A 140,653-nucleotide genomic window follows, 5' to 3' on the forward strand; every position below is an offset into this window, starting at 1 on the left:
CCACAAAGAGGCTACACACCCACATGTAGCTTACACACACCCACGTGCTGTCTGTGGGCTGTGTTCCTCCCTCTGACACCAATTTTGTGAATTATATGAACCCACATTACTACCGTTATTGGCTGGAGCAAACCTTGAGAAAAAAGTAAATAGCCTCCAGCAGTCAAGCCTGGATTCGGTGTCAGCTGTGTAAATGGAGTCTTTCACAATAATAAATCATTAACCTTTTAGTCAGCAAGCATGCTGTCCCCTCAACGCACCGAAAGTGAACTCCTGCCAAATCAGAAGCAAAATAGTACCGCTAATATCAATGAAATGCCTTTTACAGCCTATAACATTTTGATGAGCTGCGCGGCAGGGAAGTTGGAGTGCATCCTGCTCTCGGGCTAGATAACATTCGCACTTCCCACTGCTGAATGAGAAGGTGGGAAATCAAGTGGTGAGAAGACAAAAAGGACACACAGCTCCTCCACAGTGGACGCAGGGCGATTTTCACCTGGCACATTTCTTAATGGAACAAATGAGGATTCATCGGGAGCGGCCGAGCAGGGCATGGCTTTAAGCAGTGAGTCCTAAAAGTTTAACTTGTGAGGATTTGAATGCACTTGTTGTACATTGAACAAGCTGGCTTGTGGCACCTCGGCTTCAGTGTGTGTTCATGTGTTCGTCCAGGACTCCTGCTGCTCTGTATGGTAGCCTCTAAGTTGTGGGATGCTGAGACCAAACCCATAGAATTTGTGTGTGATAAAAGTGCCAGGAGGGCTATGAATATTGTGGCAGAGCTGCAGAGTGCACTGGTGAGGATACGACTGTTACAGATACATTTTCCCAACATTTCTCTGGCTGTCTTCCTCCTGCTGGTGATGTATCTAATCCTCCTGCCTGTCTGTTCTTACCTGTAGTCTCCCATCAGTCTGTCTCTCTGTTGTCCATCTATTTGTCCCGTTTCTGTCATCTGTCTCCTCCCTTGCAGAATGACTGTGATGGCTTGACGACCCTCTCCACACTGGTTCAGCTCCCTTGTACCGAACTTCATGTAGCATCCTGGGGAAACAAATCAGTATGTTGGCACATGTATGAATCCAAAATCCTCTAGTACAATAGTAATATTTTTCTTTGAGCGTCCTCAAGTGACTTGCAAAAATGCATGACCATCTCTCCATTGATGCTAGATTTTATTTTTATTTCATTTAAACTTGTATACCCCTCCCCTAAGCTGAAAAACAAAACGTAACTCCGTCTCCAGTGCTTAAAAAATTATTTGACATGCCTCCCCCTTTTTGCACCACCTCCTCCCCTCTCGTAAATAACAAACAGTCCTGTACTTTTTTACTATTGGTTTTGGCTTGTCTTTAATTGTATCATCTAAAAACATGCCATTGCATTCATTTTTTCTGTATGTTTGTGTATTACCGTAGCACCAGGAGAAGAGAGGAGACATAGTTGCATCCTTGAGGCTTCTTATTGAAGGTGTGAAGGTTGTGAGGGCCCCAGGCCAGCCAGCATGTGCAACTTCGCTACTGCAGAGATTGGAGAACAACATCAACAACTACCTGCTCATTCTCACACACCTTCAGCTAAGTGTAAGACATGATCACAGAGACAGACTGCATGAAAACAAGCAATGATTTTGGTTATTTGTTGGTCTACAGTAGTGTACAGGTCCAATTATAAATTTAGCTGCAAAGTTTCAGGATGTCTTGAATATATATAATTGTTTAAATATCTATATTAAAATTTGAGAAGCTCCCAAATGCACATCAATATACAGTAAACAACAAAATGCTCTCAAAACAGCATTGGCTTCTAACAAACTTTCACTTTGGTTTTGTCATCTGGATGCCTTTTTGACCTGTAAATCACCAAATCAATGCTTTCCAGGCTCAGTCTGTCTTCGTCACTCACACACAAACAAAGCCAAGTGAAATTCATCAGGGTGTTGATGCACATTCACACAAAGTGAGTGAAAATGTGTTGATGGGCTTCTCTCTCACTGGTTTGCATCTGATTCAGAGGCATTATCAGTTTCCTCTGGTGTGGAAATATCCTGGTTTCTCATAAATCTGTGGCTTTGGGTTGTGATGATGTTATGTTGTGCGACCCCAAGCCTTCCTTCCTCGGGACAGGAAGAAGATAGCGGTGCATACTTTCCCAGTGAGACACAGTGAAAGATAGATGTCCTGTGATCTTTGTTTTACATAATAAAATTTTGGGTTTAATTGGTGGATTTCTGTTGACAACCATCACTTTTCTATATGTTCCTATTGGTAAATAGTACCATTTTAAAAATATGTGTTGACGTTTATGTTACTCGTCTTTTTTTTAAATTAAATTTCCAGCCTCTTTTTTCATTTTGTTCATGTCCTTTCGGTTTTCACTTTTTAACTCTCTCACTTGTGTTCTCTGTTTTGACCAGCAGGGACCAGCAGTGAGTCCAGCACTATCTTGTGTTCCCCAAAGCACCTTGAGTCTGAGCATGGTCCTGTTGAACTACAACCAGCTGATCTCAGGCAAACTGGAGCGGTTTGTGGTGAACCTGGAAGACAGATGTATTTCCCAGTGACACAAGAACAACTTCAGTGGACTTAAGTTTCTTCACAAACTGAGGAATGAGTTCAGATGGAGAATAACAATCCACTGGAGCACAACAGCTGGAGAGATTTGGATATTCTCCTCACCTTGTTGCCTTTCTCAAATTTCAAATTTGTGAAAAGTTTGCTTTCGTATAGTGTGACTTTTTAATAGTAAAAGGAAGACACACACTCTTCTCTTTTGGTCATTAAGAGGAAGTACAGCAGGAGGAAAGGGAAATGAAGGACAGCAACATGTGGAAGATGATGAGCATCAAAGACGAATGAATGTATGACAGGATTGCAGTTTTTTTGTTTTATGTTACATAAATCGCCTTAAATTGAAATGTCATTGTAGGCCCATAGAATCAATACAAGCCAACAAAAACAATTCATGTTTTTATGCAACTTTTTTGCTCCTTACTCAGTGGTGCAAAGGTCTTGCAAAGTGGATAGGAATTTACATCCCAGTGCAAAAACGGTTTTATTTTCATTCTTGTTTTTGTATAAATACTGCTATACAGTCCTTGCGCATTAGCTGAATTTTAAAAAAGACACTTAGGGACTGTAATTAATTTATCAGAGTACAGAGGTGTATGGGGTGTGACTTCAGGGTTGTATATCATGACCCTCCTTAGAGCTACAAATATTTTTCCTTGAGCCTCCCTGAGTGTCTGGGGGAAAATATATCACTCCCCCTCCACCATAAAATACCCACATTTCACCATTTGTGGCTATAATAAATGGTGTGATTTTTTTTTTTAAAGATTTTGAAAAGAGACATGCTTTTAAAATCCACGTGTGGATTTGTAGGTTCTGAGTTCTTTAAATTAAAAACATAATACAACCATTTAAAGTCGAATTCCCCTCCTCTGAGCCAAATCAAAAAACACAACTCCCTCCCCAGTGCTTATAATTAAAGTGCGTGGCCCATTTTGTACCACCTCCCTCGCTCTGATAAATAACAAGCAGTCCCTTAGTAAAGAATACTGTAGGCTGGAAATCATGGTGAAACATTTTGGTATGAATTTAGTAACCAAATATAGTTTATTCTCAATGCACTTTTAGATATTTTCTTTGTTTACACTGTACATTACAAAGATTTGCTGTAGATGTGTGCTTGTGTCTATGCATTGTTTTTCCATTTCAGGAAATCCACTTTAGATGTATTGGTGAATTTCTTCATGTAAATAAATAACCAGAGTTCGCATTTAAGAGGACATTTTTGCTACACTATGTATTGAAATATAATGCTGTTTATAATACAAAACCTTGGCAATATGATAAGCAATAAACCTGATTTCATACAGCCATTTGTTTAATTACTCATTTGTGTATTTGGCTCTTCAGTTAGGTACCTTGGATAAGGCAGACTTTACGGTAAGGCATTAGCTATTTGCTAAATACAAGCTATTGGCCTAAACTACGTAAACAGAGTAATAATCACGGAGAAGGTGTACCTTATTGGATGAGCCCATTGAAGGGGGCGACGTCACTTTTTAATTAGCAAGCTGGCACTACCTGCGGAAGGTGAACCAGGCTCGTGGAGGAGAGGCGCGGAGGCTAATGGCGGCCACTGGACTAGCTAACCGCTAACGCGAAATATATCAAATATCACCGCAGCTACGTAACGGAAAACACGTTAGAAGGCTTTAAAAGAGCGCGTGCAGTTGAAACTGTGCTTTTCCGTTGATGCCACCGTGCCGCGTTAACCGCTAATAACCGTTAACATCTGCGCCATGTCAGAAAAGGCTCCTCTTCTACATTACAGACTCACCGCCAGCGCCAGTCCCGGGCCGAAAGATGGGTCCAAACACGTCGGGGCCAAGGAGGGCAGAGACGGTCGACGGACCAAGGACAAGACCACCCGAAAGCTCGGAGTAATGTTCGGAGTGGTCATACCCACTTTACTGTCCATGTTTAGCGTCGTCGTGTTCCTGCGAATTGGTGAGTGACAGTAAAGGAGAGCAAAAAAACGTCGATGTTGTAAAAATGTTGTCCCAAAACCAGCATATTTTTGGACTGAACTTAAACACAAGCGACGTTAAGTTTAAAAAAAAAAAAAAAAGGTCCTTCCGGTTCCTTTTGAACCCTTTGGCGGTTAGGGGTTGACGCTAACAAGTGAAAGAAGCTAACTTTGATGAAAATGCGTCAGTGATTAACTCATTATTGTCTGACATGATTTTTCAGGGCTTTAGCTAACATTTTCCTATCGATTAATGTGTCAATCTTTTATGATTAATCAATTAAATGTTTTGCTAACCAATTAAGTGCCTATCACAGTTTCCCAGAGCCCATGGGGACATCTTCAGTTAGCTTGTTTGGTCAAGCAAACTGTCCACAATCCAAGGTATTAGGTTTAAATTAAGTATAAGAGAAAAGCAGCAAATTTTCGAATTAAAGATTTTCTTGAGAAAATAGAGAAATTATCAAAGAAAGTCACTAGCCCACTTAATACCATGTGTTTTATCCATATTAGAATTGATAAATTCTGCATTTAACACTGTTATTAATGACCAATCGACTGATTATTTACACAATTAATCAGTTTATGTTTTAATTTAGACTCACTGTGATTCGGACACAGTGTTTCAGTACTTGACCTTTTGGTGCAAGTTATTTAATTAAATACCTCCAGGTAACAAATCAAATCATTTTTTCCTCCCTTTTTATCTTTTGATCACCCAAGAAGCATCATTCATTCGAGAGAAATCAGTGTTAGTTTCCAAAGTACACCTGCAGTACCAAAGGCTTTGGAAAAGTGATAGCCTGTATTGGTGAAATACTATTTTTTGTGTGATTTTGAATCACGCTAAAACTCTATAAATGGAAAAAAAAAATCCTAAATAGTCATACAGTGTTTTAGGATTTGCCTTTAATCATGTTATTCCACCTGATATTATGAACTTTACAAGTGTAAGTAATGTTACTCTGCCAGAGATGACCGATTATTGTCAAGTATGGAGAATAACTACCTGTAAGTGTTTTCAAACAACAAACTATATCCAGTAATATTGGATACACAAAAATAACTTTTAAAATAGCTTTTACAGCATTAGAAAGGCCTGCTGTTTGGGATATTGTGAGTCAAAACCAGTACATGTCTGGGATACAGTGAGTGTTAACTGTAGTCTGTAAACGTGTATATCAGTTGTCTACAAATTGACTAATTAAAGAAATAAAAAAAATTTAAAAAGCTTGTCACAATTTCTTAGAACCTTAAGTCATAAAGTGGCATCTTCAGTTCATCTTTTTTGTCCAAACGACAGGCCAAATCCCAAATACTCTTCATTTACTAAACCAAAGAAAAGCAGAACATTTTCACATTTTAGAAGCTAAAAACAGCAAGTGTTTGACATTTTTGCTTCAAAAATTACTGAAATAATTAATTGGTTATCAGAATTCTTGGTGACTGATTTTCTTTTGATCAGTTAATTGACTAATGGTTGCATCTCTGTAACTCATAGTCGAAGTAGGATAATTATCCTGCATGTTGCTTTGCAACAGTCCTGGGCTGAAGGGGTGAACATCAGGCTACATTGTAAATAAGATTTCTTCCTACCTCTTGCAGGATTTGTTGTGGGTCAAGCAGGGCTGTACCAGTCCATTGCTATGTTCATAGTGGCCTACTTTATCATCACAATGACTGTGCTCTCTGTCTGTGCCATATCCACCAATGGGGCTTTAGACGCTGGAGGTGCCTACTGTATCCTTTACTGCTGAGACAGAGCCGAAAAGCCTCACCTGGATGTCAGTGATTAAGCCTGACTAATGGTTTGAGAAAAAATGTCCTTGCTTTTAATGTCCCCCCATGATTTGCCTTTTCCACAAATAGCACAGGTTCCCTCTCTTGACCAGTGGTTGATCTATAACTGTCTTTCTAAGGGTAAGATATTGAATCCCTTCTATTTCATTTGTAAATCTGGAGTCAGAATTCTCTCAACTTGGATCCTCAGACATGATAAGTCGAGCCCTGGGTCCAGAGTTTGGGGGCAGCATTGGGATCATGTTTTTCTTTGCCAATGTCTGCGGCAGTGCTCTCTATGTTTTGGGTTTGGTTGAAGCCATCATGTCTACCTTTGGCATATCAGAAGGTAAGGTACATTAGGACTTTGTGGGACATCTAGACATGTGAGTGTTTTAATATACTAACCCTGTTTTACTGTCCCTCAGAGGGTGCTGCTGGTGCCCATCAGGTGTTGCCCTCAGGATACTGGTGGTCTTTGCTGTATGGTACTGTTCTGCTCTTCCTGTGCTTCATTGTCTGCTTGGTGAGATTTTATTGCTTTCATTTTGCTCTTCTTTTTTTTACTGTCAGGCAGCTCATCTTTGGCTTATGCAAATACAGGGAGTTTTCTGATTTATTTTTCTGAGAACTATGTTTTGCTAATTAAATAACTATTTAAAATAAAGTTTCTTAAGTTCAAATCCATGCTGGCAGGCTGCAAAGGCTTTGTTGTTGGATATTACAATTTAAAAATATTCAATGTGGAATTCAACACTTAAATGCAAAAAATACTGTGCTGTTGGTTGAATTTAATTTGATTTATGTTTTACTTGAGAAGAGATAGTGTGCATTTACCCACATACAAACAAATTTAAATGCACCCGAGTTAGCTGAAAAACTAGTTTTCATCAACAGTCCCTTTGTCTGCTGTTAACAGGCATCCCAGAATAAAAAAACTACAATATATACAATATTTTAATAAAAGTAACCTCTTACTACAAATGTGAAGTTCTTCCATACTGCAACCTAAAGCAAAAGCCACGAATAATTAAGAATTAAAAGGTTAATTGTCTTCATGTTATGATTGTGCTCAAAACTTTCATGGGAATCTGCAGAGTTACAGAGAGATTTTGAGTGCATAGTTGCTTTTTTTTGCTACATGGTGCTAAAAGAAGAAAGTCCTATGTAGCTATTTCTGTCTATTCCAACAATTTCTCTTAGGATAAATAAAGTACTCTATATGCCATAACTTATTGTTTATCTTGTTTAAAAGTTTAAAATCAGGCCTGATGGTGGTGCTAAAGGAATGGTAAGGAGGTCATTATACATTTAACAAGTGATCTACTAAGGACAGTGAATATCTACTCTATAGCTGTTTGTTGTCAGTATACTTTGCCTTTGGCCCCATTGAAAGTCAAGAGAAAAGTAGACTCTGCAGTGGTGCCAGGGGAATAAAGATATATAAGCCAGCAGTTTCTAAATTTAACTGGTTTGCTTGTCATTACAGGTGGGAGCCCACATCTATGCCAAAGCCACCTTTATTATTGTCATCATAGTCACAGTGGTTTTGTCTACTATCTTCATCAATTTCTTCATTGTGGGGCCATTTGTGGTGATTCTGCCAGATAATTCTGGTCTGAACAGTACTGATCTGAGCACTGCCAATTATACTGGCTTCCAGCTGCATACCTTGGAGGGGAACCTATTGCGTAAGTGTTGGACTTTGGACATTTTTGTGCTTTAATAATAATCCTAAACCTAATTTAACAATGTACTGAAATGGAATAAATACAGCCTTTATAATATTGAGTTCTGATTTTTTAATTCAGAGATTTGTTTTCTCTGCTTAAATATAAAATAAATGACCTAACATGCTGGAAATCCATGTCTGTAGTAGTGGTCCCTGATATTTATATATGATGAGCCTCCTGTCACTCCTTCCAGCCAGATACACAGTAGACTACACAACTGGTGCCATGATGAATTTTGCCACAGTGTTTGCTGTCATGTTCAATGGCTGCACTGGGATCATGGCAGGCTCCAACATGTCAGGTAAGATAGTGAAAAATTACTTCAATAAATAAATTCTTTAAGGGCAAACAAAAGTTTATTGTTTCTTCCAACGTGTCACTTCAAGGGGTTGGGGGGTACATTTGGAGAGAAGCTTTTTTAAAAACCAATTAAGGAAAACTTTGGTGAATCCAGGCCCTCATTTAAGATACAACACAGTTTATGTTTACATATTTGGGAAAAGCCAAACTGTGACAAAACTGAAGTAAGATTTGTTGAAACTTTTGTCATGTGTTTTCCAGGTGATCTGAAAAACCCCAGCTATTCCATCCCAAGAGGAACGCTCGCAGCTGTTGTTACAACTTTCATCACATACAATCTACTTAGTCTGCTGGCTGCGTGGACCTGTGACCGGTTAGTAATAGCAGAAATCCACCAATATATACCATATATATTTATATCATACTATTAAATTACCCATGACACAATGTTTGCTGAAATATTTAATAGGGGATTTTTCAAAAGAGATTTTTGCATATAAACACTCTCTTTTTTGCATACTTTTTTATTTGATTTCACTTTATTTTCCTGTCTTGTTGCCCAGAGCATCAACTGTGTCACATAAGTACACATAAATACAAAACAACATTAAGCCAAACAACAAAATCATACAATAAATGCTACAAATAGCATCATACATTACGAAAAGTGGATGCAGTGCATCATATTACTCATTCCCTATCACATTAGTAGGGATTGACCCAGGCACCCTGAGGCTACATAGAAGCCATACTTTGATTTAATAGGTTGACAGTCTGTAAAACAAATGAGTGCCTCAACCTGTTCAGTTGAGTCTGTGGGACACTAAATCTTTTGTGTGTTGTGTATTGCCATCTTTTTCAAAGATGGAATATCACTTCTATAGTTTGAGATTGTTCTTGGAATTGTTTTGTTTGTGCACTTGTCAAATGATATAAATTAATTTGGTTTTATTAATACATTTACTCTGCTAATGGTTGACTCATTTCATATTTGGAGTTTTATCCATTATCCTTAGTCACCTCCTCCAAAAAGACTACAGTTTCCTGGGAGACATCAGTGTATGGCCGCCACTGGTGACAATCGGGATTTACTCCTCCACCATTTCTGCTGCCATGAGTAACCTGATTGGAGCCTCCAGGGTCCTGTATGCCCTCTCCAAAGACAGCCTGTTTGGTGAGATTCTTCAACATGTGTCCTGCTGCCAAGTGTTTGCAATTTGTGTTGCCAGTTGTCCCCAACATTAAGAACTAGATACCAAAGAGCAGCATATTATTGTTTCTTTTTTGCAGAATAGGGTATTAGCTGATGTTACCTCTGACCATTTTATTGTAGTGAGAAGGATTTAATTACTAATCTTGCTTGTGTGGGTTATGATCAGGGCTAAGTGGTTGATCCAGAGTATATTAAAGCATATCCAACTCCAGCTGGTTTTCTATAAAGCTGACTCAACATTTTAATAATCTGCCATCTGTTGAAAGAGGCCTGCCATCTCAGATGTGAGAAATTGACACTTGTTATTAATTTCATCATGTCTCGTTTTCCAAGTGGAGGCATGTTAATTTGGAAGGCATCGTTTGACAACAGATGGCTTGCAGTGTTGACTTTCTCAGGGAAAAAAATCCTCTCATTGTGTGTTAGGCTTAAGGTCGAGAGCAAGATGACTCAGTTGTTTATCTGATGTAGGATCATGAGCAATAACAGCATGACTATTGCTTTTGTTAATGTTTTAAATCTCTACAGGTGGTGTCCTGGCTCCGGCGAGGAAAACTTCTCAGAGTGGGAACCCCTGGGCCTCGGTGCTCATCTCCTGGTTGCTTGTACAGGTAGGCGAGTATACCGTATACAAGGAGTGGTGACGGTGACTCAAAGTCACTTATCTTGCCCTCAACTTCTTCCTGTTCATATTGCTCTATTGCATGTCAGGTTAGTGGCCTCTTTTACAATTTGACCCTATGAAATGACTTTTTAGCCACCCTCCAAATGGATACATTTTTACCATTACACTGATGGCTAGCTGGCCATAAACTTTTATTAAAGAAATATGCGCTTGTGTGCGTGAGTGCGTGAGTGAGTCATGTACCCTAAATCTTTGTTTTAAACTGTGGTTTCCATTTTGCTTTCTGCTTCTAATGTTTAAAAGTAACGTAAAAGTAAGTAAAAAAAAGGGTTCCAGTAACGTGAAAGATGAAGTGGACAAAGTTTGAATGTTTTTTCCCTAATTGTATTATCGATAATTGCTGAAATTACATCACCATTAACATTATACTGTGTATAGCCACTGCCTTTTGTTTATTTAAATTTGTTGGTGAAAAATGCAGTGCTGCCCATCTTAGGGGAAGGTAGTAGCAAGGAAAGAGCAGCTAAATTAACAGCTGACCATCTAATGGACTACTGTCACATTTTGATCTACTCGTCCTTCGCCTACCACTCTGCAGTGCAATACATTTTATCCTCACTTTTGTCCATTTGTGAAGAGAAAGGCTTGAAAGGTTTTGCCAGGGAGACAGAGCAGGGCACTGTCCTGTTGCACTAGTAAGTGACTCCTCATTTCACTACCATGGTACTTAGCATCAGCTTATTAGCTAGATAGCAAGGTTTGTTAAATTATTATTACAAAGTCATGGGCATGTATAGTATAACTGTAATTTAAGCTATTTATTAAGGTAGTTCATAATGTGCTAAAGAGACATCCAGAAGTGTAAGGCAAATCAGGTAGTCCAGATATTAGAAGTTATATTGTTTGCATACATTGTTCTCCGTACCACTAAATACGTGGGCCAAAGCATCCAGACTTTAAGTTAAAAAGTTTGCTTTTTTTTAATTATCAATGTTTAAAACTTGTACCTGCAACCTGTGAGATCTCTGCAGAACAAGATAAAAATATATTTATGTGAGACAAGATAATCTTTATTTTTTCCACTAGGTGGTGCTGTTTGCCGGTAAATTGAACACCATTGCGGGTATTGTAACCATTTTCTTCTTGTTGGTCTATGCTGCTGTGAACCTGGCCTGTTTGGCTCTTGAATGGGCTTCTGCACCAAACTTCAGGTACAGTTCAGGATATTGACAGGCTTACTGTTTTGGATCTTATTTACACATTCAGGGTGAAATGGTCACTTTCATTCCTTAAGCTATCATTGTCTTTGTTTTTTTTATTTTAGACCCGCATTCCGCTGTTTTACATGGCATACCTGCATTCTGGGCATGCTTGGCTGCCTGATCATGATGTTCCTGATCAGTGCTATTTATGCATTTGCCAGCATTGCCTTTATGCTGCTGCTCTTGATGCTTATCCACTACCTCAGTCCCATGAGCAACTGGGGCTACATCAGCCAGGCTCTCATCTTCCACCAGGTCACACAAACAAGCCATATCACTGAAGCTATAATATGGTGAAAGATTGCATGAATCACTACATCATCACATCTTTATTCACTCAGGTGCGCAAGTACCTGTTGAGATTGGATGTTCGCAAGGACCACGTGAAGTTCTGGAGGCCCCAGCTGCTGCTGATGGTGGCAAACCCTCGCAGCTGTACAGGTCTTATGACTTTCATTAATGACCTGAAGAAGAGTGGCCTCTATGTACTGGGACATGTAAAGCTGGGTTTACTGGGTAAGAATTGTGTAGGTAGGAGGCCAATGTACATGTATATTTTTAAATGGATATACTAAACCCCAAAGTTTTTATTAGGGCTGGGGTGATTTATTGATGCAATCAATTTCAGAAATGCAATTTGCAAAATGTGCTTCAGTACATCCAAGTAGTAAGCTGCTTAAGGCTGCACCTGGCCAAAGCATGGCTTCAACCAGAGTGCTAATGACTTTTCATAGGAGGACAGCTATGCATGGACACCTTTATAGCGCTTTTTTAAGGTGGCAGCAGAAAGCACCATCCTGTTTGCTTTTTGTCCTCTCCCATGAATGATAAATTAAGATTATCAACACGTGGAATGTGTTTTTGTCAGTAGTAGGCACTTAAAACTTTATGTATCCCTGCTAAAGTTACACAGTGCGTCACCTGCTGTTGTTATTTGGCTGTTTTCAGTCAGTCATACTCTCATCACCATGCAATCTGATTCGTGGCAGCCTTTTGTTGTTTACACAAGGAGCTGCTTTTTTTGATAACTTGCAACAAACACATCCTGCCCTTGCTCTTTCCAACACATTGACTCTGTGTGTGTTTTTGTGTGTGATACTGCAGATGGGTTGCCCTCTGATCCTCTGCAGAGCCGGTATGACTCATGGCTGTCTCTGGTGGATCATCTAAACATCAAGGCATTTGTCAACCTGACCCTGGCAGACTCTGTCCGACATGGAGTTCAGAACCTTCTTTTCATCACAGGCTTTGGTAGGCCAGTTTAATTTGCTGCTGTATGATAATGTTGGTTGTTCTCATGATTAAAATATGATTATTTGTTACTCACAAACCTCACGGTTATACTCTCAAACACACATTTGATCCATCTGTTTGCATCTAGGTGGAATGAGGCCAAACACCCTTGTCTTGGGTTTCTATGATGATTGCACCCCTCAAGATGACCTCCAAGGTAAAATTCTCCTGTCTACAGGCTTTGGCATGGATGCAGGTTCTCCATCCATAGACCCCCGAGAGCAGAGGTCACCCTTCTTCCCAAATGTGCGGGGTGCTGAGGAACTCAAAGACCTTCAGGAAGAAGAATATGTGTCTGTGATTGCTGACGCTGTAAAAATGGGGAAGAATGTGACACTGGCTCGTTACTTCAACCAGTTTAACCGAGAGCAGGTCTTGGGTTCAGGAAGAAAGATTGGGGGCCACAGAAGCACGATGGGGCCATTCGTTGACGTGTGGCCTCTAAATCTGCTTCGACCAGACAGCCGGGGTTACGTTGACATCTGCTCACTGTTCCTACTGCAGTTGGCCTGCGTGCTTCAAGAGACCCGTGCCTGGAGCCAGGCAAGACTTCGCCTGTTCCTGTGTGTTGAGGCTGGTTGCACTCTGAAGGAAGCGGAGGAGAAGAAGCTGCGGGTGATGTTAAAGGAGCTCAGGATTTCAGCTCAGGTGGAGATGGTGGCTTGGGACCAGGTGGTGGCGCTGCACTGGCAGAGACGAGGCAGAAGAGAGAGAGATCTGGTAGAGTCTGCACAGAATGAGGACAGGGGGGAGAAACTAGAGGCGGAGATAGCTGAGAAGGAAGATGGTATCCAAATGTTTCCCAATAATGCTGCTCATCTAACAGATGATTATATCTGTGCTGTCAACAATCTGATTCGCAGACATGGCGCCCCACAGCCTGCTGTGCGCTTCCTGTATTTGCCGCGGCCACCGGCAGACACAGGCCGTTACCGTGCCTATCTGCACCAGGTGGATGTGTTGAGTCGAGACCTGGGTCCAACATTGCTCGTTCACGGGGTCACTCCTGTGGTCACTACTGACCTCTAAAATTTTCAGCTTCATCAGCATCCTTGATTTGGTCTTATTGGTATGGGGCAGTTGCTACCAGTTTATTCACCTGATATTTGAGCTGTCAACCACAACATCAGACCTGGCACTGACACCACAACAAACCAGTTTTTTACTAGTCATACACACATTAAGCAGTTAAACGATTCTTTTTTTCCCCTTTATACTATTAAAACACTTGGGGGAAATGGATTTGATGAACTCAAGTTTACTTGTTAGATATTGGAAATTGTAGGCTGTTGGTTTTAGGCTATTGAGTCATCACTTGGAGATGTGCCTGTATTGGCACAATGATGTATAATTTGCATATTTTGTGGGATGATAGGAGGACAGTCCCTCGCTGTCTACTCATTGTGAAAATCAGAGTATTAGGCCCATGCCTTTGATGAAATACTGTGACCATATGGGGATGGCTCTTGAACATTGTTGATTTTTGTACAAGTTAATAGAAAAATTAATTAAATGAATGATTGTATTACTTCAGATTTCTGTCTGACAAATTTATTTACAATTGAGAAGAAATTTGATGCAAGTAAATAACTTCATTAGTCACGTTACAAAACATTTACAAAATCAATTTATCAAATTTGGTCTTGTAGAGCACCATAAAGATGTAATAGTGTCTTTGCTGTTCAATGCCAGCAGAGGGCAATAGAGGCTCAGTATTGAGGCTCTACTGATGCGCTGTACCAAGTTTGCTTTTACCAGGCTTTTAGTGTAGTGTAGTGATGCTGCCATTGCCAGTTAATAAATATGAATCCTGACTCTCAGCGCATGTAGGCGCTAATCTGATGTTTCGCAGGTTTTCTATCAGGCTCACTGTCTGTGACTTTGACCAGACTGGTAGTGGTTGACCTGTTGCTGACTGGCTCTCATGCTTAATTCAGAAATTTGGTGTGTATATCACATGGAGACAAAAGTGGAGCAAACCTGCAGGTTAGGACCATGGGGTACGGAGTAACACATGTCACCATATGTTAGACCTTAGACCTTGATATTGCGATGATTTTGTGAAGTGGACTATGGCTGTTTTTGCATGATACTTACACTGAGTTTTTTTTTTTTAGAAATAATCATTAGTTATTTGGATTTAATTACTAAATGGATAAAGGCAAATAATAGAACAACAAGAGCAGTATGGTAAATTCAGAATATTACATTGCTTTTCTTTAGCCTTGAAAACTAAATTAAAAAAGATATCTAGTGATATCAATATAACATTGATAAAATGTCCAGCCCCACTGCTGGTAAGACCAAGATTCAGTAAAAGTGTCAAGCGTATGTTTCATATATAAAACAGTTAAAGAGTGCTTTCCTGTTCTGTATAATTAATTTTTAGCCAAAGCACCCCTGACATTAGTACTGAGCACACAGAAATTCAAATTTCCAAGGGTCCAACACTAAGAGATTTGAGTGGACATTTGGAGAAGGCCAGTTTGTGGTGTGCACATGGCCACTCCAAACAGGTATTAAGCATTATCATAGACAGGATGTTTTGAGTTGCATCCCTAATATTTCCATTTTTCACTCCTGTCAAGAATAATGCCTTGTTATTTATACTTATAGTTATGGTATCCACATAATCTGGTTTGACAAATGAAGCAACATTTCATCATTATAGGCATTATAATTCATTGAAAACTACCTGAATGACAGAGCATGTCAGTTTGGAATAGGAAGTGTGTGGTGGGTGATGGTGAAACTTTACCTGCTGGTGGAGAGCAGCCACCATCTGTGCCATATGTCAAGTTCAGTTAGAGAAAATTCTGTGATTCGCGCATAGAAGTATAGACCCGCCTACACGCCACTGACAACCTGCATGTGGGAGGGAGTTTGTTCACTGATGGAGGAAGATTTGGCTCCAAGTCCAAAGTAACAGGCTGGATCTTTTCTATCATGGGTAGATTTTTAAGGTCAGATTTTATTTAGAAATCACAAAGAATCAATAGTGCACCTGTAGATCCATCCAAATTGTCAGAGCCGTTTTTGGTGTTGGCTTGAGGGTTATCCGTCTCTTCCGCCTAAGCCAACAAGTGGAAAGATGGAGCGACTGAATCACTTCCTACCGGTGGATTGGCTCAGAGAGGGGGAGCTACCGAAGTACGAAATGCATCACAGTGGCCTTCTGTTAGTCTTGTATTCTGTGAGAGAGGCGTCAGGTACTTGTCAATGCAGGGCTTGTTAGAACCTCTTTAGAAAAGAGCGACAAGTGTTTCTGTTTAAAATTAAGTAACAATTCTGACAGGATGCTGTTGTCTGTTACTAATACATTTGAAAATCATAGTCTGTTCATGTCTTTTTTTATCAATGAACTGTTCAGGACTAAAAGCACTTCATTCAAAACCACCCTTGCTTTTGTTTCACGAGAGGGAATACATTAATTCACCCGTTTCCTTTAAAAGTGCATTGAAACAGTGTACGTGCCTCATCGTCATCAATGAAAGAGAAGCTGAACAAGAGTGCAGTTTTAGGTGTGAAGTGGTGCTTGTAGCCTGCTGACTAATAGCTTTAATTTCCGACTACCATGTTGGGAGTGGGATCCTTTCAGACTTTAGATATGGAAATCATTCTGTTCTGCATTTTATCAAAACACATCCACTGATCGATAGGAGGAATCGGGCCATAAAAAGGAAAACAAAAATCCTGTCATCTGCCCCTCTTGCAACCGTGGGTGAAATGGGGTTGCACAAGAAATTTGGAGCTGTTCTGTATCCTTGTGCCTAAGGAACTAACATGGCCAAAGCCTACTATTACAGTATCACTCTGCTTTGTACTCATGAGTTTTGGATTATAGAGTACCTCAAGTAGCAGATAAAATCACTTAATTTGGCCCCAGGATTTCTGTACTTAGCCCTTCAAATGCAGTAGAATGGCACAAATAATTTTTAAATCCTGTGCTACCTGACTGGAGAAACAGAGCAAAAGGGCTGTGGCATTCCCCTTTGCTCAAGAGGTAGAACACTTACAACTATACGAATACACTGTGTTGCTCCAGATTAACAAACACTCTCGATGGTGGTTGATGTAATGCAAGTTTCTCAGTTTTGACACAAGCCACAACAGCCTACTGGTAACAAACGATCTCATATTACAGTTAACAGTGAGCTAATATATGTATCTAAAAAACAATTAAGGTGAGAAATAGGCAGTGCAGTAACAGAATCTTGTTGCTGCTTAGTTTTAACATTTAATCTCAGTGTTTTTTCTGTTTCTTAAAACATTTTAGGTAGAGAAACAGGCAATGCATTAACAGAATCTTGGTTTATATTTGACCTGCACTACCATTTGATCAGAGTTTGGTCTGAGTTTGAGATAGAGCTAGTCGGAGGGGTGGCCCCCTCTCTCTTTTGAACTGTTTCTGATGGGCATACGAAAATGCAAAGTACAATCTGTAGTTCGAGCAACAGTGCTAGAGCCAGCAAAAATCCTCCGGATGACACAAAGGATGCAATATGTGATATCCGATGGATTTGAGCCGAAAGATGAGCAGAGAGATCTGAGCGCTGGTAAGATGGAAAATTTACCTCAGTTCAGTAACACATGCGATCAACATTGTTACGATAATGTGAAAATAGGTAAAGTATATTTTTAAGACAAAGCTTCTTAAACCACCATTAGATTTAGTCAGTGAACACTTTCCCATAAAATGGCAGCGTCTTGGCAGTTAATTTATCACTGCCTAATGTATGTAAGTGTTGATGCTGAAAATTACTGTTCTAATTTTAAGATATTAAGGCTTAAAATGTAAGTATTCGGGAAAATTGTTCAACAGGATTTTCTGGCTCCTTGTGTGACACGTTGTATCAGCTGTCAGCTGGTTTAGTTTGGCATGAAAAATAACCTGGCTACAGCTATTGATCATTGGCAGTTGGGTTTGGTGGCGGTGGGCAACAGCTATAGTGTACCTTCTGACGATGAGACAACGCCATCTGTGCCAAGTCATGTTAGCAGCAGATTTCCATGAGTTTTCATATAGGACTACTGACACCCGCCTACATATCACTGAAAAACTGCATGTGGGAAGGAATGTGTTCACAGACAGAGGCATTCTGGGTTCCAAGTGCTATAAAGGGATACCACGTTAACAGGCATGCAAGTCACCTGCTTGCTAAAATATAAAAGACTTAATATAGTTTCCCACAAAGCAATCCAACACACTTTATACACAAAGCACCATTTTCGTTTCAGTCACAATAAAATCAATTTTTTCAAAACAGCCATGGGTGCCAGTTTGAGGGTGCCCACGAGATGAAGGATCTGAATCACTTCCGACCAATTGGCTGTGGGATGGAGAGTTGCTAATAAGCGTAAAGAACTGTCCGTGGATCTGTATTTGGCTGGCATTCATGTTTAGTAGTAAAAAACAGTATTGACAGTTATTTTTTGTTAAAAGTGGGATGCATTAATACCCACTCGACACTAACTGGGCAGTGATGCACATGTCTTACCTTCAAGAAAATGGCCAATGTGTATATGAAAATTCTTAACCAAATGGAAACTATTAGTACACATCAGCAACTTTGCTGGAGTTTATTAAATAGACAATGGGCCTCATGCAGCAACATTCCCTTTAATTTCTCTTATACTTCCTCTTAATTTTCTATGAAGGGAAAAAATAAGAGAAGTTAACTCCAGATGCACCAAACGTTCTTAACCATACAAATCTGCTCTCACCCATTTCTGATTCAAGAGTAGGAGGTGGAAAATGCTTTTATTGTGCTTTTGTGGTTTTCAGGCCAACACCATCAAACATGCATCATCTGCCTTATAAAAAATAAAACCAAAATAAAACATTTTACATCACTAAAGCATCAGAACTCTTTTCAGTTGACTAACAGATAAAACTTAAGTTATTGTCCTCTACACTGTTCCTGTCATGAGTCAAAGAAAACATGTAAATAAGAGAGCAAGAACGCTAATGACCAGTGTCTGTGTTGCTTGGGAAAAAAATAGAAGTCCCTCAGTACTGGTATGATGACTTGTCATAAAAATGTGGACCCTTATGGAAACTAAATGGTGAGCTAAATGTTTATGTGTGAATCAAAGCTGCTGGAATATATATGCTGCTGTGAAAAGTGAAGTTAACATTTTCTGTCCTAAAATCTTCTTTCAGAATCTTTCTCGATCTCTCCGCTCATCTCCCTGTTGGCTTAATTTGCAGAGTTTATTACATTCAAAAGCTTTCTGTGCTGCTCTCACAGCCACAAGTGATGTACTGTAGGCGTATTATGTGTTCCATCTAATTAATGACTGAAAGTAAAGGAGGGGATAACGTCCTCCTAGCACTCTAATAATGAACACAGTGCCTTTCTGTAGGATGCAAGGGGAGAGACAGTTTGGCGTGTTTGAGTCACAAAGTCATGTACCACTGTGCTTTTTCTTTCTCTGAACAGCAGGATGTGGCTCAGATTAAATTTGCTCAGTTGAGAGAAAATATCTGTCAATCTGACAAAACTTTGAAATCAAAAAGTGCTTGTGGAATATGTGTCACATTACTGTAACTTTCTTGTCAGGAAAGGGGATAGCGTAATGCACGTTTGTGTACTGTCCACCCACATACTGAAGGCAGGCAATGTAGCCACATGATCTTGAGCTCTCTTTTAAAGAGATTCCAATTCCTAATCCATCAGTTTTTCCAAAGTTTTTCAAAGAGACATCTAAAGTTTCTAAAAAAAACTGTCCGCAGCATTTTCTCCCAAATGAGAACCACTGATATGCAAAATAGAAAGAGTGGGAGCTGGCAGCAGTCCATCTCATCATGCATCTTAATATCTGTAGCCTGATGTGAAAGTATCCCACATCATCTGGCAGCCGTCCCTTCATCTCCACTAGTGACGTAGTTCAAACTGTTGTTACTGTGGAAATAGCACCACTTCATGTGCGAGTGGGAGGAAGACTGCAGTCGTGTTTATCCTGTGGGAGAGCACGCACAACCTCCATATGCAATATAGTATCATGTTATTGGTGGACTTATGATAACAGGGATTCTACCACTAACCATATACTTTGTATCACTTTTTTCAAGATGTTAGTGCCCAGAATATGATTTATATTGTTGTGAACTGGGATGCCAGTTCTGTGGTATTCTGTATGTAAAGAAAAACATGCTTTAGTTTGTGTCCTCTTACTGTGTTTCAGCACACAGAGGCCCTGGGTGTCACTTTTCAGAAAAACATACTTACTATTGTCTAAACTTTTGGATAAAAGAGGAAATTGAGGATGTTTCAAAAGTAATGTCACCTCAAAAATGTCACCTTAAAATCAAAAGATTTCAGTAAAAGTTGCAAGAGGGTTAGTTCAAGGGCGCGAGAAGGAAGTGACTTTATGATAATTTTTGAACAGTAGTAGCATCCAGGCCAAAAGGTCAATATTAAGACTGACAGCCAGGTTGGTTGTATATTGACCGGTTCTGAGTGCTTCCTGTGTAATTTGTTCTTTTATTCAAATATGAGGTACTTATTCACAGTTAGTTTATTATCTCCAATAGGTTGCCCACAGTTTGGAAAAGAAGGCAGAGTTACCACCACAGAGTCTAAGCAATGTACTCCTCTGGCCGGCAGCAGCAGCAAAACGTAGTTTGGACTCCTTAAAAAAGTCCCACTCTAAAAAATCAGAAACAGTTTAGATGTACAATATATTATATATTGGTAGAGACAGGCGGTTGAGACAGAAAAGCGAACAACTGCCTCAATCAATGAATTTGTTGAATTTGAACTAACTCTTTTAAATGCCAAACTCACACAATAACACAAATTGACAAGTCAAGGCAGCAGTAGACCAGCAGCTCTTGTGTTTAGCGATGTTAAATTACTGTTCTTCTTAATAGAGTCTGGCTTTGAAGAGAGCAACATAGCGGCTTCAGTTCCCCATTGGAAACCACTGTCTGACTGTCGCTAAGTGCCTCATGCAAACCCACTTCAAAAGAGCCGAACTGTCCCTTTAATCCCAATGTACTAATTGCTTAACTGTTGGGAGTACCACATGACTCTTGGGTTCACTGCCTACCACACGCTCAGCTACAGAGCATTATCTGTAGAGCCTGGGTCTCTCTAGACACCAACCATGCTGGGTCAGTGTGTAACCTTGTTCTCCAGACTTGAACACCTTTAAATCAGTTTTGTGTATCATTATTTACCCACATGATCATGTCAGTATTCACTGCAACCGACTTGCAAGATTATCATACTTGGCTCGCTGTTTGTTGCCTTCAGCATGTTGTATGAGCAATACTAGTAGTGATACTTATGCTCATATATGGTAGCTGTCTCTCTCCACCCCCTCATAGCGGGGATGCCCTTGTTTTCAGATAGGCCTGGATAACAACTAGGACTGCTGTGCTGAGCTGATTTGCGTCACTCTCACACTTTTACTTTGAGGCATCACACAAGGGAACACTTCATCATGCCTCATCGTGTGGATCTCATCGTGTATTATTAATCCTGGTTCTGTGATTTGGATGTCTGCGTCACTGACTGCGTAAGGCGGGATTAGCTGGAGGCAGTCAAATCGCTTACGATTTTATTTCATGTTAAGTTGACGTTTTTTTTAATGCTGAGGGGGCAGTTTTATTTCAAGCTTGGTGGTAGTTAGAATGGTAGGTAGAATAAAATAACTCCATTGAGAGGTTATATTTCAGAGCAGTGATAGTATGCATACTTTTTTTTAATTTTGTGCTATTTGTTACAGTAACGTATTATTCACTTCAGGCTGATAGTGTGTCTGAAACACGTTTAAATGAGGCACAGAATATATTCCCTTATATATATCCTATCCCTTTATAGACATATATCTGTCAGTATCTATTTGTTTCACATGAATGTGAGTGCACGAGGCTGTGACTGAGGTACGGAAGTTATAATATACAACATGTGCGCCCTACATGTTGATGTCATGCCCACACACCTCTCACCTTCATCTCTTTGCATTCGCTCAGCCTGACGCAGATCACAAGGCAAGCGATAACCGTAAAACCAGCTATTTCTCTCTGTCATCTGGTGCTGGCCTGTTCCTTATGTGGAAACTTGTTTTTCTGTGCCAGTATAGACAACACAACAGACACAACAGACTCTCTTCCATCTGTGGGCCCAGTTGAAGAAATCAAGACAACAACCATTTTAATTGGCTTATTTTTTTTTTGTTTTAGTGGCTAACAGTTTCAGTATTTTAATCATAACATTTCAAAGCTATTTTATATTGATGCAGCATGTTGCTTAATTAGACTTCATTGACCCCACCCATACAAATCATACATGTTCAAAACTTTTTTGTGGCTTTTGTCCAATTATAGAAAGATGGATGGGTGGGTAGATTGATGAACTTAATTGATCTCAAATTGGGAAAATATTTTGTTACAGCAGCAGGTTATTCAGGCACTATACAGGGAGCAATGCATATAAATTAACACTACAAGATAAATATGTAAACAGAAATATATACCAATAGAAAAAATCCACAACAAATAAAATAAATTGAAATAGCTTATTACAGAATACCAAAAAAAATAGAATTCTAGCCTGGTGGTTGTATGCCTCCGCACGCCAGTCAAGCTGCAGTTACATTTAATGTAATGTTTACATCCATGTCTGTGAAAACATGGATGCTTCACGCACATCGACAACCTGTCAGCACTGAAGATCTATACACCAAGCACAGTTTCAGGATTAGTGTCACCAATTCAATGTCCAACCAAATGTCTCCTCTTCTGTTCCTGATATATGAAGTTGAGTAATGGCCAGAAAAGTATATTTTTTATACTTATTAGACATTTGGGTGAAATATTGTCATAATTAGCAACAAATTCTTGAGTTACAGCCAAAAACATATGTTGTGTCCTTGATCCTTTTTTTTTAATCCAAGTGGAAGAAATTCCTTCAAGGTGTTCTTGAGATATCCTGTTCTTGTGTGTGTGTACATGTGTGTGTGTGTGTGTATGTGTATATAGACTTACATATTATAGATTTGAAAGAATATACTAGAATATATAATATATCTACAGAACTAAAGTAAATGAAATATGTTAAATACACTATCAGTATATGGACCTACTTTTATATCAGTTCAGACATCATTTCTTAGAGCTGACTCTTTTCCATTAATCACCGCCTTGTCTTGATGTTCAGTTGATGAAAGGCGTCTCTCTGGAGCAGATGCTTAGACAGGGTTACAGAAGTGTCTCTAAATGTGTTAACCGATGTCAGTATAATGTGAGAAACGTGTTAATTTGTGTAGCGATTTAAATGGGGGATGTATTAATTAATTAATTAGCAACTAATTAAAATGATTAATTCATTAATAAATCAATACCAAAATATGTAACTATAACTCATAATGCAAAATTATGACTCAGAAACATGAATTGGTATAAAGATGAAGTGGAGTAATGGGACTCAACTTTGGCTATCAGGAACAATAAATTTACATTAAAAATTTACATTAAAGAGTTCAAAACCTTGGAGCACCACTCTTTAAAATAAAAAAGTTGATAGCCCATTTTGCCTTATAAATTAATCTAGTTTCATAATGTGAAATTTGCTCCAGAGTTCTTTTTCCAGGTGTACAGGGACCTGACATTATATACACACATCACAAGATCAAGTGTCTTTATAAATTAAATTTTATTAAACTACTCACTACACAGCAAAACTACTCCTAAAACTACAAATGAATGAGTTTAATCATCAGTAGGGATACATGATGAAACAGTCAATACAGCAAAGACACCAAGTGCATAAAATGACTAAATGAACAACAAACTAATAAATGAAGCAACAATAAAAATGAGGGGATGAAAACCAGTGAGGAACTGAATTAGATGTGACATCTGGACTTGATCAGGTGCACTGAAATAGTGCAAGATGATCAAGCAGATGAAAAGTTAAGATTAAAGAAAAGGCAATGTCAAGCATCGATCAACAGTATAGAGGCAGCCCGTCCCATAAAACATTGAGGTAAAAGATAAAGAAGAGGCCTGATCAGAGAATAACCCATAATTGTATTAATGGGAGATCCTAACTTAAGTCTAACACTTCCTATGTGCCGCTGTCATTTAAGAGCATCAACCCCAACAGCAACAGGAAAGATCGTTTCACCTTCCTCAGAAGTCTCGATGCCAGGGAAACGGTTCGCTCTGGAAAGTTGGAGTGTGGCCTTTGTGAGGACGGGCAGCTCGGTTACGCTCGTGCGGTTCCGGTGGCTGGCCTCGGCTGGTTTGAACGTTGCAAATTCGGCTTGAGTTTGATTCGTCCATCTCTCTCTCTCCATGAACAGCTGGATCATCTTCTGACACCTCATGTGGCTGAGATGAGATCACGATGACAGCTTATCAGGCTTCGTCTCATTAGAAGTCTCTCTTTGTCTCACATTCTCTCTCGTGCAAAATCCTCTGGTTCTAAATCGTCATTTAGAACATGTGTAGCACATTTCAAAGTATGTCTTACTTTGAATACGGAAATCAGTTAATGTGGTTCTCTCTTACAGTCTGGAGATGTTCTGGTATGTCACATGTTGGTTGTGCAACAAAGACATATATTGTCGGTTTCTATGATGTAGAGATCTCCTGATGTCTCCTTGAGTCTTTGCAGGAGCTCAGTTGACAGCTCCTTGCCCCAACTGAGTCGTACGTTAACTCGAACTGTCGGTCAGGCAATAAAATCTGTCGTAATTTAGTTCTGCTTACAAGAGTCGTAAGTTCAACAAGGCAGTTAGGTCCATTAGCTGACCCCGAGGTTCATCTAAGGAATCTCTAAAGGAAGTTTCAGTTTTGGGTAGGCATTTGAATATCTTCTTATCAAGAGCTGTCCTCGTCATCCACTACATTTGACACTAATGTGTCATGATGGGAATAACTAGCAGCGTCTGATTCATATTGCAAACAAGACAGGAAGAAGTATCACAGTACAAGTATAGTAAACACATGCACACAGTGTCATCAATTGAGGGTCAAAATCATAAATTACAACATGTATTGTTAGACTGTAATTGAAGTAATGAGTGTTTGCATTGGTCACCAAACCCTTGGTGCCAAAAACAGGTCACAAATTCACCACTGACAAGTGGTTTCATCACAAGCTGACATGAGTCCAAACCCAGCCACTAGAGGGACTAAATTGACTGAAAATAAGACTTTGAAACAACCCCAAACACTCAGCTGAAATAATAAAAATCCTGTTGTTAGACAATATGAAAATTTTATATATGAATACACCTTATTTTCCACAGGCTTTTCAACATTAACATTCACAGATCAATGACTAAAACAACTAGACAAATAGATAAAAAATCAGAGCTTTGAATTTAAATATCTCCTTTTGTCTTTTCTGTTTGTCTATTTGTCAGAGCACACCTCTGCAACATATCTTTAAGGTAGTGTGTAAGATTTAGGGGGAATTGGTGGCAACTATCGGTGAATTTCAGGTTTCAGTCTACTAAAACTTCACTAGAATTCTTTCAGCGGTCATTGCTCAGGAGGTTGTTATAGAAGCCAGATTATCTTCATAAGTGTCCTTTCCTAAACCAGTTAAAACCTGGTGATTTAAACCAGTAAAAAACACTGAAGAAAGCAGTTCAAAGTTGAATAACCAGCGCCGCCTGCACTGACACTGTTTGGCATGGTGTTGCAGACGGCTCACCCACCACCTGCTAATCTATGCTCACGTTTTTTCTCGATAATGTAAAATTCAGATGTTGAGGAAGTTGTCACCGGAAGCCAAATTATTCACAGTGGTCTCCTCTCCACAATAATAGACCCATTGATTTAAAGTGGTGTTAACACTGAAGAAAGCAGGTTCATGCTACAAATCGGTGTAACTCAGACGCTGCTTGTTGTAGATGGGCTTCTAACCACAGTGGCCGATGAGAAATCGTGAATGGCCCTGTCTTGAGCCAGTGTTTGGTTTGTCTGTCCTTGAACAAAAACATGGTAAAGCAGCATTTTGATAACATGCAGCACAAGGCTGGAACAACTTCCTAGATGATGTTATACAACCCCAGACCGGCCACTTTTAAGTCAAAGTTTAAAATGTTTTTTTTACAACTGCCAACTCCACCCCCTAATGACTGCAAACTCATTCTTAAACTTGATCAATCATTTTATCTTTGTATCTCTTGTCTGCGCTTTTTCTTTTTTTTAGTGATATTTATTTAAAAAATTGTAAATCTTTTTAAATTAATTAAAAAGTAATTAAGTAATTAATTTTACCTTTTATATCTTATCTCTTTACTCTTTTATTGTAAATAAGTATCCTTTTTTATATTTTCTATTTCAGTGCTGTATAAAGCCCTATAAATTGCCTTGTTGTATGAATTGTACTATACAAACACAGCTGCCAACTGTAGAACCATGGTAATGGCTATCTCCATGAACAAGGACCTTCTTATATGTAGACAAAACAATTCAAATGTAAGGAAAACATAACTTTTATTTTCAGGTGATTTAAGAATAAGAGGTAATGGATAACAGGTGATAAAGACAAACTTTCTTATTATATTACTCAATTTCTACTAATATATCCCCCTGAATCCTACACACTGGATCTTAAAACAAAAAATTAAATACAAACTAAATAACACTAAAACGTGCTTTACAAACTAAATAACAATAAAACGTGTTGTAATGTAACGTAACTGCAAAAGCAACGCCGTAAAAACATCATCGCGACATTGTGGTGATCTTTATGTAAGCGTGGCTATAAGTTAAATAACAAGCACAAATCAAGGATATCTTCAGTGTTATCACATTTTTTCGCATAGTCAAGGAACTCGCATGCTCACGCGAACGATGACACCAAACAGTTCACCCACATTGGCCACACACACACTTGTATAACCGTTTAGATAACAGCCGGCCGTGCTGAGCAGCTGTGAGCCAACCATCGGCACCGCTTCATTCACAGGCAGCTCCGTCGTAGTGATTTGCTCTTGCCTCTCACACGCCGGAGGTAGCCGTGGGTTTCCACGTGAAAGCGATGACATCCTTATGTAAAATGACTGACAGCCCGAGGGACCAATAGCAGCGCGGAGCGGCAGCGAGCGGAGCCGCCCTCATGGGGGGCGGGCAGCTCCGATTGGTGCAAAGCAAATTGACGTAAAGATAGACGGTTCTGTGGGCCAATGGGAAAAGATCTGGAGGTGGAGCTTGGGGAGGAGCTCGAAATGAGGTCACTGCCTTCACTGGAGATCCAGGGCAGCGTCTCGATGTGTATGTGAACCTAATGCGCGGAGAGCAGTGTGTCAAACCAGCCCAGGACCAGCTGAGTAACTCTTTTCGGGACCATAAAGAGATATGAAACAAGTCTTTATTTCACGGCGGGATTAGTAGAGGATTCCTTGTGTGAGGTTGGTGGAGTTTTACTTGTGTGTTCGAGCCTTAACGTTAGCGTGCATTATCAGTGTTACTGTGCGATAAAGATGTTTTAAACTGCGACATATGAAGATAACATCAGTGTTAACGTGCTGTGCTCTGAATGTGTGAAATACTAATTTAAGCGGGAAGCGTGGAAGTTGCATAACTGTGTCAGTGAGACTCAATCCCGGTCAGTAAGGCTACAGCAGGCAGCCAGCCCTGCCCACATGACAGTGGGGACGTAAGTCCATCATTAGGGGAGTAACCTTAAAGTGCTGTAAGCTGAAATACCAACGGTGACATGCGATCAAAGGAACTTGTGTTTACATAACGAAACTCAATGCAGCAGGCAATAAAACTGATATCGCGATGCCATGAAGTTGTTATAGATCAGACCAGACAGAAATAACTGAGGTCGGGATGTCAGTCACATATGGTGCAATGTAGACGTGCTTTCTGGTGTCACTGTCACATGAAAACTCCGGCACTACGCCTTACATAAAGAGTCAACTGCAGCAGCACATGGCAGGAGCTCATATGCAGCACCGATTAGAGAATTTTCGAGATGTAAGCGATGGTTTTCCACGAAAAGACTGTGTCATCATGCTGCGATGCTTAGTGCGTAGTTGGCTATGAGGTAAAAATCTTACATAAACACGGCATTGCCTCTTGGAAGCATTTATTCATTGTGTTTAAGCTGTCTATGGCAGAGCTGCGAAGTACTTACACGTTAACGAATTGTCGTACAATTTCATGATACTGAAACTTAAGTATTTACTTTTGGTTAGCCTATACTTGTGCCGGTGTGTTCAGCTGTGAATTTGGGGATATAATTGCTTGCAGGCAAAGTAGGAGATTACATCTTGTTGTTGTCAAATACAAATCTTTGTCTCAAAAAATGTTAGCTTTTACAGGAAATATGGAAAAATCTGCCCTTTTTGCCTGATGATGCAATGCATTGTTCACATTATATAAAGAGGTTTAAAAGTGGAGAATTGTCTCATCCTGGGCAGCAGCAAGCTGAAAGACATGAAAAAAGTTTTTACGTAATTGCTAGTACAATCATTCCTGTAGTTTAAACAGCATTTAAAGGATTACATTACCCATAAAGTGGCCATTTGTATATCAGTTACTTATGCCATGTTTCCTTTAATTTGTGCAGAAAACGTTCTCCATCCCTTTACAGAAAATAGTGCCCATATTGATTTATCGATTGTTTGGGGACCAAGTTTACCAAAGCAAACTATATCAAAAACTGGATTTACAAACTCACACAACTTGTGCAGTATAATCTAAGTCTCATTTATCCAGTCTTATGCTCACTACTTTCCAAACACATGGCACTTTTTGTGAAAGCTATTTAAGACTGAACTGAGAGTGAAACTCATCTAAGCCGTTTTCAAAGCCAGACTCTGATAATAAGGTTGTTTTGTTGTGTTTTGGTTGTTTTGGGTTTTTTTGCAAAAATGCTTTTGTTTCAGAAGTACTGAGCAAACGACTGGATAAATGAGACGTACTATACTGCTCAAGTTGTGTGAGAGTTTCTAAACGATTGTTTTGATGTAGTTTTGCTATAGTTCAACATGGTCCCCGATCAATTAATATCTTTGCTGTTTTCTTTGGAGGCATGCAAGAAAACCTTTTTTTTTCCTCAAGGTAACATGGCATGACATTGATTTACAAATATCCATTTTTGGGTGAAGTACTCCACTGAATACTCAGTGGTCTGACAATTTAAGTCTCTCTAGGTAGTAGTTTCACTTCTGATACCTGACTGCATGGAACATAAGTCAAGACAGAAGCATTAGAAAATCAGGTGTTGGTAATACAAATGTTGCTAGGATGTGTTAAAATGATAACAATAGCCTTTGCCCTTTAAAACAGACAGTATATAGCATTATAACATTGAATTTAATTTAACAGTGATTCTAAACCGTTAGACGCCGTGCAGAATATCAGCCGCATGTCCAAAGTGACTGCAGTCATATTTAGCTTTCCCATGGTGACTGAAAAAGGAGGGGAGATGATGGCTGACGCATGTAAGGCTGGTGAGGGAGAAGTCATTTAGGGTCGCCTATCTAACTGTTGCAAGCAGCCAAACGTGGCATCAAACAGGGTACAAACTTCCACGCCCACAAACGCAGAAAGAGGGGAGGGGCTGGCAAATTACTTTGTTTTTCCTTACTTATTGTCAGGCAAACTTTATATATAAAAAAATATGTGTCATTAGTTTGTTGCATCACACAAAATGTGTTACTGACCACCCAGCCAAATTTGAATTATTAAAAGAAATAGACAAGTATATAAAATTAGGTTTCAAAATGGGGGAAAAAATGGCAGTATTCTTTGCATTGAGATGCTGAGGGCATGTCCCCTGAGGAAGCTGATACTACATTACGGTTATTTGCAGTGTTTGAGCTCATAGTGTTATATGTTAGTGTCGTTTGATTCATCCCCTGTGTGTGAGCGGCAATTTCACTATGTTCTACACGCCCGCTTAGCTCTTTCAGTGCAATAAAAACATGAATAAACAAGGCTGTTAAATGCCACAATCATATAAACAAAAGCAGAATATTGGGAACGAATGTAACTTTCAGTTGTTCCAGCCCTGTTCGCCTCACTGCTACTGAGTGAGTGCTTTGTGCTAATGTTAGCTACTATTAGCTGCTAACGAGAGTCTCTCCCCATGGAGCGGCTCTCTGTGTATATGACTATGCTACTGGTTAAGCTGCTAACGAGAATAGGTAGCTCTTCAGCAGCTCTCTCCTCATCCTGGGGGACATATTTGCTTTGAGTTACTGAGTTAGCTGCTTAGGAGAGTCTGTTGCTTTGCAGTGGCTCCCTCTTCATTTTGACAGAATGGGAGAGGGATTATGTTAAGGATGGCTCCAGGGCGTCATTAAACAAGTTTCTAAGGCCCGCCAAAAACTTCTGGATGCAGAAACGGTGAAAAACTACAAAATGGTAAAACTTCACCATGCGATAGGCTACTACACAGTTCCTGGTCTTTTCACGTTTTCAATAAGTGTTTTTTAACATTGCTAATGTGTTTAGAAACTCATTTTGCTTTATCCAGACCCTCTTTTGAGCCACAATGAAAATGGATGAAGCCTTGGGTGGTCTTGGGAAGTGCATCTTGGGAAGTGTGCATGAGACCTACTATGATTGTTTTAAGATATCCTTGAAAATAGATGTAGGTCAACAACTCCGTTGATAAACCCCAGTCATGTCTCCATGTTAAAAAACTCACAGCACTTGTTACCCCAACGGTTTGATATTAACCACTATGTTTGCCGACACAATGATCGAGATCACAGTGTGAAATCACGTAAAAGAAGTGGAAAATACAATATGAAGAAGTCTGGTAATAGACTGATAAAACACTAGATTACATGCTGATGGTCAGCAAATAGACATTAAAAATCAGAGCCTCTCAGTGAATGAAATTGGCTCAGGTGTCTTCTCATCTTGCACTTGTTATGCGTTAATATACCCCCTTCCAGCGTGTTATAATAGCTAAAAATAATTAAGTAAATATTCACTCTATCTGAATCACTCATTGTAAACTTATGTAAGTCATCATGCAAATAGAGTCTTTTGTACAAGATGGTGACTAAACACTTTAATTAAGAAAATGAATGCCTGCAACACGATACACTGTTATAAAACTGCAGCTGTTGTATAAGATGGTTTGAGATGCTGTATTAGATAATATGATCAGAGCACTGTGACGTGTTTATTTTTTTTACAGCAGACAAAAATGAATTGGAAAATTTTATGATGACTGAGAAGAACAGCAACAGTTTGTAAAATTATGAGACAGAAGAAGATAATAAAGAAATCTCTCAAAGGCTTTCTGTCTAACAGTTAAGGAAAACCGCGATCACCACTACAGAGGTAGCAAGACCCAACAATGGACCAAGCATAGTTACATGTTAATTTCCATCCCTGATTACAATATTTACTTTTAAGATTTAAAGCCATGTCTGAATGAACTGTTCTATGTTTTTACAATGAAAAGGTGATTTATTTTAAATTACCTTCCTCCCCAAAGATCCAGAAAGGCCAAGTGAGCAACATGTCCCTAACAGGTCGAGATTTGTTTAATCTCTTGATAGCCGAGAACGATTTTTTGATTACATTGAAAAGACTGAAAGGGCTAAAGAGGAGTTATATATAACCTGTAATTGTGGTGTGTTTCACATCTTGCCTCGTTAGCCACCTGTTACACGTTGTGCCCACCTCAGAGTAGGGTGTAATGGCTTCCAATGGCATCAAGATCCCTGCCAGATAACTCAGTTTCAAAGAAAATCCATGTTACTCTCCTCCACTTCCTTTGCTGCAGCAACCCAACGGGATGAAAAGATCCAGTGAATGGCAGTAAAATCAGAGATCACAGAGATACTGAAGTAACCTCAGGTAACTCTTACTGCAGAGATAGATTTGACACTTATACACTATTATCAGCTGTAGTAAAAAACCTTCTGAAAATATGTTCAATATTAAACGCTATGTTAGCGACATTTATTTTGTTTTCTGTTTTTGTAAACACAGGAATGTATCACAATCAACAGAAGAAAATGGTGGTATAGTACGTTTCTGAAACCAAGAATGTTACATTTGCAAGCTCATATATGTCATATAAATGTTTTTAGAGGTACATAGTATTAAAGCGGACTGTTTGGGAGACCAAACTGCAGAACCGGTTGTTTTTTACAGGGTTATTGCTGTGTTTCCAGTGGCTTTTCAGTCTTCAAAGTTGGGTGTTTTTAGGAACCCATGGCTGTTATTCCAGCAGTTTTTGAGCCCCCAAGCATGAATGTTTTTTGGTGACCTGTAACTGTTTTTCCAGCAAGCATAGTGCCACAAAAAAGCATTATTTTTTTCACCATGACATTACTGTGTTTCCTTTTGGGATAGTGGCATACATTTTTTTAGTGATAGATTGTGTTTCCAGTGTAGATTATGCCCACAGAACTGGGGATTGTCAGCCAAATAACATTTTTCTTAACCACAACTAAGTGGGTTTTTTCCTAAAACTAACCACATGTAGCCCCAGCATGCTTAAAAAGTTAAAGTTAATCTTAAAAGTTTGAATAATAATAATAATAATAGTATGCAAATGTACCTTATCTATTGTTTGCCAACATGTTTTTCTGGCGATCGGCTTGCAAAGTGAAGTGGGTCTAATCATCTCAGAAGTATTTCAGTGGTGCTAAAGTAAACATTTGATTGTCTATTCCAAATGCTTAAACATCAGTCACCTGTTGGTCTGCAGCTGCACAAATCTCTATTCTTCTCCTTTTGTATTATTGCATTTAGAGTAGAGAGGGGGCTGTTTGTGTGTTTATACATGTCCTGTCTAAAGTGTCATTGAGCTTGTATCTATTCACCAAGTGGATATGCACACCTAAAGCTCTCATTTCAAAACCATGTTTAGATGTCTCTCTCTATATCCTGTAAATCTGTCTCTTTAAGAGCTTGACTGTCTCATCTTCTCTCTCTGTCTGCTGGTGTCAAGCCAAAAGATGTGTGATAACGAGCTAATGAGGTTGATGTCTAGCAGTGACTGTAGTTGGTAACCAGTGTAAACTCTTGGGCTTTATGAATATTGGGCACATCTGCAGTCAGCTCTTTAACTTTTGACCAGACTTTGAGTAGCAGGGCCTGTCAAAACACTTCTCTGTGCAACAAAAACTTTTCAGTCAGTGGTTTGTGCAGAATGTTCAGTATGAATAGCACGTCGACTGAGTAATAACGGACAGCTTTTTATGAAGGGGCTTTTTATCCTGCAAAATAAGTGCTGCACTTTGCACAGAAAATAAGTCATAGTGAAAGCCATTTTTTCATTTTATCTGACAAAGCAGTCTGTAAACTATGAAAATCTGTTTGTTCGTTAGTTTCTTTTGATTGTCGCAATTCTTTATCTCTATATTGACCCAGTTCACAGTGTAAAAAACCCTGTTTGTGGCAGGTCAGTGATAACACTGGCAACTGTGAACTCACTTCTGTCCTCCATCTAACAGGGTCAACATGTTGATTGTTATGAATGGGATTATTTTACCACTCATTTTGACATCAAGCTTGACAAAATCACAACCATTGTGTTGCATAATTCATGACTTGATGATACAGTTTATCAGCTACGGTTGGGGTTTCATTGGGCTGTTGCTGAAGCCTCAGCCTTCCCTCTGCATAAGAACTAATTTATAGAGACTGCAACTTTTATTTCACCTTACTATACCTTATGTAATATCTCTAGAATTGCCAGTTGAATCATTTTTGCTACCATGGCCCCAAATTTTTTGTCCATTTTTAAAAATATGTTTATAAAAGTTGCACTGGTTCTAAAAGTTTACATTTACTTGCCTCTGCAGCAGCTGCTCCTCTCTGACCAGATCAATAATTCATAATGACATCCAAACATCATAAACTGCTGTTGAGGAAAAATATACACATGACAATGTCCTGTGCTCCATTCACTGATCCCCAGCTTTGAAGGCCTAAACACATTTCAAACTACAACATATTGAGATATCATAAAATGTATCTATGCTCATTGTTTGTTGTGTGTTAGTGCAGCCTTTATAATTTTCACAGTCAAAATCAGTTTTCAATGAATCATTAGCAGATCTGCACAATTTGAGCACCACACTCGGAAAAGCCTATGTAAAAGATGCATTGGCTTAAGTATAACTTGGTTAGACTAAATTAACTCAAATACTCATCCCCACAGAGCTCAGGTGAATTGAATTAAGGAGGTCATAGAGCTGTGTGTCTTCAGTCAGAGCAGAAAATAGAAGTTTATCCATTCCGGGGCAGGGAGGAAGGCATGCCACCGCTTAGCCAGGTTATCCCTGGAAAACACCCAGGCAGGAAGTTATACATGAACACTTTGTGGCTTTCATGTGACCTTCAAATATTGCCCCAAAACCAGACTATGTGCATGAAAACACGTCTTTGTTAGTCTTCTTTTTTTCACCTGTGCTCTGAATTCCAAGTTTTATGTTCATGAACAGATCAAACTAATGTTTGTATCACTAAGTTGAGAGATCAATTCAATCCGGTGACTTTACAAAGTGAAGTTCTTCACATAGAAACAGTCATACAAGCCTTGGGTTACATTACATCACTCTGGTATAATTAACATGATGATATATTATTATGGGCTGAAGCAGCATATACCTCACAATACCTCAATGATTTGATCTTTAGTTACTCTCAGTGTTGCTCTTGCCAGAAAGTTTCTACTTTAAAAATTATCTTGGAAATCTGTAGTCGGTTTTTCAGTTGCCTCCATTGTTTTTAGTTTGTTGTTAACCAAAATTAATAATTCACAGTTGTTTGTCTTTGCTGTGTTTTTGAATTTCATTTCCCTTTAATCATTTAACATACAGCACTGCCTTCCCCGTAATGTCTTTTTCACTCTGTCATTATCTGAGTCTCTTGCTCTGATAATGTTTTCCCAGTGTCACTTGTGTTCATTCCAAACACACGTCTGTTGATGTTCCCAAAAATGCAACACGTGTCTCTTCCTATAACCACAGGAAATTTCCTCGGAAAGATCTACCCAACACTGGGTGGTTTGAATAGTTACGTATCCCTCTTGGTCATTCTGTTGAAATCGAGTATTTATATAGCATGATTGTATGAGATGAAACGTTTTTTTTGTAGGGCAGTATTTTAAACCCTACTCTCGGTTTTACATTTCAACTCAAAGCCACAGAAAACAGGGCCATAATTTCCACACTGCTGGCCAGCAACCTATGGTGGCATTTAGATCAATGCTCTCAGATGTTTTATGTGTCCCTAGAGTGTATGATCCTTTTGAAAGGGTTGAAGGGCTCAGATGGGGTCTGCCCCATCTGAGCCCTTCAACCCCTCACTGTTCTTCAAGGCCACACTGTCTGTACAGAATTTTGACTGTACATCAGAGAAGCACCTGCAGGGCTCTGCAGAGGTCAGGGGTTAAACGCTGCACTGTGCTCTGATATCGCAACAGAAAAAAAACATGTTTTTGAAGGCATGGTGAAGCATTGATTTATTTCTATGTGTGTGTGTGTGTGTGTGTGTGTGTGTGTGTGTGTGTGTGTGTGTGTGTGTGTGTGTGTGTGTGCGTGCGTGCGCATTTGCGAAAATATGTAAGCACATCGTTGTTAGTGATTTTGCATGTTTTGACTAATGTCCTGCAAATTATGTATACTTTGCTTATTGTTTACCATTTTCAGAAGCATGCCATAACTTTTATATTGATAAAATAGAGATATTATATATATATTATAGAATATATAGATTTGCTTTTGCTCAAGAGTTAGAAAACCTACAACTACCAGGATGCATTGCGCCACACTAAATCAATGAACAGTCATCCTCTTCTGGTGGGTGATGTAATTCGGACTCGTACATGTGAAACAATCTCGTATGAAGTTAAACAGTAAGCTAAAAACTTGTTAATGAATACATCTGAGGTGACAAATATGCAATGCAGTTTTAGCATTTCATCTCAGTTGTTTCTGCCCCACTTCCTGTTAACAAACCGTAGCCATTAAAGCTAAATACAGCTCTTAAATATGTTTCTGAAAACATTTTAGGCATGAAATAGGCATCACAGTAACATAATCTTGATTTATATATGATCATCACTGCCTAGTTTTCCCGTTTAATCATATTTTGGTCGGAGTTTGACAGAGAGATGGGTGACTGTCTCTCGATCTGCCTATATATGCTTTGTGTCCACAGTGGCGACTAATGGCGGGGAAGTGAAAATGCATACAGCTTGTAGTTCGAGCAACAGCCCCAAGAGTGAGCGAAACTCCGCCAGATGAGGTGTTTTGCATCAATTTACATCATCCAGCGGAGTTTCTCCATAGGGGGAGGAGGGAGATCTAGGAACTGGTTAGATGAAGGGAACTTTACTACAGATCATCCATACATACTACCCACATTGTTTTGATACAGACCTGGTTGAAAATTGGCAAAGTAAAAAGTATCCTTTTAAAATGTTCTTGCAGTGACTTGAAACTTATGTGACATAGGAGTCTTGTTTTAGTTTTTTCACTTGAACACTAATGAACTGTTGCAGTTGAAGGATCCCGCCGACTGTCTGTTTTGTTTTTTTTTTTACATATTTTAAAACATGCATAACTTGCAATGGACAAGTGTTACTTCATTACTAACACGTGTAATCTTTTTCTCTTTTCAGATCAATCCGCATCGTCTTTTATTCTCTCCGTTGACGCCCTTGTTAAAATGGGGTGATTGTGTTCTTTCATCATCTAATCACAACTCACCTGGAACAAGCCCAGGACAGCATTCCTCCTGATGTCGGAAGATTCAGACTCCAAGCCGTATCGCTTCTCGGTGCTGGAGGACCAAGATGGAGCATCGTGCAGCTCCATGCCAAGGGGGGCCTCAGGGTGCAGCTCCATGGCACAGATGCATCGGATGGGCAGCTACAGCCAAGGTGGGCCTGACTTGGGCCTCCCGTCGGAGGGCAGTGACAGCAGCGGTCAGGACCCTCCCACCTCGCCGCACAAGCATCGCAAGAACGCCCGCTCACGATCACTCCCTGAGGAGGACGTGGAGATGAAGAGCAGTGGGTCTAGCGGGAGTGGAACCGAATCGCACGGTAACGAAAGCCACGGCAACGAGAGTCATGGCAACGACAGCAATGGCCATGAGTCAATGGGCAGCTCCAATGGCACCAGTAAAGACTCGGCACTGCTCGAATCCTCTGAAAGCAACAAGAGGTCAGTGGTTTGTGGCTTTTTTATCATTCTGTATCTCCTCTCTCAATTCAGACATTTTGCGGGTCTATTAAGGTAGCATAGGCCAAACTGAAGGCTTTTGAAGCCTTGCAATCCACATCCGTGAACTAGCTTTTTTGGAGTTGCTGAGGACGCTATCGACAGACAGACTGTCTCTGAAAGCGTCCCCGCCTTTAATTAGGCATAACTTTAAGCCTTCCTGAAATGTAAACGGGTAAGCTATATAAAAATTTACCTCCGCACAGTTGTCAGGAATTTTGAAATTAGCTATGGAGACCAAAAAAGTTTTTTGTACCAGGTTGTAAACATGTTTATTTTTGCAGAAAGATGGGCGTTTAAACATGGTGTCTGAGACACCTCTGCCTCCGAGACAGCCTGTTCTGCAGTCTGCAGTCTTTGGCTTTTTGGTGTTGGCTTAATTTTTCAGCCCCGGAGGATGCCACTTAGTCACGGCTCTCAAAAAAGGTCAAAGCTGATAAACTATGTTCGACTTCACTTTTCTTCCTTTTTCCCTCGTTTGCATTGATATATTCATATAGACTAATGTCTTTTAAGCATAAATCGAGGATGAATAGTCATTTCCACTTTGCCTTCCACCACCACAGTCTGGACATGATGTGTCTTTCAGCCTTTACTAATTTCAGTAGATAAGCGAGTCAAGGCTTCAGTGAAGGCCATCCAGGAAGTGTGTTTGAGACTTAAGTGAAGCGTTATTTCTTTTTCACTGACCATGAGAGGTTCCTGCAAAACTACAAATGAAAGAGACTGATTTGGGAAAAAAAAAAACCTTTTTAATAGTTTTGCTTTCAGTGTCAGCACATCCTATAAGTGACATTTAAACCTGCAGGTGACAGAGTTAACTGTGCTGAAGTGTCAGCCTGCTCGATTGCCATCAGTGTGTAGGTGTACAGCATATGAGCTGCATTACAGAGGTGGGCATTTGACTGAATCAAAATTAGCCGGAGCGTGACCTCAGATTGACCAGAAATAGGTTTCAGACACAGTGCAGTCTGCCCATGAGCACACAGAGCAGGTGTTTAGCAGTGTGAAAAACACATCGACTGTTGCTCCAAGTAGGAAGACTGCGTTGATGTCATCGGAGAGGCTGGCTTTCTCTCAATGCCAGACGGGTTGTGTCACGCTCTCCAACTCCTTGTTATTGCCATGGCAACGCAATGTTTGTCTCTGTTTGTCACTGGGGGTTGCATGCTTTCCTGTTCTATCTTGCTCACTTTCAACTCTGCCTCACTCACTTTACTGACGTTTTGTATCCCTTTTTTCCACCACTCCCTCTTCCTGTCTGTATCGTACATCACACACACGCACATACGCGCTTTTCCTCACTTTTTTTCTCTTTTTCTCTCTTCATCTCTGTCACCCCTCCCTCTCCTTAATTCAACTTTTAACCTTTTGTGCCAATTTTTTTTGTAAACCAATCCCTCAAAAACAGTTACGCTGTTATGCTTAGTTACTTTCTGTTTAGGCCATTGCACAAATACTGAAAACACTTTTTTAGTTTTTTTTTAATTGAGTAGAGCAGCTCAGTTAATCAAATAGGATAATCACAAAGGATAACGTTATTACATCTGAGATACGAACAATCTTCCTCTCTTTCCATATCTTCCTCTTTCCTTCTCTTTTCCTTATCATAACTTTAAATATTAACAAAGCTAACGTTTGCTAGCTAACTACATTTTCACCTATGGTAGCTTATGTGCAACCTACTTCAGTGAGCTTAAAGAGGTTAGACAAGGAGATTTTAAAGCGGAGATCTTTGTGTTTTTCTGTCAGTAAAGCAAGAACTTTCTCATGTCACTGTTGTTGCTTTTAGATTTTGGTATGTAAAGGGTTGCCAGATGTGGTCAGGGACTGGTGCTCGAAGCTGCCTCTTGTTCTTGGTTTTGCTCCGTCATCATCACATCGTGGCCAAAGGACGGGAGGTGTGTCTTTTTCTTTCAGGCAGCTGGCAACTTTGCATCTGCAGTCAAGGTGCTCCTCATATGTCTCCCCTTCACTTCATTTATAGCAGACCAGTTGTAACGAAGGTATGAATATAGTCAAAGTAAAAAGAAACCGTCCTGCATGTTTGACAATATGTATGATTGCCAGTCTGTACCCTGTAGTCTGTACCCAATTCAGAATTATGCCAGCTGATTGTCTGCCTAACACAATCATTCAACTATTCATTTTGTTTTCTTACAAAGTCTGAAAGTTTTAACGAGCTCTGTGAGGCATTTAGTGAGACAGTGGCTTTCACTTAATATAGTAAACAAGCCAGTTGCGCTAAGAATGGGTTGTAAATGTGCAACAGTATGTTTTGCCAACACTAGATAGCAAACAAAAGCCAGAGATTGTGTTGTATTAAGTTGCTGTGAGCTGTAAATTCACAACTTCTAAGCAGAAGGTCTCTCATCTCCTCCTTTGTGCCAAGAGTAATGTGAAAATCAATATCTGGGGACTAAAACATCCCCAGAAGCACACTGCACAGAAAAAAACAACTGCTCATCTTGAAGCAGTCTCAGTCAACCGTTGTCAATTACAGTGCTATAATTATTATAGTATTATGGTTGCTGTTCACATTCAGTTAAACAGAGCTTGAACAGGTTCAAACGCTGACTGAACAGAATCTGAACATTACATTGTACAGGTGTGGCTTTGTAAATCAATAACTTCCCTGGTTGTACTCAGAGAGGCTGATAGTGAAAGTTGTCACTATACTGAATCATTTAAGTCAGTTATTTATAGCAACATGTAAGGTGAGTCAGTGTCTCTTGAGATCTGCTGATTTTAGTGTATTAGTGCACCGAAAAGTTTGTAGGCTAATACAAACATAACCAGATTCTGCAAGACGACCAGTGTGCAAGTTTTGAATAAAGAAACAGTTAGTCGTACTTTTGACCAGATCTATTACATTACACCTGCTGGTCAAGCTCAGTGTAAAGTTTTATTTTTTAGCCAAATCAGTATTAGACAAGCTTCTTATCTGTGCGCTTTATTTTCAAAATAACTCACGTGTACATTGTCAGAACATGTGATGAAATAATCCATATATACACCTGATGATATAAGAGGTAAATATTTCACACAACCTGTCAGTGAAAGCTTTGTAGTTAACCCTTTGAAGCCTGAAGCGACATCACTTTTCTTGTGCTGCTTTCACACGCCTTTCACAACTATTGAAACCTTTGAACACTGAGCAAATTGGTGCGATTTTTGGAAACATGGGTAAAAACAAAATAAGCAACTTGGCAAGAAGTGTTCCACAAATTGTGAGAAATTCATAGATTTAGACAATTATGTTTAGAAAATGTAGGGGAAAATGTCTGGGGGAGAAAGAAAAACCTATAGTACAGTGATTATAAAAAATATATTTGTCATGATTATAACTACATATTTAAAATTATGTTACAGAATTATTATAATTTTAAACACTTTTCAATCCAAGTTTTGTTTATTTGTTTGTTGTTGGTTTTTACTTTCTTTTCTTTTCTTTATTCTTTCTTTCTTCATTTTCTTTCTTGTTTATTTATTTGTTAATTTATTTTTTAATAACTTTCAGGTAATTTTCCAGTACTTTTTTCGTAAAACAAACCTTGCTAATTTTTGTGTCATTTCTCATTTTGTTGCTCATTGCATTCCTGCCATGTTTTTGAAAGAAATCAAGCCAACTTGCTCAGGTTTCAAAGGGTTAAACAAAGCCACCTTGCCTTGATCTTCACCTCTAGCAGAGAAAGTTGGGCGCTCTCTTTTGGGAACATGTTTCCTAAGCTCACAGACACAGACAGACTACGACTTTGCCAATTAGCCCACTGAACACTTACACATTTTAAGACTCACCAGTCTAAAACCAGCTGTTGCATTCTTGTGCACTGAAGGCTATATTTGACAGAATTAGATACCTGCTGCCGCTTAGAGAGGCTATTCATGTAGTTGCTCTCTATTCTGAGGCAGGTAAGCTGATTATTCATAGTAACCTGAGTTGTAGCTCAGGTGAGTCAGTAGCTCAAACAGCTGTTAATAGTTTCAAGTTAAGCTTGTCAGCTAATACAGTAGACTGCACACAAACACTATTCAGTGGACTTATGCATAATAGTATGCATCAGACTCCGAAGTCCTGCAGATTTAGGATGCCCTCTGACTTTTTATTTAGGGTTTATTTGTCACTTTTCAAGTGTGAACACACTGCAGTATATACTGATTGCTTTTGTAATATGTAATTAAAAAAAAAACTCTGTTTCAATTTTACGTCATGATAGAGGTGTTTTAACAAAGCCACCTTGTCCTCGCCTTTACCTTGGACACAAAGTAAACACTAAAACAGAGACTCCCTTGCTTCTTTAAGCACCTTGTTTGGTAACATTTCCACAGAGGGTGGCACACAGACTTACTGCACGCTGTGAAATAGCCTACTGTGATAAACTGTTACTAAGTCTCACTTTAATACAGGCTCAGTCTGTCCGGTCTAAAACCAGCTGTTGCATTCTTGTGCACTAAAGGCCTGTTTGTGCTTAAAGAGGCTATTTGTTAAGGTGTTCTCTATTCTTAGCCAGGTAAGCAGGTTAAATATAGTAACCTGTAGTGTGATGAGTCAGTGTCTCAGAGGGCTGTCCATTTTCGTGTATTAGTGGAGGGTAGCTAAGTAGCAAAGCTTGTAGGTTAATACAGTGGATCTCTCTCACACACAAACACACACACACACACATACACTAAAGCCCTTCTACATGAGTCTTACTTCATTGTGCCTCAAATACATGATTATTTGTTTTTGAAAGGATTTGATAGACATACATATAAAGAAATGGGCATGAGGAAAACGGGGCAATTTAACAAACTACATGTTAAGTTTCACAGTTTTTTTGTTTTTGTTTTTGTTTTTGGTTTTTTTTTTTTACATATTTTTAGAACTTAAAAAAAACCCTCTCGGTCTCTCTCAGTGGTTGGAGTTGGCTCAGTGTAACCAGTACAGTTTTCCTAAAAATAAGGAGCAGACACTTTGATCTTTAACCAATAGAGGACTCACTTTGCATTGCTCTGCATGTTCATATAGGAATCAGGGTACCTACGGTCAATTGGAATTTAACAATCACATTTTCCAGGCCTAGAAAAGTTCTGGGATTCGTCAAAATTATTGAAAGTGTTGCGAAAAATTAGTAAATTTTGTGTGTGTAATGAAATTGTTATAGTAAACTTCCGTGGAAAATCTTTCACATAAGGTAACATAGCGGCAAATATTTTTCTGTAGCTGTCAACGTAACTTAGCTCTAATATCAACAACACGTGATAACGGTTTGTTTACCAGCATGTACATTTCTTTATTTTTCACCCGCTTTTCCTGTATGCCACCTAACTGAAATTATGTTTGGCTAGAGTTTGAATCTGATTTATTTGAAAAATGCCCTGTAAGAAAAAAAATATTACAGGTTCTTAACAAGTTATGGAAAAGTTTTGAAATTTTAAAGACTTAAAGATGACTAGACTGCAATTTTTAATTATATACTTGATGTCATTTGGCATTACAAGTAATTATTTTTCTCACTCCTAGTCAGGGCATTGGAGGGTCAAACGACTTAAGGACCCCAGAGCCACACAGACTATCAGAGATTGTATTTAAGAGCACAGAGAGAGCTGTTTTCAGCTGGCTGTGCACCTGCTCCTTGTTGTATTTAGGCCCTTATTTTTTGATGTATTGGCACTTTCCTGCTGTGCACCCTTTGAGCTGCATACGCACTTCAGGACCACGAGGTGACAGTGACCTCAGTCTTAGAGTGCTTTCTTTTGTTACCTGGTGACTAAATGAGAGCTGAAGCTGTGTCCACGCTGTTCCCCCTTTCACAAAGGCACAAATCGGTTTAGTCTTTTTTAGGTTCACTTTAGCAAAAGAACCCATATTATCAAGTACCTGTTTTTTTGGAGGGTGTTGTTTTTTTTTTGTTTTTTTTTTCATTATTAGGTAACTCGAGTGCATTAGCAACAGCAGGTGTCTCAGCTGAGTGAGAAGGAGATGTGTGTGAAATGTGAAATTAGTGCTTCAAAAATAGCCAGAAATGATGCTAGCATTTTGTGCACCCTATCAGTCTACTGTTTGATTACATATATATATATGTATATATATATATATATATTTGTTAAACTTTCATTTAGCAAAGCTTAAAATGAGTCAGACTGAATTAGAATCAATTGCGGGTCTCTTTCTCTTTTGTGTCTCTCATTGAGGTGAATGGAGTAAATTCATTGGTTGCAAAATGTTCAGCTCTCCTTTTCTTCCCCACAGCTCGAACTCTCACAGTCCGTCTCCTCCCAGCAGCTCAAACGCCTTCAGTCTACTGAGCTCAGAGCAGGACAACCCTTCAACCAGCGGCTGCAGGTTAGTGCACCAACCACCGCTGTAACACTAAAAGTACTCCTCACCTCACAAGACAGTTGTCTCATTCTTATTTAAAACTGGCGGGAGGTTTGTTTCAGACAGGGCTATCTGTTACCCAACAGTTATTAACAGGTTTAATGACAGAGTTTAGCCTTTTCAGCATTGATGTGAGTTTGTTAGGACTGTTTAACAGCTGATGTTGGCTCTTACTAACCTGGCTGGTGTTGAGCCAATCAATCACCAGGAGGACAGCGTGTCTGGGGACAGTCCTTCAGCGCTGAGGAGACATGTATAACTGCTTGGGCTGTCAGCATTAGTTTTTTCTAAATCGCAGCCAACATTCCCGTCTTTACGAGGTTGTACCAGGTTGTACTGAGCTTTATAGCTAGAGTGATGATACAGGTATCATATGAAGGCCTAGAAGGCCTGAGGAATCCAGCAGTGACCATGGATGGATCCAACCACGTCAGGCTAGCTTCTTGGGAAGGGGAGGAATAATGCTCCAAAGTAGTGCGATGGAAAAACGGCATGGCAATTTAACAAGCATCCTTTGACCTCTGACCTCAAGATATCTTGATGAAAATGGGTTCTTTTGGTACTTATGAGTCCACTTTACAGACATGCCCATTTTATGCAAGTCCCATACAGTTTTTTACTGTCATTCGATTCCTCTGGTAAGAGTTGCTTTACATGTGTGTCATGTCAGTAAACTGTTTTGTAATGCAAAATGATGTAATTAAAAATATGCAATAACAAATGCGACTGATCGCGATTAACTAAAGAAATTTTTAATCAGGATTTTAAAAAGTCATCATTTGACAGCCCAAATAACTGCAGAAACAAATAATTTTGAGCGTACACAGCACACCACTATAAATCGCACCCACCACTAGTACAACACAAACCCACCAACGCGACGATTATTTAAACCCAGCTACCATGCAGTGTTGTAGTGAAAAATGTTACCCAAATGTTTAATGTTAACTAAGCATTTTCCTCACGGCTTCTACTTCCAGAGCAAGGGGCGATGGGGGCTGATTGTGGACTGATGTGTAGGTGTTGTGGGTGACCCGTGTAGCTTCTAGTAGGGACTCAATAAGCAATAAGGTCCGTCATTGTGGCCTAGGACGCACACACTGCTTAAAGAATGTGGTCATATGCAGCCCGGGCCACCTCTGAATTTGGTCTGAGCAATCAGATCTCAGAACACATTTATGAGGCAATTCACATCATTGCATTCACATCAGTACTTAGAGCTGTCCACCTGTGATCCGATTACCCAAGATGCATGTTAATTGCTTACAAAAAATGTGGTTTACATTTTAAGTTATATACAATTAGATCTTTTTTTCATCTATTTTTTAGTGACTGCCTTCTTGTTGTTGCATTGTCTGACTTGCTGCTGTGCGTGTGATTGTGCAACTTGCAGTAGTCAGGAGTCTGCCAAAGCCAAGACGCAGAAGGAGGTGATTAAAACTCTGAAAGAGCTGAAGCTTCACCTGCCCGCTGAGAAGAGACACAATAACAAGCCCTCCACATTGAACACCCTCAAATACGCACTGCGCTGTGTTAAACAAGTTGAAGGTAAAGTGCATTCATAGCTCTCTGTCTGTCTCCTCCCTGCTCCTCTACACAGCGCTTTTGTGTTTTAGCTGTCTGCAGTTTCATAATTCACTCCACACTCATCATGAGTGTAGCTTTTATTTGTACCGCAATGATGTCCTTTCTGTGGAATTCAGAAAGCATAGTAACAAAATAAGACATAACATTGGGGGACGGAAACTTGTGTCGGCAGATCTATGGGTAATGGTCTGTAAAGGTTTAATTTTATGATGCCTAAATGTTTACAGATGGAAATGGGCGGATAGAGGTTCAACAGTAAATTCTTCAGTTTGGTTGTTACAGAATGTGACGCAGTTGAGGGTAGCACTGAGACATTTCTCATAATTAAAAAATGTCTGTGACTTCATTGTGAATACATCATCTTTATGTTGAAATCCTTACCCAAATACATCATTGTTGTTTTCAGTAAAACACCAGTTTCCAGTGTCTGTGCTGTATTGTGTTGTGATGAGACTTTAATAAAATCACTATCTCTGTGTTGCAGCCAATGAAGAGTATTACCAGCTGCTGATGATCAATGACAGTCAGCCTTCAGGCCTGGATGTATCCTCTTATACGATAGAGGAGATAGACAGCATCACTTCTGAATACACCCTCAAAAACAACGTGAGTCACCTAATTATCTTTAATAGAAATATGTAAATCTTTTTAACTACATATACTGGTGTGAAGACTGTGAACACTTTAATTGTGTTTGAGCAGTTGAGTGCAAGTTTTTTCATTAAACCACCATTTGGATTCTGTCTCCTCAACAGGACATTTTTGCAGTAGCAGTGTCTCTCATCACAGGAAGGATAGTTTACATTTCTGATCAGGCAGCCTCCATCCTCAACTGCAAAAGAGAGGTGTTCAAGAACAGCAAGTTTGTGGAGTTCCTGACGCCGCAGGATGTTAGTGTGTTCTACAGCTTCACAACGCCGTACCGACTGCCCTCCTGGAGCATGTGCACTGGAGCAGGTACGTATTTAACTGCTACTTGGCTCTGTGCAGTCAGCAAATAATACTCAGTGTCACTTCAAAACTCATCTAAATCACTGGAATCGGACGTAAGAAAACAGTTAATAATTAGCTATAATCAATAAGCCTTAATAAACTCTGTAAATACAGAACTACACTTTGCATGATATGCTGTTGCGAGTCGTGTCTCACAATGAGCAACACACATGAGCAACATGTGTCACATGAACAGTGGAGTTACTTTAGAACTTGCACTGTCTACCTTAAGATATCTTTTCAATGCAGCTAACTTTATATCAGGTGTAACAATAGCCTAGAGTCTCAGCTGGGAGCGCCTTAAGATGTCACGTCTACCATACTGACAGTGTTCCACTGACCCCGTTATACTGGAGATGCTATTATTTTTATGTTAAAGTTGACATGTGTAGGATTTAGTTGCATCTTGCTGTGAGATTACAGATTTCAATCAACTAAATACCCCTCCTCTCACCTCTCCCCTTCCAAGCACATAAGAGAACCTACAGTGGCCTGCGGGTAATGCAAACTGGCAAAAAGCCCTCACAAGATTCAGTGTGTAGTTTGTCCTTTCTAGTTTGCTGTAGAAATAGTCAACATTTGACATTGAAATTATAATGTCTTTGTTGATCAAAATACTCTGATTCTAACATAGTTACACTTAAGATTTCAAAGTGTAAATTGTGCTGACCAGTTGAAAGCATTTAGTTTAAGTTGACCAGACTATTTAGTCATCAAAGTAATGATGTTTGTTTCTTTTCAGACAAACTGGAAAGAACAGACTGAGCTCTCTCAGTGCAAATGAACTACTGAATGGGAATGGTGTTTAGTCCAACAGATTCACAAAAAACAAAAACTACAGCTGCTAAAAGCACAGTCTGAATTCAGATGTGAAAATGTTTTCATTTCATTTTTCCAGCCACTTGGAGAGCTCATTATATCCTCTCCAGTTTAACCGATAATGCCCTGATTGACTTGCTGGTCTGTGACCATAAACCTTTTCTTCACATCCGACCCAGAGCTGAACTCAATCTGTTATAGTTTGTCCTCCATATGCCCGGAAATATTTTGTCTTCCTCACTTCAGCGAGCTTCAGTTCTGTTTAAATTCATTTCATTTAAGCGTTGAGCTGCGCCCATTAGTGGCGCTTTTTGATGTAATTAATCAAAGCTCGATCACCTGCTGGAGCTGAGACCCCATTTAGCATTCGGCCGGATTGTGTTGCTTTTGATTTAAAACATTTATCTTTTTCCCGCTTCAGAGTCATCGCCGCCTGACTGTATGCAGGAGAAGTCCTTCTTCTGTCGTATCAGGTGGGTGTGTGTTGGTTCAAACACGGTGTCGGGCCATCTGCTGCTTCTACCTGTTTGTAATTTTTATTCATGCTTTCATTCCACTCCAGATGTTTTTTCAATTAGTTTGTGACATCATAAGCTTGTGAACTGTAATCAAATGCTTTTTCCAGTCTGGTGATATACATAAAGGCATACAGACACTAACACACGCCTATCTTACTGTACTTGTAAGGACTTTCCATTGACATACATCGTTACTTTATTTCAAACCCTTCCTCATACCAAACCTTCAGTTTAATTATCAGTCTGATCTTACCAGTCGCCTGATGTATAAGTGTCATCACGCTTGAGGTTTCAAACTTAGTCTCATTAATTGTACACAGATAGGGATGGAAATGTAGCTAAACTCTGCCCCCTTGTGCTCAATACACTGAAGTCTAATATCCACAACCCTGGTCAGAGACCACTTGTTAGAACTTGTACTTCAATTTAACAGACATACTTTTGTCTTGCTTACCTTTTCTTCTGTCTAACCTTTAGTGGTGGTAAAGAGTGTGAGGGTGATCTGCAGTACTATCCGTTCCGCATGACACCCTACCTGATGAAGGTCCAGGACACAGTGCATGCTGAAGATCAGTTCTGCTGCCTCCTGCTGGCTGAGAGAGTTCACTCTGGTTATGATGGTGAGAACAATTCATAAAGAATGAGAAAAAGCATGATTAAAAATGTTTAGTTCAGTATGTTATGGCTGCTTGTTTAATGGAGGTCCTCAGTTATTATGATGCTGTATTGAAAAATGTAATTACAAATGAAAATATTATTGTAATTTAAATCCTATAATATTGTACAACTGTGGAATAGAAGAAAACATAATAACCAATTATGTTTCACAAACATGTCAGACCAAATTGTACATAAGTGCGCTATTGAGTGTGAATAGATTCTGTTGACAGTGTGTTGTTTATATATCCCAAAATAAAAAATTAGAAGTTAGCTTGAAAGGGCTTAACAATCCACAATACCCACAACATCCTCAGATGCTCTGTACAGCTAAAGGAAAAAAAAATAGCGTTAAAAACTTAGGTCATTTATTTTATTTCTATTTATAACTTCAATAATTTCTCTTTCTTAAAGCACCCAGAATTCCAACAGACAAGCGCATCTTCACCACCACACACACTCCAAGTTGTGTGTTTCAGGATGTGGATGAGAGGTAAGCCACTGCGGGACGTTTTGACTTCTAAACCAAAAGTCCTGAGTTTTTTAGTACACAGATCACCAAACTATCAGAGGATAACACAATTGGTTTGGTTGTGATTCGTGTGTATCAGGGCCGTTCCTCTCCTCGGGTACCTCCCCCAGGACCTGATAGGCACACAAATTCTCCTCCACCTGCATCCCCAGGACCGACCGATTATGTTGGCCATTCACAGAAAGAGTGAGTCCACAGAATATATAATAGATTTCAGAATTCCCAGTGATTGTACAGGAAATATGTCCTCATCATGATCTGATTGTTATTTTGGCTTTCTATGCAGTTCTTCAATTCGCAGGACAACCTTTTGATCACTCGTCCATCCGGTTTTGTGCACGAAATGGAGAATACATCATCCTTGACACCAGCTGGTCTAGTTTCGTCAACCCCTGGAGCCATAAGGTCTCCTTTGTTATCGGGAGACATAAAGTGCGCACGTAAGTGCTTTGAAGCGTTACCAAGCCACTCTTTGAATTGGTAGACAAACATTAATGAACCATTATCTATCTTGATCCACTGATGTGCGTGTTGTTTACCAGGGGGCCCGTGAATGAGGATGTTTTCGTTGTCCCGGTCTCTAATGTCCGTGAGATGAAGACCATGGACCCTGACATCCAGGAGATCACTGAGCAGATCCATCGTCTCCTGCTACAGGTGAGAGAGAATAAAGACGCACAGAAATCAGGGAAACACAGTATCGCTAACAGAAGAAGGGGTAGTTTCTTTAAGCCATGATAAATCATAAAAGCCAACAAGAACCAAGACTGTGACAGCCTGACACAGTTTAATTTTAAGACTATGGCAGCCTGCCATAGTCTTGTTGGAGCTGGACTGTTAATTAGGAGCGGTATTAAAACATCATTGGGTAAATTATAGCGCAGTAGCGGCAGAGATGAGCAGCAGAGCGTCAGGTGCATTAAAAGTGTAACTAAACAGTTGACTCTGCTGGGCCTAAAACCCCCCTTCACCTACAAAAATCTGCTGAATCTTCTCTCATCCATCGATCTGATCAGCTGTGAACGTATCAACAGATCAATTATGCACCCCACGAGTGACACTCAGCTGTGAAGGAGATGTCCGCTACCACCACACATACACTGGCAATCTGTGGAAAACACTGACTGATACAAACACCTAACGCACTAAAACAACATCTTACTTCCAAAAAACAAATAAAAACAGGTTTAAAATTGTAAAAACAACTTTCTTTCATCTTTTTCATCTTTCTTTCCTCTCTTTATCTGTGATCAGCCGGTCCATAACAGTGGGTCCAGTGGTTACAATAGCCTGAGCAGAACGGACCACCTTGTGGGCATGAGCTCCTCTAACGAGAGCCTTAACAACGGAATTGGGAGCAAGATCCGACAAGAGGAGGAGGAACCGAGGGGCGAAGCCAGACCGGTGAGTCAGTCTTTACAGTTTAGTCCAGTGAGTTCTGGCCCATGTGGCCCTTCTTGTACAGGCTGATATGTCAATGGCAGGAACTCCGTTATTGAACTTAAACACAACCATGACCTGACTTCTCAGACTAAACAGCAGGATAAATGCATATTTTTTGATTTATTAGAGCTTAAACGATTAGTCAATTAATTGATTAGTCAATCAACTGGCAAACTAATTCGCATCATCATGGATAATGAAAATAACTGTTAGTTGCAGCCCTATTAGTTGTTAAGTAATGTAAGCTAGATGAATTTGATCCAATTTGTTCTGTATTACTTTAATTTTGGATTTAATGAAGCCCACCCAGTGTGATATCCCAGAGCGCATGTGACATTTTCAAATGGTACTTTTTATGTGATCAACAGTCGAAGAATCCAAAGATTTTCAGTAGGGCTGTACCCAACTTAGAATTACCTCAGTGGAATCCAATATGGCTGTTCAATATGAATATTTGGCTGCTCTTATGGGTTTTTTGTTTGGGTTTTTTTTTATACATATACAATTTGAGAGTTAAAACAGTCGAGACATGGTGTGGCGAGACATTCAGGGTGACAGAGATGTTCATGTGATATAGCAAACAAGCCAAGTTAGCCCTCAAAGCGTATGCATGCTAAGTTGGCATACAGCAGATCAGAGATGTGCAACATACATAACAACAGAGCTTTACTACCAATATATTTTAAATCAGATGACTCTTGAGTTTTGCGTCTCTCTTTCACAGCGAACCTTTCAGGAAATCTGTAAAGGAATACATCTTCAGAAGAGCCAGGAGCAACAGACAACCAAACCAGACAACAGGAAAAGCAGTGGCAGTAAGTCCAGCTGATAACTACCTGCATATTTGTGTGAAAATAGTAACGTGTTGAGAACAGGTAGCTGGGAAAATGTTGAAAGATTGACCGCATACTGGAGTTGCCCCTAACTCCTGTCATTCCTCCAGTAGAGTCTGCACATAAGAGCTCAGCGGTGGTGCGGCCTAAAGACTCAGCAGCTCCCCTCAACTGGAAGGAGACCGCTGCCAATGTGGAGGAGACGAGGTCCTCTTTCCAGGAGGAGACGGCCTTCAATGATCAGACCGTCTACTCCTACCAGCAGATCAGCTGTCTGGACAGTGTCGTCAGGTACGAAGATAAAGATTTACATCAAGGAGCGGTAGCTGTGATCCGCCTGTGTCGGGCACAATTCCCATCCTTGTACACTAACATTTTCAAGGTTGTCGACTGTCTGACACATAATCAATATGGCAAATGCGAGCTATACCAATTGAAACGTTACAAAAATAAGGTTTCTTTGGCCCACAGAAAATATTTGACTCAGAATTCACCTCGGCTGTGATTTTTCAGACAGTGTTTTGGCACAAAACTTAATCAAGATTATTGTTATGATGGTTCTGGTAAACTTGTTTTCTTTGAGTTGTCCACTTTAATAATGTCATAAACCAAAAACTTTTGATTTTTATTTCTTGTTTTGTGATGTTGCCTACTCTTTAAGACAACTAATTAAGAAGCACAGATAGACAAATATTGACGGTGTGCTGTTATGTCTTCTGTAGGTACTTGGAGAGCTGTAATGTTCCCCTTACCATGAAGAGGAAGTGCCAGTCTTCCTCTAACACCACGTCCTCTATGTCAGACGAGGACAAACAGAAAGGACCCAACATCATGCCGATGTCTGAAGGTATGTTTTACCACTTCAGTTCACATTAGGGCTGTAACCATGACCACAATACCACAGTTATGTGATACCCACTACAAGGTTGAGGTCATGACTGTCGCCACCTTTATTTTTTTATTTTTTCCTTTTTTATTTTTTTGCTGGTGAATGTTACAGGAGTATATATAGTGAATGATATGAAATATAATCAAAACCATTATCATTGTTTAGTTATTGTTACTGGCGATTCCATCCTATGTTTAACGGCTTGTGAAAAAAAAGCTGGTCCTCATTTCAGCTTAAACATTTGATTTCTTTGAATTAATTCTGGCTTGAGTACTTGTGCTAATTTTTCAGAGGTACAGAGTTTGAACAGGTTCACATAATATAGTAACAAGCTGAGTAAGTCCGAGTTAATGTGTGCTAATTACACTGAAGATGGATCGGAAATGTGCAACAACATTTTGTGCCAACACAAGATCAATCAAACAAAAGCCAGAGACTATATAGTATTAAGTTTCTGTGAGCTGTAAATTCAGCACTTCTAAGCAAAAGGCACATGATAATGTTATCTCTTAGTCTGATTGGTAAAGCCTCTCCCTCTGCGGGCAGCTTCCTCCTTCTCACTTTGCAGCTAAATCTGGGGTAAGACACGTCCTTAGAAGTACACTGCACCCTGACAAAAAAAAAATAATAAAAAAACTGCTCAAAAGAGGATCTCAGTCGAATGAGGGGTTTCTGTCTGATGGGGGCAGCTCTAGTGAATACATTGGTTTTTCTCTGCAGTAATAAAAATCCAAAGATCACAGCTCTAGTTTCTACCAAGAAGGGATAACAGACACTTATTGTCACCTCATTATACAAAGCTTCGGCCTTTCCTTTAAATGTCTCTCTCAGACTTTACAATGCCAGATCCTTGTCAGTATCTCTTGTTCTCTGTTCTCTTTGGCAGAACCAGCCTTGTTGAAGGATCACACTGCTCTCTCAGTTTTGGAAGATCAAGACAAAAAGTCCAGTGATGCAACCACAGCTGTAGTGGGCACTTCGCTGCCCCTACCTGTACCTAACAAACCAGAAAGTGTGGTGTCCATAACCAGCCAGTGTAGCTACAGTAGCACTATAGTGCATGTTGGGGACAAGAAACCTCAACCAGAGTCAGGTACAGTGTCATGATAAAGTTTTCCTTTCAACCTAATTATTACTGTTGTTGGGTATTTATCATGCAAAGTTATCAGATCCTACAAATGTACTATTTAGACAGTTGAAGTCTTAAGTATTTTTCAACCTAGATCTTATTTTCACATGTTTTTGTGACAGACTGACTAATGGAGGCAACAATTTTTGAAATTGGTCTTGTATTAAGTGGGAACACTGCAGCTGGCAACAGTGATACAAGCTGCAATGTAACCACTCTGGGCATGTGCACACCGTCAGTTTACATTCACTTTAAAGTGCTTGTTTTTGCCATGAACAGGATCAGATTATTCTTAGTGTCTGACAACATAACGGAAAGGATCCCTACAGAGATAGACCTTTTTGTTAAAGAGCTATTGTAAATTTAGCACAAATTTAAAACACTAGTAATACTCTTAAGTGGTGCTGGAGTGATCATTATAGCCAGTAAGTGAGCCAGGCGCGACACCAAATGATGTTATGTGAAATACTGAAGCCCTTAATGGAAAATTCACCCCCAAATGACCATTAGTATATCAATTAATTCAATCAATTATCAATCAAAGTGTCATTTAGTCAGTCAAACCAAAAAACCAAATACTCAGTGCTTCCTAAACAGACAGCCCTTTCTGCGCTGAGGAGAAAGTGAAACGCATATATATATGCTCTTCAAAGCCAGACTGACAAAAACAGTCATTTCATCGTGCTTAACGGTTAAGCTGCTGGTCCACGGCTGTCTTGACAAGTTAAATTGTTTGTGTTACAGTGTAACTTTGGTGTTAAAAAGTTTGGATTCAGCAAAGTCATAGTAATAATACATACTAATGATTTAGGCAGCAGTAGACCAGCAACTCCTTTGTTCAGCCAATAAAGGCAAATAAAGGCAAAAACACCCAGAAATAGTCTTTAAAAAAGACAAAATTGTGTCTTGTCAAGTCAAGCAACCACAAGGCTTGATCAGCATTGCTTTTGCAATTTAGCAGAGTATGTTAAAGTCAATTCTCTGCTGTCACCCTCTGACATACAGAGATCATAGAGGATGTCCAGGGAGCAGGAGAGATGGTAGAGTCCAGCCAGAACCCCGGGGCTCCTCTGTCTGTCGTTTCTCCTCCCACTCAGGAGAGGGAGTCCTATAAGAAACTGGGGTTGACCAAGCAGGTTTTGGCAGCCCATACACAGAAGGAGGAGCAGACGTTTCTGTATCGCTTCAGGAAGCATCGAGGACTCACCGCACTCAAAGAAAACTGCTCTCAGTACCTGGAGCGGCAGAGAGAACAGATCACCAGCGATGGTACCTCTGAGCACCACACACTGACACATCATATCAAACACCTTTAAAGGATAATGCCAGTTTATTTAAACTGTCATATTTGTAGTTTCTATCTCTAATAATAATATTTTACTACGAAAGTTAATTGCTGGGATCTGTCTGTCTGACTGCTTGTGTTTGGCCCCGTTGGTCTTTGTCGTAGGGATGTCACTACGTTCTTAAACCTCTGCAGTTACTTTGTTGAGTCTTATCCTAAACGCTAGCAATGGTTGCTAAAATTAAGACCCAAGTTTAATCAAGTGGAGTTTACAGAGTTTATATTTATATAAACTATTTATATATATCTTTATATTAACAGAGTTTCTGAAGGAGCACTGATAGAAGGGGGATTTTTGTTTGGATGTTGACTTGAAATATCAGCAGTCTTTGCGGCAGACTTTCTGACTCAACCTTTTTTACTCATACTTGTATCTTGCTGACAAATTGTATAGTTTTCAATAATAATCACTTTTGTTTTCACAAATTACTCAAGAGATATTTTTTTTATTCCTCTTTAACCTCTAGCTGTACCTGCTGCTCGACCCTCCAAGCAGGGTGGACCGAGTGCAGAGCCCACCGCACGGCGGGGCACACGAAACAGGAAAACCAAGTCAAAGCGAGCGAAGCAGATGGAGTCTTCAGACAGCGCAGCATCTCATCACAGACAACAACATCTGCGGCCTCCTCTTCTAAACCACGGCCTTAACCCGACCTCTTGGTCTCGCTCTGACACCTCACAGTCCACTTTTCCCATGGCGTATCCCTCCATGATGCCGGGATACCCCCTCCAAGTTTACCCCGGAGCCAGTTCCATGGCTCCCCACACAAACAGCACTCTACAAGGCTTTGGGGACAATCAGGGCAACCAGGCCCCTCCCTGCCCCCCATCCATCCACCCTGCTCCCTACACCCCTATTGTGGCTGTCATGCTGCCCTTGTCCTACCCTCCAATGGCCCCCGGACTGCCCCCTTCACAGCCAGTGTACCACACAGTGATGGGTGGCTTCCCCACCCAAATGCAGCCTTTTTGTCAGGCTGCTTTTCCAGGCCAGGGCCCCTTCACAGCTCCACCTTCCTTCAATGTTCAGAACCAGGTCAACTCCCAGAACCACTTTGCTCTTCAGACAGGCTACCTGACCCCATCGTTCTACGTCCCTCCATCCTCGGAAACCCCAAAGGGCCCCGTGGTGGAGGGCCAGTCTCGCTGTTCTACGCCACAATCTGGAGGACATGGAGGCCAGGAGTCCCCACCACTGTTCCAGTCTCGCTGCAGCTCCCCCCTCAACCTGCTGGAGCTGGAGCTGTCTGTGGACCGGCAGGACAGCACCTCTGGAGGACAAGGGACTAACACGGCTGAAAGGGAGAAAGGAGCAAGTGCCAGCCAGTCCAAGGAGCTGAAGCAGGTAAAGAAGGAAACTAACCTTTTTTTGTTTGCTTTCCTCTTCCCTTTTCTTTTTCTTTTTCCTCCCAAAGTCTCCCAATGCCTGATTTTCCTCACCTGTAGCATTCTCAGTGGTGGAAAAATTCAATCCTTTACATGAGTAAAAGTACTAATACCACACTTTTAAAAAAATACTCAGTTAGAAGTTAAAATCCTGCACTGAAATTTTTACGTAAGTCAGAGTAAGTAAGTGTATTAAGGAATAAGTTATTTAAGTATTAAAAGTAAAAGTACCTACTGGAGAAAAATCTGAAAAACACCCCAAAAAAGATTGTAAAAAAACACTCCAAAACTAGAAAAAAGTTTTTTTAAAGCTACCAAGAAACTCAAAAAATAAAAACTTTTTAAAAAATGAAATAAAATAAAGGGGGAAACACTCAAAAACTCAAAATTATTAATAAAAAAAAGAAAGAACACCCATAGAAGTAAAAACTTGAAAAAACATAATAGAAAAAAACTTAAATGTTTATCAAAATAGTTGGCAATTTATTTTCTGTCATTTGACTGTTTGATTAATCAACTAATCATTGCAGCTGTACTTGTATAAACTGTTATTTAATTTATAACAAAACATCATAATTGATAAACTCTTGTGTTTTTTAATGCAAAAATCTTAATATGTAAAGTTCCTAAAACTGTCAGACAAAAGTAATGAAATAAAAAGTACAATAAAGTACACATACCTCAAATATGTACTTAAGTACAGTACTTGTGTAAATGTACTTAGTTACATTCCACCACTGAATATTCTTTAACTGTCACGATAAAATGTCGATGCCTCGCTGACATGTTTCATTGTGGGTTGTTTGAACTCCTGTTGGTGGGCTGTGGCATGTTTCCCTGAGACATTCATCCATATGTCTCTCAGCCATCGTCAGTGATCCTCCACATTATTCACAGTATTAAAGTGCACCTTTTTTCTTTACGATTGTATTGCTTTGCAATGTGTCAAGTCAGTCTAGACTCCTCAGATGAAATGTGGCCCAGGGTGTTAACACATGATGTTATTATCCCTTACACCCTTTAGCCGTCTCTCAGTCTCCTTGGTCCACCTGGACCCTTGTATTGCGAGGGCTCGCCCTGTGTCTGTGAGCGTTTTTCTTGGGATAAAGTGTGCTCTAGGCTGAGGGCTTGCAGCAAAGAGGTAGGCAAATCATCAGAAAACCTCCACACTTCTCCAATCCCATCCCTCCCTGATTCCATATGTCAATTATAACTGTAACATGATTTATGATAAGCTTTTTTTTTATCTTGCAATGTTCTTGTCTATCCAGTAAAATACTGATTTTAAGTAGAGCATGAGACTGAGAAAAGCCATAATCTGATGTGAAAAAATGACTTTAAAAATGTTAAAAGTTAAACTAAAACTTTGTTATAGTACACAGTTGTACTGAATGTATGACTCTGTGTGCACATATATGCGCTCCTTGATTTTGCATGCAAGACACAAACAGAGACTTCAGCCACACAGTTAGCATTAGCAGTGAAAACCAGTTTTAGTATCAAAAGGAAACCGGCAGCGTTGCCAGATGAGAAATGTTATGGTAACTATGGTAACAGAGGCGTAAAATTCTCATACTTTCAGGAAAATTATCCTTTGCAAGTCATAACCACAAGAATGAATAGGCGCAGTATTTTGCAAAAACACCTATTTGAATGACTTTTTGACCTGTCTCCAAATACCCAGACCACATGTCTCCATGATACGTGGAAGGGGGTATGAGTCCATTATTTCATCAGTCTGAATATTTACAATTGTAACAGCCTGCTCTTACAAAAATATATCACAAGACAACACAACTGAGAGTCGGTTTATATTCTGCATGAAGGGCAGAAGGGCTATAAGCTGAGCTAATTAAAAAGATACAGCATACCTTAGTGAGAAAGTTCAATCTCCGCTGACATTTCTGCTTGTGAGACGGCACTCACATCTACTCTGCTAAACAGCCTCATCCTCACAGTTAAAATAACTGACGAGCTAAAGAACAATGGCCCAGCAGCAGGGAGAAGACTACACTAAAACTGTCATAAAATAAGACTATTGTGTATTTATAATTGTTAAAAATTTTAAACAAAAACACAATACAGATAGAAAATCTCATTAAAAGTTTCTAAAAATACCAGGAAAACCCATCTCGCAGTTCTCATTTGTTCTGTACTGTTATTGTTATGCACTGAATATTAAATGAAATATCCCTAAAATATGTTCCTAAATCAGGTGTTGTCAGTTTGGTTGGCATATTAAGGTTGGCAACCTCTGGTCCAAAACGCGCACGATCGGCTGGAAAGAGGTCGGACGTAGAAACCAACTACTAATTTTTAACATCACACAGCGGTCAAACTATCGTAAATTATGGCACTTTTTGGCATTGTTGGTCGCACATCGTATAAAGGGCAGAATTATCGTACAAACATGATCATTATTATATATCTGGCAACGTTGCACAGTGGAAATATTTTTTTTGTCTCTTTTTTTTTAATAGATGTGACTGCAAACAAAAAAAATATTCTTCTGTTACACACGAGTAGTTTTTCCAAACTCTTAAATTTGTGGTACTTATCGATTTGCACTACTTTAAATCAGCTGCAGGCGGATCAGAATCGCAACTATGCTCGACCATATTGTGTAGCTGTGGTAATCACATGCTAACAGGTGATTGGTGAGACAACTTTCCAAGCTATTTTCATTGCTAATCGCAGAAATATACTCCAAGTTGAGTCTAAAAATACAGAGGCAGGATGCAACACGGCCGATGATACTGCACCCGCCTGTCTGATAAAGATGCAGGAGATACTGCAGTCTGCTGGCCCAAGCTGTTAAGTCAAGCTCCTCTTTAATCGCTTTCAAATGTTTTTGTTTTTGCAGGCGAGTTCACGTGGCGACGAGAATAACAGTGACGCCAACTCTTCATCCAGTGACATGCTGGACATTATTCTTCACGAGGACTCCGGCTCAGCCACCTCGGGGTCCATGGGTTCAGGGTCCAACGGCTGTGGAACTTCAGCCAGCGGGACGTCCAACAGCGGGACATCTAAGAGCAGGACGTCAGCAAGTGGGACCTCCGGCAGTGGAACAGGTCTGGACTTCAGGATGTGATGAGAACATGATTTTTGATCTTTCGTATTTCTGTCTTTTTTCAGTTAAAAAAAAAAGGTTTGAAAAGTATGACACTGTGCTCTTTGGGTTTTCTCAGGAAGCAACAACAGTAGTAAATACTTTGGCAGCGTGGACTCATCCCAGAACAGCCAGAAGGTCAAAGGTCACCTGAGCGTCAGCAAGGGAAGGCCCGTGGAGATAGAGCAGAGCGAACACTTCATCAAGTATGTACTGCAGGACCCGCTGTGGCTGCTCACTGCCAACACTGATGACAAGGTCATGATGACCTATCAGTTGCCCTCGCGGTGAGTCAGAGGACAGGAGCGTAGCCAGTAAGGAGTAGGATAAAAACTATTGTAAATCCTAAAAATTGCTGTTCTCATTGTCTTACCACCTGCTGATCTAGACTATATTCACCTTTGCCAAGCCCTTTGTATGTTGTGCTGCTGCGGGAGGAGTGCATGGAGACTCAATACATTTCTAGAGAGAATGCAAAAGTTTTGCAAGAGGACCAGAGTGTTGCAGGGGACGCAAAAGTTTATCGAGAAAACACCAAAGTGTTTATGTGTTTGTTCAGCCATCTATATTTTTGCCCACCCATGTCCCCCGAGAGGCTCTGAGCATTTGTGAGGGACAGCATGTATTAAAAAATAAAACTAGAGTCCTGAACTCTAAGCGTGATTGTTGCAGGGACCATTTGTCACCACTAAGCGGCACTGTTGCTCTAACACCGAGTCAGTAGAAATGAGGTGCCTGACATTGAATTAGACTAGAGAACTGGTATGGTTGTGAATAGTTTCCATGACAAACACTTTAAAATTAAGCATTGTTTTGTTTATTCACTCTTCTGTGATTCTGCAACATTAAGAACATATTCAACCCTCTTTTTTTTGCAAACTCTCAAAAATGTTAGTTAGATATTACTGTTGAGTATTAACTGTAGTTTGGTTTGTGTGTTTGCTTTGTCTGCAGTGACATCGAGAGAGTCCTCAGAGAAGACCGAGAGAAGCTGCGGCTGCTGCAGAAGAACCAGCCGCGCTTTTCAGAGGAGCAGAAGAAGGAGCTGATGGAGGTCCACCCCTGGATTAAGAAGGGCGGTCTGCCCAAGGCAATGGACATCAAGGTAGGAAAAGTTTCTTTTTCTTAAATTCTGCTCAGTTCATTTTAGTTCGGTTTTAATGTTGAATATCTGTAAGTCAAGATGGTTTTACAGTCTTGATTTACAGTATCTGCTGTTTAATTTTGGAAAAGAGGCTTTATGCTTGGTAGTTTGTTAAGTACATTACATCATGTTATATCGAACTAGTTAATGTAATATAAAGATTTAGACTTTCTCTCACCCTTTTGTTTCGTTTGTGCTGTTCAGGCGTGCTCCTGCTGTGCCGGCGCCTCAGAGGCAGCAGCAGCAGACCTGGACATGGGTGAAACAGAGACGGGGGAGGTTGGCTGCCAGCGGAGGCCCACAGAGGAGACCTCAAACACTGTCGTCCTTTCCTAACAGGCCCTTTGCTCTTCACACAACATTCTTCAGTACTGTCTCTCGCCGTCTCTTTAGACGTCTGAGGAAAAACAGACTTTTGTGAATGTACGAGTGCCGAACTCTGTGAGTGTTAAGTCATTCGTGTCTGTGTAGCATTTCAGGAGAGGCAGAGCCCAAAAAGTGAAATGCAGCACGTGCTCATACACCATGCAGCACAGTGGAGGTCAAACATACACCAACAACGGCAGGAAGTGGCTCCGTGGTGTTCTGACTGTGGCGATAAATGAGTGAATTCAGCATTTTGTGACGTGATCTCCGAAGTTACAACACTGTGCAACGTCAGCATGCGGTGAGAACAGGTGGAGTTAAGTTTCAGTCACTCCTGTCATGCGTAACCATCCGGCACCAAACTAATGCACTTTGGGGGTGCACTGGAAGGAGAGGAAATACATGAGCAAGACTCCTGAACTTCGGCTCTGTTTGTCCTGAGTACTCGCCGGTGTTGTATTTAGTCACTGTGAGGAAAAAAAAGTGAACATTAGTGAGCAGGCGTGGACTCACCGGCAATCAATGACTGAAGGTTTTTTTACCACTTTCATCCCCACTGGGACACCACCTACAGTCAATATATTATTCTGTTTGTGAACATGAGCTACTCTTTCTCTCAAAGCCCAAAACTAGAGAAGCAAGACTCAAACTTGAAATGTCATCAGGTAAAAAGTTTGGTGCTGCTCTGTAGACAGTAGCTGCTTTTACCCCGCCTGTTCAAGGTGAGAATATCGCACTGTTATTCTGCCTCGCTGTCCTGTATAAAAAGTTATATTGCAGAATGGGGAGACAGAGTTGTCTCGCTCCTAAGCCTACAGTGGAGGTAGCAACAATGGCAAATTGACGTCTGGAGACAGCCAGCAGGACAAGACGTGACATTTCGGACACGTGCAATCCACTGGCGGGAGATTTTAAAAAGTAGTTAGAAGCAGTTAGCAGGTAACTCAAAGAAGAACAGCAACAGAAAATGTCCACAAATTAGGAAGACGATAAAGTCCAGATCAGCGATCATTTAACAGGGACATTAAATGATTGCTGTTGCCCTGTTTTCTATTGTTACTACTGAGAGAGCGCCTCTGGAGGGTATGTTATATGTCACATAAAAAAAATGACGTTTGAAACCTCTAAGTACACATGTTACTGATCCCCAGTGGTGATGGAGGTGGTGAAAACATTTGCACTGAGAAAAAGACAATCAGGTGAAACATATACTGTAAAACTGTATTTACCCACAAACCCATCGTGTTACATTGAGAAATGATCATTCATTTTTCGAGCCACCCGTGTCAAGTGTGAAGTGATGCATCTTAGCTATTTTTTTTAAATTCCACTCAGCATTTGTTTCAGTATCAGCTGTGAAACTTGCCTCATTCAAAAAAATCCTTTATTTAATGCACTTTGATGCTTGTGTGAATGCTGTCGTTGACTCTGAGCATACAGTTATATTTTTACATACAGTACTTGTGTATAAAGATGTTTGTGTTTTTAAGTTATTTATGGCAAATCCAGCTGAAAATGCAAAGCAGGACCAAGATTATCAATATTTACTGTAAATACTGTTTTAAAAAGTGTGAAATGAAAATTAAGACAACCCCACCTACACACACACACACACGAACTGGAAATGTTGTTTATGGTGGGTGGTAAATATAAAGTGAGGAGAATATTGATGTTTTCCACAGTTTTAAGAGTGTGTCACATAACACTTGTGTGATGTTGCCCCTCATAAATATGGAGAGGAGCCTCCTGAGCATCCTGTGGAAGTGTCTGAAGCTCATTACCGTTTTGTGTGGTCACCTCAGAAGTGGAGGTTTAGGGTTATTGCACGGGTATAAAGCAGCTCAGACAGATGTCAAGAGGCTCGCCTTCACTTTGAAGCTCGTTTGTGTTCGGCAACTTGAACATTTCCTGAGTTTGTCATTTGTCTCTTCTGTTATTTGAAAAGACACTGACATCAATGCACCTTTTGTTTTATTTTCTCATTTTTAATGGTGAGCAACCTGTTATGTTTGTTAAATTTTATCTTAATAAAATAATTGACAACGATGTTAAGTGTGCGGTGAAATGTTTGCATCTGACATGTTTTTCCTGCATTCAGACAATCGGCGCATATTAGGCTGAAATGGACAAATACCTGAATCAACTGCATATGAAGTTGGACGACTCTGAGAAATCTTGCAGCAGATCGATGTTAGATTAATGGTTAGGAGGCAGCATATATTGATAACAACAAAAATAAAAACGCATGCGTTTTTTGTTCTCCATGCTGAAGTCGTGACATTCACCTTCTTGATGTAAATGTCTGAAACAAAAGCTGCTCCGGTGTCCTCCTCTGCAGACAGTCCGCGACTCAGCAGGCCGGATCAAAGCGACCTCTCTCCTGCGCCCCCCTCCTCCCTCCACCGTTCACACCTGGACAAAATTAACAAACCGCCCTCCTGCAGCGGTCATTTGCACCTCTAGAGACACGCAAATCCGGTTTGATCACCGCACAGATCTGAGCGGACTCTTATCAGGTTTGTCATCCTGCAATTTTCTTTCTTTCTTTCTGTAAAAACCCTTGTGGGAGTCATGTGGTGTGAAATCTGCAGTGGTGAAAGAAGTACTCAGGTCAGATGTTTAAGAAGCAGCTGAAGTACTACCACGATGCAGTTAGCTTTTTCATTTTGCAGAACATCCCCTTTTCAAAATTTTTAACCATTTACTATGTTACTGCGATATTGTTGTGGTTGATGCAGTTGAATGTAAGCACCAGTTTGTGGCTACTAAAGTCTCAATCTTTAAAGTAACAATGGGATGAATGCAGTCGAGTACAAAGTCATTTTTCCCTCTGAGATGTGAAGTTGATGTTTAAAGAAGCACAAAATTAAAGTATTTGAGGAAAGTAAGGTACAAGTAGCTGGTTGAAGTAATTTAAAAGAATACTTCATCAACAAAATGACCATTTGTGTATTAGTTATTCAAGCTGCTTTACCTTGAATTTGTGCAGAAAACTTTTTTTCACATCCCTCCACAGAAAACAGTGACTTCATTGACTGATTGGGGTCCACATTTAACAGCAAAACTATATCAAAGCATCCGTTTATAAACTCGCACAGAACTTAAGCAGTAAAATCTAATTCTCAATTAACCACTCGTATGCATATGTGTATGTACTTCCCAAACACGTAGTTTTTTTGCTAAAATACATACAAAACGTAGTCATGGAGTCTGGTAATGTAGCTAAGTTTCACTTTTAGTTCCATTTCAAATAAGGTTTTTGTGAAAATCATGTTTTGGGGCATACTAAGCATATGACTGGATCTATGAGACTTGGCAGGAGTTGTGTGTGAGTTTGTTAATGTCTGTTTTTGATAGTTTTCCTGTTGTTAAACATAGTCCCAAATAAATCAATACATCTGCTATTTTGTCTGGTTCTCTTCACATATCCGAGGTAAAATGTAATGATTAATCACTCAACAAATGTTCATTGTTGTGGGTGAACTATATATTTAAAATACTTAACATATTGTTGCAGTTTAATCTACAATAATGAATTGTCTGTTTTTGTTTGGACAATCTGTGAAGTAACTGATAAGTGTACTCTTCAGATAAATGCAATCGCTGAAAAAACACATTTAAAGTGTAAGTACCTCAGACAGAATTGTACTTAACACTATTTGAGTACTTAGTTACTTTCCACCACAGTCAATATGTAATGCTAAGCAGGAGAAAAGATCTACTATAATCCCATGCTCACTGTATTAATCTTTTTCCTTGTCATTCCTCCAAGGATCCCTCTCAGCGTGGGTAACAACGTGTCACAAATGACACTTGGACATCACAGGAACAGCAGAGGAGCCATCTGACTACAGATGGATTAAAAGTGAGTTCAGGATTGCTTCTCTTTTCTTATTCATTTGTCGTTGAAGCAGCTGAAGGCGCAGAGGCAGAAAAGTGTCTCTGGCTCTCACCAGGACCACAGAGGTCATGTCTGAGGGCTCAGACACAAAGTTGAAGTGTCTGTGAATTAACATGGGACTTGATTTTACTGGTAGATTTGTAATACATTTTATCAGTCATGTGCACTGACCTATTTGGCAAAATACCAGTTTTATTGCCCTGCATGAAAGCCACATAATATAGTATAGTATTTGTGAACCTGTGCTCAACAGTGGCGGCCTTGTGAGTTAAAAACCCATTTCCATGACTGAGCAAGGCATTTGTTCCCATGTTATTCTAAAACTGTAGCATTAAAAAAAAGCTTAAGTCAAGTGGAGTTATAAAACCCATTTGCCAACTCCTCAACTAGGCCTATATAAGGAGTGAGTGGATTACTCATTTCACACCTCACAAATGCCTACGATGTGCTAAGGGATTTTGGAGAGACAGTGCACACAAATGGTCCACAATTGCAGAGTAATAACTAATATCATGCAAACAGCCGCGGGTGGGTGGATGGTGGGATCCTGGTGTGTGAAAACTGAAGAAGCTGCACAATCAGAATTTAAAAAGTCAAAAAGATATTTATTAAAAACTTAGGCGATCAGATGAGGTAGCCTCCTAAAAGTCACATATAAATACAAAGTTAAGACTTCCTAAATACAAAATAATTTACATACGACTAACTTCTAGTGGGACAGCTATCTTCTATACAGCCCGGTCATATTCAACAAGTAAATATTTACAATTGCAATTACCCCTTCACTGAAGGCAGGCCGATACGCATCAAAATGAATACCCTAAAAGTCTCTGACCTCTGCAAAACAGATTTACTTACATTTTATTTATTAAATACATTTTAGCTTAATTGCAGTTCACCAATAATTACACAAAGAGCTTCTCAGATACCTTTTTAACAAGTTTCAGCAGTGTTGTTGCCATGCACTGAGGCCTACCCCACAAACACAAAGCATTAAATCAACTAAAATATGCTATTATTTTATTTATATTGATCTACCAGGGTCTCCACATTAATTTGGAGTAAGTTAAGTTTAACACATCCTGGCTGTCAGCCTCCTCTGAGGAAGAAACGTGACTTTGCTCCGAGTCAGTGTCATCCAGGTCAGAGCAGAGGTCATCGGTGGAGGAGGAGGGGGCCGGGGACACCATAGCCGAATACATGCTCTCAAACACGGGCCAAGTGCTGCTGTTACCGCCGGGGGACTCCGCCACCGCGTCCGGGAGCATCACCCGGAGGCGGTCCTCGTCGTTCAGGGGCATGCTCTCCAGGAGGTGGTTCAACAGCTCCGCGGCCACTGTTGGGTCAATCCCGGGGCAGCTGGATACAAAAGTGTGGACGTCGTGCATACACTGGATGTAGCCCGCGGCAAACCGCTCACAGGCCTCCCGGTTCACGGTGTCCACTTCTGCGGGAACACGAAACAAACCGACGGTTAGCTGTGAGGTTAGCAGCCACCAACGGTCAGACCGGGCTCTCTGCTCTGATTGGCTGTGGGCTCTCAGCTCACGCGCACCTGTGGCCGCAGCACAGTCAATTAGAGTATTAATGCGCCGACCGTTAAATTTGAATTTATAAAGTTAGTTTTAGAGAAATATAGGACTATCGCTCGACGGAAATATAACATGTAGGCTAATTTGTGCGCTAGTTTAAGCTCGTTTTTGGTAAAACGTTTGATATTTAGTGAACCCTTGCGTAGGCGTACTCTAAAGTTAACTAAATTAATTTACAAGTTGGTTTTAAGAACTGTATTCTTCGGCAGAAGATTAACATGTAAGTATCATGCTAGTTCATGTTAATACATTTTGCTTAAAAGTTATATATTAAGCGAGTTCTACCTTAAAGGCATACTTTCACGTAAATACAGGTTACAAACCTTGTGCCCGGTTTTGCAGGATGCTCTCGACCCGTTTCACTGTCATCTCCAGCACTTCGGCATTCTCCATCTTTGATTGTAACTGCAGCGGGTGACACAAGAAAACGTAAGCAACAACCGGTAACACAAGCTAGCTACACAAACACACTTTTTAAGTTAATTTTTACGGTTAAACACCACATAAAGGTACAAAAATATATGTCTTACGTCCGCATCCGCCATGAGCACTCTGAGTTCTTGTAAACTTTCATTGATACGAGCTCTTCTTTTCTTCTCGACCAGAGGTTTCCTCATCTGCCAAATTAAGTGAGGACAATAGAGTTGCTTAGTCCGTCAGCAGCCAAGTTAAAACAGACATATTAAGTGCTTTTAAAGGCCCTTACCTTTCTGTCAGATTGAATTCCGCTGCAGTTATCACCTCGGTCCGTGCCGTTTGTGTTGTTACGGATGGGGGCCATGTTAAGTTTAACCCAGGCGCTGCCACTGGACTGGAGGTTGGCGTGTAAATCCAGAGAGCCGTTACAGCTTGTCAATGGGACAGATGGCCGGGTGATCCCAGCGGCCGACAAAGCTTTCAGAGGGACTGGGCTCCTCAGTGCTGCTCGGAGGGGGCAAGGACTAGGTATATATGACGATTCATTTACATGTGAATGGGAGAAACCGGCTACGAGAGCTAGACACAGCGAGGGCGCGCAACGCTCGTACCCGCCAATCAACTTTGATGTAGCCTGTATAACTGGGTTTTGTTCAGGCGAGGCCACTAAAGTCAGATCATCAAATAACCACAGAGAACAAAATCTAAGACAATTTTTGCTGTTTTTTAGGTCATTTAAAAGGAGGGAATCAACAAGAAATAATTGCTATGTCCCACAGGGACACCAAAAAGCTTCCACTAAGGGACTGTGCTTTATTTATCACAGGACGTGTGTGGCTGGGGTGTAACTTTAGTCCTTTTTACACAGAGATCACGCTAGTACGGTGGAGTTTTAGGGCCACATTGAGGGGGGAAAAAACATTTGAGACTTTGAGAATAAAGTTGTAATATTATGAGAAAAAAAAAGTAATATTACGAAAATAAGCTCTTAGTTTTACGAGAAAAAAGTTGTAATTTTATCTGAATAAAGTTGTGTTTTTAAAAGAAATGGGAATTACATTAATAATACAAATATGTTTATTTTTCTGTAATGTAAACGTACAGCAAACTATAAAGCTGGTGAGACCTACTACTATTCCCATGTCATGCGGTGACACACAGACAGCAGGTAACCTGTTGACCTTTGTTTTGTGGTTGTGATACTTTTTTCTCATAATATTACGTCTTTGTTCTCAAAATTCTGACTTTATTATAATAATATTGTTACTTTATTTTCAAAATCTAACTTTTTTTGTCTCTAACATGGCCCTAATCCTTAGTTTTACTAAAGGGATTGCTCTGAGTCCCCTCTTGTTCACCCAGACACTAACAACAGCAGCATCATTCAGCTTCAGTGTGTGATTATAGACAGCATCGCAGAATCAAAAGAGGGTTGATGAGTGTGACATTTAACAAAACAGCGTCGGCCTCTCGTGTGACATATAGCATAACATTGGCAGCCCTTTCTATACAATAGCAATAGCATAACATGGCAATAACAATCATTTACGGTCTCTGTTATATAGTGGCTGATCTCATCCTCTGCTCGGAGGATAAGGAGCTCCTGGACCTTCTAAGGCATCAAATTAAGTTGGTCATGATAGCTCTTGTCTCCAAATTCAGTCTGAAAGTTCACACAGATTAAAAATAGAAACTTGTAAAATAAAATTAAGCAGAAAAGAGTTGAAAAATGGTCGTCAGTTTTAAACAAATAAAATAGGCCTAACGGAAATACACAGAGCATTATTCTTGGTTATAAATGCATTATAACCATTCTAGATTGCTTTCAAAACAAAACATAGCCAGTCCTTTACATGGGTTATTTTCAGTCCATCAAGCTTCTCTTGCAGCACTTCAACATTAACCCTTTACCGTTAACGTTCCTGAGCACTCTCTTTCAGTGTGTGTCACCCATTCAAGGCCATATATCAGTTAATACTCACATTGCATCATTAGTCAGCTTGGCCTATTTAATGTTTGATTGTGAGCCATCAATCAGCCTATGAGGACTACGCCAGTGCTCCACTCCCTCTGTAAAAAAAAAAAAGAAAAAAAAAAGCTAATGTGAATTGGACGATATGAGCCATTTATCAAGTGCAGTACTCTCATGTGTAAAGAGTGCAAAGAGCCCTCTTGAAATGAGCAAGCAGCCTGAAATAGCGCTGGCAGGGAAAGAGATCATCCCTGCGTTTTGAGGGTTTTATGACATGTTTCTATTCCTCATTGTAGTAAAAACTGTAGCTTTTCAGACATTTTTTTGGTTGTAAATTTCCTAAGTAATGACAATTATAACACACTGTTTATACGGAGGTATACGGACACACAGCCATGGCTGTTCCCATAGGGTGATGAGAGCTGTGTGCTCGTCTGCAGATCTGCATGTGTTGTGTAATTTGCATCTTGAGTGATATGCAACGCTACATGTAGTTTCATTTGAAGTGATCAACTGCTACAACTTTACTGTGTGAGTACACTGCTGATAGTCTGGATGCTGGGTGATAAGAAGGAAGCTTTTAGTTGGTTTGGTTAATGAAAAAAAGGATTAATTATGCCTGATCATTTGACCATGACAGAATTTTGCTCATGAAATTTGACATTAGCGTATAGTTTATAAGATAATTCTTATCTAAAATACCCCAAATCGTAAGCACAGTGAAACTATTTTATAAATGTAGAATTTGTGTTATGCTTCTCTTAAAGGTTTCATAGAATTACATTACATTACGCTATATATTAACCCCTTGAAACCTAGAGCATTCCCCCTTTTCTTGTGCTGCTCTCAGACTCCTTTCACAAGCATTTAAACCTGTGAGCAAATTCGTGCATTGTCTGTCATTTCTGGACTTCTGTAAAATGTCAAGGGGGAAAAAAAGCAGGGGAAAAACTATATTCATTATTGTCATAACTACATAAGATGTTACAGACCTTTGAGCATTTGAGCAAATTGGTTCTATTTCAGTCAAAACATGGGGAAAAAGTCAATAACTTTGTAGGAAATGTTCCTCAAATTACAAGAAATTTGTAGATTTAGAAATTTAAAAAAAAGCTTGAGTAAAAAGCCAGGGGGAAACTATATTCATAATTATCATAAGTATTTTTTCTTTGCTCAATACCTTCCTCCCATGGCTTTGAAAGAACTCAAGCCAATTTACTCAGGTTTGAAATGGTTAAACTATACATTAAAAACCCAAAACAAGATGCACATTGTATTCTGGCACACATTGTACAGAACACAGTGTGCTGTCTTGTACATTGCTGTACGCATTATATGCTTTGCTGATGCTCTTGTGCAAAAAGTTATTATTATGATCATTATTATTATCAGTTGTAGTGACCTGGAGCTAACTTTATTGCAGCCTAGTAGCTGGTTGAGACTTTGAAACATCCCTACATTTCCGGATGATAGTGTTAAGAACACGGTTGAGAACATGGTTGAGAAGAGGAGATGCAGCTTTAAATAAAATGCGGAAAGCAATACCATATCGGGCACTTGCCTTCAGAATCATGGCACAATGTAGTTTAATATCAATAACAGGGACATTAAAATGCGATCTTTTTTTCTAAAGATGTTCAAACATTTGGGTATATGTATCTCTATGCCAAAGAGCCCACAAAAAGTATATTTCGTGTTAAATTTAAACGTCGCAGCCGGACTTGGACTCTTATTTTGACAGCGGCGAGGCGGCTTTTCCTTGAGACCCACACAGTGCTTGTTCGTCAGAGAAGACGCTCTTCTGAGGTCACTGAGTCCCGGGGGCGAGCCTGCTCCGCTGGTATATAATCTTCCCGGCTCGGTTGATGAAACCAGCTCACTTAAACCAGCTAACGAAACAAAGAAAACACACACCGAAAAAAACATGGTGAAGATCACTTTCCAGCCAGTTTCGGCGCAGAAGCCTGAAAAAGAGATCGATGGAGACAAGATCATTATACCTCAGGCTCACGTGAGTTTGCACACTTTGTTATTCTTTGTTTTTGTGTTGTAGCATTTGTCTTGTGTCTAGCATCAGTACTCCTTTTGCAAAGCAGGTTAGCGGTAATCTGTTTGTTCTCAGCTGTAGTGATTGATTTTTCTGTCTATGCATCATCATGTCACTTCATGGGATTTTATTAAATTACTGGTAATCGATGATCTATTGTGCAAACAACGTTATATCTAAACAACATATGATTCTATATTCTTAAAATAACATACTGCAATTATGTTTTTTGATGCAATTATGTTTTTATGCAATTTAATGTTTGAAAATCCAAATGTACTGCAGTTTATAATATGGCTTTTGCTGGTGCAATTACTGTAGGGCACTATTTCTGACAACAAAAGATTATTGCTTAATGCTTATTGAGCTATAATATTATATTAATAAGACCCATAGCTGCAGGCCATCCCAGCCTGGGGATGTTGACATTACGTCACCTTGTTTGGCCACCGCGAGGACACACTGCAGATGGCTGACCTGTGATTGTGCCTTCTGCAGCATATGTCAACATTAGTTTAAATGCATCTAATGTAGATGTAATATGAGTCCGTAGGTATGCATAATATAAAAGTTAAATATTCCCCCCTTTTCAATATAAGTGTGCAAATAGTCTCAATTTCTCCGCTGTTCTTGTCGAAATGAGAAAATAACAGAGCTGTTAGTTGCGGTCACTGCACCAGTCAGTGACGTCACGAGGTGTTATACCACGTGGATCCTGCAGGTAGCGCCTGACAGTGTAATAGAGGTGCCAGGATCAATGTGTGTAGTTTCTAAACAGTGGGCACCATCTAAAGGTAGCTTAGCTTTTTATATCTCTAAACTGGGATCATAAAAATTCAGGAGTTAAAATTGCCATAATTATGGACTAATACTCTTTTATTTATAGTTTTAGCTACATGTCCTATGAATAGGATCTGGGTGTGGTTATGTGGTAGATTTGATTTAATTTGTTTGTCATTGTGTTAATAGCAACTGCTGCCTTGAAACTTGCCTGCAACTAGGGATGCAGTGATATGAAATTTGACTGTTATCATACCATGTATGTTTTAGATTTTGAAAAAAAAAAAATAAAAAAAAGCAACTGGATGGAGAATCTCACTTATATTTTAGATACTTTCTGAATGGAGACTTTTTACATAAACTAAACAAAAATTAGTTTCAAGTTTCAATTATAGTAGGCTAATGAAATGTTTGTTCTGTTATAAATTCTTTATGGGTCATTCTAACTGATAATCATTCTGTAATATCATGATACTGTGAAACTGCAATATTTTGTGAGACGTTATCGTACCTTGAAAATTAACCATTGCAATCCTACCTGCAACATCGCAGATCTCACGTCCGAAGTTTTCAGACTCAAATTCTCTAACAGGGCTTAGCTGGTTTTATAATATTTTGAACAAAGCAAAACTGTGCTTTAAAGTAGATAGATAGATAGATAGATAGATAGATAGATAGTCATATCTATCAAATTCTATCTAGAGTTGTGTATAGTGCACATGATATTTTCTAAAGATTTGTCTGATCTCTGAGTTGGGATTGTAGAATGGCTTAAACCTGAACTAAAATAGGCTTGTCACAATAAGTCCAGCTTTTCTTAGCCTCCTCTCTGGACTTCTTCCCAGGAGTTTAACATAATTAGATATCTGGCACACAATAGGTGTAAGCCTGGATTAGTCTCATCCTTATTTCCCAACACACTATACACAATGAGTACCCCTCGCTGACGCAAAAGCATCACCTCTGCAAATAATTATTTTTCACCCATTTGTTACGTCAGCAGAAGAATAAGACATGAGCTGAAAGCCTGTGTGGATTCTGGTTGGCTGCGACAGTAGGCTAGGCGTCAGAGCCAATGTGTGTAGATCTATTAATACGACCGCCTCTGCTGAGGGGCTCCTCCACGCAATTCTTCTCGACTCGACTCCTACTTAGGGCGCAAGGGAACTAACAAATATGGAGCGTGGAAGTAGGCCTCCAAGAATAGACCCAGACGGCCACGTGCCAACGTCTTCGTCAGTGCCTGGCACAATCTCTTCTCCCTGCTTCCGCTCTCCATAGCAACTGTAGTAGGGAGAGGCAGCAGCAGATTGACTGAGAGACTGTGGGAGGGCATCTGGCATGCCTCATACCACTCCGTCTTACGTCTACTAGATCTACTCGCCTTACTGACGACGTTACAAGCATCTCTTGGCAAAATTAACTGTAACGATTTTGTACAAATTATGGCAGTGTGACAGGAGGTTTTGCCTGCTGATACTCCATCATAGAACTGAATATGATTAATTCCAGGTTAACTGCTAAACTACAATCTCAAGACTTCTCCCAAATCATCTCCTTAAATAGCTTAAATGAAAAAGAGGTCACATTTTTTAAGTATTTTGTTGTTGTGTTTAGTTAAAACGTAGTTGCTTCATCTTCTTTGTATATGTGTGCACATATTTTTGTGTTATTAAAAAACTCCTTCAAAATATTCAAAATAACAAAATCACTTGGCTGACTTTTCCTCGTCAACTTGTCCTCTAACCGAACTTCTTTTCTCTCTACAGGAGCAGCTGGTTCTTCCTGTCAGGCCCAAGAAACCTTTTCCAACAGGCCTCTGCTGCCTCACCTTTGGGCTGGTGGTCTTTATGTCAGGACTGGTTCTGGCCTCTATCTACGTCTATCGCTACTACTTCATACCTCAGGTAACTGAATAATGCAGAGTTGTGCATTTTCTAAATACATATATTTTCTAAATTTTTAAATTGTATCCATAGTATTTTTGTACAAAGCCTTTTGTCTGTTTTTATGCTATGGATCTTGCTCTGTGTCCTTAATGAAGTCACTATTATTACATTATAGCTGTCACATGCTAAATCACGCTCTGTTTGCGCCCAATTAGCAGATCCCAGAAGACAGCTTGTTCCACTGTCGGGTCATCTACGAGGACTCTGTGTACGCTCCACTGAGGGGCCGGCAAGAACTTGAGGAGAATGTGGGCATCTATCTTGATGATAACTACGAGCAGATCAGTGTACCTGTGCCACACTTTGGAGGCAGCGACCCCGCCGATATCATCCACGACTTTCAGAGGGTAGGTTAATGCATATGTTCACTGGTTTGCTCTCATTACACGTTCTTGTTGAAGTGTTAGGTTTTTACCCTTTTTTTATTTGATTCCAGGGCCTCACAGCTTATCACGACATTGCTTTGGACAAATGCTACATCACTGAGCTAAACACAACCTTGGTGATGCCTCCACGGAACCTGTGGGAACTGCTCGTAAATGTCAAGGTGAGGCACTCCCTACATTCGCTGCTGATGTCACTGGTGTTGTAAAAGCATTGTTAGAGATGAATATCTGTCAGAGAGATAAAAGTGGAGTGTATTCTCCTCTTCCGGTTAAGTGTTCCTCCCACAGACTGAGCAGCTGAGTGATTCATTTGTATTTTTTTGCCACAGAGAGGGACGTACCTTCCTCAGACTTACATCATCCAGGAAGAGATGATGGTGACAGGGAGGGTGAGGAACATGAGGCAGCTGGGCCCGTTCATTCACAGGCTCTGCTACGGCAAAGAAACCTACCGCCTCAGACGCCGTAACCAGCGCAGACGTGAGTGCACCCCTCTTTTCCCAATATGAGATGCTAAATGATGAGTGATGTGTTACTTCCACTAATTTATCTCCCTTTTTACACCAACCATGGTGAGATGCTGAGAAATATAACCAGATCCAAATAGAGGCTTCCTAGTGAATATTTCAGACACTGTGTCTGCTGCTTAAAATCCTCCTCTAACAGCTCGGTAGCCTGATCATCATTGCAGTGTTTATATGTGGGCGCAGCCTGGGAACTTCCTGCTTACTGAGTCACTGGTAATGCCGTGGACACATCCACACACTTTGGAGGAGGTAGTGATGCGCTCCGGTGATATCTCTGCCGTTGCTGCCTTTGATTGGCGTGAGAGTTATTGATGCAAGGAACTTCCACTGAGTACATATATGGATGTGGTTTACAGGGATCCCCACTGCTAATGCAATTAGACACCAATAGCAGTAGAAATATGACCACTGACTCTGATTACTTATAAGTCAAAGCTAAAAACTCCTTTTTTAAACTGCCTACTCTACCCAGTAATAACTGCAAAATTATTTTAAACTTGATTTTAAATCAATTAAAGTCCAGCTAAAGCGATGATTAAAATGTGTTCTGAGTTTGTCACATCACAGAAAGATGTGTTATTAAACACCTGATCAAATTTAAATGACCAAAAAAATTGCCAAGCATGTGAAAGAAGGTCTCAAAATCATGAAAAAATGCACAGTATTCTCTGATCTGAAACAGTCGGGGTGTGTCCTTTAATGTTTTTTATATTTTATTTTTTATATTTTATTTCTCTGTGAAGCACTTTAAATGGCCCTGCTGTATGAAATGTGCTACAAAAATAAAGCTGCCTTGCCTTTGCCACTTTCAGCACTGAACAGATTATCTCATGCATGTTCTTTTCTCTTGCAGGTATCGACAGGCGCGAGACAAAGAAGTGCCACAGCATTCGTCACTTCGAGAACACTTTTGTGGTTGAGACCGTCATCTGTGACAGGGTCTGAATCTGGGGCGGAAATCACAGCCATCCAACTCTGAAGCCAATTTCAAACCATACCTCTTGAATTATTTAGGCTTTTAACTGCACTTTAAGAGCAAGTTGTTTGTCCAACAGTTTTAGTTTTAATGTTTTCTCAAGTTGGAAATGCTCTTTTATTGTTCATGTACAATGTTAATGTCTTTTTTAATTCAGTCTGTATATTTAAAAGATGTTATAAATGTGTTTGAATATATCTGTGGCTTGTCAAGCTGTGCATAAGATGTTCATGTCTGTCAGTTAATGTGATACTTACATCAGAAAAAGACCTGATTTTATTTTAGTGTTGTCCTTATTGTTATTTAGTGACAGTGCACTGTGAGTGATAGTGAGGAAACTTGGAAGCTGCTTGCATGGTGCACTCATGTTAATATTTGTTTCTTTTGTTTTGAATGTCAGAAAATTGCAAAACATACCTCATGTAGTTTAGATGTTTCTTTGCTGGTTTGTATCATTAATGAATGGTGTATATACTTTTGATTGTTCCTAAGCAATATATACTGTAAATTGATTTTCCTTTGGACTTCATATTGTTACATGCATAGATTTGTATCTTAAATCGACTCGTTTGGATTTCTTTATGGTTCGTCTCAATTTCCTTTGGTATCAAACTTTACTACTCCTTGGATAAAATGGCTTTAGACTGTAATTAGTAGCAGCGCTTTAGAATGACATGAAGGAACCAAAGTCAGCTATGCTATCTTAATGTTAAGGATTTATGAAATATTAGAATGTTTTTTGGTTAGATCACTTACTGTAGATGATATCAAAGGCTAAAACTTATTTCGTCTTGCTCTTCCTCCTCTTCATTTGGATTTGCCTGTTGTCTTTAGCTCTCACCAGTTCCCAATTTTTCCTATCTTGGCATTATACTCTCCACAATGTTAATTTGTCCCAATTAAAAAAAAAAAAAAAGATTTCGGGTGTCTTTCTAATGTACAACCTGGAGCAAATAAGTCTCTGTTGAGAGAGAGACCTGTGATATGTGCTCATATTTCATTTTGTTGTACAGTCAATTTTTCTTGTAATATCTTGCTGCTTTAAGAATAAATAATCAAACTTTTTTTGTATGCTTGAATGATCATCAGAAACAGTTTAAGTAAATTATACACATCACGAGTCTGCAAATTATGGGGTAGAATAATTGGATATTGTGCTAACAATATTCCAGTGTGTAAACATGGTAGAGAGGCAGCTGGTGTTTAAAAAGACTATCACCGTCAGACAGGATGTAACTGAGACAAACACAAAGCTCTAATCAGTTCAGATTCTGTGCAACATGTATTTGAATGGCTGCCTCAAATCTGATTTTCTATAGAACATAAAATTGCAGCGTCAGTGTGATAATTATGACACACATCACAAAATGAATATGTTGTTGTTAGCTTTAGTTCACTTTAAAATGGAAGATGGAAGTTTGTTTTCAAAAGTGATGTTATGCAAAAGAAAAGTTGACTTAAACGGCTAAATTGATCCACTTGTCATGTCATAATACAAATGCAAACTTGAAGTTTCAAAACAGACATTAGCCTTAGAAGTAACATTTATGGTTTTAAAAATACAAACACAAATAGGTCAACAAGATTGACATTACCCAACTGTCAAGGGCCTTGAAATGAAAGAGTTTTTAATTTTTACATTGACAGTTTTTGTCTTGGCTTACTTTATTTTACAGACCAGTTGCGCAGAAAAACATGGAAAATTAAAACAAAAAACTGAATTGTGCACAAACAAATACAACTTTGAATCTTAACAAAGGGAAGGCATGTGCAAAACGAAAGTATCGAGACACAAGTAATGCAAGTAGATAAAACTTTCATATTTTGTTTCTGGTTTTAGAAACATGTTTTTCTGTACAATAAAAACAGTATTATCTCTGTCACCCTCCCACATGCAACAAAACCCTATACAATATGACATGGTTGTGACTAAAAAGGAATATTTCACCTCTGTAAAACTGAGTATGTGCCTTCTATTAAGCAGAAATTACTAAATTTGTTACACATGGAGCAAGTTCAATACAGTGCTTTATTCTCAGCAATCTTTGATAAAACATGACAACCATTTCTATCTTATTTATCAAGAATGGCCTAAAGCGTTTGTGTGTATGTAGGTGTATATTCACTTGTGGATATAGGTTTGTACATTCAGCATGTGTGTACACTATTTATATATCTCATTTTGGAGACATTCACTCTGTGGTTGGTGCTGCCTCTTCTACTTATCATACTGCCTATAAGAGCGTGTTTTTGTTGGGAGGTTGGTGACTCCTTTATGATTATGTTGTTTGTTTTAAAAAACTTAAAATCTATAAATAAAACATTAACAGCATTAATTTACAGTAAGCCCTTCCATTGTTACCACAAGGTGACTTTGTTCAACATCCGAAAGATTTGACAGAAAGCGGCTCTATTCACTGCATGTGCAACTTCACACAAACATAAAATCCTCCTGTAAACATCAAAAAGTCTCATTAACACTTTGTTCACAGGTCAGGCTGACTGCCAGCAATTGCTGGCTTTTAACAATTTTTTAATAATATATATATATAAAATTGCACATTTAAAGCTACATTGTGAAAATCAAGTACAAAAATCTAATTTAATAAAAAATACATTTTATGTCATATATACACATTGTGGTGACTTTACAGTCAGTCAAAATGTTCAGCAGACCTTTCCACTTATTTGCTTCCTCATTCATATCAGGGCAACTATATTAAATGTGTTAAGTATGAACATTATTTGAGTTTGCTTTAATAATTTTGTATAAGTTTAATTCTATAGAAAATATTTGTTTCTGAGCCTCAGGTGTTGTTTTTAGACTATAAAGTAATTTATTGGATGGATACGTAATTGTATCTTCTGTCCATGATTAATTAAAATGAACACATCAGAATACCCAACATTTATGGGCTAAATATATATCTGATGCCATATATCTAGATTTTTTTTTTAATCACTGATAGATAAAATTACTTGAAAGTGATCTTTCTCAGTAATTATCAATTTATATTAATCAGTTACATTTGTGTGTTTTTCAGATCTCAACTGCTCGGCGCCCTGATGTAGTCATCTCCTAGGTAAGTGAATTTTTAAATTAACGTTTGAATAAATATGTAGGTTCAGTTTATTTACTTGCTTGAGTTTAAATTATTTTTTCAGGTTGACTTTTTATGCAAATCTGAATTTTATATGAGAGATGCTACGAGAATAAAACCTATAATTGTTATAGTCAGTTACAAGAAATTATACAATTCAATGACTATCTATGGAATCAAACTGGTCTCAGATTTTTAATGGTTGGTCTTGACAACAGTAAGAGCTCCTTTGACTTCACTGTTGAACACAATAGACACAAAGCTCTGCAACAAGCTGCCACTGCTCAGTTTAACTGCTTTAAAATGCATCGTAGCCCTCATCAGTTTTCTCAGCGTGTAGGACTGGATGATCTGGAAGTGCCTAACCAAATCACAAGCTCATCCATTAATCATCATAAGAATAAGTCACATTGTGGCTTGTGGGTTTGTTTTTTGCAGCCGAAATTCTGAGAGCTGTCTACAGTTACCTAAGTTACAGGCTTCCTGTCACTGGACCAAATCGTGTATCACATCTTGTCAGATCCTCTCCCTGTGCTACATTTTCACCTTACTTTCAAGCACTGTGGTTAACTGAGCTTGCACTCTGACCCTGTTACTCTTAGTGCAGGCTACATTATCACCTTCTGGAAACAATACCGGCTCTTTATTAGTTTAAATCCCCTCCTAAAATCAGGAAGCCAAATCTGGTATTCACCACCAGCCGTCCTCTGAGGGCAAATATAAATTTGAACTTGCATTGTCTCTGTGTTCAGACCTCTGAGGTGCTGAAGGTGGCTCTTCTTTGGCTGACCATTGATATCCTGAAGGTGTGTTTGGTGCTCCTCACCTCACGAGCAATGAAGTAGTAGCACAGAGCGTCCAGACAGCAGGTGATGTTGGACAGGCACATAGCTATCTGTATGAACAGGCTGATCCTGGTCTTGTTGCTGCAGTCCTGAATTATTCCTTGGCGTACCTGGAATAATGTGAAGGGTCACAGATTGAGGACAGAGAAAAGTTAGTCCACCATCCTGACAAACTGTATGAAAATCGGGGTTTTTAAAATACCTACAAATAACTTGATTTTACCAGGAAGTCCCACTAAGATCAATAATCTATTTTACAGGACAGACTTGGCTAAGGTAGCAGCTTTACAAAATCTTAAAATACAACATGATATCCAAAAATAAATAAATAAATACATTTTAAAAACACTAGCGGTGACCCAGAATTGTGAACTCTGCTGTGGTTTTTCATATTCTTATCAGGCTTGTCTTTGTACATTTGCCACACTTGCTAAAACAGTCTGCCAAATCAGCAGCAGTGATTAGTATGTATGTCTCACTCAGGATGTTTCATAATCATCTTTATAGAATGGCCACACACAACATTTTTGATACTTAAATAGAAAAATAAAATAAACTGCGCACAATGTGTATTCACCACTAGTTAAATTAGCTGGTTTTTTTGCTCTTGTGTGCATGGATTTTAATACCATTTAAACTGAAACAAGGGACAGTGAGTCACCTAAGAAAATTTGTCTGAAAATGATCAAATAACTGTAAGCTTACTGGTTTGTCTTTTTAAAAACAAAACAAAACAAAACAAAACACAAAGGTTGTCAGTATTTCTAAAAATCCCGGTTACAGCCCTGCTCTGTGCCCGCTGCTAGTTTGTTTGGTTTAGTATAAAAACAAAGATGGAAGAGCAGCTTTTGACTGCAGTATAACACAAAGTCATTTCAACTCATTTATATTGTTTGTTAATTGCAAAAGTAAGCCTATGATTTTTAGTCATTACTATACATATCTATATAAATATATATATTTCATGTATATATTGTATTTTGGAAAGAAATCATTTACTCGCTAAGTCAACATGGATGGGAAGTGTTTAGGCCCTGTCTACATGTACTGATTTTTTTGTCTACATTTTGGTCTCTTGTACACAGAGTTTTACGTCAAACATTTCTTTTTGGAAAAAAAGAGAAAAAAAACAACATCTGAGGTGCACATGTTTTTAAAACTGCGGTTACTGTTGAACTGTGTTGACGCGTAGAACTGAGTGATGATGTCATCTCCTCAACTCGTGCATGTCCATTTTTGCTTTGTGTGATGAGCGTACGCTACAAACAACAGCAATGGTAGACAATGATTTGCTTATGTTTTGAAAGCACTGCATGGTCTCATGACTACTTAACACTTAAACTTAGGCTACTGCTGCAACACTTCATGGACGAACAGAGGCGTCTAATGCAGCCAATGTTTTTGCTGCAATGTTTTATGTAAGTATAAAAATTTCAAATGTGTCATTTTAAATTATGCATACTATTGAAACCCCAGCAGGCGCCCCATGTATAAAGTGATGTCCTTGTCCAGAGGCCGTGGATTCGATTCCAGCCTTGGACCTTTGCTGCATGTTGCCCTCTCTCAATGGAAGACATAAAAGCCCCCAAAAATAATAATATTAAAAAATCTAACCAACGTACAGTGTAAGGCGAGCGCAAAGCAGCTGCGTCGGTGCAACTTTTCTACTAAGAGAGGACACACCGCAACATCCACGGGTTAGTCCACTGACCGAACCAGCTGATAGTGGGACACTTTCCAGAGTGGGATTGTTGTCAGTTAGGAATAAAAAATTCAACCTTTAGCATTTTCAGAGCATCGCTCGTGTGTTTGATGGAGCTCCTTCAACCTTATATTGAAAGGGAATCAATGGTGATGAGATCTCCAGTATGTTTTTGGTAAAAGACAACATTAACCTGTAAACTTTCCTGCCTTTGCAACAAGAGGAGACTGCCGAAGACAGCTAACGGCAGTCATTTGTGATGGGAAATATTTTGTCAAACGAAGGTTGTGTGGACAGATTTTTTTTTTTTGTAAAAGAAAAGGAAAAGTATCAGTTTTCAAAAAGATCTTTATACATAAAGATGAGGCCCTAATGTGGTGCGATAAAATGGAAATTCAAACATCTCTCATTTAACTGGGTTTAACCCCATCCTCTAATGAATACTTGTGATCGAAAGCACCAGAACAGCTACTAAATGAACCCTGAGGTGAGATTTTTACCTACTTTAACCTGCTTCACTCTTTTAAATTTAGAGACCAGTTTACTGAATATGACCTTGCAGTTTCTCTCACCAAGAATTGCAAGAGAATGGCCAGGTGGCTGGGGGTGAAAGGCAGCAGGAAGGCACTCAGACTGCTGTAGATGATCTTCACACAGGCTCGGCTCTGGGCACTGCGCTGGCCGGACTGCTTAAGCGCCACAATGGTCTGGACTGAGCAGTAAACCAACACCAGCGCGGGCAGCAGGAACCCAAACACCTGCAGGCAGATAATAACCGGAGGGCTCCAGCCTTTTGCTGAAAACCTGTGGAAGCAATGGAAGTCCGTCAAATCAGCCTCCCTGAACTGATAGACGGTGGGAGACATCGCTGTCAGCACCAGCACCCACACCCCGATGCAGGTCCCCAGAGCCGCTTTGGGTGAACGCAGCTGCTTGGCTTTGAATGGGTGACAGATAGCCAGCCATCGGTCTACAGCTATACACATGATGGTGTAGATGCTGCCGTATATCCCAACAAAATACAGGCTCTCCAACACCGAACAGAGAGGCTGGAGGTGGCCGGGCCAGCGGTGATTGGTGGAGTGCATTTTGAAGGGAAGAGGGAAGAGGAGGAGCAGGTCCATCAGGGCCAAGCTGGTCATGTAGATAGTTGACTCCGTCCATTTCCGCAGCAAGAGGCAGAAGACTAAGAGTGCTGCAACATTAAGAATCACACCAAGGAGGAAGATGGGCATGTAGATAGCCAGCTCCAAATATCTCATCAGCTCGTCCACCCCTTCAAACGAACAGTTGCTTGTCATGGTCTCGCTGCCACTACTGCTACTGCTGCTGCAGAGGAAATAGTTTGATTTGATTTTCACAGCTTTGCAAGAGTGAATTCAAAGTTAATCAGTTTTCCCTGTCATTACTCTTTGATCTCACACAGCAAACTATATGCTGCTTTACTTAGCCAAGTGAAAGCTTTCAGTTGCGTGGGTTCAGTAGCTGCAAATGTGTTTTTGTATCTGCTTTTTTATGTAAAGGTCAACTATACCAAGAGAACATACAATAATTTCGTTCACACGCTCAATATGACCAATGTTTTAACTAGTTATAGTAGTCGGGACAAGTTCAAGTAAATTGGTGATTTATTTTGACATTCAGTTTTGACCCGAATTAATGTAGCTTAATCTCTGTTTGACCTGTTAATTATTTAAACACTTGCGTTACTCTACACTCATCACTGCTAGAGAAGGGAAGCTTGTTACTAAGAAAACCCAAATTTATTACTACAATGAGGAGTTAAAAATGGTTTTACAAAAAAAACAAAAACATATTTTGTATCTGGAGGAGAATTTAAAAATCACCCACCAGACTAACCACATTTTAGCAGATAGAAAGTAGATAATCGTCGGCAGACATATCTGCAGTATGCTGTTGTTCACTCAAGTGATCGACATTGAAGCCCTTTTCAGTTAGATCAATATCATTCTCGATGAATTTTTGAAAGACTAAAATATTTTACAATTATTTTATACTTATTCCTTTCACATGTCCTCTAAATTTTGAATATTTAAACTGAAAGTCTGGCTTTTAATTTAAACATTCAAAGAAAGGTGATACTCACATTTAGTTCATCAAAAACATTTAACTGCAACATTTAATATATCTAACCCAGCACTTTGTCGTACAGTGGAAAATGTAGCTGCTGTCTTACCTCACAGATCGCAATATCTCAGTGGAACGTCGGGGTGTGTGTGTGTGTGTGTGTGTGTCTGTCTGTCTGACAGTCTGTGCCCTCCCAGACGCACTTCTGCTTTCTGTACCTTTGTTGTTTCATCACCACTTCCTGAGTCATGGCACACATCATGTGTGTGTTCAGATGTGCATTATAGCCGTTTTAAAATAAACACAAAGGTGAACTTGTCTAGCAGGTCTCACTGTATATACATATGTGTGTGTGTATATATATATATATATATGTATTTACTAATACTTAGATACTCATACTATCGTGTTTGCAGTGTAAGTAATGATGAGTAATTTCACAGCATTAAAAAAACCCGAATTATAGCTGAAACAATGAATTTGAAAAGGCTTCTATACACCATCTTTCTCTGTTTTATATAATTTTAAACTAAGCATTATTTGACTTAAATTGCTTCTCGGACAAAACGTGGCATTCAGAGACATCTTTTTGGGTTCAGAGAAATTGTGGCAGGCACTCTTTTGCTATTTTGTTGACAGAGAGTAAATAATGATTTTTTTTTTTTTTTTTTAAATAATCCTAAAACTAAAATGCATTTAAAATAATCTTGTCCAAATAACAATATCAACACAAAACATTGAATACAACTTGCAAAATGTGTAGTTTTCAACATTTGAAGTTAAACAGCAAGCATGTCTGCAAAAAAACATGCAAATTTTTACCATGCTCAACATTTTATATTGCATGTGATCATGCTACATTTGGGAACGTCAGTATACTTTAGCAAGTATTTTTTTGTAAATAAATTGATTAAATATATTGAAATGTTGGCGGTGGTTGAAAAGGTAGAGGTTTCACAAAGTCAGCAGGATGACGATAACTGCCTGTACATCATTTTATTTTAATCCTTTTAATAGTTGCTGAGATAATTTAGACTAAAGTTGTGAATAGTGTGACTAAAAATGAGCCAAAAGAACAAAGATTCATAAGCAAAATATCAAAAACACACACACACGATACAAATTTCAACTGGATGAAATTATATCGAATTGAGGAAACTAGTGTTTGCTTCATGTCTGTCATGTCAGTCTGTCACATGTCAGGACTGTGGTATTATATTTCCTCAAACAGGAATTTCTGTAACTATATATATATATGAGGTCATGTTGGTGATTGTTCACTGTATCTTGTGTATGTAAGTGTTTACTAAACTCAGTGTTGTGATGTAGAGATTACAGTAAACAGCCACTCGTCTGTTGAAACGTGAAGAAAAGGCCTGGATCAGGTGACTTTATATACTGACATTTTTATTTTTAGGTCAAAGACTAATTTGTTTGTAGTTTCCATCTTTTCATTAATGTTTAAATCTCGCGACAGACAGACTCCGACACTGTGATTTCTATACTGGTATTAGTTTTGGTTTAAGTCTCAGTGCGTCTGTGGAAATCGGTCTTCCTGTCTCAAAGGGAGACAGAAAGCCAAGACGTTCAAAGCATTGCATGTTTCAGGTAGGCGAGAAGCTGCAGAGCAGATTTAGACATAGATTAAGTTTTTTGGTTTCCTGGTTTCAAGTACTGAGATGACTTAACTGTATTTAAAGTGTGACGACTTTCTTTTTAACCCTTTTATTTAAAAGTGAAATGCAAGACATATTAACTATGATGTTTGTGAAGGACACTTTGAACTTGAATCCTCATTAGTCAGCAGAAAAATGTTTTTAAAGTGGAAAAAATCATAAAGGTTTAGAGCCCAATAGTAATATTAATAGTATTAATTTCATTTTAGGGAAAACCATTGCCTTTTTTTTCTGTAAATGTAAACGAAACTGGTATCCGCACTGCCACCTACTGCTGTGCCAGAAGTGAGCCTGGTGGTTTATATAGATTCATGCCTAACTTCATATTCTCATCTTTGTTTTGGGACCAAAAGGGCTTTTGTAAAGAGTTTATTTTGTATAGCTATTTGAGACACATTTTTTAACACATGCTGCAGCATTTTTTACATCATGTAAATGCATTTTCACAGAACATGAACATCAAGTGGTGGAGGTCTTCTAAAATCTACTTCTAATACAGAAATCTGATGTTAACTTTTTTTAGTGTAAGCCTTGTTTTATATGGCTAAAAACTAACTAATTTAGGCAGCGTTTGCACAGCACTGTTTCATTTTATGTAAGTGAGTAGTTAGTTAATTAGTAAGTTATTGTGATGTAGTCTACAGTTAGAGATTAAAAAACACTGAAAAGGAAAAAAAATATTAAATGCAGGTTCTTTGTCATGTTTTAGAAAAACATGGTTTATTTATTTTGTAGAAATCTGTTTTCTGTGACTAAGATTGCAGTTACCTTACCTTGACAATCAATACTTTTATGCTAACTGACAGAAAAGAAATGGCTATGATAATATTTTTTTAAAAAATCCTCCATAAATATAGTGTATATATTATCTAATTACAATTGCATATATAATGTTCACTCAAAAACCCACACAGATGTCACAGACATTTGGTATCTGATTTATTAGATTTATTTATTCAATTTAAATCTCACAAAATAATTTGGCAATGACATTACCATGGTAACACCCAGCTGTATGGCTGAGGCATATACAAAATGACAAAATAATGTTACTAAAATAATTTCCAATCCCCCTGTAAATAATACAACGACAAAAAGCTACAAACACTCACTTGAGTGCAAACACAAATTCATCCCCACTCTAAATTTATATTGGCTCTGCAGGTACAAACAACCAACCAACTACCCTGTTTACATTCATCAAAAAAGCCTTTCTAAAATGTTTTCTTCTTATTTTGACTCTACAAATGTTTGTAAATGGTGCAATACAAACTTCTACATGTGTAACACCCAGGGAATATTTTAGACATGATTTTGGAAAACTTTAAAATCATTGTGAAAGACTAATAAAAACGTGTATCTTTCTTGCTGAATGAAAAAAATAAGACAGACTGAGAAAAGCACGCACACTTCATATACAATTAAAAGCAAACACATAGAGGATACCTCACATCAGGTAACAAACAGCCCACAAACATTAAAAAAAAAACCCTTTAGAGTATGCAAGATCAAGAAAACCCCCAAAATGAATGACATGGACACTCTACGATTTCCACTGGAAGAGCCAGCCAGTTTCTAACATCAAACCTTTAGTGGACATGTTGAGCAACAACAGGTTTCCTCCTGTTTACAGCAGGAAATCTGTAGATAGTCAGTCAAGGGACCTGCCACAATTTTTAGCATCTACATCAAAGTGAAAGTCATAACTAATCTTTGCAAGTTTGAGTTGAGAGATGAGAGGCAAAAGACAAGTTGACATACAAACACACACACACACACACACACACACACACTCACACACACACACACACACACACACACACACTCACACACGCACACAAGATGTATTCACTCTAGGAGGCAGTGAACTTCCTGAGTGTGATGACGATGAGGGCGAGGAGGACAGACGCTCCCAGGAAGACTGCTATAACAATAGCTGTGATGGCCCCTGGCCCCAGCACCCCTGCACACACGTATACATGCAGTTTTAATCATTTAAATATATAAAACTGACAAAAAAATGGTGTATATAGAGACAGTTTTACCCTCCTCTTCGTCCAGGGCCTGGGAGTGTGTGGTGTCCTCGTAGTCGAAGGTGAAGGACTGCTCCGTCATGTCCTGGAAAGGGTCTTTGGTGGTGACGTCACTGGGTGGCTCTCCAGACATAGTGTCCTGGTTGTCTCTGGTTGTCGCGTCTCCGATTGTCTCTGCAGACCCAGACAGAAAAATTACCACTTGTGCTTCTGTTTCATCCAGAAGCAGTTTTTAAAGTAAGTTCACCACCAAGTCAAAAATGCATATTTTTATTCTTGCCTGAAGCACCATTTATCAATCCAATTTGTTTTGACGTGAGCCACTGAGTGTTGGAGATTTCTGCCTTTTCTCTAGTATAATGGAACTAGATGGCACTCAGCTTGTGGTGCTCAAAGTGAAAAAAATACATTTGAAATGTGTCCTCCCAGGGGGTTCCCTGCTGAGTGTTGCGTGTTATTGTCTGTCGGTCGTGTATAGTCTGGGTAGATTGTGAACCTGAATTGCCCAGTTGGGATAAATAAAGTTGTTTGAAATTGAAGTTGAAGTAGCTTAGTTGGTAGAGTGGACGCCCCATGTTCAGAGACTGTGTCCTCTCCACAGCGGCAACAGGCTTGATTCTAACCTCGGCCCTTTGCTGCATGTCATCCCCCCTCTCTCCCCCTTTCATGCTTAAGCTGTCCTATTTAGTAAAGGCAAAAAGACCCAAAAAATAATAACTGAAAAAAAAGAAGAAATGTCTCTTGCAGGAAATCATGACCTGATTACTCATGATAATCCACAGACCTTGTTGAGAGGAATTTTTATGTAGGAGCTATTTTCTTTCTGCCAAACAACATCTGAATCACCACACAGAAGGAAGTGTACATCTACTCATGGAAGACACTGAGAGATGTAAATATCAATGACGTCCTCATCAGCTGAGCTGTTAGCTATCTCAGTCGTACGAGGTGAGCTAGGAGTAGATGCACGCTTTATTCTGCACAGTGATACGGTTGGTGGGTGTAGTTTGGTAGAAAGCAAAACTACACCCACCAACCGTATCAAAGTGCTGAAGGAAGTGTGCATCTACTGCTAACTCACCTAGCACCACTGAGCTAGTTAATGTTACAGCTCAGCAGAGGAGGACACCATTGACAATCCAGATTGATTTAAATAGCACTACAGGTAAGAGGAAAAATATTTTTCTGTTTGGGTGAACTGTACCTTTATTTAAGTCACTAATTACACTTACAAGGCGCTTCGCTTATGGTTCTGTTTGACTTTTCTCTGAACGTGGAGGCCTCGGGGATGCAGAGCTGCACACATGGCCCCGTCTGTAATGACCCCAACAGCCTCTCTCTGTCTCAGTGGGTTAACGGCTTAGGCCTGGGCATAAGGATGTCTTTGTAGAGGATGAACATTTCGTCCGTTTGAGCTTCATGTAGCCTCTTGACGTGTTTCAAGGGTTCAACGAAGCTTTTCTATTGTCCAAAAAAACTTCCAACCAATGTTTGGCTAACCCGTTGAAACCTGAGCAAATTGGTGTGATTTCTTTCATAAACATGGAGAGCATGCAAAGAGCAACTTCACAACACATGGTCAAAAAATACCCGAAAAACTGTAAAAAGTTAAAAGAAAATTACCAAAAAATAAACAAAAAAGAAAAGTTAAAAAAAAAAACAAGAAAGTGACGCAGAAAAATTTCAGAATATAGAATATGAATAAACCCATTATTTTTTGTGACAAAATTTTAACTATATAATAAAAAAATATATATAAATATAATTTTCTGGATTTTTTTTTTTGGTCATTTTATAATAGTTCTCCCCCTTTTTTGAAACTAATTTACAGGCTATTTTTAGGCTATTTTCTAAGTCACCTTTTACTCATTTTTTGCAGTTTGTGGGACATTTCTTTTTCCCCAATGTTTTTGAAAGAAATCCAATCAATTTTCCCAGTTGTCAATGGGTTAAATAGCCTGTGAGAGGTGTCTGAACGCAGAACAAGAAACTGATGTCTGACCAGATTTTAAAAGGTTCATTATTTCAGTGGAGGAGAGGCAGTAAATTGCTGACTCCATGAAGCTTAGAGTTTGTACAAGTCTCTCTGCTTATCAGCTGTTGTTCTCTTCCCACCCCGAATTGTCCTCTGACATTCCTCCCATCTGAGCATGAAGTTACCCTGAGACTTTTCACACTTCTACAGCAGCCAGACAAACAAGGTCTCTCTCTAGGCCACATTTATGTTTCTCAGAGCCTCAATTGAAGATTAAAAAAACAAAATGACGAGTATGGTTGCTGACATCATTAACTGAGCAGTTCTAAAGCTTTTCTTTTGAAATTCAGAGGAACGGGGAAATTTTGATCTTCACCTCCCTTGAAAAAGACAAACTCTTCGCACACAAGCCCACCCACTCACTGATTCACTTATCCTATCCTCAGCTCTACACATACCAAGAAAACCGTAATCCAAACATATTTACACTCAGTTTATTTAACGCTACATATTTACTTTGTAGCCTCTGACGCCCTCAGTAAACTCCCTCACCCTGCTTTACATCTTTCCTCTGCTGTCTTTCCTCTGTCATTATCAAACAAGCTTCTCATTTTTCTGTCTAATAGAGTGGAAAACAGGACACAATTACTCAAAAGCCATGATATAATCTCAAGTCTTTAACATCAGCATGTTAGCTGCGGTTTCTTCAAAACTCTGATATGCACTTCTGATGTATTTTGATGCGGCTGTGTGGACTCTGAGTCGTGTGCAGCTTCCTGTCCTGTAGCTGGCTAGAGGTTTGGAGGGCCGGGCCTCTGGCCAGCTCAGCCATCAATGAGGCCTTCAGCTGAGGGCACAAAAGGCAGTTTGTGCGGTCACGCAGGGCGGCGGGCTGCAACCAGTAGCAACCGGCCAGGCCCAAACCAGGCACCGGCTGGGCACTAGATGTCAAACAAACTTGTTTATTAAATAGTCCATGTGTGTAAAAGGCTGTGCCCTCTGGACAGCTTGATTTAATAAGAAGGCAAAAAATAATAACATGATGTTTTCCATTGGTGTTTGTTTCCATGAGGAGGAGTTCACTACAGCTTGTCATTTCTGTTTAATGTAATTAAAATAACTGATGCGACAAGAAAAAACAGTTGACTGCTCGCTGCTTGGTCAGTGGCAATATTTGTTGTCTGATGTACCCCACAGCCCTGTGAGATGAGCTCAAGTACTCCTCTACCCCTCGGTGTAGATTCGATTATAGATGGGGAAGAGTGGGGGACACGTCTCCCTTAGTATACAGAGCATGTGTATTTGTCTCCTCTAATAATAACATTGAGTTAGCAAAAAAAAATTCAAGACATTCATGCTATAAATTGATTTTGAAATTGCAGAGCAGACACATAGGTGCATAAAAGAAATCACCAAAATGCAGCAATTGTGGTGGTTTAATACTCTGAATTTTGTGGCAGAGAACCACCAAACCCCTTGCTCCGTATCTGTGTCTGTGTGTGTGTGTGTGTGTGTAAAGCCAATTTTACATAGAGACCAAAAGTGTGATTACAGCCTGCAGGTCAATCACATTGTATCATGTCATAAATATTGTGATAATGTCGTATCCTGAGGCCTTTAGTAATTCTCACGTCTACTATTCTGATGCGTCTTCTAGTCGCAGACTTTGGTGCACAACAGACTCCTCGTCTGAGTGAGTGAGCTGAATCTTCTAACGCCAATGCAAGCCATCATGATGCACACTTTTCTTGCACTGGTCGGCATGGGGCGAGACTCCTATAACCAGACTTATATCCACATTTTTTTTAGGGTGTGCCAGTGCTGGAGAAAGCGAAAAAGAAACATCAGTCTGCTTCAGGCCTATTTTCAATTTTTCCCCACTTTTTTATGTGGGAAAACTGTATTTAAATATTAAGCACAGTATTTTTAAATATTTTTAAATGTGTCAAAGGGAGGACTTTAAATGTTTATATATGAGATTCGTTGTAATTAGTTTAGCTTTCCATGTATCACCTGGTATCTACAGAAGTGCTCCTGGATGGGAAATAACTGCACTAAGTCGCACTTTTTGAAAACGTGACTCAACGTGTCAATCAAGAGCCCTCGTTCAGACTCATAAAAGTCTGGCAGACTGTAGGGAAGGCTGATTTCAGACACTCAAAACACAGAAGGCCATTTGTTGGTACCTCAGACCTCTTCAGTCAGGATTTCACACCAGCCAGAGAGATGACAAAACGCGCAGACGAGTGTGTGTGAGAAGCGACCTGGCCAAGCATCGAAACCGCGAAGCCCAAACATGACATCGAGGGTGTAGTGTGTCCTTGCCTCACCCTCTTAAACTTTCAGAGGTGGCGGCCGCATTTTCCTAGTAAAATATTTTTGGGATGACCAGCGTGTTTTGGATTTTATTCTGAAAGTTGTGATTAACACTTCTCTGTATTGTAGTACAAGCCTCTCACACTTTATCAGATCAGTCATTTTGAGGAAGATCAAGGAAAGTATGAGTAATCACCACACTGTGTTGCCTCAGGCTCTTATGTAACACATCTGTTTGATTCCCATGCTGAGTCAAACGTCAGGGCGGCATTTCACGATGTTTCAGTCACCAGGTTAGTTGGTGATGTGGTCAAGATTGGTGGCACTACTTTGAAAACATCAAATACTGTACATGGCAACCACAGACAGATAAGAGGAGGCAGTGTGAAGCACAGTCGTCCTTCGTAACATCTCTTTTGATGGGTTTACTGAGTGTTGTGAAGCATTAAAAATATGTTTCCACCTTAAAACTGTACAAAACAAGAACACACTGGATGATTTTTTAAGAGAAAAAAAGGCACCTCAATGTCAGAAACTCTGACAAAGTGTTTGGCACCGATGTGTTTTCTATCACAGTAGGTTCTGTGTCTTAAAGGTGACAGCCATGTTTGTTTGTTTTTTCACAGGAAAGGGTGCACATTGATTTGCTATGTCCCTGTCATCCCGGTGCCCTCTTGACCTCCAATGTGACCTGAGGGCCTGAGAGCTGCTCCACTGTGTTTTCAAGTTGATTTGAGAGACGTGGCAAAAAGGAACAAAGAAGTACGGTAAGTGAAAGTGAAAATAACTGCTGATCTGTCAAGTCTTAAATAGCATTCACACTGTTGGGACAGTCTTTCTAATACCTCGATTAAGCTACACACATGCAGACATTTCACTACCTCAAACTAATACTAAATACGAAAAAGAATCACTTCAGCTTTAAAGCTTGAGTCAGAGGGCAGCAGGTACTCAGTTTTGTATGAACATCAGGCATCATGAAAGCCTCTGAGTCATCCTGTTTGTCAAAGAGCAGCTTTCACAGACTCTCAACAACTGCATCATTTACATCAGGCTGCAGACTCACACATACCGGCCTGTGTGTGTGTGTGGAAAAAAGAGGGCAAAAATTACACGTACACACACATCTTTGATTTTATACCCACAGAGGACCAAACATGAGCCCATTAATCACATACAGCAGATAAACAAACATCTATAGGAGGTTAGAGGGTACCTATGATAAAATGTTCCATATGTTTCAGGAAACAGCCTTATAATGCAAAAAAAAAAGATCACCAATGATTTAAAATGACCAATTTTTTGATGACCATACAAAATTTCTTGATACTAATTATTGTTGCCTCATTTGTAAACATCTAATCTTTTAATTTCAAGAACAACAGCCAGATTATTTATATAAATCTTCCTAAACCTTCCTCTGTTGCTTGCAATATTTCTACCACACACAGGTGAGGTTGCATACTTGTCACCCATCCACAGATATGAAATTAACATACTAATCACACTCAAAAGGACATTTACCTGTGTGTACAAAGGCGACCAAGAGGCCCAGGAGCACCAGGAGAAGGAATCTGCAGATGCCGCTGCTGTGAACCATGGTGGCTGTGTGGGATGTCAGATAGCACGAGAGCGTCTCCAAAACTCCTCGAACTTCAACCAAGTAGCTGACCCTGGGAGAGGAGCAGGAGAAGACTACAGGGCAGCGCAGGAGCTGGAGAGGTAGGCAGCTGAGGGGTGAGAGCAGGGGCGGGACTAGGTGTGTTGTCTGGACAGTGTGGACTTTGTGAGCACATCATCGCAGGGTCCACCCACTCCAAACTCCTATGGCCACATAACTGGGTGTGAGGGGTAAACATTCAGTAACCGCTGACCTTGGCCAGGTCACATCACGAAGGTCTCTCCTGGACGTTTTACGCCTTTACTCATCAAAGAAATATTTGACAGCAAAGAAATTAAATTTCAGTGGTGGAGGAAGTATTGAAAGCTAAAAGTACCAACATCTCAGCCTTGAAAATAATTTATCACAAAAGAAAAATCCTGCATTCGAAAAGGAGCTGCATGCGAAATTCAAAGCTATAAGGGGTCAGGGGCAGGATTGTCTGAACATGGCTCTCAACATTGAGGAAACCGATCTAACGACTGGCAGCTCACGATGCTAACTCCATAAACGGCACAAGAATAGCAACAATGCTGCGTCACGATACAATGTCACAGTGACTTGATATGTATTGCAATAGGCAATAAAGTACTGAATTATAATGAGACTCATTACCTATTTTATCAACTGAAAAAAACTTTGTAATATGTTTCCTAATACGATAAAAGTTTTCAGTCCATTCATCTCACATCGGCCTTTTTTATTGCAGCAAAATATATTTTGTGGACTGAAAAATTAAATAATTTTATTGGTCTTGTAGATAAGCAAAGTATTAATTTGTACTTGCAATATTAATAATGCATATAATAAAGAAATAGATACATAGCGATGCAATATTGTCAAAAGTATCTCGATACTGATGTACCAAATTTTCCCCCACCCCTACTAGTCAGAGGAATACACACACACACAGACTCTCATGCAGTAACATGCACACGTGGTCGGACCTGCTACTGCGGCGGAGAACAGATAGTTGGCAACTCACATCAGATAAATCAGAATAAAAATGATCTAGGTCAAAGTTGTAGGTGCAGAGATATCCTGACAGTAGTGCCAAGTGTGGGTCAAGCTCTGATAATGTTGGGTCCTGTATTTCCCATAATGCAACTTGCCTAATAATCAGACTGAATGGCCATTATATTTCTCTTCATTTATTCAGCCTGGTGTTGTTATTATGTTGGAAGAGGAATTGTTTTGTGTTTCCCAGAGCAGTCAGTAGCAAACATAGGCTGTATTACTAATGGACATAGCTTTCGTTCAGTCACCCATTGGTTTGTGGTTACGTTTTGAAACCTTGAGTTTGGCATTTTGGCTGCCGCCATCTTGGTTTTTGGAGCCAGAAGTGATCATAATTATTTCTGGTGTAAAGTTAGGCATTTCATCATGGGGGTCTATGTGGACTGACTGAAGGGGCCATTCGATTACCTGCAGTTTTTTTTGCACTTCCTCATTGGCTTCATTTCTCAGCTTTGGAAGTTGCCACTTGGTAGTAAGTGACATCCCACTCACATCATTTTCAGTTGACTTGTTAGCTGCTGCTTCAGTGACTAAGAGCAGTTTTTTTTTAAGTTTTTCAGGTTAATCAAACCTGACTTAAGGGTTGTTTCTGTAAGGCCAATCAGGACTCGTACAGCTGTGTCCAGCTCATCCGTACTTGTCGCCATCTTTCTTTATTCATGGATGTAACTAGCTAGCTATCCAACCGTAAAGTCTTCTCTGGTGCATATTTTTGAGTTAAACTTGAGCTGATTAAAAGTTTTGTGTGCCCTTTTTAGTTTGCAATGTAAGCAGTAACTCTAGCGGTCAAATAACTAGTGGAGTAAAAAATATAATTGTACATATAGAAGTGGTAAGTTCCATGAAATTAATGTATTCAGAGAAACTGCAAGTACCACAAATGTGTGATTAAGTACAATACTTGAATGTTTTGTTAGTGTAGGTACACTGCACACTAGCAGTGAAGTGTTTTTGCTTCACTAAGATGACGATCTGTGTGCGTGCTTAGAAATGTGATGTTGCTTTTCATTAGAGGGAATTCGTGGGTTTCACTTCCTCATTGTGGATTTAAAAACCTTAACTGTCAAATATGCACTACAAGTAATCAGTTACACAATGTGCTTTTACTTCCTGAAAAGTTTTCAGTGTTAGTTTTCAGTTTCACCATCAATCCCATCTGCTGCTGTCTCCTGCATCTGTTTGACACAAACTATAAATCTGGACATGGTAGCAGATAACTAGGTTATGTTCTCTGGCAACAATCGGTTTTTATTAATGCATTTCTAGCTCTTGAAGTAACGGATGCCATTTTAGTCGATATTAAATAAATAAGATACATCAATAAATAAATGTAAGCAGGAAATAAAGCGATAGTGATTTTAAACAAAAAAGAAAATTACTCTTTAGTAAAAAGGTCCGTCTCTGTAACGATCCTTTCCTTATTTATTTCATAGTCAAATGTATTTATTTACTGATGTATTTATTTATTTATTAATATTGACTAAAATGATTATTATTGAGGACACCACTCAATGTAAATCAAGTCCTAAACCTTGTTGACGTGTCCATATGGTGTATTTTTATGTCCTACAAGACATTACCATGAGTAGAATTTCAAAGTCCTGTTGACTTTGAGTAAAGTGTGCTTTATGATGATAAAATTACTGTTTATTTAGAGTCTGGTGGATTTGGCAATAGCAATTTCTGGATAAATAGGATCTTACACTTTAATAAAAAGGTCCACCTCTAAGTTTTCTATCCATAATGTTTTTTTTAGACACTTAAATTATCATCTGAGCCTTTCAGTGGCAAAAAAACAAGCTCTTTTGATGGTGATGGTGCAAACATGCCCTAAGTGGTTACCTTCCAGCTTGTATAATGGCTGCAGCGCTCTCTCTCAGTGCTGGACCAATGTCAAAAACTGTTGTTTCATTAGTCACTTAACCACAACATGGGAAAATAGGGTCCAGGTTGAAAAACTTTCTACGTATGCATTTTTGATGAACAGATACGTTTTTAGGGTTTTTTTCAGTGCCTAGACAGGAACATTAACGGGATCTCTGTGAAATACTTCGTTTTGTCGTAGCGTGACCGGGTGAATGCGTGTGAATCAAATGAATTCTGCACATTTGTGTTTTTTTCTGAATAGTTCAGACACAGGTGTGAACAGCCCACACATCAGACTGTTTTATTATTTCATACCGCAATAAAAAAAGTATGACTCCAGAGGATCATTTTCATATATTATAATACAGATGCAGAATTGAAAGTTTATTCTTTAAACAGCCTAGTATTTTACAAGAAATAGATAACTACTTGGAACTTTTGAACATGTCCTTAAAACAGGACATAAGTGGGCACGAATCCTTGGGCTCTACTTTGCCGTCATTATCCATGAACACCCAGCAGAAAACAGGGAGGGAAAGGAGAAGGGGGGGATTAAAGTGTAAGGGAAAAACTTTCAATAAATAAATCAAAAACAATGGATATAATCTCTCTAACCTTTCCCATTAAACCCCAACCATCCCATCCATATATCCACATTTAAAAGAAACCCATACAATGAGGGCCAAATTTGAAATATGTTGTCACTGCGAATACAACAGGACACGATTGGGACTGAGCAGCTGATGCCGAACAGACATCTCACATCGGCCTTTTTTATTGCAGCAAAATATATTTTGTGGACTGAAAAATTAAATAATTTTATTGGTCTTGTAGATAAGCAAAGTATTAATTTGTACTTGCAATATTAATAATGCATATAATAAAGAAATAGATACATAGCGATGCAATATTGACAAAAGTATCTCGATACTGATGTACCAAATTTTCCCCCACCCCTACTAGTCAGAGGAATACACACACACACAGACTCTCATGCAGTAACATGCACACGTGGTCGGACCTGCTACTGCGGCGGAGAACAGATAGTTGGCAACTCACATCAGATAAATCAGAATAAAAATGATCTAGGTCAAAGTTGTAGGTGCAGAGATATCCTGACAGTAGTGCCAAGTGTGGGTCAAGCTCTGATAATGTTGGGTCCTGTATTTCCCATAATGCAACTTGCCTAATAATCAGACTGAATGGCCATTATATTTCTCTTCATTTATTCAGCCTGGTGTTGTTATTATGTTGGAAGAGGAATTATTTTGTGTTTCCCAGAGCAGTCAGTAGCAAACATAGGCTGTATTACTAATGGACATAGCTTTCGTTCAGTCACCCATTGGTTTGTGGTTACGTTTTGAAACCTTGAGTTTGGCATTTTGGCTGCCGCCATCTTGGTTTTTGGAGCCAGAAGTGATCATAATTATTTCTGGTGTAAAGTTAGGCATTTCATCATGGGGGTCTATGTGGACTGACTGAAGGGGCCATTCGATTACCTGCAGTTTTTTTTGCACTTCCTCATTGGCTTCATTTCTCAGCTTTGGAAGTTGCCACTTGGTAGTAAGTGACATCCCACTCACATCATTTTCAGTTGACTTGTTAGCTGCTGCTTCAGTGACTAAGAGCAGTTTTTTTTTTAAAAGTTTTTCAGGTTAATCAAACCTGACTTAAGGGTTGTTTCTGTAAGGCCAATCAGGACTCGTACAGCTGTGTCCAGCTCATCCGTACTTGTCGCCATCTTTCTTTATTCATGGATGTAACTAGCTAGCTGCCCAACTGTAAAGTCTTCTCTGGTGCATATTTTCGAGTTAAACTTGAGCTGATTAAAAGTTTTGTGTGCCCTTTTTAGTTTGCAATGTAAGCAGTAACTCTAGCGGTCAAATAACTAGTGGAGTAAAAAATATAATTGTACATATAGAAGTGGTAAGTTCCATGAAATTAATGTATTCAGAGAAACTGCAAGTACCACAAATGTGTGATTAAGTACAATACTTGAATGTTTTGTTAGTGTAGGTACACTGCACACTAGCAGTGAAGTGTTTTTGCTTCACTAAGATGACGATCTGTGTGCGTGCTTAGAAATGTGATGTTGCTTTTCATTAGAGGGAATTCGTGGGTTTCACTTCCTCATTGTGGATTTAAAAACCTTAACTGTCAAATATGCACTACAAGTAATCAGTTACACAATGTGCTTTTACTTCCTGAAAAGTTTTCAGTGTTAGTTTTCAGTTTCACCATCAATCCCATCTGCTGCTGTCTCCTGCATCTGTTTGACACAAACTATAAATCTGGACATGGTAGCAGATAACTAGGTTATGTTCTCTGGCAACAATCGGTTTTTATTAATGCATTTCTAGCTCTTGAAGTAACGGATGCCATTTTAGTTGATATTAAATAAATAAGATACATCAATAAATAAATGTAAGCAGGAAATAAAGCGATAGTGATTTTAAACAAAAAAGAAAATTACTCTTTAGTAAAAAGGTCCGTCTCTGTAACGATCCTTTCCTTATTTATTTCATAGTCAAATGTATTTATTTACTGATGTATTTATTTATTTATTAATATTGACTAAAATGATTATTATTGAGGACACCACTCAATGTAAATCAAGTCCTAAACCTTGTTGACGTGTCCATATGGTGTATTTTTATGTCCTACAAGACATTACCATGAGTAGAATTTCAAAGTCCTGTTGACTTTGAGTAAAGTGTGCTTTATGATGATAAAATTACTGTTTATTTAGAGTCTGGTGGATTTGGCAATAGCAATTTCTGGATAAATAGGATCTTACACTTTAATAAAAAGGTCCACCTCTAAGTTTTCTATCCATAATGTTTTTTTTAGACACTTAAATTATCATCTGAGCCTTTCAGTGGCAAAAAAACAAGCTCTTTTGATGGTGATGGTGCAAACATGCCCTAAGTGGTTACCTTCCAGCTTGTATAATGGCTGCAGCGCTCTCTCTCAGTGCTGGACCAATGTCAAAAACTGTTGTTTCATTAGTCACTTAACCACAACATGGGAAAATAGGGTCCAGGTTGAAAAACTTTCTACGTATGCATTTTTGATGAACAAATACGTTTTTAGGGTTTTTTTTCAGTGCCTAGACAGGAACATTAACGGGATCTCGGTGAAATACTTCGTTTTGTCGTAGCGTGACCGGGTGAATGCGTGTGAATCAAATGAATTCTGCACATTTGTGTTTTTTTCTGAATAGTTCAGACACAGGTGTGAACAGCCCACACATCAGACTGTTTTATTATTTCATACCGCAATAAAAAAAGTATGACTCCAGAGGATCATTTTCATATATTATAATACAGATGCAGAATTGAAAGTTTATTCTTTAAACAGCCTAGTATTTTACAAGAAATAGATAACTACTTGGAACTTTTGAACATGTCCTTAAAACAGGACATAAGTGGGCACGAATCCTTGGGCTCTACTTTGCCATCATTATCCATGAACACCCAGCAGAAAACAGGGAGGGAAAGGAGAAGGGGGGGATTAAAGTGTAAGGGAAAAACTTTCAATAAATAAATCAAAAACAATGGATATAATCTCTCTAACCTTTCCCATTAAACCCCAACCATCCCATCCATATATCCACATTTAAAAGAAACCCATACAATGAGGGCCAAATTTGAAATATGTTGTCACTGCGAATACAACAGGACACGATTGGGACTGAGCAGCTGATGCCGAACAGACATCGACGCTTCTGCAGACTGTCTCCGGAAACTTGAGTTCATATGGTGATTGCTGTCTTGGCTGGTCGGATGTTTCACTGGCCAGTTTGGTCCAGTCCATTTCTCTCGAAGTTTTCAGAAGATTATAGGTCCACAAGGAAAACGCGCCCTGCCTCAGAGATCGCTGTTTCTTCACAATTTGAAATTTGTGAGGGATAACCAGAGTAGTTCTGATAAAGTGAAACTAAAGATGAAAGTTGTGGAAGCAGTCGAAGGGGTCGTGGCAGGGGTTCGGGTAAATCAGCTGCTGTTCAAATTGGATACAGTCAGTGGGGGTCGCTTGGCTGCAGTCCCTTAAAAGTCCTCCAAAGTCTCAATCTCTCCCATGTTCAATCTCTCAGATGACGCATTCACAGAAAAACCTGACGATTAAAAAAATAGACAGATCCAATAAGCAGATGGGATATAAAAAGCAGTGACACATCGTTGCAGATATTTCAGATTTAGTAGCAGATGGGCATTTGCGCTCACCTAGAAGGCTGGGGTCTGCGCGGACCATCTTCTGCTTCTTTTTCTTCTTCCCTGAGGTGACAGTCTCAAAACGCTGCTGCTGGCCACTCGTGTGGTTGGACTGGTAGAGCTGCGAAGATCCTGTTCCACCCCATACAGAATCCTGGGGAGGAGAGAAATGAGGATTTAAGGCACAAAAAATACTGTCTGTGCTGACACCAGCAAAGTCAAAATGTTGCCTCTTGACATCATGTGGTCCTAAAGAATACTGACAATCATGCTAAAATCTGGAAGAAGGGGAAATCAAAACCAGTAATGCTTCGGTTTTCTTTTTCAAAACTATACAAAGACTGAGCTAGGTTCTAAGAGCTAAGAATTATTTATTGTGCAATTAAATGCAAACATGACTTCCATTTAACCTATTGACGTAACATAATGTCAGACTGAGATACATGGCAACATTCAGTTTCTCAAGACATGTATTGTAGTGCGCATTAAGTAACATCAGAGAGCCGCGTTTTCATAAACATATTGTGCACATTTTGAAGAATCAAGAAAGTTCTAACACTCACTTGAGTGTTTTTTTTTTTTTAATTTTGTCAAAAAAATGTTAAACTAAATGGGACATGGAAACACCTTTGCGGAATAAGTCCTGTTGTAGCGAACATTTAACCAAGATCAACTGTTTCTGCTGTCAGCGTATTTCGCTGTTTATGTTTGCTTTCTAGCTTTTCATTCAGTCATTAGCCTGCATTTGCCCATGTGAGACTTCTCTCCATTTATCTCTCACTTTTTTTCCCCATTTGGCAACCTCTACTTTTACTCTGTTTACTGGCAGATTACAGCTAAGCCTTAAGTATAGCCTATACTGCCTTCTGATAAAACTACACTTTAAAGGGTCCAGTGTATAGGATTTTGGGGCATATTTTGGCAGAAATAGTGTGTATTATATATATGGCTATGTTTTCAGTTGTTTTTAACCACCTGAAACTAAGAATTATGTTATTGTGACTGTAGAATGACCCGTTAATATCTACATACGGAGCAGGTCCTCTTCAATCCTGTTTTCACATCTGTCACTATAATTTGCGTACATGTTTAGCAAAAAGGAGTAGTTTTAGTTGGTTGATCTGAAATTTTGCTGCTATATACCGCTGAACCTTTAAGTAGAATAGTTTATTATTTTATTAAAAAACATTTTTTTGTGAAATTTTAAGGTTAAAAATTGTCAATATTGAATGGAAACACAACTTTTGTCATTGTTTTAGTGGCAGATGTGGGTTTACTGAAGTTCTTTTGTTCTAAATGGTATTCAGACAAAGTAATATTTCAGCAGGAAGACAATGTTCTCAGTGTGGTGATTATGTAAGTTCAATGAGTCAAAGCTTTTGAGCTTTTGAGCCAAGTAAAAGCAGAGAGTAGCTGTCTCAAGAAGATAGTCAGATTACTGAAGATAAAGCTGCCTTCAAAAGTTAAAGTGCAATCACCAGATGAGGGCATTATGGATGCAGTCCTCGTTAAGAGTATGTGTGATTTATGTTTTGATACACCGCGCAGAGTGAGTCAGACTAATAAAAATTAAATTAATTAAATTAAAAACGATGCAGTGTTGCCATGAAGCCATGCTGCTCATGCAACACAACCCACCCAGCAACACTAAAGAGAGACAGGCCTGAGAAATCTGTCATGCACTTTGAAAGTATCCGACAGCAGAAATGACGACGAGGACCATCTTTGAAAGAGGATCACATATTTGGTCTTTATCCCCATTGGGAAACAAGGAATAATTAGCGCAGTGAAATCTTTTGGAGCCGATTCAAAGAGGTGACGTGAGAAAGAGAGTCACAACAGAAATGTAAATAGTAGCTGAAGCCATGGAGTATGACGGCATTGACTGTGTCAGATGACTTGCTCTGATTGGTCAGAACATGCCAGGCAAAAATGCTTCAGAGAGCAAAATATTTTTAGGGAGCAAAGGGGACAGATTTCTCCTTTAAAAAAAAAAAAAAAAAATCATATTACAAGTCTCACAACTTAAAATGGGACCAAAACATATGATACCTCATCTGCTGTACCTCGCTGGTGCTATTTCAGCCCTGCTCACCTGCTGCTGCTGCTGCTGCTGCTGCTGCTGCTTGAGGGCTTGCTGTTGGTTTTGCGGTGCCGGTTTCTGTTGGTTAGCGTTCTGTTTGGCACGACGTTCGAGGAACTGCTTGGCAAAGTCCTTGGCCTCGGGAGTGTCCCCCAGATAGGCCCTGACGTAGTCGTGCACCTCGTATGGAGAGTCCACTTCTTTCAGGAAGGATGCGAATGTTGGAACTGGCAGGGAGACAGATGGAGAACATTTGTGAGTTTGGCTTACAGAAATGGTTGATCAATAGTTGTGGGTGGGAGGCCTTTGCAAAGAATATTTTCAAAGTCATACCATCCAGATTGTTGGCCGTGTTGAGGGTGTGCAGGGTTTGCTCACACCACTGCATGAAGGTGTCCTGCTGGCTCTTATTGACCCCTTGAAACAACTTTAGCAGCTTCTCCTCCTCTTCTACTTTCTTATTGGCCCGCCCACTCACAGAGTTGCTTTACATGTGCAGAAAAATGCAGGCGGAAGACAAAAAGAAGTCATTAAGATCAGTGTATTACTCATATCCTACGTATTGTAAATCATGCTTCTCATCAGGAGGTCATGACTAAGACTTTTTTTCCATTTTGGCTTTCTTAAATACCTGAGGTTGGCGTTTCCTTTATTGTTCTTCTGCGTGTTGCCTTTCTTAGTTGGAGGAGGCTGCTGGACAGCTTCTTTCACAGCCTCGTCCCAGAAGCCCATGTTGGAGTTGTGGGTGTCGCCCCAGATGCTGCTGGAGTCTGAGCCCCAGTTAGTGCAGGAGCTGGTGTTCACAGACCCCCACACTGAGTTACTCAGAGACGCCGTCTGTTGCGAGAGGGAGATACTGTTACTGACATAACACTTGTTTCTAAGAATGCAAGTCACATTAAATTGCAATACAGATTATTTATTATAACACTGATGATTTCTATTACTTCATTGATAAATCAATTGTTTGGTTTGTAAAATGTCAGAATATGCCCATCGCAATTTACTGAAACCTAACAACTTGCTCATTTTGTTCAGCTAACAGTTCAAAACCTCCAAATATTTGGTTTTCTGTTGCATTGTGCACAGAAAAGCACAAAATCCTCACTAACTAGATAGCTGGAATGAAGGAATGTTTTGCATTGCGCTTAAAAAGCGCAGAAATAATTATAATGATTCAAACAAAAGTTGCTGACTCATTTCATAATTTTAGCCTTCCGTCCTTCTTTTGCAAAAGATCACTTGAAGTTTTTGAAATTAAAGAGGTAATCCTGTTGCCTAGTTTTTGCTGTGTTTCCTACACCTTTGGCACAAGTTGGCCTGTATCGGCTGTCACATCTGACCATGAGAGAAATCACTCTGATTAGCAGTTCAGCTCAACACACCAGAAGAGAAACATAAGTAGAAAAAGTCAAGAGGGCGTGAGATCAAAACCATAATAGGCAACATTTTTTTAGCCATTGAGCTCTTTAGTAGAAGCAGTTAATAACTGTGTCTTGGTTCACTAGCTGACAGTAAATATGTGTTCTTGCAACATCGTATTGTGTTGTTAATGTGTTGTTAATCTGTGCTAACTAGAATCTCATATCTGTCCTGACGTTCTTCCGGTTTCCCTTTTTGACTGTCCAACCCTTCATCTCTGCTTAGCTTTTATCCTCTTTTAGCAAAACAGACATGTTATCTTGTTGGTCACGTACAGTTCTGTTTTGAGTGCGGATCTGTTGGTTGACAATGGGGTGTGTTTGCTGCTGCTGTTGCTGCTGATGCTGCTCTTTCCGCTGTTTCATCTGCTGGGCTTCTTCCCTTTGAATCTCCAGCAAAGACTTGGTAGCAGCCGGCTGTTTGGCCACACTGCCCCAACCAGACAGCTTGGCCTGGGGCTGCTGAGCCAGCTGCAAGGCCTGCTGCTGCTGCAGCTTCAGGAGCTCTTGTTGCTGACGACGCTGCTGTGGGGGTGAGGAGGGAGAACTTGAATTAGTGTGCATAAAAATGATATTTGGCTAAATGACAGGAATTAGTCAAAAACTCAGGAGAGGCACTAAAACACTACTGATGATAGAGCCAACAAACACAACCAGGCTGCTTGCTGTCTTTACCTCCTCCCGCGTCTGTCGTTCTCTCTCCTCTTCCAGTTTCTGGATCTCAGCCAGTGACAGGGCGCTCTGAGTCTGGTTTATAGCGTTGACCGACTGCTGGCCCCACTTGGAGGAGGATGGAAGCTGCAGAGCAGGACAAGGTGTTTTAGCAACTTTAAAAATATTTTGTACCTTCTATTTTTGATCCCCCTTCTCCTCTGTGCCTTTACCTTCTGTCATAGCAGTTTGAAAAAAAAGGTTTGCAAAATGTCAAATATTTTGAGAACATATTTTTGTATTAGAAACTTAAGTGTTTTTTAAGAGCTGTGGGTTGTATTCATTTGAATGAATGTTTCTTATATTGGAGAGACTTGGTGTGCATGTCAGGTATGGCCTGACCTCTAGCTGTAAGATAGAGGTAATATGGGTGCGATTTCAGTTAACATTGGGCAGCCGAAGCCACAATGAACATACAGTACACGATACAATGAACACACACACACACACACACACACACACACACACACACACACACACACACACACAGACAGAGTTTTACAGACAATGTTTGGAACATGTTTGAGTCTGTTAAGTAATTAAATTTGTGAAGTAACAGGACGTTTTTTTGGGAAGTACGTCAGAGCAGATCATGTATTCAGCGCTCGCTGCTTTTAAAAACGAAAAGCCGTCACACCTTCATTTGTGCGAGCTGCTGCTGCTGCTGCTGTTGCTGAAGTCTCCTGAGAGCCTCTTGTTGCTGCTGCCTCTGTCTCTGCAGCTCCTGCTGTCTTTGGGCCTCTTGCTCTCTCCTCTTCTGCTCCTCCAGCTGCTGTTGGGCCAGAGCAGCTGCCGCTGCAGCAGCTGCCGCTTCTTCCTCCGCTCGCTTCTCCTCCTCACGCCTCCTCAGTGCTTCAAGTTCCTCCTGCTTTCTGCGCTCCTCTTCCTGATGATTAAGAAAACTGTGATTTAGGGAAACTTCACAAATTCAGACAGGAGGTAGAATTAAGGGCAAGTTTTCGTTAGCTTACCTGTTTGCGTAGGAACTCTTCCCGTTTCTTTCTCTCCTCCTCCTCCCTCCGCCTCTCCTCTAATCTACGCAGAGCTTCCTCTTGAGCCAGTCTCTCCTCTTCCTCTTTTTGTCTGCGCTGTGCCTCCTCTTGCTCTCGCTGCCGTCTTAAAGCTTCTTCCTAAAGATTTACAACACTGGGTCAGTCTCAACTCCATATGAGAAAAGTGGCTTATAATGAAACAGTAGCTCAAAGGCTTCATATTGACACTGTCCAAATGCTCGACCTGTTTTTGCCGTGCCAGCTCCTCTTCTTCTAAGCGTTTGCGTTCTTCCTCCTGTCGAGCCCTCAGGGCCTCCTCTAGCCGTTTCCTCTCCTCTTCCTCCCTTTTGGCTCTCATTTCTGCCTCACGCCTCTCCAACTCCAACTGTCGGGTGAGAAAATAAAAATAGAGATATGATACTATCTGAAGAGATGAGAGATTAGAAAATATTTCTGACTAATCCTACATGTTAACATCATAGATTCATCAGTTTTATTTTAAGATTAGACTATTTTAAATGTAATCTACTTCATCTTAGAAATCAAGAAGCTACTTTGAAAACAGACATAAACTGCTACTGTATTCAAGACTACTAAAGGTGTTGACTTTTGATAAATCTTTTTAGAGCCATTTCACACTGACAGCAAAAACAGAGGAGTGAGCAGAAAAACTGTCTACCTTTGCAGACTTTGTCTTTTCTAACTGTTGCATCTGCTCGATGGTCGGAGCCTGCGCCATGGAGTCTATAGGCAAATCCCACACGCTGCTGCCGTCCCACGCTGTTGAGTGTGATATAAGATAATGCATTACACCTGCTATAACATGAAACACTCTTTCTTGTCCTCTCATGATTCAAAAAGAAACCGCAGAACATTTAAGGCAGAAACTCACTGTTTTGAGCAGCTTGTTGGACGCTTGGCGTGCAGGAAGCCTGAGAGGACGGGTTCTGCATTTCCCAAACAGAACCGGAGTCTGGTACAGACAGGGATCGGGTAACAGGAGGTAGGAGGCTCTCAGAAGCTCTAAAGAAAAATAAGAAAAAACACACATTAATAAATGCAACAATCTCCTAACGTGAGCTGAGGCGCTGGTACGGATTTATTTAGAGGTGGGGCGATACAGAAATGACTGTGGAATAGATTGTGTGTCACGAACCTTAGCTTGAGAGCCTGGTATTGCTGTAGAAGCAGGTTGATCTGCTGTTGGTGTTGCTGCTGTTGCTGAAGAGGAGCTGAGCTGAGCGCTGCAGCTTTCTGCTGGGCCAGGGCCTGAGCATACTGCTGCCTGAAAGGTGCAAGACAAATAAATGGGAGAGATAAGTTAACACATGAATAAATATCAGTGGATGAATTATGCATGTTGCATTTTAGATGTTTTTCTTTGTGTATTTTATTGCATAAATTTGACTTGATGTTGAATGTGTTTTTATTAGATAGTTGAGAGTAGCTGATTCTGAGGATAGATGAAGTCTATAAACTATTCCTGTACTGAATCCAGGAGGTGAGTTTATAAATGTCTGCATTTGTATATTTTCATAATTCTGCAAATGCAAACGAAAGAAATGTCAGATCTGAGCTTGGTTTACCTGAGGAGGTATTGATACTGGAGCTGCTGTAACTGGTAAAGGTTAAGAGCAGTGAGCTCCTGCTGCCTCTTCAACCTCTCTTGATCATCACCCTGCATTACATAAAACGACATAGTCAGAATTAGTCATAGCAGTCAAACAGGTAAAACATGGCTACAAATAAACAACATCTTCAGACCTCAGAACTGCAGTTTACTCACAATCTATGCGCAATTTGACAGATCTTGAGCAGCATCCAGTTGTAAAAAAAGACCATGCAGGGTACATCCACACTAATATGTTTCATGACTTTTGCTATGACTATGCCTAGCTGCTACTCACTTTACCTCTCAACATTGCTGCTTTCCTCCGTATTATATTATTTTTCTATAACTACGCAGCTACTAAATGTCATCTTCAAGGAGAGCAATTACTTTAGTTGATCGTTTGTTTGTGTTTTTTTACTTGACATAGATTAGGTAAGATTTCTTTTCAGTTTTGATTCAAAGCCATTTGGTCACACAAAAAAAATACAAAAAATATTCTAAGTCACCATATGAAAAAAACCCAAACAAAAAAAAAAACCTAACAAGTAACAGAAATATTTGATCATATATAGACTTTGCTGCTTTAAAGTCAATTTTAGTTTTAACCTAAGCTGCCGCCATCATAAAAGATAGTGAGTGGCTACTTCTGCTACTGACGTAGTCACACTATGACTACCCGCGGGTAAAGATAATGTAAACATCTTGGACAGACAGAAGTATTTTGACCTTTAAAACATTTGGCTAAAATGTGGATTTCAATCAGTCTTCAGTGCTTCTTGGATGTATTTACATTTTTTTGGCTATTACAAAAGAGAAAATCTCAATAGTTACATGATAAAGCTCCACAAAGTCCATCAAGTCAGAGAGTAGAGAGGTGTAGTGGTAAAAACAGTGGAATGTGACACCACCTGCAGGTCATGGTTAGTAATGGCAACTAGTGCAGGTTACAAAGCAAACCTTTGGACGCCAAGCCACATTGAGCACATGCATACCTGTAGAGGTGGTGGTGCAGGACCTGGAGTGAATGGTACTCTCCCCCATATCTTCATGATCTCTCCAAGAGCTTGAAATACTTCATCACACCCTCTTTTAACTAAGAGAGACATTGTGAAGTAACCAGCCTGGAACCACTCAGTCATCTCCTGGTTACTGAATGGACCTGAGAGAGTAGAAAAAGAGAACAAAGGGGATTTAGGAGGGACACTGGAACAGTTCTAAAAATAAATGTACAGTATTTATGTTGCAGTTTTAGAGCATCCTCCAAACTTACCCTGTATCTCCCCTTGGGGGTCTTTGTAGAACCACTTCAAAGCAGCCTCATGGGTAAGCGGCAGGCCTGCAGGTTTGGGCTTCTCTGAAGTCTTTGCAGTGAGTCTGTCATCATCTGCTACACCGTCTTGTAGGTACGCTACCATCTTTTCTGCCTCCTGGGGAGGGATGCCAAGACACAAGTTCTTTTTACACAGAGATTGAGCAATAGGGCCACTACAAAGTCACTTAATGACACTGCCTTTTTTTACAGAACCAAGAGGAGGCAGAGATAATGTCGTCCCAGTGAGAGTCTATGAGTTCAAAATGTTAAGAGTTTCTTAAAAATCTGTAAAAGATATCTTATGGCTGTTGATGGAATGGAGGATAGCCCACCTATCCCATGACAGACTTTCATGTTAAGTCCACTAACGAACCTGCTCAAAGTGTTTCAGTCCCTCATCTTCATCTGTGTCGTGTGGCACAGCCGCTGGCCTGCCAATAGGGGCAATTATACTTGAAGGGAAGGGCAGAGGATTGTTCATCGCCACAGGTACCTCCATGGGCTTTTGTGGTAGCTGCACACTGGGTGATGGAGCAGATACTTCTGCCAAGAACGACATGAGGAAGAAGCAGATATTTGGTTTTCATGTTTCAGGTGTAAGCAACTGCAAAAAAGTCCTTTTCAGAGTGACGTTGGAGAACCAAATCTCACCTGCAAGGGTGGTAGAAATGTGGTTCATGGGTAGGGACTCGAGCATGCTGTTAGACAAGGGGACGTGCAGGGGGACTTTGCAGGGCTCTGGTGGGAGCTCCAGGGGTGGCTGTCGTTCAACGGGCCTCTCAGACTCTTCTGTTCTGTTGGGCTGGCTCAGCTGCAGAGACTGGGTAGGAAGCTGGGGCTCTGAGACTGCGGGAGCAACAGGTGGAGCCACGGGTAAAACCTCCTCTGATGCTCTCGACAACTCTAAAAAAAAAAAAATAATAATAATAATAACAGTAAAGACATGAGATGGGATCATAACCAAAATAACTATGATCCTGATTTTAAAAAGGAACAGTTTTTATTGCGGATGATGTTACAGAAATTGACAATCAACTGAAAATGAAAACATCTTCCACATCAGCCATTTTCCTATTCACTGGTCATGCTCAAATAAAGTGGCTTTGATTGCTTTGAAATTGCTGTCAGTAAATTCTGTTTTATCGTGGTGCTGCTTTGTCAACCAAGCACCATCTGTGGAGCAATCGATTGCATCTTTTTGTGTTTAATGCTGTGTGGCTCTTAAATCTTTTTTTCAGTATTAACTGAGATGTTAACGTTACTTTCTCTAAAAGATAATTTGGGTACAATTGTGGTGTCGAGGCAACACAATGGCATAGTCTACGAAAAGAATACTATTCAGCTGTGGGAGCCAGGGGCCCGTTTCACAAAAGTGATCCGTGTACTGCTTGTAGGCAGATCACAAGGGGTGCCTATATTCCGTTTCACAAATGACTAGAACAAATGTCAGATAAAATTGCAAGTCCTGACTTTCTCTTGCATGTGTCACAAGTATGTAGATCCTTTTGATTAATTAAATGTGTCAAAAGTAACATGAGAGGAATTTCTCACGTTGCAGGTCGCAGCTTGTATGTTGCAAATTTGATCAAAAGGGCCCCACCTTTTTAAGCCAACGTCAGTACGCTTAAGACACAAAAATAGCTTCACTGGTGCTTTTCTGTAACTGAACTAAAAACTACCACAATGTAGACAGAGGAATATGTTTTAAAAGTAAAATTCTATGACTTCATGTCTACGCTTGTCCGGCAATACTAAAAATAATTTTTCAAAAAATCAGCACTATCCAACCTTTTCTTTCAGCCTGTCTGTTGGCCTCTGTTTCCATTTCTTTGGTCTCCCTGGGCTGACAGTCCTCCTCCTCCAGGCCCTCTTCACACTCTTCCAAGGGTTTGAAGTCGAGCTCTGCCTCCTCCAGAATTGGTTCCTTGGAGGCTTTCTGAATACACAACAAAAAACAAGAATTACAGTGACTGTGACACCGGTGTCATCCCATCAAACATCAAGCAAACAAATTATCTGCTCCATAAATTCTAGTGAGGAAGCGTTTTTTAGGTGAATAATTGGCACATCAATACTTTATTTAAACGTTTTGAATGATTTATTTAAAATTCTCCTCTTACCTTAAGTGAGAGGAAGGCCCCTGATGAGTCGAAGGTGCCCGCCTCCTCGTCTGCGTCCTCTAGACACCACTCTGGCAGGCTGTCCCTCTCGTCCTCCAGGCTGCCGCTGCCTGACCGCGGCCTCCGGTAGCCACGTTCGTCTTCTCTTGCATCAAATGGGAATCGGCGACGCTGATCTGGGTGTTCCCGCCACCCTGCAGACCGAGGCCCATCTGGAGAAAATAGTTCTTGTTTACAACCAATCAATTTCATCATCTACCTTAGCTACAAAAAGATGGACAGCAGACATTTTAGCCACCACTAGCATTACTAAAGTGTCTACACATACAATAACACAAGAGTAACAGTATGATTTTGAGCATCTGCACTAAGATGTGAAGTTCAAAAGCATAAGGGAAGCTAAGAAATGAGACACCGGTTCACCACTGAATTGTCCATGTTAAACAAAACATTAGAAAGTGCCCTTAATTAGTACCCGTTATATGTAATATAATTCAAGCCGATCAAACCAGCCACTATAAAAACAGAAAAAGTGGAGCTTTTTTAGTTGTATTGTTATTAGATATTTTCCTGTGTGCTTCAATGACAGACCACACAACAGTTTACAGGCTGTAACACACAAATGTACCTTATTCTGAAACCAGCCATGCAGCAAACACAGCTGCTCACCACAAATACGTTTAACAAAAATAGACATATTAATAGTTCGGTCAGTGCGGCGCCCACCTGGGCTTGGGGGGCACCACCGGTCACTGTCCCGTCGAGACCCCGCCAGACGCCAGCCCCCCTCATCATCCTCACCGTTCTGAGCAGAACGCCAGTTCTCACTCTCTGAACGCGTGAAGTCGTGCTTCCTTGGTAGTCCCGTTACACCATCCTCGTAGTTGCCTCGGACTGTAAAAAGTAGTGGTAAGGAGGATAGTTAAAGGTGAAGCCATCATCACTATATTGATAGTTGATGTTAAAAGACAGATTATCAAACTCACTTTATCAGTAAACAAACTGTATTGTGTGTTATTAGGCGTTTTTGGACCAGAGGAACTTTTTCGTAGTTCTTTGACCCCCCCCTTTCTATTGTGTCCACATGACAAGATTTAGGAATGATCATAGTTCTTAGGTTGTTTTGAGGGACTCTTCTTAGCTCCCAGTTTTAGGTTTTCTTACAGAAAAAGGGAACAATTAGTGACATAAGTGTACATTGATTAATCGAACACGGGCCGATGCAGAACTGGCAGTCATCTTTTTTAAAATCCTTTTGGTCTTGTAAATACAGACAACAAAAAACAACAGCTCAGAAGGAAAAAATACAATGTGATTTTGACTCATCAAAGTGAAAGCGACGTTGCTATACCAACCATCGGCCGGCTCACTTCATGTCACCTCAGCGTTTCTATTGGCTGTGCAAATGCAAACAAAAAAAAAACCCTTGAAGATATGTAGCTCTCAGGGGTGACCCCAGAACTGTTTGGTCCAAAAACACCTATTTACACCTACTAAAGAACTCAGTGGTCAAATATTTAACAGCAAAGGCAAACTTACTGTGATTCATCTGAAAATGTCCTGGAACAACTTCTGCTGTGGAGAAAGAGAGCAACAAGTAGATAAGCCAGGGCATTTGTCAATGAGTACATCATGTATTGATTATTTGAGAAACAAAATTTAACACCAACCTGGGTCTTTTCGACCTGGCTTTTCAAACCTTCTTTCTCCCCTGGTGAGAGATTGAAAAAAAAACAAAACACACACATTATGTAAAGTAATCAAAAATGCTTTAAAATATGTGTAAAAACTTCTGATGAACATGGTCAATATAAGGGTAAGATTTTTAAAACAAAACCTGACACCACAAATGGGCATGTTCATACCTTTCTTCCCAGCTTTGGGAGCGATGCATCTCCCTCCCTCCGCGACCAAAACCTTCCACATCATCAAAACTTCTTTGGTAAAACCCTCCATCTCCTCTTCCCCGGCCTGAAAACAATCACAGGTTGACATGACCCGATATGACCTGAAGAGGTAAAGGTGCTCTTAATGGTGAGCAACTGCAAAGCATCAACTAACCTTTAGGTAGGATATTTAACATTTTGATCAAAAGACCAGATGTGGCTCAAACATCAGTGGAGGGTTAAAGCCTGAACCCACTTCCTGCAGCTAAAAGTCTGTCTCTCTCTCTCTCTCTCACACACTCACACACACACACACACACACAACTGTACCACCATCATCCATTACAGAAAATCTGCTGAATCATGATGCTGTGCACTCCCTTTCCTTTTTCATCCCAGGGTGTACAATACACCAGCTCGTGGTTTTTAATTCATCTGATCTCTCCGTGATTCATAGACAATATCCTCTAATAGTGACACAGCAGTTTGGCTGTAGTACTTTCCTCATATTCTCTCATCTCTCAGTATCTGTCAGATGATAAACAACGTTATTGTGCGCAACGGTTAACATCTCATTATTGTTCCTCAGGCCACTTACTGTTTATAATAAACCCTTTATGCTACGCAGCTTCTTGACCACCTCTCAGTTTAAGGTTTATGAATGATCTAGCATGCTCAGATAACATTGGAAGTACACAGAAGCCTACAGGAGAAATGCTACTGATTCAATTTAAACTCTCCCCATTGCCTCGATCTTAAGCTGCAAATTTGAACTGTGTAAATCAAACTGAGTGTTCAACAGCAGAGAGAACAGGACATTAAGCAGTGAAGAAATATGGGTTTAAACAGGCTATATGCTCAGTCAGTATAAAAGCAGATTGGTAAAGGCGTGGCCAGTGACTTTGCAAGATCATGTTTCAGCTCTTTAGGGCTGGTCAGTGAGTTATAGCCTACAGTTTTTGCAATCAGTGGTATATTCCATTCATCACTTTTAAATTTTGAGTGGCTTGTGTCTTGCTGTCTTCCCAGAACTGCGTCTCTAAACTGTAGTGGGTCCAGACAAACCTGGCAGTGAGCAACGGTGGGAGATGACATTGTACAAAAACAAGATATTAATTTTCATTCTGTTGCAGTAACCACAACACATGGACCAGTCAATAACAGCACTGCCATATACTGAACGTCTCTAAAAACTAACAAACTAACCAACAGCTAACCAACTAAAGCAGTTAAACAGCACTGTAAAGCAGGAAAGGACATTTTAAGTTATTTCCATATTTGACTACTTGTCTCCCAGCTTTAGTGCCCCGTTAAAGACCAGGATTTATCAGCTACATATGGCCCAATTTTAGACCATATTTTAAATTACTCATTAAATATAAATACATAAAGACCTGTAAATAACTAACAAAAGTACTGCATATCCCCACGTTTACATTAGTAATGTTCATTTTTTTTGTCACATAAACCTTTTTTTTTTTCAAGGTTAAGACTGGATGTCCACCAAACTTTCACTTTTCAACCTTTAGTACCCGAAATCTTCAACAGCTTAAGACAAATAAATATAAACGTCTAAAGACAACTAAATCTTAACATCTGTAGACAAACAGACCTATAATACACATTTCTAAACGTCTTCTCAACATTAAATTGCTCAGTGGGAGCCCTTTCTGAACATTCATTTAGTTTATTTTGTCAAAATACTTCCAAACATCACTCTTGTGCCTGCTCACCATCCTGCTTGTAACATTAGATCAAGTGATTTCTGACAAATAAACACTGAACATTATCTGTAGCTGCACAAATCTATCACTGTTACTATATGGCTCTGTGCAGATCCAGTATTCGTAGATGGTAGTAAAACTACTGCATCCCATCCAAATCATGTAAATTTAAGAACAAGTTTAATTTAAGTTTATATTATATGTGTACATGTGTTTCCTTTACAAGCAAAAAAGTCTACAAGTTGAACAAATATTGACGTCCAAATTGAAGTGCACTTGTACTCAAATCCCTCCTGTAAAATACAGTATGCAGCTTTAATTGATCAGAGGACGTACATAGTCGTCTGAGCGTGTGTGTGCGCTACTAGTCGTACTTCAAACAGGGTTTTCCGTGTTTGAGACACATCAATAGTTCAGGCAGCTGCAGAGGAGTATGCTGAGTAAGCACAACACCTGCAGAGGGCTAATATTACACCCCTTGCCTTAGTTGGTGGGATTCCACAAAGGCATCTCAACTATCTGTGCTCTTTCTGACTTCTGAAACTGCATAGACAAAACAGCTAAATATCTAACATAAAGGCTTGTTTGACCAAAAAAAAAAAAAAAAAAATTAAATATCCACCACAGTTCTTTCACAATGTAAGCTCCACCAGCAGTGATTTATTTGTGAAATAAGAAAGAAAACATGTCACATTCAGGGATGATCTCAGTTAAATTCTTACCTCTACCCCTTGAGGTACTTCGGCCTCTTGGTGCCCCTGCTATTGGACCGCCTCCTCGCCCTGTCAGCCTAAGTACAGCTGCACTGTTTACAGACATGGAAAAATTTCTCTGCAAACACAAACGGGGGAGGGGAGCGCGGGGGGGGGGGCCAAAAGTAAGCTCTCTGCTCTCTTCTCAGCACCTGCTCTGCATTCGGTAGCCTAACTGCAAAAGTTCTGTATAATCCAAGATATTACAATATGAAGCTGGCTGGCCTGAGGCCAATATGACATTTATTTTGGTCTGTGCAATAAGTCAGAAGCTGTTTCTAATCTTACCATTTCTCACAAAGAAAGACGCTAATATAAGTACTCCTACCTGTTCCTCCTCTGTAAAAGACACGAGTGCCAGAGGCGGCAAGGGCTCCTCTTGCAATATGGGCAGGAACTCCTTGTCGTGTAGGTCTATAGGGATCTGTAGGAAAGAGATAAACAATTACAGGCTTCACCTTTTAAGACGCTGAAGGGTTTGAAAGAATGTGTTTTAATGCAGGAACATGATTTGTATGCAAACATGTGGACTGCAAGCCTGCATCAACAGCTAAGACTCAGATGTTATACCAACCTTGTTATCCTTTACATAAAGTGCTAACATTTCTTCTCTCCCGTAGCGATAGTCTGCAAGTTTATACTTTGGCAATGCAGGTGAGAGGGGTGGAGAGGCAACTGCACAGCCGCCTCCACCACTACCGCCGCTGCCACCACCTCCAGACAAGGCACGGAGCCTGCAGAGAGAGAGAGGGGGCGGGGGGGTAAAAGCGGAAGGGACAGAGGAAGGGGAGACAACACTTAAGCTGAGGTGACACTTAACATGTCTGAACATGTATGAAAAAGGTGCACTGGGCCCGAACAGAAAACCAGTTTCACAGCCTACAAATAATTATTGTCAGACTGATGATGCTTTCATGCCTGTTTATTTACCATTCTGGTCCAAAGTTAAGTGTCTGGGTTTCGGCCATTCTTCCTGGAAGTTCTACAAAGGGAGGATAAGGATTAGTATCACCCAGTATATACCGTTATACAAGTACTACTTTGAAAAACTATTTCTAAATAAATGCAAGAAAAAAAATATACACATCATCACTATGAAGAAGTTTTCCCCCTAAAACTTGCACCAAAAAAATGAAAATCCTAAATATTTACTTGTGTAGCCTGTTTTGTTTAACAAATATTTACTACTAGTTTTTTGTTCTGTGATTTTAGTTTTGCTGGTACACTGGCAACAATAAGCTGTTTTAAATGTATGTCTTTAAAATAAACTTTAGTGTATGTTTTTACTAGATTGCACATGTTGATCACCAATTACTATTCCTTAAAGTAGGATAGCTAATCAATTTTGATATGTTGAACATATTTCAATCAATCTACAAAGTATTACCAACTAACCTATATTCAGGGTTCAAAGACATTTTCATCGACAAAATTTAAAAACTTTTCAATGACTTTTCAAGAACCATAATATTATTTTCTTGCCCCACTTGCCCAGTGTTTTTCAAACATATCAGATTTGAACTCCGTAAAACATAATTTCAGCCTGCAGGCATAAACGAGGGGAGAGACAGAATGTAGGGATAAAATTAAAAAACGTATGTGATGGTAGACAAAATGCTGACACACACACTAATACAAATTAGAGCTACTTTATGTCAACAGCTTCAGAATATTAAGTTGCTGTTATGTTACAATACATGGAGGGTTATCTATAGAGAATCAGTGTAACCATTACATTACACACAACAAAATATCATGACTTTTCCAAAACTTTCGTTTAAGGTTGTAATGGTATTTGATTTTTATGGTACAATAACTGCGTCAGAAAACAGTGCGGCTTCACAGTGTGACATTATTATTATTATTATTATTACGAGTCAGAATGACAGAATGAAAACAGAAGGGTTAGTTTTGGTTTAACAAACGATTTATTTCTATAATTAAGCCTTTAAATCATTTTTTAAATTAAAGTATATGTAAAGAGTCTCACTCTTGAAAATAACTAAAATAAAGATGAGATTCTTCGCCCAATTATTTTACAAATTCAATTAATTTTCCAGGTCTGAAATACCTGATTATGAAATTCCATTACTTCTTCTTAAGGTTTCCATGACTGTGGGAACCCTGTATATTGTTTTACTATACCTTGAATAAATATTTTATTTCACAACTCATCCACTGGAGCATAACTTTGCTTGACAGAACTTTGGAAAAATGCAGAAGGTTTTATAATTGCTCTCGTGTTTTACAACTCCTGTAGATATATAGCCCGTCCCACCAGCACTTAAGCAGTGTACAATTTCAATCTGCAAAAGCTATTTTAAGCAGTCTCCCCGTCTGCAAAGAGGGTATGTCAGACACCTGTAATTGACAAACGGAGATTGCGTCACTCGAGTAAATAAACTAGAAAAATAATCATGTTTGGCAAATAAGATTAGCAGTTTGTTTGCGCGTGTGTCTCCACTGCCAAAACTTTTCCAAACACTTTGGTTGAAGTACGGATTTATTACATCGCGAGGCTTCCTCAAATATCAGTCGACAGTAGACACACCAGTACAACTGACCATATGGAAGCAGGATAAGCCACGTGTAAGTTGGTGGTTAAATACACCAACTCAACTGAAGATCGCGACATTTGTGGCGACTCTGCTGCACGCCTCGCACAGTGGTAACATTAAGTACAAACCGGACGTTTACATAACGTTATGACTTGTTTGATGTCACCAAAGCTCGCCAACTGACCAATCCGTTCACAATAACACAACTTTTATCGGTTTAATTATGTCAGATTTGGGTTTTAGATGTGAAGGAAACGGCTTAAGTCAGCGGAAAAACTACTATGATCTTGCATTGTTGTCCCGATTGTTACCTTGCGTAAAAGTCATCGTGTAACTTTACATTAACGATAATTAAACCGCATAGCCTGCAGCAGTCTTATATTACTCCAACTGATCCACTCCGCCTTTGTAGATTTGGACTGAGGTTAACGCTAGTTACTGGTGGATGTTAAAAGTTGGCTGAATCCATGATGGTCACTCTGGAAGGTTAACTGGAAATCATCCTCGGTTAACGTTACGAAGATTATGCTAGCTAACGTAGCAGGCTAAACAATCATTGATAACTGAGCTAACACATAACACTAGCAACAGACATTAGCTAAAACATTTCCCAGCGGTAACACATTGGCAGCAGGTGTGTTGTTACGTTAAAATGTGACAGCAGATTTGTAGTTTAAGTGCCACTTTGCTACATGCTGATGCCACACCGTCGCTAACGTTTTCCAACGATGCTAGCGCGTTAGCTATCTGGCCACCTAGCTGGCTAGCAGCGTTTTAATCCAACGTAGGTAATGTATGCCAGTCATAAGTGAATACTTACATATATCCTGACAGTGTTTTGTTTTACCGCAAGAAAATACGCCTTGTCACATTATCTAACGCTGTGTAATAAATACACCGCTGACCTGACACATGAGTTAATCCCTGTCGTCAACATTTGTAGCTAGCATGCTAACTAGCTACACGCGGCCTTCGAGCAGCCTGGATCCACAACAACATTTCCTTGTCAAACCGCCCCGCAGCTCACACGGCCATGACACGCACACACAGTCACGGGAGCCCGGTGCTGCAAGGCCAAGTAAACATGGTGATTTAACAAGAGTCCCTAGCAGCCCCAGCTAGTCAGAATATGACTCTCTGACATGGCACTTTACTCAAATGTACGTTTTTTCTCCGCTAGTGCGTTAAACTTTTGCTGTCTTACCTCTGCTTGATCTGACAGCACAAGGTTTGTATGCGAGTTGTGTGGCTCTCTCTGGGCTCTCTCTCTCTCTCTTCGTTTTCCACAAGATGGCTGAGTGTGGGTCACATGACAGCTGATAAAACCCGTATGCCGTGGACAGATTCGCTGACTGGTGCGTATTCACGAACAACGAAGTGGTTATTACCACCGTTTTTATCGCTGTCGCTTTATATAGCGTGCACACTATATTCAGTCGTATCAACCACGTGGCAATAAATAAAGAGGTTATTACTTTGTTTGTGGTTTGTACCATGGATGTATGGTTTGTACGCTTCAAAAGTATTAAGGTAGGGATATTGCACGGGCCTTATGTGTCACCCACCTTCCCAAGAAACCAATGTACACAGTGATGTAAGGCTGTCTTATATACCCCCCTCCCCCGTTTGTTGGTATTTTTTAAATTTCTGTCCTTGTTCATTTTTCAAGAATGCCCTTAATAATTAACAAATCACCTGAAATAAAAGTATGGATCGAAAAGGTGTAGGCAGAAGCTAAAGTTTATTATACCTGCCCTTTTGCTATATTCTAATGAGTAATGTACTATTTAATTTAAGTTATGCAAAAGACAAAAACAAAAAGAGAAACTGTAATACAATTTAGAAAATTTTACAACCACGTAAAATATTATACACCAGCATTATATTTGTTTACCACCATATTTGTACAATGGAGTCAGCTGTATGCTTGTTTCATTATTATCTTGGAGGTGTTTGTGTAGCTTACATTTACAGTGCAAAGACTGGTACACACTGTAAAATCTGACTAGTTGATTTTACTTTTAAAAATCTAGGAAACTGATTGCCTTGTTAAGTTTAATTAAACTTTAGTTATATTTGCTTAATTTTGTGAAATTTTGTTACTTAAAATGACAAGTTTAATCAATTCAATCTTACTAAGTAGCTATGCTAAGTAGCATCTTCAGTAAACCAAATTTACTGTGCATTTTTAAATCAACTGTGCTCTATATATATATATATATATATATATATATATATATATATATATATATACTGCGTGTTGCAAACTAGTTACTAGCCATATTTTATTTGTTTGTATCATTTGCAAAATCCTCTTTGTGATGATCAATTTCCGTCAGACTAATCTGGTTTACTGAAGTTGCTAACACTTACATAGAACAAGGAAATCCCACTTGTCATTTTTAAGTTTACTTAGTTTACTTCACAGCAAATGCAGCTAAATGTGAGAATAATTCGACATAAAGTAAACATAAATTAAGATTAAGATTAGTTATATTTAGTTTACTTTTTCAAGGCAATCATTTCAAAGATGATTTAAGTAAGATCAACGTCATATTTTACAGTGTAGACGGAGGTGGCGGGTCAGTGAAGACCTCACAGCCAAACGCTGCCCTCCGGCCCTCCAACAGGTTAATCCGGCCAAGCAAAATAACAGCAAAACCTACGGCCACGGCAGCATACCAGTGGTTTCAGCATGGTTAGTCAACATTCAACCAGAGACGTAGTGGTGGACTAGCTATCTAACGGAGCTCACGTTAGTTTTACCACATCACTGTGTAATTACGGCCGGTGCTGCTAATACACAGCCAGGTTAACTAACCGCTAGCCAGCTAATGGACGCGCCTCATCGCGCTGTATCGTGGCCGTGGCTTTGTCATCAGCTGGACCCAACGGAACTAACTAATGTTATGGATTCAGGTACCTGACTTCGCTAATAAACACAAAAAATAAGATAACAATACGTACATTACGTTGTGTTTGCCAATGAAGTTACGGGTCACGCTGTTGCTAATGAGCTAATATATGCTAATAATTAGCCAACACCATCTCCTGTATAAATGAACTTTTTGGGGACTGTACGTTGAAGCGTAACGTTAATGTAGCGTTTAACTTTTAATGTCCAAAAACACAAATGCAGACTACATTTGTTACAAGCGTAAAACAAACAAACCAAATTGTAACACACGTTTTGCATTTTAAACTAAAATTTAACAAGGATCAACAGTAGTTTGCGGTCATTTTACTGTAACATGTAGAAAAAACAGCATATTTTCTATATAATAAAGATGTATAACTTAAGAGTCATTAGGGAAAACATGTTAATTTAAAGTTAGTTTACAAATTGACAATTTTAAATTGGGAAAAGATACAAAGTACGGCCCTTGTGAAAACGTTTTTGTTGGCGGTGCAAATCAAATCATATAATTTTGAAGTAACTGCGTATGTTTGGTGATACTGGTTTTGTTTTGCGGTGGTGCACTGTTAAAGGGCAATAGAAGATTGGAGAACCAGTGTTAAACGAATACAAATACCACACAGTCGGGAATTTCCAGCTTTATTTTTGTGAGTAATGTCATCGGCTCGTTGGTCTAGGGGTATGATTCTCGCTTAGGGTGCGAGAGGTCCCGGGTTCAAATCCCGGACGAGCCCACCGTTTTTGAGACCTGGTGTTCCGTTTTGCTCTCAGAAAATCTTCCCTAGCACCATTTTGATAGAAGTGCCCAAAAAAAACATCCCTTCTGAACTGATTCATTGTTTGTCTTGTGGTAAAACAGCTAACAGCATACTGGACAACCACTCAACTAAAGCAAACAACACACACACTCCACACTGCGCTTCCTTGAGTCCTGAGCAATACATTTGAGCCCCAAACACTTCATTCACAAACAACAGTGTGCGTTGTCATAAATACAACAATGAAGCAATTCACAAAACAAATGACCCCGACGTGATTTGAACACGCAACCTTCTGATCTGGAGTCAGACGCGCTACCGTTGCGCCACGAGGTCGATGTCCTGTATAGTGTATATACTGTATATGAACATGTACACAGTTGCGATGGTATGTATCTAAGATGTTGAGTTGTGATGAATGTAAATAGTAACAGTAATATATTGTATTTATATACGGGGCGGGGGGTATCAGAAAGTCCGCATTGGTATTTTGTCATTTCTAGATCATCTTCAGAAACCATCATACCTACTGTAATATTCAGACACGTCTGCAAAGCGCGTAGTCGTGGGCCGGTTAGCTCAGTTGGTTAGAGCGTGGTGCTAATAACGCCAAGGTCGCGGGTTCGATCCCCGTACGGGCCATTAACATTTTACTGTGTACTGAACAACGAGTATATGACATTCTTTTAAACTTTACAAACTGCGTAGACTTGTCCTCATATTATGTGGTGGGTGGATGAGGAAAAAAAAGAACAAAGTAGGACAAAATAAATACACGATATATGTTAAAAATAATAAAAAGATATGTTCGAAAAATAGATAAAAATACATAACCAGATACATTTGAATGACAAATACGTCATTGATTCCCTGGGGAAAATTGTGGTTTGTTACCAGCACAGAGTATGCAAGCATTTTAAGTAGAATTACAAAGATAAAAAAAAACATATAGCACTAGTATGTGGAAATTGAAATATACGAATATATGTAATATACCGAGTGTGCAAAATCTATAATAATAAGATAAGATAATAAGAAGTAATAATAAGAATCAAATAAATATGTAATAATGTGCTGAGTGTAAAAGTGTGTGAAATTAAAACTATTTACCTTTACATATAATGACAGCAACAATGGGCGAAAATGTCCACTGATACAGTTTACAACGCCACCAAGTGGACTACATCCGGTATTACCAAGCCCATCACATTAGTGACTAACATGAAATAAATGTCATTATCGGCCACCGACAGCTGCGCGAGGAGCTTGTTTACATTTTCAGGACACGTTACTGCGTTCAATGCAGGTATTTTATAATTTAACCCATCACCTGGGACACTTTTACAGGCCGTCCTCGGTACGGTGGTCTTGCAGGAGGGAAGAGGAAAGCGGGGGAGGGGGGGCTGCACACAGAAAAACACATACATCAGTGGTGTCACAGTTTTGGTTAGCGAAAATTAGGGGTCCTCCGATGAGAATATTCAAGGCGTTGGTGGTATAGTGGTTAGCATAGCTGCCTTCCAAGCAGTTGACCCGGGTTCGATTCCCGGCCAACGCATTGTGTTTTTAAATTGACGCTGGTAAAATCAGCTTTTTGGTAATCAGAAAAAAACACAGAATAAGCTATCAAGAACTTTTTCATGCTTATTGAGGAAAAGAAGTTCCCAGCATTTATTCATAAATTTAGTAAGCCATTGCTTTTTTTAACCTGTTTTTTTAATTAGGTCAGTTTTTATAAAGGCTAGCAAAATTTTAGGTTGCATACAGCTAATCATAATCCGTGCACATACATCATAAAGCACAAGTAAACTACAAAATGCTTATTTAGAATTTAACAATACCTTCAAGGCAGAGATTAGCATTCAGAGTAAATTGTTTCATACATATTTACACATGCAATTTTAACAGTCTTTGCTAATGTTTTTACACAGTTACAAAATTGTCATCACATATTTGCAGCCTCAATTAAAAAAAAAAAAGTATGTTATAGTTTTTGTGAGAATACTTAAATTTGGGAGACAAGTGATCCTTGATACAGTATTACAGAGAGATTGCAGCAATTTTGCAGCAATTTCATTCGGTCCATTTTTATCATTTATGTTATATATAGTGAAGTTAATTTTTTTCTTGACCTGTTCCAGGTGACCTCAGGTATCCTCCCGGCTCATAGCTCACAGTCATATCAGAAAGATATTGGGGTGCCTGACCGTTTAAATCCTTAAAAATGAGCAATAACATTTTTAAATCATCTGTAAGCCAGTGTAGTGACTTCAGCTCAAGTGTTACGTGATCAGATTTCTTTATTCGGGTTAAAACCTGGCAGCTTTATTTTGAAGGAGCTGTAGCTCTATGTGTTTTTTAGGTATTACTGTGAGCAGTGCATTGCAATATTACGGCCGACTAGAAATAAAAGCACAAACAAGTTTTTCAGCACCATCCTGAGATAAGATAGATCTGATGGGGGGTCACGAAATGATTAAAAAACATAAAGTTTGATTACGCTTCAAAGATTTCTCTCATCTTTACTATTTTCTTTTGGAATAATGGACAGTTTTACTTCTTTGGGCCTTAGAAAATTAGTCTGTTAGCCTTTGAGAAGGAAGAATACACAATTTTCTTCCTCTTTTTGTTGTCTCTAATTGCTGTCACATAGATAGATAGATAGATATGCTTTATTGATCTCAAAACTGAGAAATATATAAGCTTTGGTAATGTGTTGTTTAAAGGGTCACAAAGGTATGGGCTGCCTGTGTCCCACACACACACACACACGCACACGCACACGCACACCACACCGGCAGCATTGTTTGACAATAGATATGTGTCTGTGGAAAGAGTTTACTTGCTGCACAGGAAATGTGTCACTGTTTCTCCTCTCCCTACTAAATTCATTTGTTATCCTATTCACCAGTGTTAATCCTGCTTACCCTCTTTTTCCCTCTGTTGCCATGGATATGCTATTCCTATGGCAACTGCAGGCCTTTGCGGATGGCCTCGGGCCCCCACCGTAGAGGACTCTCTGAACCTTTCATTACACATTCCCTTCAAGCTTGCAGACAAATCACACAAGTAGCATGTAACTCTCTAACTGTTGGCCCTCTCTTTGTCTCTCCATCCTGCCTTCACTGCTCATGTCTCTGTGCTGCTCTGCCCTTTACACTACTGTGAAAACAAAATCTGTGATTCCTTTCTAAACACATCATAAATGTTAGAAAATACTTGCTGAAAAAAGACTGGGAACTGTGTAGCACTGAATTGTGGAGTTAGACCAGAGAACAGTTTTTTAATTTTGTATGTCCCGTATGTTTTGGTGAGGCACTGGAGCCATCCTTTATATAATACCTCTGCTGTCACATTTCTGGCCACCTGCTCTTTTCTATAGAATGCATTTCTGTCATAAATAAATAGATAAATAAACAAATACATACATACATACATCAATAAATATGAGTTGGAAATAAATAAATATGACAATGAAATAAATCCGTAATTAGTAAATCTAAATAAATAGGGAAAAGAAATACATGGATACAATTTCATAATAACATACTTATTTTTTGGTGTATTTGTTTATCTATTTATTTAATATTAATAAAAATGGCATTCCATACTTTTTTGTGTGCCCACTCATGCAGCTCTCAGTCAGTAATTTTTCGTTCATATTGGATTCCTCATCACTAGCCACGCCCACCTCATTAAGGTAACTGAGTTCACCTGTTCCTCTTCAGCATTAATACCCCAGCCTCTCAGTCTGATTTCTGATTTGGGACTGATTTCTGTTGCCGGCCCTGCCTGCCTCTGACATGCCTGCTTCGTCTTATCCCTGGTAAACGCACCGGCATTCTGTCCTTGACCTTGAGATCTGCTTCTGCATCTTTGTTTCCTGTTTGCCTGTGGCTGCTTTGCACCGACATCCGAGGCCAAACTACTGTGGGAGTGTTCAGTCAGTTCACCTGTGGTTTTCTGAGGTCCAGAGACTTTGACTATGTCGCCACATGCGCTATTTTGTTTGCGTCTTGTGAGTACTTACCTGCTGGCTTCTCAATCCTCCGTCTCGGCCTACCTTCTGCCTGTCCCCCCATGTGGTTATCACAAGCCTTAAAGACGTTCACATTTTTGCAGCTTGATAGATGCGGTGATGCAACCGCAGTGTAGTTCATTATAGCCTGACATTAGTTTTTAACCTTTTTACTTTTAGGCTTCAATAATCCCGAAAATTGTGTTCATTTGTGAAGATTATCTTGCTTAAAAAAAACTTGTAAGTGTCATAAACGCTTGTTTACTACAGGTATGCTAGGTATCGGGTATCTGCTATAATCCAAAATCCAATGGAAAAATCCCATACGCTTCTTGCCTCGGAAACCAGGGTTATGTTAGCTTCCGGGTTGGCCTACAGAAAAACATCATCCCTGGGGCACTCTATACCACACATTACAGCCGCCACTCAGACAAAAACAAAGAGCGGTGAATTGGAAGACACTAAAATATAATGTATCGTTATCAGCTCTAACATTCGTTATATCTTTAATGTAGTGTCAGCTCCGTCAGCAGACACTCCCCCAGCGTCTCAATACTGCTCATTTTATTATGATTTTGAAACCTAACTTTAAACACTGCAGTTTTTTTCATTGATTTGCATTTGGCTGGGTGGATAATAACATGTTTTTCTGTGGTATGACCATAGACTGTATATAAGGATGGCTTTATAACCTATACTGCAGACAGACACCAGGGGCTGATCGAGATTCAAAAGCCACACTTTGGGGGAACTGTCATGTTGTCCATCTTTATATACAGTCTATGGGTATGACAAACTCATTACACATATTTATTTTTTCTTTAGCCAAACTTCTAAGTCCTTGGTGCACTGCACGTGCAGCCATGTGTTGTTTTGGTGTTCATATTTCCTAAATTACACTCCAGGTATTGACTGCGTTCATTATACTACATGCCGGTGCTGGTAGGAAGCAGGCTGTGATCAGATTTGTAGTATCGCTGTCATTAGAGTCGGCGCCCCAAGCGCTCTAATTTTCGGTGTCAGTGGAAACCAGAGCTCCATCTTTAAAGATGCATGAGACGTCTTGAGCTACGGAGAAAAGACAGAGAAAGTGTTTCTGTGTCAGAGAGAGTGAAAGAAAACGAGCGCAGAGGCTCGTGCAGAGGACAGTGGCAGTGAGGGCCCTGAGCAGTTACAGTGTCAGGACTGTTCACTGTGTGTGTGTGTGTGTCTGTGTGTGTGTGTGTGAGGGGCAGGTGGGGGGCCGCCACCTACTGAATGAACCCCGTCAGTGTTGGGGAGTACCACGGGCTGCGGGTGGGCTCATCCCTGCTCAGCATTGTGGCGGGCTGCATCATCATAGGGGTGTCCAGGGAGTGTGACGCTGATGCTGTAGGAGGGATCTTCCTGGGAGCGGGGGGCCTTGGTGAGTGTGTGTCAAATTTTTTAGGAACTACTGACCCACTTTTGGGAAAAGCATTTGTTAAGAGTCACTGAATGTCTTGATTGCTTTTTGCTTTCAGCCACTAAAACCAGATGTCAATCTTTTTTTATAACTGAATGTTAATGTAAGATTTATTTTTTAGTGTTTAACTGTAATATGAGATCATTTGTTGCCAGCTGTCCGCCATTGGGTCAAACAGACAAGTTTTCATTATGTCACCTACTGGCGGAGGCATTTATTGTTCCACCGTGGCGCAGTGCATTCAGGTAGTTGTATGTTTTCTACATCTCTGAAGCAAAAGTGAATGCCACAGCCATGTAGCACCAATATCAAGTCATGTCAATTTTATTTATAAAGCCCATTATTAGAAATCATAATTTGTCTCGGAGAGCTTCATAGCATACAACATCCCTCTGTCCTTGGACCCTCACAGCGGATAAAAAAATAACTCCCTTTAAAAACCCTTTAACAGGGGAAAAATGGTAGAAACCAACCGTCTCTCTACTGCATAGACAGCCCATTATATAAAAAGACCACCATTCCAGCACTGAAATACTTCAGAAGAAAAAAAAGTATATATAACAACAATTATTATTTGTAGGTATGCAGCTGTGGGATCTGTGAGACCCTAAACAATGAGGAAGTAAAACTTATATATTTAAAAAAAGACATATCTGTTTCAAAATAAAAGTGAAAGATCTGTGGCCTGTGACATTTTCCATTCACCATTATTGAAAAACACACCATGTGATCATTTGATACAACCGTGTAACTGGAACCAGCCTGAGGAGTCACCAAGATAATTACACTGAGAAAGAGAGAGAGAGCAAAGGGCAGGGCTCCTGATCTGAGTGAGACTCATCAGCATGCATAGTTAATGGGAAATGTATTCACACTGATGATCTGATCACCTTTCAATAATTAATTTGTGTTTCTAGTGCGCACAAGTATTTTGCAAATCAAAACTGGGCTCAGCAGTTTGACAGAGGCATTCACTCTGACAGCTAAGTAGAATCTAATTATGTGTTTTGGGGCTTATGTGCCTTGATGCCTCCTCCGACACATAGGCTGACTAATGAGTATGAACAGAGTGTTCTCGGCAGATTCTTTTCACTCCTTCTGCAGTTTCATGACATTTTAAGCACATGCATGCATCACGGCCACCCGCAGGAGCTGCCGGGTTTCTAATGCCAGCTCTTGTGGCTTATAAGGAAAATCAATAACTGTGTTGAATTAGAGCACAGTGCCACTGGGAGGCACACAAGCCCTCCGGTTCAGATATTACTTTATACTTTGAGTTGAGCAGGAAGAAACATCACACAGTGTACGCTAAAAATAATCTGAAGGCTGTATCATCAAACAGTCTTATTGTCGGTCGTGATGTCTACAAGTAAGGGAAAAAGGGAAGAGTTTTTCTTCCTTCTGGTGTGGCTCACATGAAATCTATGGCGCTTGAGCAAATGAGATAAGCTGACTGATTATCAGATATCCCTTTTATAATGAGATTTTTCTTATTGCCTGCATGCACAATATTTTCCTCCACTCCTTGTTTTTTTGCAGTGTCAATTCAGGTCAGGAAATAAACACGATTGATTATCATTTCTTTTGAACCCATGATTGTGACATTCATTTGCACAAACACTGCAAATAATCTGTTCTTATTTATTCAACTAGTATTGACAAGGACACTAAAGTAAAAGTGGTGTGTTTGTATAATTGATCAAGTTAATTATGCTATCTGCTCTGCAGGCCTGCTCATATCGATCTACCCCTTCATAAAAGCCTGGCTGAACATCAACCATATTCTTCCATCTTTCGGTGAGCTGTTTTATGTTTTATTCATTATTTTAATTGGGCAGCACGATATGAGGAAACTGTGATTTGTGATAATGTTGGTGAATTTTATATTATTATTATTATGAATTATATTGTTACCAACACCATCCCAGGTCATTAAATACCGACGCTCCCAGGTGCTCATATATTAATTCCTCATAGGCTAGTACTCTTCATTGGTTGGATTGGTTCATTTTGGATAACAGGGGTGAGATTGGTAACAATATCAGGGTAAACCAATCAGAGGCAAATTAAGGCAGAGTAGGGGGATCATTTCTTCGCTAGTAAAGGCAAATCTTTGACACACCCTTTAATGTCTCTATGTGACGCACAGTTTTCTCCTGGGTGAAAATGGTTAATGTGATTAATGTTGCAAAACCATCAAGGCAAGGCGTGCGCAATAAAACTTCAACAACAAACCTGGTTATGTTTCGAGAAAAACATCATGATTCGTGTTAAAATAAGTACGTAGATGTTGTAATTACCTCGTGTGACGTATATCACAGACGGAAGTATATCAAAAAAATAACCCAATAACTCAAAAAAACTCCTGAGAACAATATTGCAGTCTTGAGCTGTGCTAACATCACTGATGATAAAAAACTATAAATATATATATATATATATATATATATATATATATATATATATATATATATATATATATATATATATATATATATATACATATATATACAGTATATATACTGCAGTCCTAATTTGAAAACTTAACTTCAATATTAAAGCATTTAAACTATAACATTATTATGGCTCTAAAAATGTCTTAACTTTCTAGGAAACTTCAGAGTGCACCCCACACCTGCCAATCCAGCTCCTGAACAACCTGCAGATACACTGAGAAGAGAAGGTGAGTGAGTGTGTGAAACAGCCTTTCTTTAAAGTTCATATAATATTCAAAGATTCGTTGCTCAGTTTGCTACTTTATTGTCAGCTGTCCAGTCTTTTGTTTGTTATTTGCTGAGAGCAAATCTGATACCTGCCTGTACAGCGGAGAGCTGAGGGTTAACACCAGAGAGCGGTGTTGTGTCTAGGTTGTTTATTGCAGAGCATCAGAAGTCGCTCTAATATCTCATGGGGTGCAGCTGAATAATAATTTAAAAACGATGCTTTCTTCTTTCATAGCCACTTTGTCTTGACTGAGATGGAAAACATGATGAGATCAAGGGGAGATGACCTCGTATTAGCATCACACAGCAGTGTACTGTGATTACAAAACGTCTGTTTTAGTGACGACCATCCAACTATAAAAGTATGAAAACAGAACTTGACTAGAAGAACTTCATATTTGTGCTCCAATTAACCCTTTGAATCCTGGGCAAATTGGCTTGATTTCTTTAAAAAAATATGAGGAGAAGGCAATGAGCAACTTAACAAGACATAGCCCGAAAATTATAGTTTTTAAAAATACATATATTTTTTCTGTAACATAATTTGGATTTCATCAAAAATTTTAGGATGTATGATGATATGTTAGTGTTCGGACTTGTGATGAATCCAGGTTGATGTAAAAGTTGCATTAATTCTGGTACGAGTGTTCAGAATGAGGTCGCAACAGGGAAAGAAAGACCTTAAAACAACTTAAAGTTCACGCGGTCCCAAACACCGCTCTCCTGAGGAGACTCCTGCATTCCTTTTTCACCCCTGACAGCACATTGGTCACATGAAGCCTCCCCAAATATGTCAATTTTACACAAATTACTGGCTCATGGAGTCGCACTACTTTTTTAAGGTATATGTACGAACAGTGCATGAGAACTTTCTGATCTGATTTAGGACCACATATGAAATCCAACTAGAAAATATCTGATTCCATGTGATTTATGTTGTTCAAATTGTTATGGGGGGAAAAAAAATCTGAGTCAGATTGGGGTAACTTTGGTCTGCAGTCTGAACAAACTTTTCATGAACTTTCCTGAAAACAAAGGTGGTCTTTAACCTACTGGCTTTCTACATGAAAAATTAAATAGCTTTTAGTATTGTATTATGTTATATTATGTGGGCTTCATCTAACAAATTTAATCTGACTGTTTTTTTAAAAAGCAAAAAAACAGATTTACTGTTGTTTCTTCTTTTTATAGAAAACATGTATTTACAATATCAAACGCTGTAATCTGCTCTCGGCAGGGACTCAGAGTCAGCTAAATCTGGAGCGCTCTAAGAGTCGAATGGGAACCTTTGTGGAAGGCGGACCGATGGCCGACACCAATCCAGACGAGGGGTACTGTATCTGATCTATATTACATCCTGTGAATAATGTTCATGTGGATTAGCGATTTACACACAAGAGCAAGTAGTGATGTGATGACGTTCATATAGTGCAAGAAAGGTGAGGATGAACAGGAGAGGGGCGGTGCTGACTTTGAGGCTAACCTTCAAGATGACAATGTTTCACTCAACTCAGAGAACTTTTAATTCCTTAAATGTGTTCATTTGTTTGATTTTGCCATGTGCAAGTAGAAAAGGATGAGACTTATGCTTATAAAAGAATACATGCTTTCACAGGTAAATGCCCCAAATTATGCAAAGTTGATGCGTCTAATAAATGTAGATTTACCAGATTTGAAGATCCGTTTATTCAACCTAAGCTCTGCTTGGGCGTAAGGTTGTTACTGGTTCCAGTCCTGCTTCTCTGGCAGGTTCAGCGCAGGTCTTGGTGAGAGTAAATTATCCACCTAAGATCCAGCGCTGTGTGATCCAGCAGGAGTCAGTGCTTGGCCTAATTTTATTCTCAATTTGCATGCTGCCTCATCTATTTTTCACTCGCAACATCAGTTTCAAATTTATGCAGAAAACACATTTATTTGAGCTGTGACTCAAGAAGATCAGTGAGCTTCAGTTGGTTGTTCGCTATGTATGAAACTGTTTCTCCCGAGGCCAAAAAATACATATTTTTCCTCCAAACTACCAAACAAGCTCACTACAATTACAGCTCAGCTACAGAGGACACCGCTGATGCTCATGCACTTCTGCGAGATGATATGGCTGGTGGATGAAATTCGGTAGAAAAAAAAGTTCCCATAAGAAACTGCTTACAACAAGATCTGCAGATTATCTTGAGTAGCCGGGTCATGATTTCTGGAAAGAAACATTGCTGTTGAGATTTTCAAATTTTCAGCTTTTTTTATTTTAGTTAATGTTTTTTTGGCCGAGTGCCATCTAGTTCAATTATATTGAAAAATAGGCAGATATCTCTACGGCAACTCACACCAAAATAATTTTGACTGAAAAATAGCACTACGGGTAAAAAGAAAAATGTTTCTTTTATTTTTGATTTTGGGGTGAACCGTCCCTTTTAAATGAAGTAGTTGAGATCATCACTGCATTCACTATCACTCGATTTTGTGACACTACTTTCTAAACTATGTCATCTGTCCACAAATGCTGCTGGACTTTTTTTTTATGTTTCTCAAATTCTCATTTAAATGACCCAAAAATAATTAATATAAACATAATAAACTGAAACTTCAAAGACTTTTTGTGACATACATATTTTCAGTTTGTCCGCACAAACGTCTACTTGGACTCAACGATAAACTGATTAGATTGTGGTAGCCATAGGTTAACCCTTTGAAACCTAAGAAAATTAGTCTGATTTTTTTTTTTTCAAAAGCATGGGGAGAGGGTAACTTAATATGACCTTGCACAAAAATTAGCAAGAAACTAGTAAAAAGTTCCAAGAAAATTACCTGAAAATAAACATGTATAAAATAAAAGTGTATTTATCTTGTATATTTTGACTTTTTTCTGTAACATTGTGTTAAATATGAAATTTTATTGTAATTATAAATTTAGTTTTCTAGACATTTTTCACCTGGATGTACAATTCTTTAATAATCTTTTTTTAAAAAAACTTCTTTTGGGGTAGTTTCCTTCTCACCTGTTACTAATTTCTTGCAATTTGTGGGACATTTCTTGCCATTTAGTCATTGCTTTTTTCCCCCATGTTTTCAAAAGAAATCAAATCAATATGCTCAGTTTTCAACTGGTCAAATAGCTTGTGAAATGCTTGAACTGAAGGCTGGGTCCAGGTCTCAAAGAATTAAAGGTCAATGTCCTCGTGACCTCGTCTGTCTCATTCTTGTGAGTGCAATATCTCAAGAACGTCCTTAGGGATATTTTTTTTCAAATTATGGAATTATCAATTAATTATGAAATAACTGATGCAAAATAGCCCTTAATCTCAAAATTCACCAGTCCATTAAAAAAACAGGGGTGTTTCTCTTTAAATTTTGGATGACTTAGGGGAGGAACATAATATAGGCTGTCATAAACTGAAGATATCGTAAACAAGATGCCTTTTAAATGATTGTTTTAGTTCAGCTTCATCAGACGAACACGCAGATAATACCACATGCTCTGCTTACGTGAGTCTTGCTCTGGTGTGTTGCAGGACATCAGACATGCCAGACGTCTTATCTAGACGGAAACTCAAGCAACCACCAGATCAAGACCTGCCATGATGTCATCACGTCGTTATCAATCACTTACATAATTTAACTTCCCCGCTAAATCTTTTTCAATCATTTTCTTTCAAATGTAGGAGTAAATATGTTAATTTTATGTGTAATTGTTGTATTAGTTCAACTTTTCCTGTTTACTGAGATCGCCCCATGATATAGCCCTTATGTGGTCTAATAAACGTCTCCAAAGACTGTGATTGTTATTGAGGTACTTCTATACTTCCTGCCAACGAGTGAAGCAAATTAAGCCCAGTAGTCCCACTTGTGTGCAGCTCATCTCATCATCTCACAATGTTCTCAGCCGCCAATTAAGAAATGATTACAGTCGTTATGTGATGATGGGACTCGTACAGATTCAGCTCAGGTTCCCGTGCTCGCATTTGTCATGAGCGAAACAAATTGGAATACATATATACAGACACACATATACAGACACACACACACACACAAACAGATACATGTGTTGCATGCACACAGTGAACTGCACCCCTGCAGTGAAACATAATACATTGATATTCAGGACAGCACAGGCAGAATGGCTGCTGCATGGAAAGCGGCGTGGCGGAGAACGCTGTGCTCTGACAAAATTGTGGCGTGCTGTGAGGCTGAATAATGTCGACAACAGGAGCCCAAGGACTCTGCAGAGCCTTGATGACAACCAGCAGTTTGATTGTCAGGCCTCAAATCACAGACAAATCACTCTGTGTCTGTGTGGAAATTAACAACTGAGGGACACATAACAAATGCCTAATTGCACATTATCCAGGATTGGTTAAAGGGACAGTTCACCTCAAATCAAAAATACACAATTTTCCTCTTACCTTCTGTTCATCAGTCTATATGTTTTAGTGTGAGCAGCAGAGTGTTGGAGACATGGGTCAAAGAGACATGTCTTCTTTAAAATATAATAAAACTAGAGGGCACTCAGCTTGTGGTGGTGAAAGCGGCAAATAAATTCAATTTAAAATCTCAACAGCAATGTCTGTAGGAACTATTTTCTTTCTACCAAACTACATGCACCAACTTTATCACAGTAGAGAAGGGAGTGTGCATCTACCACTCGCTCACCCAGTGCCGCTGAGCCAGCTACTGTTACAACTCCGCTACCAAAGAGGACGCAGTTGATGTCCGTGTATGCTTCTTTCTGCACGGTGACGCGGTTGGCGGATGTAGTTCAGTAGAAAGAAAATAGTTCCTCCATGAAATGGCTCACAAGGTCTGTGCGTTATATTGAGTAATCAGGTCATGATTTCTGGAAAGAGACATCGCTGTTGAGTTGTTCAGATGTTTTATCCCCAAGCCGAGTGCCGTCTAGCTCCATTATATTGGCGAGAAGACACACATCTCTATGGTCGATATCTCTAACACTCGGCAACTCACACCAAATGATAGAATGATAAATTGTGTTACACGTAAGAGGAAAAATATGTATTTTTGAATTTGAGTGGAACTGCCCCAATAAAATGATTGCCAATTAAAATATTTTTTTTTTAGAAAAGGTGTAAACAATTTCAGCACCTGTAAACCACCCAGTCGTACCCAGATGCCTGTTAAGAAAATCAGAAGGTGTTGAGGGCTGATAAGGACTAACCTTAAAACCAGAACAGGAGACATTGAAAGGGACAGTTCACCCAAATCACTAACAAAACCTTCTCAATTACCCCCAAGAGGCAGCCACATAAAGTGCTCACTTAATTTATTTTGATTTACTTAATTTAAGAGATTTTGAGTTTTGTTTTATCTTTGAGTTTTCTTTCAAGTCTGAATGCTTCAGACTAGAACTGAATTTCGATGTAGAGGATGCAAACCACAGATGTTTATGGCCAATATGGTTAAAAGTGCTGGAGCCAGACACTAAGGAGACCTTGTGTTGCTATGGTTGCATAGTACATCTAAAGAAACAAAAAACAAGCTGAGTTTAACCTCTTAAGATTTTCACTCAAGGTGAACTTCTGTTGGAAAAAACCCACTGCTTTAAAAAACCCTGACATTTTAAACATGCAGTGAAAAATGCAGAGAAAAAATGAACCTTGAGTGAATATTTGTCATGGGTGACAAAAAAGACAAGTTAGTTAATTAGTTAGTAGTTCCCGTATTTGTATATACATATATTTGTTCATATCAGGATGTATTTATTTGTTTTGATGTTTATTTAGACATTTATTTACAGATTTATTTCAGTATTTATTTATGTTTTTGGATTTATGTCAACATTTACTTATTTGTTTATTTATTCTTCAGTCTTTTTCCATCTTCCACAGTATATACCTGCAATCTTGTTGGCTTATTTATTAAGTAATGATTCAGCACCCAAAGAATTTTCACCACCTGACAACAGTAAGACTATTTTAATGTATGACTTACATAATTAATGCAATTCATTTCTGATTGATTTTAATTAATGAAAAGAGAGCATCCAGATTTAATGGTGTGATTAAAACATGGTATCAGGGACAATTATTGTTAATTAAATTTCAAAGAAAAAAAAATCAGCAAGAAGTAAAGTAAAGCAACAGTCTTCACCCTCAACACACACACACACACACACACACACACACTGTCTCTCTCTCTCTCTCTCACACACACACACACACACACACACACACACACAGGTTGAAGGCTGGTAAAGGACGGATCGGTCCACAGAGGAGAGAGAGGATGCTGCGCGCTGCAGATCAAAAACATGCAATCATGAAATATGACGACCTCACACCGACTACCGGAGAGATGCCTCGCGCATTTTAGCGGTTTCCCTCCATTTCCGTTGCAGGATGACCTGTCAGGTGTTACGTGCGTCTCGGTCCACACCAGAAGCGGCGCGCTGTGTTGCGTCTGTGTGTCAACTCAGAAGAAATGCCATCTCAACCAAGTGATCTTCCGTCTCTTCCTCTCGGATTTTGATCACCGTCAGCAGGTCGGATCGCCTCGCTTTTTATGTTTCCGTGGCTGCTGATTGAATGGCTGTCATGACTTGTGCCCTCAGGACCGTGAAGATACGAAAGCAGGATGAAAATCCCTCCTTTGGCGTTTATGCGTCCTTCCAACCTCTCAGTAATTACAGCCGGTAATTAGACTGGGAATCTCGGTGAAATTTACTGATCAAACAATGGGCAGACCTTCATTGTATCGACATAAAAGGTAAGATTTTTTTACGTATTAAATTTACAGGCAACACATCAGTGCAGCAAGTATGCATTTAAATGCACTGTTTGCAATACAGGCTATTCGGTGTCAAAGATTTGCACAATTTACAAAAGATAATATCGCCAGTTTCTGTTTGCACTGTGTGCTGTTGCATGCTGGAATGAAAAGACTGATTTGATTGCAACTAAATACAGTGATACAGTGGCCTAGCTGGCACAAATGAAGCAGCTGCAGTGCCACTGCACGCATTTAAAGCCTTAAAACAAGATCAAATACACAGCAAACATGTTGAATTATTGAGCTGCACTCATGACTTTTTAAAACTGGTGGTGCAAGAGTCACAGGGTCTCATTTATTCTGTGGGATCATACAAAGATAGACATCAAATTCTACCAATACCTCTCATCCGCTAAACTCTCATTTCACTGTCTTTGTCTACCTCAGTTAACACTTTGAAACCTGGAGCAACATCACTTTTCTGGTGCTACTTTCAGATGCCTTTTGCAATTATTTAAGCCTTTGGAGCTTAAACAAATTTTTGTCATTTCTTTAAAATATAGAGCAAAAGGCTATGTGTAACTTGGTAAGAAATGTTCCACATATTTTAATAAATTAATAAAATCTTAAAAAACAACACAAAAAACACTTGGGAATTTTTTTAGGGTAAATGTATAGGGGAAAAGATAAATATCATAATTACATATTTAGAATTATTTTAATTTTTAATTATTTTTTTCCAAGTTTTTTTTTACCTAGTTGCTTTTTTAAAAACTTTCTTTTCTTTTGTGTTGACATTATTGTTTGTTTTTGTGGGTTTTTTTTGTTTGTTTTTTTAAAAATAATTTGCAGGTAATTTTCTTGTATGTTTTACTAGTTTCTTGCTAATTTTTGGGTCGTTTCCTCTTTCATTGCTTGTTGCCTTCTTCCGGTGATTTTGGATTAATCAGGCCGAATCTGCTCAGGTTTCAAAGGGTTAAAAGACATGTTTACTTTTCTTGTGTTTAACATGAACAAAAAAAAAAACTAAATTGCGTTTTTTAAAAAAAAACAGTAGTTTTCAAGATGTCAATGTACAGTATTCTTAGCTGTGTCTTCAACATAGGCATAGATTAGTGGGGGGACACAGGGGGCACGTCCCCCTCAATGTCAAGGCTCTTCTTATGCACAGTAATGCATTAAAATGTACACATATCCCATGTAATCATGAGACAGTTATTTGTGCATAACCCACATATTTGGGAAGGCTGAGATCATGTGATAAATTCAGACGGTCAGACCCGTGTGAAAATATGTAATTTTAAGGTACACTGTCGCCATGTTTCTTTTTTTCTCAGCCTAACCTGTGTAACGTTTTTGGTTAACTGGTTGACTTTACATTGAGTGTGTGTTGTCATTTGTGGGGCACAAATTTGCAGGATATCCTAACTGTTGGGTGAGGATCAATGTATCCTCATACAAAGGTTTCTACGATATCCTACCAATTCAGATCAATATTCTATCAATAATAGAAATCAATAAAAACATGAGAGGAGGAGAGGACTTTCATTTTGAAAATATAAAGATAAGACCACCCTAAATTTATGCAGCAAAGGCATAAATTAGCAGTCCATAGAAATCCACCAGAATGCAGCAAATCAGTGTCCTGATAAAACCATCCTGATGACGTGAGCTCAAAATTTTGTTTCTCTCTCTGAATCAGTCCGCACCAAAGACTGTATATAAAGATGTCTGACCAGAAACCATCTTTGGGAAAGATTTATTTGGTGTGTACTTTGAGTTTTTAGTCCCGTTTACTAACATGGAGGGACGGGCTTTATGACCTTTACTGTAGTCAGACAAGAGGGGGCGCTCGAGATTGAGAAATCACACTCTGGGGGAATTATTGTCCATCTTTATATACAGTCTCTGGTCTCGACCCTCTGTCGCCCCAAACACGCCGTTTGTGACCAGTAAGTCTACTCCTGTACTATAAGAGCCAACTTCATCTGTACCCCTCACCTACATCATTGTATTATCATGAAATGTGTAATTTTTGGAGTATCAGGACAGAGTGATGCATGTTCAGAGCTCATTGCTGGATTAAAGAGACGCTCTCAGGGAGGACACTCCACTGTGTCCACAGTGGTCTTTAGACAGCTGTACAGTGACACTGGTGCACAGAACAAGAGCAACATATTGAGAGTTTCTGCCATTTTTCATATCTAAAAATGCTTACAGCTGTCCTCTTTTGTCCTGTTTCATCTACAGACAAAGACCTTTCCTGGCTGTGAATTCATTTAAACATTGCCATGGAGAAGAGTTCGGACTAAAACACGGGGAAATTTGATAACACAGTGGAGGACCGAGAGCCTGGAGGTGACGACATGGTCATCACCGATAGAAACACCCCTGTACTTAAAAAGGAGCCCCAGAGTAAGACGAGGAGGAAGTCCCGCCCTCATGGCCTGCCGTCTCCGGCGCTCTGCTGCGCCTGCGGCCTGTGCATCATGCTGGCTGGACTCAACATCACCCTGGTGGGAGCGTTCGCCTTCAGCACACTGGTGCCTTCTGCCAACCCCCCGATCATCATCGGACCTATCCTTCTGCTGGTGGCCTTCTCCTTTTTTGGCGCCTGTTGCGTGTGCAGCCGCCTCCCACCTCCCCACAGCTCACGGAGGTCTAAAGTGGGTGGCAGGGGTGCGGGGCTGATGGGACACGGCGGGCTGGCTGGTGGGGCGGTGTTTGAAATAGAGACCAGCGAGCACACGCTGCAGGATACTACAGCTGTGCAGCTCAGCCCCACATCCTCCCCAGGGTCATCCCGGGCGTCAAGCCCAGGAAAAGAGGCTCCTGACGTGGCTCCGCCAGGGTCCTGTAACCACGTCACCATGGAGACCAACGGCCCTTTTTCTGTTTCCACCACCGCAGTCTACTCAGCCTCCGCGGCAGCAGGAGGGGAGGTGAGGCTCAACCTGCCACGTGAGGAAGTGGTCGCCTAGCAGAGCAGAAACTCTTCCAGGGCCGGAGCGCTGCCAGTGTAAATATCCTTCTGGGTCGAGGGCTCGCTGAGTGTGATCGTGTCCTCTAGTTTACGTGGTGCCATATTTCTGGTTGTGAACAGTATGCTTTTATTTTTATTTTTTTATTTTTTTCTCTGCAGCCAACAGGTAATTAGCATGCAAAGTCAATAAAACATCCAAGTGTTTGTGGATCACAGGAATTCAAATTCCTACCTCTCTTGTGCTGTTTTTTCCTACAGGTCTTTGTTTTTTAACATGGGGCATTATGAACAGTTTTCATGTCTGAAACCATAAACATTTACCTTTCACTGCTAACCTCACCTGTCAGCAGTGATTTCAGAGGGCTGGAATGAAAAACTATGATTGCTGATTTGTTCTGAAAAGATTAGATGTGAAAGGTCAACAGTAAACAGTGCGGGTACGTCTGTAGTGACACTTGGCATTTTGTTTGCCATTCTCTTGTTTTGGGGGCGTCAGATATTATAGGTCGCAGGGGTCCCAAAGCAATATCCTCTCACCTGAGAGGAAATTCTCTTCGTTTATAGTTCTTTTCACAAGTAAGTGACTACACACTACTTGTCTACAGCCAATACATTCATAGTGATAAACATATTTACAACCGGCAATTTAATTGTATTAATCGATGTATGCAGGCATATTTAAAAAATACTAATTATCCTAAATGTGAGAGCACATTTATTTCCTGCTCACATTTTCTGATTCGTTCAATATTCCACCAGTTCAGACCTACATGCTTGGCAGTTTAATCTGCAACCTCACCACTAGATAGCACTCAGTCGTACACACTGGACCTTTAATTAACCTCCACTGAACCTTGTATTCATAATACAGGCGAGCCAAGAAGTCTGCAAGTGTTTAGTTGTTCAGACGGCATTAAAAAGTATACTCTCCCCATCACTGTGATGTCTTTTTGTCAGCTGTGAACTCGACTGGTCAAAAGAGACATTCAAACCCAGATTTCCTTTGACAGGAAAGTTGCCTTAGACTGAGATATCAGGATTAAACTAATGAGGGCTATAAACAAAAGGGCACAATAGCATTTTTCCTCAGAAAGCCGTTGTTTGGCTCTGGATTTCTATTCCATATTGTTAGGAAAGCCTCAACAAGTTTCTGATTTGTTTGTGTGTGGGTAAAACAAATGCATGCAAATGGCTTTAATGTTCCCAGCAGAAATGTATCTGGAGCAGGAGAGCAAACACCTGCGTACAGATTCACCATCCAGTGACCCGAGCGATCACGTATACAGTTTAAACCCTCGTTATTTGTAACACAACTCTGCCAAAACTCTCTCTCTGTCTCTCGTGCCGAGCTTATATTTTTGCATGTTTGGAGAACTGAGTCATGGAAATGCAAACAGTTGTGAACTATTGGTGTTATGTGTGTGTTTTAATTTGTGTAGCACTTCTACAAAAGTCTGGAAAATGTAATGGATAGAATATTTTTGTGAAGATCATAATTTGTTTATTTAAAAAAAAAAAGAGTAATGATCCAAATGTGAATCCTTCAAAATAAATAAATAAATTAAAAAGTTCTTTCAGTAGAACATGTGGTTTCTCATTGTGCATGACACTACTATGCTGTATTTTATGTCATCATGATATAAAAAATATATAAACTGGATTTGTTAAATGTTCAAATTTTAAACAAGTTAAGTGTGATCTTGAAGGATAATATCAATTTTTGAGGGCATGAGCATCTTTAAGAGCATTATTTTAGGGTTCCCACGAGTCTTTGAAATCCTTGACAGTCTCTGAACTTGAGGGCGGATTAAGGCATTGAAAGTGCTTAAATTAAAATATCTTTTGAGCTTTGGCAAAATGCAGATTGAAAAGACATAAAGCAGAAAATGATTTGTGATATTGTTTTCAGCTTTTAGTTGTGTCATCTCTGCTGAGAAAAAGGTTGAAAATGTGTTCTTAAGAAACAAACAAGAAATGTACCCGCTCCTTGAACACATCACAACAAAATGACCTTGAATGAAGATCTCAGCACGAGCTCCATCTGGCTCCTTCACAAGTGTTTGAATGCAGCAGCATCATTCAGGCCAAAGACATACATGGGCATGAAAAGTTAGGGCCCCTGACTGAAAGGGCCCTAAGAATGGTACAGTGAGGTTATATGTATATATGTAGGTATTTATATTTATTTTTATATACACATTTTTGCAGCTTTATCTGCATTTTTGTCTTGTCATCACATATTTAATCCACATTTAGTTAAATTGTTATCTTTTACTGTTTTTGTCTTTATGTTTTTATGAATGGGAGCCTACTGGGTACCAGGTGATCTGTCAGGTGATCTGTCAGGTGACCTGTCAGGTGACCTGGTGTAGTAGTGTTTGAAGGTGTGTGTCTGCATTGGCTGCCATGCTTCAGCTGGATATATTTTCCTCTCCCTGCCTCAATAAGAGAGACTAAAAACCCAATTAAACCAGGTAATATTAATAAAATGTTTAGTGTGTTTCTGTTGTAGCTGTGTTTTTATCTGAGGGTGAGAGGGAGGAGACCTGCTTCTACACCTGTCAGCAAAATCAGAAGACAATTTAGGCATTAAAACGGTAAAAATGTTCCCCCTGCTTTGTGATAATCTGTAATGTCTTTTAGGAAATAGGGTTATAAACCATCAGAAAATGTGTTTTGTCCAGCTTGGGCATCAATGGTGCACTTTTTACGCAATGTTTTATTTATTATTTACTATGCTGGACACAGCCCTGTTACCAATACTCTGGCATCTGAAAACGTACATTATATAACCTTGTTTTGTATTAATCATTTACCAATGACTGAAAAAAGTCA

The 140,653-nt window shown here is 39.5% G+C and overlaps 10 protein-coding genes and 4 non-coding genes across 28 annotated transcripts; 9 read left to right on the forward strand and 5 right to left on the reverse strand.

Moving 5' to 3' along the window:
* The first annotated feature begins 249 nt into the window (after window positions 1-249).
* Window positions 250-3,879, forward strand: thpo (thrombopoietin). 3 transcript variants are annotated; one of them, XM_042498208.2, is made up of 5 exons: window positions 265-565; window positions 673-797; window positions 974-1,060; window positions 1,419-1,583; window positions 2,417-3,879. In XM_042498208.2, the coding sequence occupies exons 1-5, from the start codon at window positions 553-555 to the stop codon at window positions 2,561-2,563; spliced, it is 537 nt and encodes a 178-aa protein (XP_042354142.1). In that variant the 5' UTR covers window positions 265-552; the 3' UTR covers window positions 2,564-3,879. The 3 variants fall into 3 exon arrangements, with proteins under 3 accessions (XP_042354144.1, XP_042354142.1, XP_042354143.1); XM_042498209.2 differs by having other exon boundaries at window positions 270-565; window positions 2,420-3,879; XM_042498210.2 differs by lacking the exon at window positions 974-1,060 and having other exon boundaries at window positions 250-565.
* A 180-nt stretch (window positions 3,880-4,059) lies between these two features.
* On the forward strand, window positions 4,060-14,276 carry LOC121951439 (solute carrier family 12 member 9-like). Its single transcript, XM_042497762.2, has 14 exons — window positions 4,060-4,517; window positions 6,142-6,276; window positions 6,527-6,664; window positions 6,744-6,841; window positions 7,805-8,006; window positions 8,242-8,349; window positions 8,610-8,721; window positions 9,365-9,522; window positions 10,090-10,172; window positions 11,273-11,397; window positions 11,511-11,703; window positions 11,790-11,964; window positions 12,553-12,699; window positions 12,830-14,276. The coding sequence occupies exons 1-14, from the start codon at window positions 4,310-4,312 to the stop codon at window positions 13,768-13,770; spliced, it is 2,823 nt and encodes a 940-aa protein (XP_042353696.2). The 5' UTR covers window positions 4,060-4,309; the 3' UTR covers window positions 13,771-14,276.
* Window positions 14,277-26,952: 12,676 nt separating this feature from the next.
* Window positions 26,953-62,096, forward strand: per2 (period circadian clock 2). 6 transcript variants are annotated; one of them, XM_042496994.2, is made up of 24 exons: window positions 26,953-27,123; window positions 36,333-36,879; window positions 43,169-43,261; window positions 44,691-44,845; window positions 45,369-45,490; window positions 45,640-45,841; window positions 47,118-47,169; window positions 47,692-47,834; window positions 48,286-48,364; window positions 48,483-48,589; window positions 48,690-48,843; window positions 48,946-49,060; window positions 49,658-49,807; window positions 50,571-50,661; window positions 50,790-50,970; window positions 51,402-51,526; window positions 52,455-52,661; window positions 53,703-53,966; window positions 54,510-55,387; window positions 56,453-56,569; window positions 58,292-58,502; window positions 58,620-58,746; window positions 59,495-59,645; window positions 59,889-62,096. In XM_042496994.2, exons 2-24 carry the CDS (start codon window positions 36,452-36,454, stop codon window positions 60,018-60,020), a joined length of 4,284 nt encoding a protein of 1,427 aa, XP_042352928.2. In that variant the 5' UTR covers window positions 26,953-27,123; window positions 36,333-36,451; the 3' UTR covers window positions 60,021-62,096. The 6 variants fall into 6 exon arrangements, with proteins under 6 accessions (XP_042352928.2, XP_042352926.2, XP_042352927.2 ...); XM_042496992.2 differs by having other exon boundaries at window positions 26,954-27,123; window positions 58,620-58,827; XM_042496993.2 differs by having other exon boundaries at window positions 26,954-27,123; window positions 50,793-50,970; window positions 58,620-58,827.
* Window positions 62,097-62,545: 449 nt separating this feature from the next.
* On the forward strand, window positions 62,546-75,661 carry itm2cb (integral membrane protein 2Cb). 2 transcript variants are annotated; one of them, XM_088085502.1, is made up of 9 exons: window positions 62,546-62,566; window positions 63,823-63,915; window positions 65,886-65,972; window positions 69,674-69,943; window positions 72,529-72,666; window positions 72,867-73,055; window positions 73,145-73,255; window positions 73,424-73,574; window positions 74,475-75,661. In XM_088085502.1, the coding sequence occupies exons 4-9, from the start codon at window positions 69,857-69,859 to the stop codon at window positions 74,564-74,566; spliced, it is 768 nt and encodes a 255-aa protein (XP_087941628.1). In that variant the 5' UTR covers window positions 62,546-62,566; window positions 63,823-63,915; window positions 65,886-65,972; window positions 69,674-69,856; the 3' UTR covers window positions 74,567-75,661. The 2 variants fall into 2 exon arrangements, with proteins under 2 accessions (XP_087941628.1, XP_042354235.1); XM_042498301.2 differs by lacking the exons at window positions 62,546-62,566; window positions 63,823-63,915 and adding an exon at window positions 65,610-65,763 and having other exon boundaries at window positions 72,864-73,055.
* hes6 (hes family bHLH transcription factor 6) lies at window positions 64,536-66,640 on the reverse strand. The gene is made up of 4 exons (XM_042498303.2): window positions 66,250-66,640; window positions 66,074-66,160; window positions 65,867-65,948; window positions 64,536-65,398 (listed from the first exon to the last, which is right to left on the reverse strand). The coding sequence occupies exons 1-4, from the start codon at window positions 66,322-66,324 to the stop codon at window positions 64,986-64,988; spliced, it is 657 nt and encodes a 218-aa protein (XP_042354237.2). The 5' UTR covers window positions 66,325-66,640; the 3' UTR covers window positions 64,536-64,985.
* A 561-nt stretch (window positions 75,662-76,222) lies between the features above and the next one.
* Window positions 76,223-82,583, reverse strand: LOC121951738 (G protein-coupled receptor 55). Of its 2 annotated transcripts, none has more exons than XM_088085501.1 (3): window positions 82,471-82,583; window positions 80,818-81,559; window positions 76,223-78,653 (listed from the first exon to the last, which is right to left on the reverse strand). In XM_088085501.1, exons 1-3 carry the CDS (start codon window positions 82,581-82,583, stop codon window positions 78,447-78,449), a joined length of 1,062 nt encoding a protein of 353 aa, XP_087941627.1. In that variant the 3' UTR covers window positions 76,223-78,446. The 2 variants fall into 2 exon arrangements, with proteins under 2 accessions (XP_087941627.1, XP_042354126.1); XM_042498192.2 differs by having other exon boundaries at window positions 80,818-81,574; window positions 82,443-82,505.
* Window positions 82,584-84,932: 2,349 nt separating this feature from the next.
* On the reverse strand, window positions 84,933-92,082 carry snorc (secondary ossification center associated regulator of chondrocyte maturation). Its single transcript, XM_042497197.2, has 3 exons — window positions 91,858-92,082; window positions 86,055-86,216; window positions 84,933-85,972 (listed from the first exon to the last, which is right to left on the reverse strand). Exons 1-3 carry the CDS (start codon window positions 91,931-91,933, stop codon window positions 85,863-85,865), a joined length of 348 nt encoding a protein of 115 aa, XP_042353131.1. The 5' UTR covers window positions 91,934-92,082; the 3' UTR covers window positions 84,933-85,862.
* Window positions 92,083-98,124: 6,042 nt separating this feature from the next.
* On the reverse strand, window positions 98,125-117,597 carry gigyf2 (GRB10 interacting GYF protein 2). 5 transcript variants are annotated; one of them, XM_088085506.1, is made up of 29 exons: window positions 117,466-117,597; window positions 114,634-114,685; window positions 114,278-114,437; window positions 114,032-114,127; window positions 113,674-113,782; window positions 111,207-111,312; window positions 111,012-111,052; window positions 110,881-110,913; window positions 110,143-110,235; window positions 109,342-109,553; window positions 109,010-109,157; window positions 107,873-108,124; window positions 107,595-107,764; window positions 107,180-107,336; window positions 106,902-107,068; window positions 105,884-105,975; window positions 105,454-105,582; window positions 105,190-105,320; window positions 104,977-105,077; window positions 104,542-104,682; window positions 104,277-104,435; window positions 103,943-104,191; window positions 103,270-103,392; window positions 102,871-103,119; window positions 101,805-102,010; window positions 101,507-101,658; window positions 101,186-101,400; window positions 99,103-99,244; window positions 98,125-98,993 (listed from the first exon to the last, which is right to left on the reverse strand). In XM_088085506.1, exons 2-29 carry the CDS (start codon window positions 114,669-114,671, stop codon window positions 98,926-98,928), a joined length of 3,939 nt encoding a protein of 1,312 aa, XP_087941632.1. In that variant the 5' UTR covers window positions 114,672-114,685; window positions 117,466-117,597; the 3' UTR covers window positions 98,125-98,925. The 5 variants fall into 5 exon arrangements, with proteins under 5 accessions (XP_087941632.1, XP_087941630.1, XP_087941631.1 ...); XM_088085504.1 differs by having other exon boundaries at window positions 110,068-110,235; window positions 117,466-117,596; XM_088085505.1 differs by having other exon boundaries at window positions 110,881-110,916; window positions 117,466-117,596.
* A 2,243-nt stretch (window positions 117,598-119,840) lies between these two features.
* trnap-agg (transfer RNA proline (anticodon AGG)) lies at window positions 119,841-119,912 on the forward strand. Its single transcript has one exon. It is a non-coding gene; the product is annotated as a tRNA-Pro (tRNA).
* Window positions 119,913-120,200: 288 nt separating this feature from the next.
* On the reverse strand, window positions 120,201-120,272 carry trnaw-cca (transfer RNA tryptophan (anticodon CCA)). Its single transcript has one exon. It is a non-coding gene; the product is annotated as a tRNA-Trp (tRNA).
* A 232-nt stretch (window positions 120,273-120,504) lies between these two features.
* Window positions 120,505-120,578, forward strand: trnai-aau (transfer RNA isoleucine (anticodon AAU)). The gene has a single exon. It is a non-coding gene; the product is annotated as a tRNA-Ile (tRNA).
* Window positions 120,579-121,422: 844 nt separating this feature from the next.
* Window positions 121,423-121,494, forward strand: trnag-ucc (transfer RNA glycine (anticodon UCC)). Its single transcript has one exon. It is a non-coding gene; the product is annotated as a tRNA-Gly (tRNA).
* Window positions 121,495-123,672: 2,178 nt separating this feature from the next.
* On the forward strand, window positions 123,673-131,891 carry kncn (kinocilin). Of its 2 annotated transcripts, none has more exons than XM_042498481.2 (6): window positions 123,673-123,762; window positions 125,190-125,359; window positions 127,127-127,195; window positions 128,010-128,081; window positions 129,359-129,452; window positions 131,625-131,891. In XM_042498481.2, exons 2-6 carry the CDS (start codon window positions 125,212-125,214, stop codon window positions 131,692-131,694), a joined length of 453 nt encoding a protein of 150 aa, XP_042354415.1. In that variant the 5' UTR covers window positions 123,673-123,762; window positions 125,190-125,211; the 3' UTR covers window positions 131,695-131,891. The 2 variants fall into 2 exon arrangements, with proteins under 2 accessions (XP_042354415.1, XP_087941339.1); XM_088085213.1 differs by having other exon boundaries at window positions 123,706-123,762; window positions 125,184-125,359.
* Window positions 131,892-134,307: 2,416 nt separating this feature from the next.
* tmem275a (transmembrane protein 275a) lies at window positions 134,308-139,389 on the forward strand. Its single transcript, XM_042496978.2, has 2 exons — window positions 134,308-134,832; window positions 137,086-139,389. Exon 2 carries the CDS (start codon window positions 137,202-137,204, stop codon window positions 137,814-137,816), a length of 615 nt encoding a protein of 204 aa, XP_042352912.1. The 5' UTR covers window positions 134,308-134,832; window positions 137,086-137,201; the 3' UTR covers window positions 137,817-139,389.
* Window positions 139,390-140,653: the final 1,264 nt, after the last annotated feature.

This window comes from Plectropomus leopardus, chromosome 12 (genome assembly GCF_026936395.1).
Source record: "Plectropomus leopardus strain MGB_pleo_1.0 chromosome 12, ASM2693639v1, whole genome shotgun sequence".
Classification (NCBI taxonomy): Eukaryota; Metazoa; Chordata; class Actinopteri; order Perciformes; family Serranidae; genus Plectropomus; species Plectropomus leopardus.

What these genes read in the sequence shown, in the direction of transcription:
- hes6 (XM_042498303.2), bottom strand. Translation starts at nt 66,324, where the DNA reads ATGGCCCCCATCCGTAACAACACAAACGGCACGGACCGAGGTGATAAC. An exon ending in GAATTCAATCTGACAGAAAG is followed by an intron (nt 66,161 to 66,249) that starts GTAAGGGCCTTT and finishes TTAATTTGGCAG; the next exon opens with ATGAGGAAACCTCTGGTCGA. An exon ending in TGCTCATGGCGGATGCGGAC is followed by an intron (nt 65,949 to 66,073) that starts GTAAGACATATA and finishes CACCCGCTGCAG; the next exon opens with TTACAATCAAAGATGGAGAA.
- gigyf2 (XM_088085503.1), bottom strand. Translation starts at nt 114,671, where the DNA reads ATGGCCGAAACCCAGACACTTAACTTTGGACCAGAATG. An exon ending in AAAAGACAAAGTCTGCAAAG is followed by an intron (nt 104,683 to 104,976) that starts GTAGACAGTTTT and finishes CTCACCCGACAG; the next exon opens with TTGGAGTTGGAGAGGCGTGA. An exon ending in AACGACAGACGCGGGAGGAG is followed by an intron (nt 103,120 to 103,269) that starts GTAAAGACAGCA and finishes TCACCCCCACAG; the next exon opens with CAGCGTCGTCAGCAACAAGA.
- thpo (XM_042498208.2), top strand. An exon ending in CAGAGCTGCAGAGTGCACTG is followed by an intron (nt 798 to 973) that starts GTGAGGATACGA and finishes CCTCCCTTGCAG; the next exon opens with AATGACTGTGATGGCTTGAC. An exon ending in CATCCTGGGGAAACAAATCA is followed by an intron (nt 1,061 to 1,418) that starts GTATGTTGGCAC and finishes GTATTACCGTAG; the next exon opens with CACCAGGAGAAGAGAGGAGA.
- kncn (XM_042498481.2), top strand. Translation starts at nt 125,212, where the DNA reads ATGAACCCCGTCAGTGTTGGGGAGTACCACGGGCTGCGGGTGGGCTCA. An exon ending in CCATATTCTTCCATCTTTCG is followed by an intron (nt 127,196 to 128,009) that starts GTGAGCTGTTTT and finishes TTAACTTTCTAG; the next exon opens with GAAACTTCAGAGTGCACCCC. An exon ending in AGATACACTGAGAAGAGAAG is followed by an intron (nt 128,082 to 129,358) that starts GTGAGTGAGTGT and finishes TGCTCTCGGCAG; the next exon opens with GGACTCAGAGTCAGCTAAAT.
- tmem275a (XM_042496978.2), top strand. Translation starts at nt 137,202, where the DNA reads ATGGTCATCACCGATAGAAACACCCCTGTACTTAAAAAGGAGCCCCAG.
- itm2cb (XM_042498301.2), top strand. Translation starts at nt 69,857, where the DNA reads ATGGTGAAGATCACTTTCCAGCCAGTTTCGGCGCAGAAGCCTGAAAAA. An exon ending in TCATTATACCTCAGGCTCAC is followed by an intron (nt 69,944 to 72,528) that starts GTGAGTTTGCAC and finishes TTCTCTCTACAG; the next exon opens with GAGCAGCTGGTTCTTCCTGT. An exon ending in ACGCCGTAACCAGCGCAGAC is followed by an intron (nt 73,575 to 74,474) that starts GTGAGTGCACCC and finishes TTTCTCTTGCAG; the next exon opens with GTATCGACAGGCGCGAGACA.
- LOC121951439 (XM_042497762.2), top strand. Translation starts at nt 4,310, where the DNA reads ATGTCAGAAAAGGCTCCTCTTCTACATTACAGACTCACCGCCAGCGCC. An exon ending in AGACGCTGGAGGTGCCTACT is followed by an intron (nt 6,277 to 6,526) that starts GTATCCTTTACT and finishes TTGGATCCTCAG; the next exon opens with ACATGATAAGTCGAGCCCTG. An exon ending in TACCTTTGGCATATCAGAAG is followed by an intron (nt 6,665 to 6,743) that starts GTAAGGTACATT and finishes ACTGTCCCTCAG; the next exon opens with AGGGTGCTGCTGGTGCCCAT.
- snorc (XM_042497197.2), bottom strand. Translation starts at nt 91,933, where the DNA reads ATGGTTCACAGCAGCGGCATCTGCAGATTCCTTCTCCTGGTGCTCCTG. An exon ending in GGTCGCCTTTGTACACACAG is followed by an intron (nt 86,217 to 91,857) that starts GTAAATGTCCTT and finishes CTGGGTCTGCAG; the next exon opens with AGACAATCGGAGACGCGACA. An exon ending in GGCCCTGGACGAAGAGGAGG is followed by an intron (nt 85,973 to 86,054) that starts GTAAAACTGTCT and finishes ACGTGTGTGCAG; the next exon opens with GGGTGCTGGGGCCAGGGGCC.
- per2 (XM_042496992.2), top strand. Translation starts at nt 36,452, where the DNA reads ATGTCGGAAGATTCAGACTCCAAGCCGTATCGCTTCTCGGTGCTGGAG. An exon ending in TCCTCTGAAAGCAACAAGAG is followed by an intron (nt 36,880 to 43,168) that starts GTCAGTGGTTTG and finishes TCTTCCCCACAG; the next exon opens with CTCGAACTCTCACAGTCCGT. An exon ending in CGAGGGGCGAAGCCAGACCG is followed by an intron (nt 49,808 to 50,570) that starts GTGAGTCAGTCT and finishes TCTCTTTCACAG; the next exon opens with CGAACCTTTCAGGAAATCTG.
- LOC121951738 (XM_088085501.1), bottom strand. Translation starts at nt 82,583, where the DNA reads ATGACTCAGGAAGTGGTGATGAAACAACAAAGGTACAGAAAGCAGAAG. An exon ending in ACACACACACACACCCCGAC is followed by an intron (nt 81,560 to 82,470) that starts GTTCCACTGAGA and finishes CAGTAGCAGTAG; the next exon opens with TGGCAGCGAGACCATGACAA. An exon ending in CCATTCTCTTGCAATTCTTG is followed by an intron (nt 78,654 to 80,817) that starts GTGAGAGAAACT and finishes ACATTATTCCAG; the next exon opens with GTACGCCAAGGAATAATTCA.